Source organism: Panulirus ornatus, chromosome 19 (genome assembly GCF_036320965.1).
Source record: "Panulirus ornatus isolate Po-2019 chromosome 19, ASM3632096v1, whole genome shotgun sequence".
Lineage (NCBI taxonomy): Eukaryota > Metazoa > Arthropoda > Malacostraca > Decapoda > Palinuridae > Panulirus > Panulirus ornatus.
Genome location: NC_092242.1, coordinates 14770946 through 14915124, shown reverse-complemented (window position 1 = coordinate 14915124; position 144179 = coordinate 14770946). Strand labels below are relative to the sequence as shown.

General features: G+C 40.0%; 2 protein-coding genes across 3 annotated transcripts in view; one reads left to right on the top strand and one right to left on the bottom strand.

Moving 5' to 3' along the window:
• The first annotated feature begins 35851 nt into the window (after positions 1-35851).
• IntS3 (integrator complex subunit 3) lies at positions 35852-119412 on the top strand. The gene is made up of 14 exons (XM_071673684.1): positions 35852-36045; positions 40721-40885; positions 41421-41689; positions 41875-42022; positions 54048-54171; positions 56583-56728; positions 73241-73472; positions 75353-75432; positions 75710-76308; positions 85793-85942; positions 88971-89458; positions 101293-101479; positions 111215-111692; positions 116970-119412. Exons 1-14 carry the CDS (start codon positions 35971-35973, stop codon positions 117036-117038), a joined length of 3210 nt encoding a protein of 1069 aa, XP_071529785.1. The 5' UTR covers positions 35852-35970; the 3' UTR covers positions 117039-119412.
• Positions 119413-133649: 14237 nt separating this feature from the next.
• The window catches only part of LOC139755404 (uncharacterized), a 36727-nt gene continuing 26197 nt past the window's right edge, over positions 133650-144179 (bottom strand). For both annotated transcript variants that reach the window (XM_071673682.1, XM_071673683.1), the window contains exons 3-4: positions 139204-139337; positions 133650-134986 (exon numbers count right to left, since the gene is read on the bottom strand). In XM_071673682.1, the coding sequence (XP_071529783.1) occupies positions 134545-134986; positions 139204-139337 (576 nt within the window). In that variant the 3' untranslated portion in view covers positions 133650-134544. The remainder of the gene's footprint in view (positions 134987-139203; positions 139338-144179) is intronic.

Genomic DNA, 144179 nt, shown 5'->3' with positions numbered 1-144179 from the left:
TGTCTGTATAAAGTTTCCCAGGTGATCTGTATCACAGCTTTAAGAACGTTCCGCGATACAAAAGTCGAGTCCAATTCCATTGCTGAGATAGGAAAACTTTCTGGAACATCTTGACACAAACGATAGAGACATACTATGAGCACTAAATGGAATAACAGTAAATAAAACTGTAGGCTTGGATAAGTTTTATACGAAGACAAAGAAAGACCTAAAATATGAGACTGTCAATTCCTTTACTGTTCTTTTCAACGAGTTACTAACTATCGGGGAAGTTCCAGGGGATTAGAAGTTTGCTGATGTTAATAATGATGTTCAAAAAAAAAAGATAATAGATCACTGCCTGGAATTTACCATACAATTAGCTTAACGTCTGCAGCTGGTAAACTTATAGAAACCATCATTTGTAATACAATTGTAAACCATTTAGAGAACCAACGCTTAATGAACGATTTTCAGCATGATTTTCAACGAAATTCCTGACGTCTGATGAACTTGCTTGATTTCATTCATGATATAATGAATACCATGATGATAACAGAGCCGTTATCAAGACGCATAATGAAAGTAAAGACGTTAATGCTCACCTATTCAAGAGGTCCGAAAATCGTTGGATAAAGTCCCACATCGGAGGTTATCAGCGAAAGTTAAGATGAATGATTGTGCTAGGTTGTGCTCCGGCGGTTGACATCGGAGGTTACCAGCGAAAGTTAAGTTGAGTGATTGTGCTAGGTTGTGCTCCGGCGGTTGACTGGCCGTAAACTAAGAATAGTCATAAATAGCCAAGCCTCAGAATGATTAGACGTAACAGATGATGTACCACAGGGATCCATCATGGGGCTGGTTCTCTCTCTCATATGTTTTAGTGTTAGTGATAATAGGCTGCATTGTAAGACATCGAAAATTGCGGATGATTATAAGCTAGGAAATGAATTCGCTGCTAAGATTGAACGTCTGTAGCTTCAAACTGACGTGGGGAAACTGATGGACTCACAGGTGTCGAATGAATTTTGATATCAGTGAGTTCAGAGTTTTACATAGCGGTAGTAAAACTGGCAAGGCAAGCTACAGTATGAATTCTGTTCAGCCCCAGTAGGTAAATGAGGGGGAAAGAAGATGGGTATAATAATTTCTAGTGACGTAAAGCCAAGAGAGCACTGCATACAAGCAGTAAAAAGATCGAACCAAATTCTTAGATTCATAGACAGGGTTTTCGATTTCAAGTCTCGAGAAAGTATCCTCATTTTACAGTTAAATGGTGCGTCGCCTACTTGAATATTGTGTTCAGTTCTGGATTCCCTACTTGAAAAAAGACATGGACGGAATAGAGAAAGAACTCAGGCGAATAAAGATGATTCTCAGATTCATAAACACATTTTATGAGAATCGTTTAAACGACTTGAATTCATTTAGTGTGAAAAAGAAAATGTTAAGAGGTGGTCTAACACAGGCATTCAAAATTAGTAAAGGCTTCGATGGTCTTAATCTCACAAGCCACTTTAGGATAGGTTCGCTTGGTATCAGTCGTTGTAATGGATACAGACTCGTGGGCAAACGTTTTACATGAAATGAGGCGAAGTAGTTCTTCTCCAATACGATGAATTACCAATTAGAGTAATTCAAAGCAGTACCATAGTCACGTTTAAGAACAGACTTGAAAAATACATCTCTTAGAATCTACGAGTAACATTATTTGCGCCTCCTTAGTGACATGACAACGTTTTCAGGTTTTTTTTTTTTCTCTGAATCACCCGTATATCTCTACTCTCACCACATTAATCTATGAGTTCCTGAGCTCTTCCGGAATCACGCACTGATTCGTAAGGACCAAATGGTATGTTACTGCTTGAGTTCCTTCGTGTACCTTTAAGACTGACTTTATCATACTGTTACGGAAGCTCGTTCCTGGACGACTCGAGTACAGACATGGGTTCGACTTCCTGTCAATTTCCCCCTCTGATGGTTACAAGTTTGAATGTGTATGAGACAGTTCTCAAGGGGCGTCATCCATCACGGTAAAATATTCATCTCTTCTGCTATCAAGAGGACGAGCTCGTAGGAGTGAGAATAGGCTAAGAACACCGATAAGTCCTCCTCCCACAATTGAAGTATATATATATATATATATATATATATATATATATATATATATATATATATATATATATATATATATATATAAAGTGCAAACAGACACTCTAATACTAAGGTAATTGACTTCGAAAAAGAGAGAGAGAGAGAGAGAGAGAGAGAGAGAGAGAGAGAGAGAGAGAGAGAGAGAGAGAGAGAGAGAGAGAATCCTTGAAGGCTACAGGGATTGAGAGGGAGAGGGAGTGGGGATGGTACCACCCGTAGCTGAAGTGCGTTACACGTTAGCATGCCCCTCCCCTCCCTACCTACTCCCCTGAGGCAAACCTTACTCCACCCCCGCCCGATCCCGAACAAAACACCGGCCGGAAGGGACAGACATCGTACATATTCGTTCTTTATACAAGACACAAGTTATTAACTCCTCAACACCTTCACTTGTTAGCAGATTGTAGAAATGAACGTATCAATCATATCCGAAAATGAATTTACAATGAACGAGAAAAGTTGAAAACGAAAAAAAAAAACGTATATTTATATTTATTTATAAAAACGTTGCACCGCCATATTTCCCCTTTAGATCAGAGCTGGGCGCTCACTTGAACGTTAGTTTCGGAACGTAGTGTTCGCCCCCTTTCTTTAAGACTGGAGGGAATATAGGTCGTACAGTCAAGCTTTAAGAAGCCTCGCCCTAAATATCGCTACACACACACACACACACACACACACACATCGTCGTTCAACATCTTTAGTCTGGTCCTACAGTCACAAGGAGAGCAGAGGCAGTTCTATTAGGAACTTTTTAACACTATCATTCTAAACGCTTGGCTGGAAGTACGATCATTAAAAGTGAGGAAGGGAAAGAAGGGATTGTTGGAAAGTTTAAATGTGACAAGGACGGGAAAATTTGAGGGTAGGTATAAACTTGCCAGACACGGAATATTTCTCTCCAGAGGGAAAAGAAATATATTAAAGTTGATATTATTCATAGTGATAATATCTTCACTTTTTTTTTTAATGAATTAAAGCGGAAGAGCTTACTTTGTAGGCAATAATGTCCCAGATATTAGGCGGTGGATTATGTTTCATTAACTCAAAACGTTACGGGTAAAATGAGAATTTTTTTTCTAATTTTCATATCCATAAACATTCTCGGAATATTCAATAAACACATTAAGAAGCGCAAAAGAGAGAGAGAGAGAGAGAGAGAGAGAGAGAGAGAGAGAGAGAGAGAGAGAGAGAGAGAGAGAGTAGTCTTAAATCTCAGAAGACCTTCTCAAGGTTAGGCGCTCGGCCTCACATGGCCCACGAAACACTGGGTCAGATTTGGTTTCATTTACTGAAATATTTACGCTTGTGGAACGTGCCATCCTGGGGGAGGGGGGGGGGGGGGCTCTACACAGCCTTAGCCCTACCTCCTGCTGACCTTAGCAGATGGTGTGTGTGTGTGTGTGTGTGTGTGTGTGTGATGCAGCTGGTGCTCTGGTAGATAATGACGGGTTTAACGCTTCTGGTAGTGATGGTGATCGGGGTAATTGATCATTGCGTTGAAAGTGATTAAGCTGACGTTGATTGAGGTGACAATAATCATAGTGAAGGTCACGCTGTGTAAGGGGGATGGGGGATGGGGGGGCTGGGTGGAAAGATGAACAATTTATCAAAGCGAACGAGGCTAACAAGGATGGCGGCGATCGTTAGAGGACGACTCCAAGGATAATTACGGCTGCTGTAACGTTAATTATACCATCAAGTTAATTAAGCTGAGGGACATTTCGCTTCACCGTAATAGCAAGGCGGGGAAAAAAAGATATGCGAAGGGGGAAAACTAGCGAGTAGATCAATACCATCATACACAACTTAGAATGATGCTAGATAATTAGTTGACTTACATAAACGGAAAACCCAGACGAAACATTACGGAATTTTAAGAATCCTGGTGGAGTAAAATGTCTTCTTTTTTTTTTCCTGGCATTCTTTTTATTTACTTTTCGTTGCAGTCTGACATTTTGTGAAACAATAATTCAGTGTTTACATTTCATTAAATGGTAAAAGAAAACGAGAGAACAAACTAATAATGGAACCTTCTTTTTATCATCATTTAGGCATTTACGATAGAATCATATCGTGCAATGCGCTACAGTACAGTATATGGTTTTTCATGATCCAAGCAATCTTTCCCCCCCTCCCTTATCGTCGTCATTGAACAAGACTTTAATGTAATTTAGCCTAGTTAAGAGACGCTGGGGCTCAAATTTCACGCGTATGATGTCACCGATGGGGAGGGGAGGGGTAGAAGATGGGTGGCACTGTGGGAGGAAAAGGGGGTGTAAGTGTGGGGGACTTGTAGGTGTGGTTGGACCTAGGGACAAGGGGACTGTATTCAAAAAGGGGACTTGGGTGAACTACAGATGTGAGGGACTGGTCGGTGTCAGGAGGAACCTGGGGAACTGTGGTCAGGAGATGCTAGGTGGACGGGATCAGGAGGGAGGAGGTGGAGGAGGTGGACGACCTGGGTCAGGAAAGGTGACATGAGGTGGGGATGGGGAGGAGAGATGGCCACACCCCTCCAGAGACCAAGGTCCAGTCGAGGAGGCTCCCCCCACCTCTTTTTTTTTCTTTCTTTCTTTTGTCAAATCCTACATAATCCTATTTCAAATGTAAAGCGGAAACCCTCGTCCTCACTTCTTCTTCATCGTTACGTAATACAGTTCGTGTGTAGTTTGTGTTACGTGTTGTAAGCCCTCGTTCCTGTCCTGATTTTGGGATATATCCTTTTTAAAGTAAGTTCTGGGAGAGAAGTGAGAGAGAGAGAGAGAGAGAGAGAGAGAGAGAGAGAGAGAGAGAGAGAGAGAGAGAGAGAGAGAGAGAGAGAGACCTCCCTCTCAAAACATCGCCCCCCCCTTTTTTTTTTTTTTCAAGAGAATGGGGGTTGGGTGGGGATGGGTGAGTTGTTTACCCTTGGGCCCGTGTTGTCTTCGACGCCCCTGACCTGGGGGAACTCAGGACGTGGGGGAACTGTGGTCAGAGGCAACCCTGGGGAGCTAAGGACGGAAGGGACAGGGATAAAGGGGGGAAAACCTGGGGGGAAAATAACTAATGTTGGGGAGGATGTGATGCGGACGTGAGCGTAATGAAAGCTGTGGGGTAGACGTGGGTGTGCATGTTGTCAGGGCGGTATATTATGCTGGGGGAACTGTTGTCAGGGGAGGTATATGATGCTGGGGGAACTGTTGTCAGGGGTGGTATATGATGCTGGGGAACTGTTGTCAGAGCGGTATATGATGCTGGGGGAACTGTTGTCAGGGCGGTATATTATGCTGGGGGAACTGTTGTCAGGGGAGGTATACGATGCTGGGGAACTGTTGTCAGGGGAGGTATATGATGCTGGGGGAACTGTTGTCAGGGCGGTATATTATGCTGGGGGAACTGTTGTCAGGGGAGGTATATGATGCTGGGGGAACTGTTGTCAGGGGAGGTATATGATGCTGGGGGAACTGTTGTCAGGGGAGGTATATGATGCTGGGGGAACTGTTGTCAGGGGTGGTATATGATGCTGGGGGAACTGTTGTTAGGGCGGTATATGATGCTGGGGAAGTGTTGTCAGGGCGGTATATGATGCTGGGGAAGTGTTGTCAGGGGAGGTATAGGATGAAGGGGAACTGTTGTCAGGGGAGGTATATGATGCTGGGGAACTATTGTCAGGGGAGGTACATGATGCTGGGGGAACTGTTGTCAGGGGAGGTATAGGATGCTGGGGAAACTGTTGTCAGGGGAGGTATAGGATGCTGGGGGAACTGTTGTCAGGGGAGGTATAGGATGCTGGGAACTGTTGTCAGGGAGGTATAGGATGCTGGGGGAACTGTTGTCAGGAGCGGTATATGATGCTGGGGGAAACTGTTGTCAGGGGTGGTATATGATGCTGGGGGAACTGTTGTTAGGGCGGTATAGGATGCTGGGGGAACTGTTGTCAGGAGCGGTATATGATGCTGGGGGAAACTGTTGTCAGGGGTGGTATATGATGCTGGGGGAACTGTTGTTAGGGCGGTATATGATGCTGGGGAAGTGTTGTCAGGGCGGTATATGATGCTGGGGAAGTGTTGTCAGGGGAGGTATAGGATGAAGGGGAACTGTTGTCAGGGGAGGTATATGATGCTAGGGAACTATTGTCAGGGGAGGTACATGATGCTGGGGGAACTGTTGTCAGGGGAGGTATAGGATGCTGGGGGAACTGTTGTCAGGGCGGTATATGATGCTGGGGGAACTGTTGTCAGGGCGGTATATTATGCTGGGGGAACTGTTGTCAGGGGAGGTATATGATGCTGGGGAACTGTTGTCAGGGGTGGTATATGATGCTGGGGGAACTGTTGTCAGGGCGGTATATGATGCTGGGGGAACTGTTGTCAGGGCGGTATATTATGCTGGGGGAACTGTTGTCAGGGGAGGTATATGATGCTGGGGAACTGTTGTCAGGGGAAGTATATGATGCTGGGGAACTGTTGTCAGGGGAGGTATATGATGCTGGGGGAACTGTTGTCAGGGGTGGTATATGATGCTGGGGGAACTGTTGTTAGGGCGGTATATGATGCTGGGGAAGTGTTGTCAGGGCGGTATATGATGCTGGGGAAGTGTTGTCAGAGGAGGTATAGGATGAAGGGGAACTGTTGTCAGGGGAGGTATATGATGCTGGGGAACTATTGTCAGGGGAGGTACATGATGCTGGGGGAACTGTTGTCAGGGGAGGTATAGGATGCTGGGGAAACTGTTGTCAGGGGAGGTATAGGATGCTGGGGAACTGTTGTCAGGGAGGTATAGGATGCTGGGGAAACTGTTGTCAGGAGCGGTATATGATGCTGGGGGAAACTGTTGCCGGGAGGGGGAGGGGGGGTTACATTATGTTGCAGAAGGTCCTCGTCATCTTCTGACAACTTCAGAACAATTGCATCTAACTCACTCATAAAGAAGTTGGCCAATTACAAACTAATTCGCTTCCTGTCAGATAAAATGAAAACTTTTTAACTTTCACAATTTGCATATAAGGTTGGCTGGTCCCCATCTATGATAATGGGCAGCTCCCTGGGCAGAGAAATGAATCAATATCACACAAGTCTGGAGGTAAGGGGTCTATCACCTCGCTCTACCTTGAAGCCTCTCAGACAAACGCTTGAGACAATTTTTCTGTGGCAGGTGTTACCCAGAAGGAACGTGTGGCCTGTCATTACCTATCATTGGTTAATACTGTATCATCTTGGTTGTCAAATAACCGTAAATTACCTGCGATGATGCTCGTTTCATGCATTTCATCCTGGTGTCCAGCAAGGCGAAGTACCGAACCTTTATTTTTTTTTAATTGTAGTTGATCTTGATCTTATTCAATGGAGGTATCGATCTTGTAATGTGTGGTATCATAAACCCTTTCTATCAGGTAGCCTCCACTAGAATAGGTTTATGACGAGGGTGACAGATATGTGTGCTTTATACTGAGACTTACAACCCTGATGCTTCGTCCCTATAAATGTACTGTGATGTCGTCTTCCGCGTTCTGTATACTGGTCTACTGCTGTAGTGCTGCTGGAGGTACTGGCAGAAGTAACTGTGTGCAACTATGAGAAGTAATTAGTGTTATTTTCCGTCGACTATGGTAGCATTTCCCTCACACCATGACGACCCTGCATTTTGATCTTGATAATCATGGGTGACTTTTGTTCCTTTTGACATTTGGTTTAGTGTTAACTCGTTTGACAATCAATGTTTTCGACTGCATAGCTGCTAGGTTACTGGATGTCAGAGGTAACAGCTTCGACACACTCGCCGGTAAGGAGGAGAAAGTGCTCCAGGCAAGACCTTGGCGTTAACTCTCTCGCTCACGAAGACCTTATATCCCTCCGTGTAACATCCACGCCCACACTCCAGGCCACAGCTCGCTCGCTGTCGAGTGATCTCTCGATAAAGGAAATCCATCGTCCGGCTTCCAAATCGTAGCACACACACAGTCTCGGCGAACTCATTTTCTTTCACGGGAGATAATGACGAAACTGGAACTTATGGCTTGACTATGTGTTTTACAGTATCTTCCTCCTTTGCATATTCGTTAGAGCTGTGGCTGTGAAGACGGTCAGGATCTGGAAAATTAAGCTAATTAAGAGAGTATAGTGGTTAGGCATGGCTGACCGACCCCCCTCTCCTCCCCCAACACAACCAACCAACTAACCCACCAAACTCTGGTCATACCTACTCACTCGCGTTGCATTTGTTTGACGTTTGATGCATCGTAGAAAAAGGAAAAGGATAACTACTGTAAAATCTATGATTACATCAATCATGTATTGCTCTCTGTCTGCCTGGAACTGATAAAACTTTAGAACTTCCATTTGCACACTTTACAAGTATAAAGTACACGTACTTTTTTACAATACAAATTCTTTGCTAACATTAACTCTCACTTTGCAATGTTTAGTTAGTCACATTTTGTTTTTCGAAAGGATAAAGGCGACAACGGATTCATGCGTCTATCTTTTCGTTGCGTGGTGGTGGAAACGCACGTAAGCCATACAGTATTTTGTTTTCTTAGTAGTATTTTAGGAATAGGTTAGCCATATAACACGTTATAAACCTAAGTGAATCTTTCATAAGTACTGGGATTATAAAGTTTGTCTCTCGCTCTACTGCACGGCTGTCTTGTGATTGGTTTACGTAGTTTGGATGGGGCCATTACGTAATCATGAATTCCATCACCATTCATGAGTTATCTTAATTCCCTTCATCATCATCATCACCAGTCTCTCTCTCTCTCTCTCTCTCTCTCTCTCTCTCTCTCTCTCTCTCTCTCTCTCTCTCTCTCTCTCTCTCTCTCTCTCTCTCTCTCCCAGTCTGTTCAGTTTGAAAGATGTAAATCGCCACCAAGGCAGCAAAGAACATCCAACTGAATACTCATTAGATTGGATGTTAGAACAACACGTAAACTATATACGGACGAGTGATCATTAGAATATATATGTATATATATATATATATATATATATATATATATATATATATATATATATATATATATATATAATAGGGTAAGAGAAATGTGTGGTAATAAAAAGAGTGTGGTTGAGAGAGCAGAAGAGGGTGTTTTGAAATGGTTTGGTCACATGGAGAGAATGAGTGAGGAAAGATTGACCAAGAGGATATATGTGTCAGAGGTGGAGGGAACGAGGAGAAGTGGGAGACCAATTTGGAGGAGGAAAGATGGAGTGAAAAAGATTTTGAGTGATCGGGGCCTGAACATGCAGGAGGGTGAAAGGCGTGCAAGGAATAGAGTGAATTGGAACGATGTGGTATACCGGGGTCGACGTGCTGTCAATGGATTGAACCAGGGCGTGTGAAGCGTCTGGGGTAAACCATGGAAAGTTCTGTGGGGCCTTGATGTGGAAAGGGAGCTGTGGTTTCAGTGCATTATACATGACAGCTAGAGACTGAGTGTGAACGAATGTGGCCTTTGTTGTCTTTTCCTAGCGCTACCTCGCGCACATGTGGGGGGAGGGGGTTGTTATTTCAGGTGTGGCGGGGTGGCGACGGAAATGAATAAAGGCAAACAGTATGAATTATGTACATGTGTATATATGTATACGTCTGTGTGTGTATATATATGTATACGCTGAGATGTATATGTATGTACATTTGCGTGTGTGGACGTGTATGTATAAACATGTGTATGAGGGTGGGTTGGGCCATTCTTTCGTCTGTTTCCTTGCGCTACCTCGCTAACGCGGGAGACAGCGACAAAGCAAAATAAATAAATAAATATATATATATATATATATATATATATATATATATATATATATATATATATATATATATGTGTGTGTGTGTGTTTGTATGTGTGTGTGTGTGTGTGTGTCTATCTCTTATAAGTCACAGAAGCAGCTTTAGCCTCATGCAAGCTCGCACAAGCTTTAGCGTGTTGTAAATTTGCACCACAAAGCTTTGGCTTGTGGAGCCCTCCCCTAAATCCAGTCTGTTGTTCACTCGCAGCGCAACCTTCACTGTATTGTAAGCTTGCAAAATCAGCTTGATTCTTTTTTTTTCCTCTCTCTCTCTCTCTTCGTAAGCTTGCGGCAAAGAAGCTTTACAAGTGCTGCAGGAGGCTTATGCGTCAAACTCTCCTGTTGTGAGATCACAGTGTCGCAAAGGTTGAAATTTCTCCCTCCAGTGTATGACATACCTTTCCCAGTATGTATAACTTCCCCTCCCATATATGGAAGTTCCCCTCCCAGTATATGAAACTTCCATTCCAGTATATGAAAGCTTCTTTCCTAAATATATGAAATATATTCCTATTATATATATATATATATATATATATATATATATATATATATATATATATATATATATATATATTCCCTTAGAGGCCCAGTCCTCTGTTCTTAACGCTACCTTGCTAACGCGGGAAAATGGCGAATAGTTTGAAAGAAAAAAGAATATATATATATATATATATATATATATATATATATATATATATATATATATAGATAGATAGATAGATAGATAGATAGATAGATAGATAGATAGATAGATAGATAGATAGATATAGATAGATATGACACTTCCCCTCCAAAAAGAAATATATGAAATTTTCCCACCTAGTATATCAAACATTTACAGACAGGAGAGAATACTGGTTGAAATTTATGCTATAGACTATTTAGTTCATCCTTACAACGACCTTATTGATCATCATCCAGCCTGAACTGCCTCCCTTCTTTGCAGACAAGGTTTGTCCTTGACATTAATGTTGATCATTATTGCAGAGGACCAGTGTCCTCACTGCAGATTTTAACTCTGGTGTGTGAATTAGTTACGAAATAGCTTAATTCACTGGGTACAAAGTATACGATACCTTAATGGCGACGTGCATGACAACTCCTTTGAGCTTAACGTATACGACAGCTTGAGCACGACGTGCACGACACCTCCTTGATTACGACGTATGCGAGACACTTTGGGCACGGCGTATGCAACGCTTTGAGCACGACGTATGCAAGACTTTGAGCACGACTTATGCAACACTTTGAGCACGACGTATGCGAGACACTTTGAGCACGACGTATGCATCACTTTGAGCACGACGTATACGACGCCATGAGCACTGCAGTGCGGCCCTTGGGTATAAAGATGGCTTGGCCTTTGACCCGGCCTTCGTAATAAAGATGTTATCGTTTCATTTATTTACATCTTATGTTGGAGGCTCAAGACACAAACAAGACGTAAAATATTTTAAAATGATACCGGAGGATGTGGACAACCCACTTTTTAAAGGTCAGATTGTAGATGCTTGGAAAGGCATGAGGGGGTGTGGAAAGTTCCAGAGCTTCGAGGTGTAAGAAAAGAAAACGATATCAAAATGGCCCACCTTTGTCTTTGCCCACAGCCACACAGTAATTATCATTTGACGTTGTAGCTTGCGGAGGAATATGGGGTCTAGCATATAAGAAGGGGTGAAGGCACATGCAGTCAGCCCTCAGGGGGGCAAAAATTAAAAGTGATACCTATAGAATAGGGAAAGTGAACCAACATTGCGGCGTAGCGAAAGCGGGTTAAGGTGTGAGGTCAAGCCTAGGAGAGATGATAATGCTTAGCCATTGTCATTTTTGATAGCTCGTCGTGTTTTACCAATACAAGCTAGATTTGATTCGACCTTAGCGTGATCATTGACCTTAATCGACCTTACGTGTGACCTTAGGTTTCACAATCAATTTAACTGTAAGTTCTTTTTACCATCTTTCACATACTATTAAGAAACCTTTCGCTGTTACCCCTCTAAATACTAACTCACATTGGATTTTGAATTAGATAGCTTCTAGAAGTCATAGCAATTTGAATTAGATAGCTTCTAGAAGTCATGGCAAATGAATCTGTTATCATCCGAACTTGCCATGACAAAGCAGGATCTCATAATCTTATATATACGTTTGTCGAAAGAAAAAAAAAGGAATCTTGTTCTGAAATAAGGGAACAAACTCTCTACTGGCACAAAGGTGAGAGAAATCAGTCAGATATAATGAAAAGGTGACGTCATACACTCATAGTGAAATCAAGCGACACTTCATTGTACCCCAGGCAACACACGAAGACAATGATCGATTTCGTACATCTTAGAACACTACCCAGGTGAGCTGCCCTCTCTCTCTCTCTCTCTCTCTCTCTCTCTCTCTCTCTCTCTCTCTCTCTCTCTCTCTCTCTCTCTCTCTCTCTCTCTCTCTCTCTCTCTCTCTCTCTCTTTCCGAGTAAATGAATATGTAATGCAATCACGTTTCCAAGCCTTACCCAGACTGTGGATGAGTTCTTGATCGTATTCTTTGACCAACTTAAGAAATCTACATATGAAATAGGATGACAGACAGACAGACAGACAGACGAGACGCGTTTAGTTCGATGTAAGGTTTTGAGGCGTTTTCTGGAATAACAAATTGTATTTGACAGGATGGATGCATAAATGCCATCTCTCTCTCTCTCTCTCTCTCTCTCTCTCTCTCTCTCTCTCTCTCTCTCTCTCTCTCTCTCTCTCTCTCTCTCTCTCTCTCTCACACACACACACACACACAGACGTGGACATCAAACAAGCGATAAAGTCGTCGTAATTACCCCGTCATTCACACCCTGCATCCTATATAGATCACTCCACCACCACCACCCTCGGCACAGTTTACTAAGATCGATCATGAGGAGTTCTTGTAGTCCACATCCGCTACGTAAGCCACGATCCAGACCCATCCAACACAAGTACGGTCAAGACCAGATATCCAAGTGACATTATGCCAGCAAGCGGTCAAGAGATGACCCAGATGCTACTGCTGTGTACTTGACTGGTCTATTGACGCTTAATGATTCCATGCTGACATATCACACATTGACTTCCTGAGTGACAGAAGCTGTGCACAGTTGCTGGAACTTAAACGTAACTTCGAAAAACGCTTCATATTTCTTTCGAAATGCACTACTTGTTCAGTACTTTAAGATAAGTAACAGAAAACGTGGCAACCAAACTATCAGGCTTTGGACATTATATTAAACATTCGAATAACCTAAAAAAAGGAATGAAATAGTTGAACTGGGTACCATCTTGGAAAAAGAAAACATCTTTGAAAATCATCTCAACTGTCCATATGTTCTTTATGGCTACCTTGCGAATGTGGCATCGAGTAAACATTTTGACAAGGCGATTTATATGGCTGGCGTTCTAGCTCTAAATATACTTTACCAACTATCGGGCGTCACTTAGCAGAGGTGACTCCAAGAATTCACTCACATACTCAGTCCGAAACGATTCTATTTTTCTTTTTTTTTCGTTCGGAGGAACACGTTCTTCCGAGTCCCGTTTTCTATATTTTCCTCCTAAACGATTATTATACTCACTGAATTTTATACCAAATATCTTGTACCTGTCTGCGTACTAGATAACTAGCTTCAGATTTTCCTTAAAAAAAAATCTTATATTGGTATTAGAATCGCACCACACCCACGTCAAACAGGCTCTGAATTGTGGAGGAAACATTAGGACCAAGTGTCTGAGATGCGCCACGTAAATGTTGCTCTGGAGGTGACGAGAATTGGCGGCGATGCCGCAGGGAAGAAAAAAAAAATAACCTCACTTGTGCATATGTCTGTCTGTTTGTATGACGGTGTGCCTATGTGTGTGTGTGTGTGTGTGTGTGTGTTCTCAAGTATGTCTGTGCGTGTGTCTGTGCCTGCGTTTGTGTATGTGTACGTATGTCTGTGCGTGTGTTTGTGCCTGCGTTTGTGTACGTTGAAGAGAGAGAGAGAGAGAGAGAGAGAGAGAGAGAGAGAGAGAGAGAGAGAGAGAGAGAGAGAGAGAGAGAGAGAGAGAGAGCGTGTGAGTTTTTGGCACACGTAACCATCTTACCTCTTCCATGACACTACTGTCACTTCCTCTTCACACAGCTCGCAAGATTTCTCCTCGACCATAGGTATGTACCCTGCTGGTAGACAAATTCATTTTCTCACATCTTTCCCGCCTTTTTTTTTTTTGTTGTTGCTCTGTTACCGTTCGTGTCCTCCTGCTGAGGTCTCATTGCACATTTCAAGCCCGTCCACGCTCATGGTTCGTATAACATGAAGCTCCTAGGGTCGTTCCATCACGATCAAGAGTCGGTGCTTTGTCTTTTGTCTTCCTGTTCCAGATGAAGATCTAAGACGGCCGGCCTCGTCTAGTACAACACCCTTCTCTGACTTACACGTAAATCTTTGTCAGTCAGACAGACGGACATATAGAAAGACGAATAAACACAAAGATAGACAAGCAAAAGAGAAAGTAGTTGATGCACGCACACACACACACACACACACACACACACACACACATACATAAAGGCACACTTGAAGGGTAGATATAACGCCTAACTGGTCACCCGATGATCCCATCAATTCTCCTTCCCTCACAATCATCCTGATGTGGTTTTTCGAGTGACAAATTGGGAACCCATAAGTCCCTCTCACGGGAAGATTCCTGTAGCTGATCATGATTTGAACACATACCACTTTATATGTGTGTGTGTGTGTGTGTGATTTCTAGCACTCCTTTTCCGCCACATACTCGCCTTCGATACACAGGAAATCCACAGGACAGTATTCTTCTTTCTTATCCTTAGGAATAATAATCATGATGTCGTATGTAAATCACAGTGATGCGCGAGATCTATTTGCCGATGATCAAGAAGAAAAGGAAACACGGTAAGTCCCGAGTGCACTTTCGTGTATTACAGCTTCAGGGCAGAATGACAAAAATGCAGTCGGAACTTGTTTCATTTTTCTCAGTGATCATCAGCATAGGAATATATATATATATATATATATATATATATATATATATATATATATATATATATATATATATATATATGTGTGTGTGTGTGTGTGTGTGTGTGTGTGTGTGTGTGTGTGTAAATAGACTCTGTTTGATCAACTTTACGACAGGCGAGTAACGAAGTTAAGATAATTCCGCTGAAGAGATGGGTAACTAATACGAGAGAGAGAGAGAGAGAGAGAGAGAGAGAGAGAGAGAGAGAGAGAGAGAGAGAGAGAGATGAAGGGGGGGAGGGGATGGTGGAAACGAACGGAAGAGAGAGTAGAATTGTATCGCATAATGTGACAGATACCAGGGGAAGATAGCGCCACACGGCTGGGTTGGAACACGGCGCGGCGGCGGCTCTCCCACCAGTCGACCGCGAGCCACCGAAGCAGGTAGACGTGTGGCTCCCTCTCCTCCTCGTTGGAACTTCTACGTTTAATACCCACGACTGTACGACGTTTCGGGATTTACAATGAAACCGATTACGTATTATCATATGTGAGTGATAGCTCATGTGCCCAAAGACGAGTTTAGTAGAAGATAAATGGACGTGGTTTGTGAGTGGTATGTGTACTTAAACGCAAGTTGAGTACATAAGCTGTGGCGCGGTAATTCTTTGTTTTTCTGGCCTTCATCTACCACATTGTTGTGTGTGTTTCTTAGGAGACAGTTTACCAAACACGTCATTTAACGAACTTGAAAAGACATCCGCAGCAACGTGCACATTGCCTTCTCGGTCCCCCAGCGTGTATTTTTTTTTTTTTTTTTTACATCCACTCATCAGTAACACTTGGTTTTCGATACACGCACCCGCTCGCCCCGATATTACGTATTCCAGTCGTCCTGTGGTCTCGTATTAACTGCAGGTGCATCAACGACATGGATATCATTTTCTTCCACCCGCTAGACAACATAGGTATACCTCCAGTCAACTCCTGAAGTCCCCGCGCTCCGTTACTCTTGTCAGTTGTTGTCAACTGTCCACATCCTGTTGGCGGAGTTCGGGAGACAGTACTCCTCCACTCCTGTCCGTTGGTAGTCCTCCTCGCCCACGTGCCGCTTCCATACGTAGACACGTTGTTCTCCCTCATTCCCTTCGCCACTACACGGTTTTTCTTTCACCGGTTTTTCATTATTCGACGAAGGCTTTTCATATCACTGAAAGCGCCCAGTCACTAATTTCTCGCTATCAAAAGTTCGTTATCTTGTTAACGGTCTCTTGCTTCCCTTCCATTCCCCCCCACGCCATTTCTTGCCCATACCTCATTCGCTTACCCATATCTCCTATTTTATTGGTATTTTTATACCTTTAATGTTCTCGTAATCTAGTAATTGTTCAGCTTGTTACACATGGCCTGTTTTCAGACATGTAATATATGAGTTTTGATTAAAAAGTTTTATGAAAGTTTCCCCTATTTTTGCAGTTTTCTTACATGCTTCTGCACAGTTTTTACGTTCGTTTATTTTCTGATCTTCACGACGTACCCAGGTGTTACTGGCTATGTATAGGTTTTCCAAGCAATTATTAACCGTTGCAATTTACAGCATTGTCGAGATGCACCTTCTTTAAAGACGTTACAGAGTCCCTTGTGTACTCCTTTTCCTATACTGCTGCTATTTGAGGAACATATACAAGATCAAGTAACGCAGCTACCATACAATGTTTCAGAGCTGTCATGCGTAAGGTTCCTCGCTGGTTGTTATGGTGGGTAGAATAGCGTTAGTCTATTGATATTTTGGATTGCGATCTGTTCTTCAGTCATTCACTCTGGTACTCTTTTAATAAAACCACTGTCCACTTTCTTTTACTATTATTTTGAACCCTACTAATATAAGACCGTCCAATGTACCCAAAATACAACACATTTATCCAATACTATGTGAGCAATACAGCCTTTCCTCCTTACCATTCGCTCTACCATACCACTAATGGACTTGCTTTTTAGTGCTTCTCGATTATAATTGAACCACTTCAGCAACCATCGTCAGTTTTGCGAATACTCCGACGTTATCCCCCACTACTCAGCACTTTACCATGAATTAACCAACATAGCTTACAATGCCTTTCACTATATCAAGAATTAGCCAGGACTGCCTTTAGCACCATTCACGGATATTAATCAGTAGTGTTTCCATAATTATCAGACCTCAAGAAATAACCACATGAGACTGGTACCATGCATATTATAAATTAACCAAACAGCCTCCAATACCCTCTATCCAGTGAATTATCCAGAGCAGCCTCCATTACCAATGACCTCATGAATAAGCTATGCTAGCCTACAGAACAGTACCACCTCATGAATTAACCACGCCAGGCTCCAGTGTGTTTACGAATCAACCACACTATACTAAATTTATACCATTTACCTTTTAATAACCAAGCCAGCCTCCATTACCGTGTACCTCATGAATCAACCACGCCAGATTCCAGTACCTTTCACCTCATGAATTACCCACTTGTCAGTACCGTCCCCGAATTAACCACGCTAGCCTTCAGTACCGTCCACCTCAAATTAACCATGCCAATCTATACCATTCACCTCGAATTAACCACGCTACCCTCCAGCCCCATTTATCTCATGAATTAACCAAGCCAGTTTTAATACCATTCTCCTCATTAGTTAACCACGCCAGCCAAGAGTACCAATCTTCTCATGAATTAACCACGTTAGCGTAGAGTACCATTCACCTCATGAATTAACCACGTCAGCCTCTAGCACTGCACCTCATGAATTAACCACACCAGATTCCAGCACCATTTGCTTCGAATTAACCACGCCAGCCTCCAGTACCATGAATTAACCACGCTCGCCTCCGTCACCATACCCTTCATGAATTAGTCACCTTAGCCTCCAGTATCGTTTGCCTCATGAATTAACCACGTCAACCTCCAATATCATTCACTTCATGAATTAACCACGCTAGCCTCCAGTACCATTCACCTGATGAATTTACCACCCCAGCCTCCAGTACCATTCACTGTGAATTAACCACCCTATCCTGCAATACCATTCACCTCATCAATTAACCACGATAGCTGTGGAATTCAACTCATTAAATTACAAAGTAGCCTCCAATACCATTCATTTCATGAATTAACCACGCTAGCCTCCAGTACCATTCACCTCATGAAATTACCACCCTAGTCTTCAGTACCATTCACCTCAGAAATTAACCGCATCAGCCTCCAGTACCATTCACCTCATGAATTAACCACCCTAGCCTCCAATACCATTCACCTCATAAATAAACCACGCCAGCCTTCTCTAACATTCACCCCTCTCCCTCAGCGAGGTGCCTAGTTTCTCTTTACACTTAGGCCATCGTCCACGTCCCTCATAACCACTCGAACCACTCACACATACCATCCCAGAGAGGCTTCCCTCATTATCTTCACCACTCATCTCTCCCTCATAATAACCTTCCTTTTCAACATATAGCCACGGTCGGTCCTGTGGCATTCTTAAAATTAATTACTAGATTTATTCTTCCTGTGTGGGAAGACGGGTATTACTCATTTTTGAGGAATTTAGCAAGAATCTCCGGGTTAATGGGTTGTAAACATTCGTGTAAAGAGGATGTATATGTCAGAAGTGGAGGGGACAAGGAGACCGGGCAAACCAAATGTGAGATGGAAGGACGGAGTGAATAAGATTTTGAGCGGGTCCTACTAGACATGCAGGAGGACATCCTGGATCATCGGAGCTGCGCTCTGCACCGGAGCAGAGTAAGTGAGCTCCTTTGGGATGAGGGCCCTCGTCGACGCTGTACTTTTTACTGTCCAATGATTGATAAAGCCTACCCGAGAGTAAATTCTCACTCATTACATGCAGAGAAACCTAGTAACCCATGTATATCCCTGGGGAAAGGGGAGAAAGAATACTACCCACGTATTCCCTGCGTGTCGTAAAAGGCGACTAAAAGGGAAGAGAGCGGGGGGGATGGAAATCCTCCCCTCCAGTTTTTACTTTTCCAAAAGAGGAAACAGAGAAGGGTGCCAAGTGAGGATTTTCTCGCTAAGGCTCAGTCCTCTGTTCTAAACGCTACCTCGCTAACGCGGGAAATGGCGAATATGTATACTCGATAGAGAGAGAGATTACGGGATTTTGCCAATAGGTACGGTTAGCACGTAACTTACCGCAAGAAAAGAAGCGTTTGAGTTACGTGTGTGAGAGATGGCGAGATTGTATGTTTGTGTGGACTGACCCACGAGTGGATGAGACAGGAAGAAGATACAGCACCCTAGACGAATGAAGTGAAACTTGACAGCTAATGAAGTGCTGTTTCTCTGCGTCACTAACACACCCGGTATCCAAAGGGGTAAAACCCGCGGTACCCTTGTGGTCGGTGTATTACTGCCTACCAACACCTCCACATAAGGGATAGAGAGTACCAAATATAACAAATTAGTGCGGTATTAACAACTTCTCCATCCCTTATGTGGTCATACCGGTCACCACTACCGGCCTATATATTGATTCATCACATAGAAACTATCCTGAGTAATAGCACAAAGGTCAATCTATTTTCCATCACTCGGGTCTTCCCTCGTCCACCAGACTAGATATTAAATCCGGCTCGGATAATCTATTTTACTTCTTCGTCCGGTCATCCAGTTTTTTATATCTTTCATATACTCTTTATTACGGTGATAACAACATTCATTTATTTTTATTACTCGTGTGAAGTAAACTTTGATAATCCAGTTATTCGTTGATGTGTATTAAGTCTGTGATTGGAAAAGCTATGACTCTGATAACGTACTTCTCTTACTATGTGTCTTGAGCTCGACTTCGGCCAGTCATTTCTCTCAGATTTCTCATCCCATTGTTCTCATTTGTGTGTATTGCCTCCATGTTCTGCGATACCACTTTTCTAACTCATTTTGAAAGCTCGTCTTAACTTTATTGGAATTCCTTCAAGGGTTCTTGTATTCTTGATCTTTATGTTTTGAAATCTCTCGTCTGAATTCAGTATTAAAAAACCTTTTTTTTTTTTTCTATTTTCGGTCATTGCACCAGAAACCTTTCCTCACAGCCTTTCACAGTCAAGCTTCTTTTTTTTTCGTAACTTCCCCACTGGAACACTGGCAATCATTACATCGCCAATGATATAACATGATATGTAATCTCAGTCACCTGTCAAAATCTGTGAATGCTCTTCGTGTACGACATTTCCTTCTCTTCACTCTCTCCCCTTTCATATTATGTGAACTGGATTTATCTCATTTGATCTACTCTTACGAAATAACTGCAGAGGCCTAGTGCTACTTCGCACCTGGTATTGCAGGGCATTAAGTCATGATCGTATCCCACACGATAACTTCTGCAAACAAGTTCCCTGAGCATGTCGCCATGACCCAAGCCTCTGGCAGCGACCGTAAGGATAAAGTTATTCTCATTGTTTGCTTTGGTCCAGTTCATTTTTCAGTTGCATTTTCTATGCCTCGTTTTCTTCTGTGGACCAAACGCACACTCAGCTGACTCTCTGAAGCTTTAGATTAACTCCCTGAGAACGATGGTGCAAATGCCCTTGTGCATGATGGTATATCCCTTGAGCACGAGGAGACGACCCATTCGCACGATGGTACGACACTACACTTAAAATGGGTCAGGTCAAAGGCCAGGTTATCATATCCAAAGGTCGTACCTCCTTGTTCACTCCTGGGCTCTGTACGGGGAGCACAGTCGGTGAATTGAGAGAGTATCAGGTGAACTGCTGGGGGTCGCTGTGGGGTTGGGGTAGGGGAGGGGGGGCCCGCGTCTGTGCCACACACACACACACACACACACACACACACACACACACACACAACACACACATACACAAGAAGCAATACCCTCACCATCTCTGTCACCACACGCCATCATCATCACTATCTGCAAGGCATGCCACGCACTTCCCTCACCCCTAAACCATCTTCCTCTGCAGCACAACCACCATCCTGAGCTACCATAACACAACAACAACAACAACAACAACTATGGCCCAATGTATAACAGGAACAACAAAAAGATACAACAGGAACAGCAGCAACAGGAATCAACAGCTGGCGTTTGCGCAGTGAGCGACGAGTGGTCCTGAGGTGCAGGTATACGAGACATAGACACAAGCACAAGCAAGGAATGTCCGTCCTTCAATAGGGTCTACACTGTTGAACTCTTGATTACCATTTGAGCCACACCCCCGCGTTCCTCCTCACAGACGATTCATCCCAGCTGAAGTGCATTCGAATCCCATACTTCCTGTATCACGAGAGTTTTCTGAACTGGGTGATTCTTTTTTTTTTTTTTTCTTAAATAATCGCGGGAAATCCTGGCCAGATGATCTAAACCTACGTGGAAAATAGATGACGTGTTAATAGATTCATAAAATCCTCATATTGAGCTGATACCGTTCGAACTAGATCTACGTATTTATAGCTGATATCCCATGGAGGGGACATTACTCAAAACGTTGATAGTTTTACTTTAATTGATATTACTTAAGAAGGAGGAAAAAATAATCCTTGATTGATGAACATACTGCAGGTTGAACTGAATCATGCTAAATCTTCACCACCAGATTTCATTGGGATAAGTCTTGTTAATCCTCTCTTACCCGACCCGAGATAATTCCTTTTCCGGGAATCTAGCGTTGATTAAACGGAACATTTACCCAACCACACCCCGCCGTACATCACTTTATCATTAACTAACTTCGCTTAGATACACGAAATCAATCAACTCCAGGCTTGATTTGATTGGAAAAAAACAAAAAACGGTTCGCTAATAGAGATCTTAAAGGCGCCTTTGATTATCCTGGAAAAAAAAAAAGAAATAGAATCCCACTGTCTAAGCCAATGGGATTTAACAACTAACCCTCAAGGCAAGTAAACACCGGAATCCCTCGAGTCTTCATCGAGGATGAACAGCCACGCAAGCACTAGGGGCTGTAGAAACGGCATTAGTAAATTTCATGAACACGTTACTGCTCTCGCCTGCGTTGTATTCACCACCATTGCTCATGCCGAGTCACACTGTTGCCACATCGGGGTATGAAGGAGGGCTGGCAGAGAGGGACGAGGGAGGAGGAGGGGAAGGGGGGATGAACGCGTCCTCGTTTTGCGCGCCATAATGGTTATAACGCGAACCTACAACGCTGGTGTGTTACAGTCTAGTCTATCACACATCTTTTTTTTTTGGTTTGTTTTCCACGGGTTACGTTCGCCCACCTGCGGTAAACTGACGGGAGTTGAGATGGGTCTTTTTTATCGTTATAGAGGGGTTTGTGTGTGTGTTGTGTGTGTGTGTGTGTGTGTGTGTGTGTGTGTGTGTCGGAGGTGGGTAGCTATAAGTGTTTTAGGCCTTGTGAATATAGTTAGTTCCACCATGATATAAATACGAGGATGATGCCCGGGATTGTGTCAAGGATGGGGTGCCCTACACGCACCATCGGGTTTTGTACACATGAATGACGGTACAGCCTGTATCTTCCATCACTGAGGCCGTCGACTGTACCGTCCACTGGTGAGATCAAGTGTGTGTGTGTGTGTGTGTGTGTGTGTGTGTGTACCTGGCCACACCACACGTAACGCCCACCAGTGAGGCTCCGTGTACCTTGCCACAACGTGTACCGTTCACCAGAAGCCAGGTGTACCTCACCGCTTCTCATACCCATGAGCCCAACTGTACCTTGTCAGTATCCGTAGCGCTCACCAGTGAGGCTAGATGTGTGTACCTTGCCATCACAGGTACTATCCACCAGTGAGGGCCAGACGTGTGTACCTTGCCATCACAGGTACTATCCACCAGTGAGGGCCAGACGTGTGTACCTTGCTACCACAGGTACTATCCACCAGTGAGGGCCAAATGTGTGTACCTTGCCACTACAGGTACAATCCACCAGTGAGGGCCAGATGTGTGTACCTTGCTACCACAGGTACTATCCACCAGTGAGGACCAGATGTGTGTACCTTGCTACCACAGGTACTATCCACCAGTGAGGCTAGATGTGTGTACCTTGCCACCACAGGTACTATGCACCAGTGAGGGCCAGATGTGTGTACCTTGCTACCACAGGTACTATCCTCCAGTGAGGGCCAGACGTGTCTACCTTGCCACTACAGGTACAATCCACTAGTGAGGCGCAGATGTGTGTACCTTGCTACCACAGGTACTATCCACCAGTGAGGGCCAGATGTGTGTACCTTGCTACCACAGGTACTATCCACCAGTCAGGCCAGGTGTGTGTACCTCATCCACCTGTACCATCCACCAGTAAAGCCACATGTGCCTTGCCACCCCACCTGTACCATGCATCTCTTTAGCAAGTGTCCCTGGCTGCAGGGAGGGGGGGTGAGGGGTAAGAGTAACAGGGGAAGATCTTGAAATTATTCTTTTTTCATTCTCTCTCTCTCTCTCTCTCTCTCTCTCTCTCTCTCTATATATATATATATATATATATATATATATATATATATATATATATATATATATATATATATATATCTGTCTATCTATCTATCTTTCTATCTATTTATCTATATGTTTATCTATCTATCTATATGTATATCTATCTATCTATCTACCTATCTATCACCTTCATAGACAGCAGCGAATACTGGTGCTTTTCACAGCTTCGCAAAGATGACACATAAGGGTCCAACCGCCGCTCTTAACCTCCATAACCTGACGAAGATCACGGAGGGCAGAGCAGAACCCCCACACCTCACCATGATTGTGTGCACCGTGTTCATTATGAAGTCGAGGACGTGCGTGCACTGTGCACGAAAACCCAGGTTTGTCGTCGCCACAGCTCACCGGGATCCAGGTTCGTCGTCGTCACAGCTCACTGGGATCCAGGTTCGTCGTCGTCACAGCTCACCGGGATCCAGGTTCGTCGTCGTCACAGCTCACCGGGATCCAGGTTCGTCGTCGTCACAGCTCACCGGGATCCAGGTTCGTCGTCGTCACAGCTCACCGGGATCCAGGACCGTCCTCACAGCTCAGAAGGGACCAAGACCGTCCTCACAGCTCTCTGAGTGTAAATCGTAGCTTTCTTCATTGCACCCCCCCCCCCCACACACACACACACAAAACACACACACACACAAAACAGTCTCAAAATCACACTTGAACAAATCGATACAAGACGGAAGTTCCATACACAAGCGGTCCGGTCCGGTGATGGCTCTCTCTCTCTCTCTCTCTCTCTCTCTCTCTCTCTCTCTCTCTCTCTCTCTCTCTCTCTCTCTCTCTCTCTACCTGTTTACACTTAGCCTCGAGGGCACGTGGTCGCGTTTGTTTATGTTTTTCACGAACCACGTGGTGCACTGAGCACCTTACGTCTTCTGGGAAAAATGAGCTCGTGAAGTTCACTTCGTTGGCGGTGTGCTGGTGAGGGACGAGAGACTGCAATATGTGGCAAGCCATACAGACATACACCAGAGGGGTCGTTGCCGCTCATGATTCATAAAGGTATTGATCAGTGTGTGTGTGTGTGTGTGTGTGTGTGTGGCCGGCCGGGGACGTGTTCAGTGACCATCTACAAACATTATGATCAATCGAATAGAAACTAGTTTAAAATTTTTTTCTTAATAGAATAAAAAAGATCTTTTATATAGTCATTATTCCATTTGCCAGGGCAAGGTGACGCCCCACACAATGAAAGGGTCTTTAAGGAGCGTGCGAGAAGAACGTCAGCTTGTATAGAGTGCTAAGCTTTATCCCTTTGAATGTTAAAACATTCCTCACTTGTTTTTTTTTTCACATTCAAAAGCCATTTATATTCCTCCATGCCCCGTTCTTTCCCTTTTTTTTTTTTGTCCGTTTTCTTCTCTCTCTACATGTATACTGTAATCCTCACCTATTCTTCCCATACTTTGATATGAAAGTTTGGTTACCGATGTATCTTATCAGATAAACGTTACGCTATCTCATGTCTTCTCACTCTGACAACTAAAGAAATTTCTGCTAAATCATCGAATCGCAATACTTTCGCCAAAAGAGGTAGAATTTAACAATTAAAGGATCCCATCCCACTAAACTCGTAGCCTATAATTTCAAGATGATTATTCCTTTTAGTATAAAAGAAAGAAAAAGTTTCACGAGTGAAAATGTCAGGCACGACCAAGTCTGTGAAACATTGATGACGCTCCTTCCTGCACTGTGGGCTGGCTACCACCACTTTCTTCACCCCCCCCCCCCACGGAATTAAGGAATAGGGTCTTTATGTGTTTAGTTCCAGCAGCTCTACTGACTGAACCCCTGACTCGCTGTAGTGAGCACTGTCATCCATCCGTACCATGATAAAGTCCTGGCACTCAGGCTAATGTCAAACTCGACCGTGGACCCGTATGGTGTATGTATAGGCATGTAAACACACACATGCACAAGCGAGTATATATATGCATGTGAGTACTCATACATATACAGACACGCGGGGTTATACCAACAAATGCATACAACACACAGATATACAAAGATAGAAAAGCAAGCCCTCATTCTCTGCCTAAGGATCATGATTACTTGATTCCTTTTTTTTTTTTCTTATTGTGTGTTTTCCTAGTGTACGTGCTCCGCCCCGGTACAATCTTTTGCCACAGCGTAGTCTTTGTGTCTATAACCGTCTTCACTTCCCACCACACTTCACCCTTCCTCTTCTGGCCTCTCCCTCTATAACAGCCTATCATATATATGGTCTTCACGTTCAAAGGGAGTGTATGTCTTAACACTTGAAGTACAAGGGGTTGAAATGTACGATTTAGTCGATGTATCTTGACATTGCCGGCCTTCATGACCCTGGCAACTGATGTAGGCCTGATGCCCACAAAACAACACATAGTAACTTCTCTTATCTATCACGAGTTCATATACTCAGCAATTCTCGTCACGCGACGTAGTTCACGATGTCTCATGACTTCGCCCCGGGGAGGCTGACTGCACCTCACCGCTTTGACAGGCTGTTTTGCTCCAGCAGACGAAGGCGACAGCGGAAATCAGACGCGCCATCCGTCTCGAGCACCGAAAGTTTTCCCCGTGTTGACAAGAACAAGTTAGAGAGGTTCGCTTGCTACCAGTTGGCCACCATTTTTCCAAGTTACACGCTGAGCTAAAATTCTTTTCCACCAGGTGACTTTATTTTACGCAAAGACAGGCTTTTTTGTTTTGTTTTTTGTTTTGCTCATGCGTGCGTCGTATCCCAGGGAAAACTCTCTTCGTCCCACTGTCTCGGGGTTCCAAGGACAGACGCCAGCTAGCAGTGGGTGTCCCAAGATTACGCCACACTGACTCGGCCGGATCTTTTCCCGTTGTGGATCCTGCGGTGCGGACCGTCGGCCGTCTCGAGTTGAACTAATAAACGAGTTGAAAGCAAGAAAAAAAAGAATACACACACACACACACACACACACACACACACACACACACACATATATATATATATATATATATATATATATATATATATATATATATATATATATATATATGGTTTTTTTTGTTTTTCTCAAAGAAGGAACAGAGAAGGGGCCAGATGAAGATATTCCCTCAAAGGCCCAGTCCTCTGTTCTTAACGCTACCTCGCTAACACGGGAAATGGCGAATAGTATGAAAGATATATATATATATATATATATATATATATATATATATATATATATATATATATATATATATATATATATATATATATACAGCAAAACGAAATTATAACTTTAAACAATATCAGAAAATTAAGATTTTGACGATTGGAAATGACTGACTATATAACTGCCTCTACTTTCGGATTGTCTTTTTCCATGTTTACCTCGTAGATATGAATCAGACACAGTGGTACACACGCGGGGACATCGTATGAAGAATGTGTACATAAAGGCATTGAAACGCTTCTCCTTCCTGAGTATGGAATCGACAGCAGAAAAAGAGGGATTGAACACAAATAAGCTAACTCATCCGGAAAAGTAACCTAGAGGATGACATTTGCTTCTGCTACCCAGTTACAGTAGCGGTAACACTTTATAAAATAAAATGTCCACTTCCCTCACACCGTTCTTGCCTCTGTTACGTAACAAAAGACAAGGGAAATTCCTGTCGAAACTGCCAGTGAGAGGCATTTGTTTCACAAAACTTAGCAGACAATTTGAAGAATTTGGCAGAGCAGAGGACTTCGAAAAGATCCTTAAAAGAATAAGAATTCCCAAAGATCCCATGGATCTTCGTAGAAATTATAGACGAAGTTGGAGAAGTTAAGAAGGATCGAAGTGAATTTCAGGGAAGTAAATAAAAAAAAAATAGAAACACTTGGAATAGGCACGACCGAGTGTAAAACCTGATGGAAATATAAGAGAAAAAATCTTAGAAAAAAATAAAATTTGGAAGAAATATAAAGAAACATATATAATGTAAAAGGCTCTCTAGCAATTACGAGGCACGCAGGAGTTAGATCAACTTAGAGGGGTTATTGAAGTTCGAGTTGGAGGTGGTTGGTGCCCTACTTAGAGAAGTTTGAAAGAATTAAGGACGAGAATGAGCTTAGAGGGTATAGATTATCTTGGTATCAGATAGATATAGATCCATGGAGGTGTACTTGAAAGAAGTAAGAGGAATGTCTTAACAAATTCATAAAACATAAAAGAACGAGGAAGTGCAAAACAAAATCTTGATGGAAGTAGAGAAACTTAGGCAAGTGAGATCGTGCCAGGTACACACAAGAAACTGATGTATTTAGAAAACAAAGATAATTCCATTGACTCTCTTAGAGAGGTGTATCTAAGAACTTATAGAAAACTGAAGGGTTATAGAATATGGAAAGCCCTAACAGAGAATGGGAAGATTTACAAGAATCTATAAAAACCTCAAGTGAATAGCAAAACTTTTCAAAATGCTAGAAAGACTTAATAATAAAACTTAGGATCTCAAAAAGAAGAGAATCGAGCTGAATCTTTGAGGATACAAAGTATCTAAAAGAACCGTAAATGTCTGTGAGAGTTTAAGGAGCTTATAAGTCAAAGAATTTTGAAAAGAACTTAAAAGACTTTCGAAGATTTTAGGAGGATCTTAAAAGAGATTGGACAACGTTGGGGAAAAAAAGACCTAATAAGAGATTGGACAACTTTAAAAGGATCTTAAATAGAACGAGTAATCTACAGTTACTTTATAAGGGAATGAAGAATTCAGAAAACCCTTACTAGAGAGAAGGACAATGTTGAAGGAAGAGAACTGAGAATTTACAAGGAATTTGGAATAGTTCGAAATAATCTGGAAAAAAAAAAGTTGGAAAAAAAATAATAGAAACTGAAGGATTTCGAAGAGCTTGTGGGTTGGGTGCTGGAAACACAGCCTTGCGTCACTCGCTATTTGGACAATGGCGCTGAGCGGCCGTGACCTTGACCCTCAGTGGTCTTGGCGGGCTGGCGAGAGTCGCCGCCACTACACCTTTATGCCACTAACCCCGTCACCACCACTACACCTTTATGCCACTAACCCCGTCACCACCACTACACCTTTATGCCACTAACCCCGTCACCACTACACCTTTATGCCATTAACCCCGTCACCACTACACCTTTCTGCCACTAACCCCGTCACCACTACGATTCTATGCCACAAACCCCGTCACCGCTACTTTATGCCACTAAACCCCCGTCACCACTATAACTTTATGCCACTAACCCCGTTACCATCACAAATTTAAGCCACTAACCCCTCCTCACCACTATAACTTTATGCCACTAACCCGTCACCATCACAACTTTAAGCCACTAACCCCCCCCCCCCTCACCACTACACCTTACGACCCCAAACCTTACCGCTTGCCACTTCCACCATTACAATGTAAAAACTTTCTGCCACTAGACTGGACAGCAACAGACTATATTTCCTTTAACCCCCATTACCACTACACCCTGTGCCGTTGCATTTATCCCCACTACCCCTGCATTTATCGCTACTACCTCCACCACCAGTAAAACCACAGTTACCACCGCAACCGCGCAAGGAATACGCAGACTACCACAGGAGAAAGTGCATTTTCTTTTTCTTTTAATCTGGCAACGTTGACACGCGCTCTGGTACACGTGACTGCAGAAACAGGAAAGCTGAAGAACACTTCTTACAACGCTTTCGAGGTTCCATTTATTGTTTGCCCTAAGTTAGTGACGATTTCCCTGAGATACAACAATCAGCAACAGTCTATAATATCTTTCTTTTCTTTTATACTATTCGCCATTTCCCGCGTTAGCTAGGTAGCGTTAAGAACAGAGGACTGAGGCTTTGAGGGAATATCCTCACCAGGCCCCCTTTTCTGTTCCCTTTGGAAAATTAAAAAAAAAAAAAAACAAGAGGGGAGGATTTCCAGCCTCCCGCCCCCTCCCCTTTTAGTCGCCTTCTACGACAAGCAGGGAATACGTGGGAAGTATTCTTTCTCCCCTATCCCCAGGGATATATATATATATATATATATATATATATATATATATATATATATATATATATATATATATATATATATATATATATATGCAGAGTATCACTACAAACACAAGACTTCATAAATGCAACACCACCACTAGCAAAAGAAAACGAAAATCCAAAGCGCTTTCGTGTATTACCACATCTTCAGAGGTCTCGTTACAGAGAGAAGATAGATGCAATAAAGGATATGAGTACAGAACCGGAAGAAAAATTCCCTGCAGAGATTGTAACAAAGATTTTCTTTGGTGAAACAGGCAATAAGTATAGTATACGTACTGGCTAGCAATCCAATGCCTTATTTGTATGTCTAAGTAAAAATAATCACTCATTGGATTGGAAGACTGACAATGTTACTGTTAAGTATAGGGACAGAGATGAAAGAAATAGAATCCAGATTTATCAAACACAATGATGTTCATGTATTGAAAAATTAGATTCATTTATTGGACTGGAAAAAAAAAAAGTGTATGAAGTTATGTCCTGACCGTGACGCATTCACAGGCCGCCCACGGTCAAGCGCATAGGTTCGAATCCTGGTTCGCAGCAGTCGGTCCACAGTCAACCCAGCTGTTCATCCACCCCAGGGGATTGGTTGATAAAATGAGGAACCTGGCTAAGGCTAGGATATATATATATATATATATATATATATATATATATATATATATATATATATATATATATATATATATATATAATATATATATATATATATTATCCCTGGGGATAGGGGAGAAAGAATACTTCCCACGTATTCCCTGCGTGTCGTAGAAGGCGACTAAAAGGGGAGGGAGCGGGGGGGGGCTGGAAATCCTCCCCTCTCATTATTTTTTTTTTAATTTTCCAAAAGAAGTATCAGAGAAGGGGGCCAGGTGAGGATATTCCCTCAAAGGCCCAGTTCTCTGTTCTTAACGCTACCTCGCTAACGCGGGAAATGGCAAATAGTTTGAAAGAAAAGAAAAGAAATATATATATATATATATATATATATATATATATATATATATATATATATATATATATATATATATATATATGATAGATAGATCGAGATAGATGAATATAGCGTTAATGGGATGGCCTTGATTAGAGCCTCAGCCGTCTGTGCTGTCTTAGCTAACATAAGAGAGCAAAAAAACTTTGAGTTTATGTTGCATTATGAAAGTCAACTTTGTGTCTGATATTACTTGAGTGAGGTCATCTGGGAGATGTCAGGTCAAGGTCAGGTAGACCCCACGCGTTAACCTCGCCTCTCACTAATCACAAGGTTACGTGACCCCATTCCATGTGTCAGTTCAGGATACATAACCTAAACTATATTGCATCTACTTCCGCTCTCTGTAACTAGTCCTGTAAAGATGTGGTAATACACGAAAGCGCTCAGGATTCTCATGTTTCCTTCTCCTGGTGGTCGTTCTTAATACACACACACACACACACACACACACACACACACACACACACACACACACACATATATATATATATATATATATATATATATATATATATATATATATATATATATATATATATATATATTTCTTTCTTTCTTTTAAACTATTCGCCATTTCCTGCGTTAGCGAGGTAGCGTTAAGAACAGAGGACTGGGCCTTTTTTGGAATATCCTCACCTGGCTCGCTCTGTTCCTTCTTTTGGAAAATTAAAAAAAAAAGAAAAAAAAAAAACGAGAGGGGAGGATTTCCAGCCCCCCGCTCCCTCCCCTTTTAGTCGCCTTCTACGACACGCAGGGAATACGTGGGAAGTATTCTTAATCCCCTATCCCCAGGGATAATATATATATATATATATAAATATATATATATATATATATATATATATATATATATATATATATATATATATATATATATATATATATATATATATATATATATATACTCCCCAATAGATAGGCATAACTACAGAGTATCACAGAGGTAAAACAATTTACAATACAGGACAGGCATTTCAGGGGATGGTATGATAACTAGACTGGGAGAAACGGTGGCGCGAGTTGCTTAGACACACAAGGCCAGCTCCTCAAAGTGTTGACACACCACTAACAGACACATACATGACGCTCTCGGTCACTGTGATGACACACTTACATAAGAGTACGCGTTTTATTACAAAGTGTAGATTTTGAGACATATACAACATTTGAAATGATATTACTACATTTTTCACATAGGTTCAGTCCTATGACACTCATACAGTCTTCGTGGAGAATAAAAAGTATCAAATTCTCAGCAATCCGATTTAATTGTACACACAAGCAAGACATTTTCAAGACCGGGGTTTAACTTGTATGGACAACAGCAAACTTTTGCACAGAGATAATGCTTGAACAAACACATACTGTATTTCTCGAAAAAAAAAATCAAGAAAACCATGGTATATATAAATAAGGCACGATGCTTTCTAGTGGACAATTCATAGTCTGATTGTTCTTAAAAAAAAAATCCTGTTTATATCCGGGTATTTGAGACTGATTCCTCGTACTGTGTCAAAGATATGTGGCATAGAAGTAATATGAACAAACCAATCGACATTCCATATCAACAAAGGTTGCTATTTACAGGAATATATGAAGTAATTCCAACATCATCATGATTCTCTCCTTGAAAAAAAAAAGGCATGGTGTTATATAGATATGGCAATTTTCTACCAACAGCATGAGAAATTTGCTGAAAGAACGAACATATTAAACGTGAAACATGACTTCATGAACCTACAAATCTAAGGAGCAGCCATCTACTTTTTTGTTTTCTTTATTCCTTGAGAGCAGTAATTATGCTGGATAAATACAGATGAGAGAGCTTGGGAAGTGAGTCAGTTGTTGTTCGCTGATGATACAGCGCTGGTGGCGGATTCATGTGAGAAACTGCAGAAGCTGGTGACGGAGTTTGGTAAAGTGTGTGGAAGAAGAAAGTTAAGAGTAAATGTGAATAAGAGCAAGGTTATTAGGTACAGTAGGGTTGAGGGTCAAGTCAATTGGGAGGTGAGTTTGAATGGTGAAAAACTGGAGGAAGTGAAGTGTTTTAGATATCTGGGAGTGGATCTGTCAGCGGATGGAACCATGGAAGCGGAAGTGGATCATAGGGTGGGGGAGGGGGCGAAAATTTTGGGAGCCTTGAAAAATGTGTGGAAGTCGAGAACATTATCCCGGAAAGCAAAAATGGGTATGTTTGAAGGAATAGTAGTTCCAACAATGTTGTATGGTTGCGAGGCGTGGGCTATGGATAGAGTTGTGCGCAGGAGGATGGATGTGCTGGAAATGAGATGTTTGAGGACAATGTGTGGTGTGAGGTGGTTTGATCGAGTAAGTAACGTAAGGGTAAGAGAGATGTGTGGAAATAAAAAGAGCGTGGTTGAGAGAGCAGAAGAGGGTGTTTTGAAATGGTTTGGGCACATGGAGAGAATGAGTGAGGAAAGATTGACCAAGAGGATATATGTGTCGGAGGTGGAGGGAACGAGGAGAAGAGGGAGACCAAATTGGAGGTGGAAAGATGGAGTGAAAAGGATTTTGTGTGATCGGGGCCTGAACATGCAGGAGGGTGAAAGGAGGGCAAGGAATAGAGTGAAGTGGAGCGATGTGGTATACAGGGGTTGACGTGCTGTCAGTGGATTGAATCAAGGCATGTGAAGCGTCCGGGGTAAACCATGGAAAGCTGTGTAGGTATGTATATTTGCGTGTGTGGACGTGTGTATGTACATGTGTATGGGGGGGGGGGGTTGGGCCATTTCTTTCGTCTGTTTCCTTGCGCTACCTCGCAAACGCGGGAGACAGCGACAAAGTATAAAAAAAAAAAAAAAAAATACAGATGCTGTCTTGCTTACAACCTTAAAGGTATCTTTCACTTTAGTATTTGGACACAGCTTAAAATTTCAAATGAGATGATAGTTTAAGGTCAGAATTTGTAAAAAGAATCTGAAATACAAGCATTAGTTCAGTTGTCTTAAGGATCTCTCCGAACACCAAAAATTGATTGCTATTGGGATAACATCTTTTCGGCAACATGGACACTCCTCCTGAGTTCTCTTATCTATCTATTTCCATCTCTAATCTTTCATTTTCTTCCGTTCATTTCTTTTTCTTTATCTTCCAAATCATCCTTTTGGACAATATTCATTTTCCCCTTGCTTAACGCTCAAGCACATAGTAACGTACATCGAAATATAGTTGTAATGAGATATCAATGAAGGCAGATTCTGGAAAGGATCAATCATTTTAACTCTTGTTTGAAGGATATAAAGTTTTTAGTTGTTTAATGAATGAAGTTTTTTCCAGCCAACCACTGAACGGTTTTGAAAATCTACTATGAATCGTACAAATTCATGCAATATTAATTTGACATGGAAAAAAAGCTTGATATATGTAACAGCAGTATCAATACTAGGAGCGGTGATAACATAAAAAAAAAAAAGTAAATGAGAGTGAAACTAAAAACAAAATATTAACAGTGATGCTTAGAGCGATGATATGATGTTTTATAGGAATTGCGGCAAATGATGATAACGATGATGACTGATAGATATATGAATTGGTAGCAGTGATAACCGCGCTGTTATCATAACGGTAACAGATGAATAATGAGGCAATGGATGCAGGAGTTGGATCATAATATTTGTCCGCAACTTAAACTAATCTAGCCTACAGTTAAACATTCATAGATAATAATAATAATAATAATAATAATAATAATGATAATAATAATGATAATAATGATAATAAAAATAATAATGATAATGATTATAATCTTTCTTAAAGGAGGTACAAGATGAAATAATTCACAAAAACTGAAGAACAGTCCACTCACGAAATTGTCATAAAAAACTGAATAATATTAACGAGATTCTTCAGAGTGTGAACACTCAATTACAGTAGCTTCATGGAAAAAAAAAAAAATGTTAGAGGAGATTCGCCATCCATGTTCGAATCATGAGGAGCATTTCCTGAGGTTGTTCAACAGGCCGTCATGGTGTCTGGTTTGAGACAGCAGTAACTATAAAAATTAACCGTTGAGACTTTATCCCGTTTTCTACCAAACTTTAGGTGTGGCATCTTTTTGTGATATATTGTACACAAGGGAGGAAACAGATAGATGGATAAAGGGGATACCCAAGGCCCGTTGAAACGGTAAGTGCTCGCCTGAACGCTGATACGTAATGGTGGTAGACATGGCCTTACTAAATTCCTTAAAAGAATTATGAACGCAAAGGAGTTAGGATCGCACCCCAGAGCCTTAGTGACATTTAGATAATGATACAGATACTTAGTCGTCTGGACATATTCAGGGCCATATTAACATAAAGATGTAATGATATATTCAAGGACGTTGTCAAAGGCACACACACACACACACACACACACACACACAGATATTAAGGCAGTAAAATAACCTCTGGAAATACTGGTGTATTCAGAGATACATTATAATATAGTCAAGATGACACAGTTTAATGACATATACTATACAAATAGGTAATTTCATTTACTCAGGAACGCACCGGCATACACATGGATGCTTCAGGATGACATACACACACAAACACACCCACCCACAAACAAGCTCTCACGCGCGCTTACACTGGTTGAATTTTGCTCCACTCATCTATATAATGGATGTAGTCAATCACGTCTGTAGAGAACAATTTGGTGGGAAAAAATCGCGTTAATGGTTCCAAACTCTTGAGACATGTTAAGTGTCTGGATTTACAGCAGGGCGACAGATCCTCTCAAGCAAGTAGATTCTATGCACCGCAAAAGCTAGCATTAGGGCGTAACACCGCGTGGTTTGCGTGACAGACGCTTTAATACAAAGGATTAACTTCCTCCCTAGAGGCCATTGTGCTCAAAAATAGCTGATTAATAGAGGAATGTGAGACTAAGCAAGCAAACAATTAATGTGTGGACGATTGCTATGTGCCCCGGGTAACGTTGCGAGAGTTAGGAAGCATGCAGTACAACGCTAGGATTCTAGTATTTGAGTGTTTATTTATCTTCATGGAAATTGTGATCTATAAACATACATAAATGTGAGATACCTACATTATTAGACAGGGAGGACATTATGACTCAATGAACATGAGTTAGACAAGTCGTATGTTTAATAAACTAACAATATAGGGCGGAGAAGCCCGACACGTAACATCCCCTCCCTCCTCTCTGGGTAACTGGCACGGTAAAGAGGAGAGAGAAAAAGGAAGGTTGAAGTAGGGGTCTTGCAGGTACAGTCATGTGCCGAGTGGACGTTTTTTGGTATATTTCTTCCATATTATCAAATAATTTCATGGTAATAAAAATGAAAAATTAATCATTATAAAAAAATACTACTAATTTAATGTAAAAATGCTCCATATGACGCCGTAGAGAAAAGCCATAATGAAATTGTGTGTTATGATCCCTGTACTTACGGGTCCGTGAGCCGCACAACGCCTCGACTCCGCCGACTGTGTATTCCACCGCGCCATGGCTGCGCGGCTGTTGTAAAGGCTGTGCAAGCTGATGTGTGACATATATATCGGATTTTCATACGGAATTAGGACGATTATGCAGTCAAAATGACCACCGAGAGACCTGCAACATCCCGGTTATTTACCACGTCGGTCATCGAAGGCCGTATCGACTTAGACGAGGTAATATTGAGTGTTTTGTGTAGTGGGTGTCGAGGCTGTGGTGACGAAGGAGATGCACACATGATCATGGCGCACTCGGGTGCTCTCCTCGAAACAGCTGATCGTGTCAACACTGACCTTTACCATGGTTAGAAGCATCTTGAGGAACGTAAATTTGACAATACCACTCGACCAAATGCAAATATAAACCTTTCAAGAGCCGTAGAATCGATGGCAGCGCTGTAATTTGCAAGGTTTTGATTGTAATAACAACGAGATAAGAGAATGTTAACTTAGCATGGAATGAAGTGTTAAGTAGTTTCTTTAAAAAATCGTCTGACGTGGATAATGAAATATGTCCATGCAATTGGAGAGACAGACAGTGTCTTGAAGGAACAGTGTGAGTGTAAAAAAGATTCCAAAGAGCAGCAGTGCCCAGCTGGGCGTGTAAGGTTCCCTCCCAATGCAACACATGCAGTTGCTTTCAGTGGGCCAAGATAATGCCAGTGAATATTCTGTACAAACTTTTTGATAATTATGATGTGTAGAACTATTATAGGTGAAATTTAAGAATGGATTTCCTTCATGAAAACTAAATTGGAAGTGTTTTGCAGATTTTAGTTTCAGTGAAATGATGTAAACTATGCTGTGTTTTGATGTAGCATTAGGCATTCAGTTAATATTATGTTAAAGTATTGATTTCTTTTTCTACATACTGGTTGAATTGTTTTAAGTTTTTAGTAACATGTTATGAATCATAATCATTATATGTCTTAATACAGCAGTGTTGTAAACATAACATGCTTTAAATATCTGGGCGAGGTTCATTTATGTATACAATCTGCCATTTATTCCAGGTGATATTGTAGTTAGGTATAAAGCACTGAAGTTTTTACCTCATGTCAGAATGGATGTAGATAGTTTTCTTCCTCTTTACTTAACATCTAATAGTGCATCTTCTTAAACACTGAAATAAAGCATAAATATGTAAGTGCTAAAGATTTTGGGAAAAACACCTTCAGTAATTTGGTATGGCAGCATTTTGTGTATCCCTGTGTTTTGAGAATTTTATTGGGGAGTCGTACTGAATACACGTCACAATTCCATTTTGGATGAGTTATCAATGATATTCAGGTATGGTGATATTAGAGCGCACTAATATAAATCATTGAATGTCATAGGTCAGGAAAGCAACTGTTTCGTGTCATTGAATCATATGAATTAAGCATGGTACTGGATTTAACATTGCAACCTCTGGTGTTCTTAATGAAAATGAATGCATGGCATAGTGTAATGAGAATTTAGAGTGAAACAGAATCTTGAAAATATGCACAGAAGCAATAACTGCTTTCATAAGCGTAACTTTCATTAGTTGTCTGGGCTTTAATTTTATGCTCTGTACTTGCATCCAACTACCCCTGGATATGTACCCTTCAACCATACTCTGAAATGCTTTGTCAATGTATATCTTAAGACAGATATTTTAAAACTCCAACATTATATTTTACTAACTCTAATGCGTGATCATCCGACGGTATCAAGTGTTTTTCACCAACCCGAATACACTCTTTGGTGTTTCACTCAAATTTGGTGGTTAGGGATACTGTTTAGTAATATTTAGTAAGTTACTAGACACATATAGTGAAGCTGACTTCCTTTTATGAACTTTAAAAGTCAACCATTTTTAATTGGATTAATTTTGAATTGGATGCAATTTAATTCATTGTTTTTGGGTTTGTGCTTAGAAGATAGGTTAAGTTTCGTGGAGGTGATGATAGTTTCTTATAGAAGTCAGCAGGAAATGTTCAATCCATACTGTTGTAGTTAAGAAAGAAAGAAACTATTTCATCCAGTGAGGATGCACCTATAGTGTAAAAGGGAGAACGAATTTTAGATAAGTCATTTGTATAGGAATATGTTTTGAAATATTTGAGTGACAAAAGGGTTACAGCATTTTTTGATTAAAAGATAGGTTAGTTCTAATGGAAGTAATAATGTAATGATATGTTTGCATTGGTACTTATTTATTAAATATTCACACATGACGGTAACAAGACTAGTTATTGTGTGGTGTTGTTGGGGTTAGTAAATCAGATTTATTTCTGAAGCATTGCTATTATCTTTGAATATTAGGTGATTTTGTTCTACATTGCTTATGCATTGTTTAGAAAATAAAATAAAGTTGTAAGGTGTCATTTAGAGAATTGATTTTATAAAACCATATCAAGTAAGGTGATAGTAGTATACCTGGAAAATGTGTTAAAGTAGACAAAATAGCTAAAAAACAGTCAACAGGCCTATGATAATCTCTCTAACTTCCCCATCAGTCAAGATTTCTCTTAAAATGTTCAATTATAATTAAAGTTTACCAGTCACACCTGTGATTGAACACCACCTAGATGATGCTGGCTCCCAGAGGTCAACAAACAGACAACACTAGTGAGTAGCCATGTTATCCCCAGCCGCAGATTAAATGTAGGTATACCTCTGTTATCATTTGTGCCACTAGGTAAGGTTTTTATTGGTTTGTACTTACTTTTATATTGATTTTTTACCTTAATACTGATTAAACCTACATTTTTCCTGATTTACACTTTCTTTACCACCTTATTTAATACTGTTCAGTTAGATATGTTTCAAATCCATATGTGCTTTGGATGTGTTTTTGTATCCTCCAAACACTACAGTATTATATTGGAACAAAATCACCTCGTAATCAAAGCTGATCATGATGGGAAGATGATTTAGTAAATTACCTTTAGGATGTAAATGGGAGACTTGTAGATATTTCTTGAGCAGTTAGACAAAGAGGGCAAATGGGTTTCTAATACTGGTTATGGATGTTGCTGATATGGATACTGTTTGTTAGGATGGGAGAGATCAAGGGTCAAGTGGTAAGCGAAACATGCTTGTGGATGAGCAAAAACTTGTGAGGTTTAGATTAATTTGTTAGGAGCTTATGGGCTGTTGGGGATGAGTAGTACTCTTGGAGAAAGCTAAAAGGTAGAGTCACATGGAAATGCATTACTTAATGGTCTTTAAGGCAGAAGATAGTGAAGTGCAGTGCTTAGAGAGGGTTCTGAAAGAAAGCAACCACTTGATTTTTATGCCGCATAAATTTTATGCCATTGCTGTGTTGTGTGTGGTTTTATCCCATTACAGTGTAATCTGTTACAGTACTGTGCTAATGCTCAGAGTATGTATGATAAACAATGAATTTAAGGTAATAGTACATATACAGCCAAAAATTATAGGAAAACAAGAGTTTTGGTGTTCTGTTGGAACTGTGAAAGAACGAATAGATATACCTGAATATGGAATGTATGGAGATGACAGACTAGAGTGAAAGATGGTGTTGTTTCACAAATTATAAGTCAATTGAATGTTGAGAAATTAGATAATCATAGATAGGAAATTCATTATGGTGCAGCACTGATATCAATGAAGAAGAGAAAGCAATGGTAGGTGTTTGTTATTAAGATACAGTTTCTTCTATTGATGAGATTTGAAATGTGCTGTACGCATTAAGAGAAGCACTAGTAGTAGAATGCACACATACGTTGTTGATAGATTTCAACCTCACTAGAATTGAATGTATTAAATAACATGTGTCAGTAGATATCATGTTTTGTAGATCCTGTAACTGTTCCCAGGACCTATTCTTGCACCAGAATGTTGATTTTATCCTGGTTTAGACATGACCAAATGCAATTTTAATGTAGTTTAGTCATGACCAAATGCAATTTTAATGTAGTTTAGTCATGACCATATGCAATCAGCTCTTGATTTACTATTTGCTGATAAACCACTTATGACTAACAATTTGAACTCATGCAACCCTTCGGGTAAAAGTGATCATGTTAGTCTGTTTTCCTAGAAATTGAGATACAAGAAGGGAAGAGTTTCCAGCCCCCCATTACCACCCCTTTTAGTTGCCTTCTGTGACATGCGAGGAATACAGAGGTAGAATTTTTTCTCCCCTACCTCACATATGTTTCTGTTGAATACATTGGTATATATGTTACTGGCCTCCACATGCATATGGTTATGCTATAAGTAAAAGTTGCCTCTGATGAAGTTATACCTTTGTCATTAGATGATAGGGAATACAATACAGCTATTGATTTACTCTGCCAGAAAGAAGTCCACTTAAGGTAAGCTTTATCATCAATGAACAGAGAGGATTACAGTCTTGTCAGGAACCTTCTTGCTCCTGAAGAGTTTTGTAAAAGATGCCTAGGAGAGGAAGGAACAGAGGGCTAGAAATCCTCCCCACACTGAAAATGTAGGATCGGGGAAAGCAAAGGGAAAAAGTTCTTTAGAGGAGCAATACCTTGTACTCCCTCATTAGTAGGAAAGGCAAGCTCATGAATAAAAAAAAGTGCTTTTGGTTAACCTTGTACTTCAGATGGTTAATATTCCAAAAGCTGCAGTACTTAGAGTGGCATATGTGTTAATAATACAGGGTAAGTGAATGATGAATGATTTTATGAGGTATCAAAAGAATTATTTTTGTAATTATAAGTTTTCCTGTAATGCTTGTTATTCATATTGCATCGTGCTTTATTTTGATGATCATTTTGTGCAAGATTTTATTTTTTTCATTTCATAACTGCACATGTCTTATGCTTTAGGAGAATTTTTTATGTAAGATTACCTCAGAATGGTATATTTACAAGGTGTGCTTTATTTCTAGAAGTATGATAAAGCCTACAACAGCGTGATTAACCTAACACATGGCTTGACTGAGGAAGAGTCACACCACGTATTGAATAAAGCCTTAGATGATCGAAAAGTCCATGACGAGCTCTGTCTAGGTCTGCTAGTGAGCATCCTTACTGATCCATCTATAGCTTCAAGGGTAAGGAATTTATTGAAAACGAGTTAGAAAGTGCATCTTATCTACTTGCCTTTTCCATTTGTTTTATCATAGCTAATCTTTTCCTCGCATTATATAGAAAATTTAGGATTTGGATCTCAGAAAGAACTGGTCCTTGCACGTACACTTTGAGTTCTCTGATACAGTCCATCCCACTTGCAAGGTTGATTTAGGAATGTTATTTGCTGTGGTTACATAGAACCATTGTCTTTTAATTCCAAATCATAGACCAGCTCTCCCCTTATCTTTCAAGCTGTTGCTCATTTCTTTTCATAACATACTTTGTGTTGCTCATATTCTTAACCACAGTGTAATGTTTGAAATCCAGGTAGGTTTATTATCCTTATGATGCTGATGAATAGCATTGGTAAACCATTTCATGTACTGCCAAAGCAAGTTGAAGTAGAATTTTTCCTTTTGTGAGTCCAATTTAGTTTTTATGAAATACTGGCATGCTTGAAAATTTGATAATTTATAATATGATAATTTTGATTAACATGCTGCATTTACTTTCCAGCACTACCACGATCTTACTTTAGTGTCCCGTGATTCACTAAAAGTAGTGACTGAGACATTGATACATCAGATTATTGGTGAAAGATTTTCTCGGTTATTAGAGAGCACAAGAAGACAGCTCTTGTGGCTAGTGCGGGAACTTGTCAAGACTGGCATAAACAATGTTGAGGGAGTTGTTTGGTGCCTGCTCAGACAAATTGCTGGTGGGGATGTATCACAGAAAAATGTGTGGTTGGCTGAAAGTCTAGTAGATATACTAAGAGAAAATAGGTGAGTTGCATATTATACAAAGAAAAAATTTATGGTGTATATGTTCAAATTTTTATTTCTAATGCACTCATGTGATAAATCTTCCATACTTAAATGTGCCTAGGGGGATTGATAATCTCCAGAGAAAGATTTCTCTTAAAAAAATTCTTTTCATAACACATTTGTAATGATTTTGATTCTTTCAGACCATGGTTAGACAAGTTCCCAGTTATTGTGGCATCGGTAACCTATACATACCTACGCATCTTAGAAGATCATAATGGTCCTCAGTTTGCAAACCTTAGACAGAAGGAGGTTAATTTTGTGGTAGGCCTCTTAAGAGAACGTTTTCAGGTGGGTATTATTTAAGAATTATCCATGGGGTAGGGGAGTAGAATACTGCGTATGTATCACCTGCATGTTGTTGGTGACTAAAAGGGGTTAGAGTAAGGAACAAAGGAAGGAGTCAAGTAAGAATTTTTCTGCTAAGGTCCAATCTTATGTTCTGACATTGCTTTGCTTAGGTGCGTATGACAGTCACTCATGGAAAAAAACACAGATTATGTAAAGGTAATTGTTGTTTGTGCTCATATGTAAAGTGTGTTTGTGTGTGTCAAAGCTAGAACCCTTTCCAGAAAGGGGTCATAGGGCATATATATATTTTTCTATATATATATATATATATATATATATATATATATATTTTTTTTTTTTTTTTTTTTTTTTTTTTATACTTTGTCGCTGTCTCCCGCGTTTGCGAGGTAGCGCAAGGAAACAGACGAAAGAAATGGCCCAACCCCCCCCCCCCATACACATGTACATACACACGTCCACACACGCAAATATACATACCTACACAGCTTTCCATGGTTTACCCCAGACGCTTCACATGCCTTGCTTCAATCCACTGACAGCACGTCAACCCCTGTATACCACATGACTCCAATTCACTCTATTTCTTGCCCTCCTTTCACCCTCCTGCATGTTCAGGCCCCGATCACACAAAATCTTTTTCACTCCATCTTTCCACCTCCAATTTGGTCTCCCTCTTCTCCTCGTTCCCTCCACCTCCGACACATATATCCTCTTGGTCAATCTCTCCTCACTCATTCTCTCCATGTGCCCAAACCATTTCAAAACACCCTCTTCTGCTCTCTCAACCACGCTCTTTTTATTTCCACACATCTCTCTTACCCTTACGTTACTTACTCGATCAAACCACCTCACACCACATATATATATATATATATATATATATATATATATATATATATATATATATATATATATATGTGTGTGTGTGTGTGTGTCAGCGAGATAGCACCAGGAAACAGACGAAGAAAGAAAGGCCCAATCACTCATACACACACACACACACACACACACATATATATATATATATATATATATATTATTTTTTTTATTTTGCTTTGTCGCTGTCTCCCGCGTTTGCGAGGTAGCGCAAGGAAACGGACAAAAGAAATGGCCCAACCCACCCCCATACACATGTATATACATACGTCCACACACGCAAATGTACATACCTACACAGCTTTCCATGGTTTACCCCAGACGCTTCACATGCCCTGATTCAATCCACTGACAGCACGTCAACCCCGGTATACCACATCGATCCAATTCACTCTATTCCTTGCCCTCCTTTCACCCGCCTGCATGTTCAGGCCCCGATCACACAAAATCTTTTTCACTCCATCTTTCCACCTCCAATTTGGTCTTCCACTTCTCCTCGTTCCCTCCACCTCCGACACATATATCCTCTTGGTCAATCTTTCCTCACTCATTCTCTCTATGTGCCCAAACCATTTCAAAACACCCTCTTCTGCTCTCTCAACCACGCTCTTTTTATTTCCACACATCTCTCTTACCCTTACGTTACTTACTCGATCAAGCCACCTCACACCACACATTGTCCTCAAACATCTCATTTCCAGCACATCCATCCTCCTGCGCACAACTCTATCCATAGCCCACGCCTCGCAACCATACAACATTGTTGGAACCACTATTCCTTCAAACATACTTTTTTTTTTTTCGCTGTCTCCCGCGTTTGCGAGGTAGCGCAAGGAAACAGACAAAAGAAATGGCCCAACCCACCCCCATACACATGTATATACATACGTCCACACACGCAAATATACATACCTACACAGCTTTCCATGGTTTACCCCAGACGCTTCACATGCCCTGATTCAATCCAGTGACACCACGTCAACCCCGGTATACCACATCGATCCAATTCACTCTATTCCTTGCCCTCCTTTCACCCTCCTGCATGTTCAGGCCCCGATCGCACAAAATCTTTTTCACTCCATCTTTCCACCTCCAATTTGGTCTCCCACTTCTCCTCGTTCCCTCCACCTCTGACACATATATCCTCTTGGTCAATCTTTCCTCACTCATTCTCTCCATGTGCCCAAACCATGTCAAAACACCCTCTTCTGCTCTCTCAACCGCGCTCTTTTTATTTCCACGCATCTCTCTTACCCTTACGTTACTTACTCGATCAAACCCCCTCACACCACACATTGTCCTCAAACATCTCATTTCCAGCACATCCATCCTCCTGCGCACAACTCTATCCGTAGCCCACGCCTCACAACCATACAACATTGTTGGAACCACTATTCCTTCAAACATACCCATTTTTGCTTTCCGAGATAATGTTCTCGACTTCCACACATTCTTCAAGGCTCCCAGGATTTTCGCCCCCTCCCCCACCCTATGATCCACTTCCGCTTCCATGGTTCCTTCCGCTGCCAGATCCACTCCCAGATATCTAAAACACTTTACTTCCTCCAGTTTTTCTCCATTCAAACTTACCCCCCAATTGACTTGACCCTCAACCCTACTGTACCTAATTACCTTGCTCTTATTCACATTTACTCTTAACTTTCTTCTTTCACACACTTTACCAAACTCAGTCACCAGCTTCTGCAGTTTCTCACATGAATCAGCCACCAGCGCTGTATCATCAGCGAACAACAACTGACTCAAACATACATATATATGTAAAAATATGTGCATGTATGGGCATTTATTATACTTTGTCGCTGTCTCCCGCATTAGCGAGGTAGCGCAAGGAAACAGACAAAAGAATGGCCCAACCCACCCATATACACATGTATAAACATACACGTCCACATGCGCACATATACATACCTATACATTTCAACGTATACATATATATACATACACAGACATATACATAAAGACACATGTACATAATTCATGCTTGCTGTCTTTATTCATTCTCGTCGCCACCCTGCCACACCAGAAATGACACTCCCCTCCCTCCACACGCGTGCGAGGTAGCGCTAGGAAAGGACAATAAAGGCCACATTCGTTCACACTCATTCACTGGCTATATTATCTTCATTTTTTTTTTATTTTGCTTTGTCGCTGTCTCCCGCGTTAGCGAGGTAGCGCAAGGAAACAGACGAAAGAATGGCCCAACCCACCCACATACACATGTATATACATACACGTCCACACACGCAAATATACATACCTATATATCTCAACGTGTACATATATATACAGATGTTTGGTCGAGGTGGTGTGCAAAGTGAGAGGGTTAGGGGAAATAATTTGGTAAACAGAGAAGAGGTAGTAAAAGCTTTGCGGAAGATGAAAGCCGGCAAGGCAGCAGGTTTGGATGGTATTGCAGTGGAATTTATTAAAAAAGGGGGTGACTGTATTATTGACTGATTGGTAAGGTTATTTAATGTATGTATGACTCATGGTGAGGTGCCTGAGGATTGGCGGAATGCGTGCATAGTGCCATTGTACGAAGGCAAAGGGGATAAGAGTGAGTGCTCAAATTTCAGAGGTATAAGTTTGTTGAGTATTCCTGGTAAATTATATGGGAGGGTATTGATTGAGAGGGTGAAGGCATGTACAGAGCATCAGATTGGGGAAGAGCAGTGTGGTTTCAGAAGTGGTAGAGGATGTGTGGATCAGGTGTTTGCTTTGAAGAATGTATGTGAGAAATACTTAGAAAAGCAAATGGATTTGTATGTAGCATTTATGGATCTGGAGAAGGCATATGATAGAGTTGATAGAGATGCTCTGTGGAAGGTATTAAGAATATATGGTGTGGGAGGCAAGTTGTTAGAAGCAGTGAAAAGTTTTTATCGAGGATGTAAGGCATGTGTAAGTGTAGGAAGAGAGGAAAGTGATTGGTTCTCAGTGAATGTAGGTTTGCGGCAGGGGTGTGTGATGTCCCCATGGTTGTTTAATTTGTTTATGGATGGGGTTGTTAGGGAGGTGAATGCAAGAGTTTTGGAAAGAGGGGCAAGTATGAAGTCTGTTGTGGATGAGAGAGCTTGGGAAGTGAGTCAGTTGTTGTTCGCTGATGATACAGCGCTGGTGGCTGATTCATGTGAGAAACAGCAGAAGCTGGTGACTGAGTTTGGTAAAGTGTGTGAAAGAAGAAAGTTAAGAGTAAATGTGAATAAGAGCAAAGTTATTAGGTACAGTAGGGTTGAGGGTCAAGTCAGTTGGGAGGTAAGTTTGAGTGGAGAAAAACTGGAGGAAGTAAAGTGTTTTAGATATCTGGGAGTGGATCTGGCAGCAGATGGAACCATGGAAGCGGAAGTGGATCATAGGGTGGGGAAGGGGGTGAAAATCCTGGGAGCCTTGAAGAATGTGTGGAAGTCGAGAACATTATCTCGGAAAGCAAAAATGGGTATGTTTGAAGGAATAGTGGTTCCAATAATTTTGTATGGTTGCGAGGCGTGGGCTATGGATAGAGTTGTGCACAGGAGGGTGGATGTGCTGGAAATGAGATGTTTGAGGACAATGTGTGGTGTGAGGTGGTTTGATCGAGTAAGTAACGTAAGGGTAAGAGAGATGTGTGGAAATAAAAAGAGCGTGGTTGAGAGAGCAGAAGAGGGTGTTCTGAAATGGTTTGGGCACATGGAGAGAATGAGTGAGGAAAGATTGACCAAGAGGATATATGTGTTGGAGGTGGAGAGAACGAGGAGAAGTGGGAGACCAAATTGGAGGTGGAAAGATGGAGTGAAAAAGATTTTGTGTGATCAGGGCGTGAACATGCAGGAGGGTGAAAGGAGGGCAAGGAATAGAGGGAATTGGATCGATGTGGTATACCGGGGTTGACGTGCTGTCAGTGGATTGAATCAAGGCATGTGAAGCGACTGGGGTAAACCATGGAACGCTGTGTAGGTATGTATATTTGCGTGTGTGGACGTGTGTATGTACATGTGTATGGGGGGGGGGTTGGGCCATTTCTTTCGTCTGTTTCCTTGCGCTACCTCGCAAACGCGGGAGACAGCGACAAAGTATAAAAAAAAAAAAAAAAAAAAAAAAAAAAAATATATATATATATTAATATATATATATATATTATCCCTGGGGATAGGGGAGAAAGAATACTTCCCACGTATTCCCTGCGTGTCGTAGAAGGCGACTAAAAGGGGAGGGAGCGGGTGGCTGGAGATCCTCCCCTTTCTTGTTTTTTTTTTTTTTTTTACTTTTCCAAAAGAAGGAACAAAGAAGGGGGTCAGGTGGGGATATTCCCTCTAAGGCCCAGTTCTTTGTTCTTAACGCACCTCGCTATCGCGGGAAATGGCAAATAGTATGAAAAAATATATATATATATATATATATATATATATATATATATATATATATATATATATATCCACACATCCTCTACCACTTCTGAAACCACACTGCTCTTCCCCAATCTGATGCTCTGTACATGCCTTCACCCTCACAATCAATACCCTCCCATATAATTTACCAGGAATACTCAACAAACTTATACCTCTGTAATTTGAGCACTCACTCTTATCCCCTTTGCCTTTGTACAATGGCACTATGCACGTATTCCGCCAATCCTCAGGCACCTCACCATGAGTCATACATACATTAAATAACCTTACCAACCAGTCAACAATACAGTCACCCCCTTTTTTAATAAATTCCACTGCTACCTCGCAAACGCAGGAGACAGCGACATAGTATAATAAAATAAATATAAATAATATATATATATATATATATATATTAAGAATACTTCCCACGTATTCCCTGCGTGTCGTAGAAGGCGACTAAAAGGGGAGGGAGCAGGGGGCTGGAAATCCTCCCCTCTCATTTTTTTTTTTAATTTTCTAAAAGAAGGAACAGAGGGGGCCAGGTGAGGATATTCCCAAAAAAGGACCAGTCCTCTGTTCCTAATGCTACCTCGCTAACGCGGGAAATGGCGAATAGTTTAAAAGAAGAAAATATATATATATATGTATATTTTTTTTTTTTTATATACTTTGTCGCTGTCTCCCGCGTTTGCGAGGTAGCGCAAGGAAACAGACGAAAGAAATGGCCCAACCCCCCCCCCATACACATGTATATACATACGTCCACACACGCAAATATACATACCTACACAGCTTTCCATGGTTTACCCCAGACGCTTCACATGCCTTGATTCAATCCACCGACAGCACGTCAACCCCGGTATACCACATCGCTCCAATTCACTCTATTCCTTGCCCTCCTTTCACCCTCCTGCATGTTCAGGCCCCGATCACACAAAATCTTTTTCACTCCATCTTTCCACCTCCAATTTGGTCTCCCTCTTCTCCTTGCTCCCTCCACCTCCGACACATATATCCTCTTGGTCAATCTTTCCTCACTCATCCTCTCCATGTTCCCAAACCACTTCAAAACACCCTCTTCTGCTCTCTCAACCACGCTCTTTTTATTTCCACACATCTCTCTTACCCTTACGTTACTCACTCGATCAAACCACCTCACACCACACATTGTCCTCAAACATCTCATTTCCAGCACATCCATCCTCCTGCGCACAACTCTATCCATAGCCCACGCCTCGCAACCATACAACATTGTTGGAACCACTATTCCTTCAAACATACCCATTTTTGCTTTCCGAGATAATGTTCTCGACTTCCACACATTCTTCAAGGCTCCCAGAATTTTCGCCCCCTCCCCCACCCTATGATCCACTTCCGCTTCCATGGTTCCATCCGCTGCCAGATCCACTCCCAAATATCTAAAACACTTCACTTCCTCCAGTTTTTCTCCATTCAAACTCACCTCCCAATTGGCTTGACCCTCAACCCTACTGTACCTAATAACCTTGCTCTTATTCACATTTACTCTTAACTTTCTTCTTTCACACACTTTACCAAACTCAGTCACCAGCTTCTGCAGTTTCTCACATGAATCAGCCACCAGCGCTGTATCATATATATATATATATATATATATATATATATATATATATATATATATATATATATTATATATATATATATATATATACTTTTTTTATTTTCCAAAAGAAGGAACAGAGAATTGGGCCAGGTGAGGGTATTCCCTCAAAGGCCCAGTCCTCTGTTCTTAACGCTACCTCGCTAATGCGGGAAATGGCGAACAGTTTGAATGAATGAAATGAAAGAAATATACTTCCCACGTATTCCCTGCGTGTCATAGAAGGCGACTAAAAGGGGAGGGAGCAGGTGGCTGGAAATCCTCCCCTCTCGTTTTTTTTTTAATTTTCCAAAAGAAGGAACAGAGAAGGGGGCCAGGTGAGGATATTCCCTCTAAGGCCCAGTCCTCTGTTCTTAACGCTACCTCGCTAATGCGGAAAATGGCGAAAATATATATATATATTTTTTTTTTTTTTTTTTTTTTTTTTTATACTTTGTCGCTGTCTCCCGCGTTTGCGAGGTAGCGCAAGGAAACAGACGAAAGAAATGCCCCCCCCCCCCCATACACATGTACATACACACGTCCACACACGCAAATATACATACCTACACAGCTTTCCATGGTTTACTTCAGACGCTTCACATGCCTTGCTTCAATCCACTGACAGCACGTCAACCCCTGTATACCACATGACTCCAATTCACTCTATTTCTTGCCCTCCTTTCACCCTCCTGCATGTTCAGGCCCCGATCACACAAAATCTTTTTCACTCCATCTTTCCACCTCCAATTTGGTCTCCCTCTTCTCCTCGTTCCCTCCACCTCCGACACATATATCCTCTTGGTCAATCTCTCCTCACTCATTCTCTCCATGTGCCCAAACCATTTCAAAACACCCTCTTCTGCTCTCTCAACCACGCTCTTTTTATTTCCACACATCTCTCTTACCCTTACGTTACTTACTCGATCAAACCACCTCACACCACACATTGTCCTCAAACATCTCATTTCCAGCACATCCATCCTCCTGCGCACATCTCTATCCATAGCCCACGCCTCGCAACCATACAACATTGTTGGAACCACTATTCCCTCAAACATACCCATTTTTGCTTTCCGAGATAGTGTTCTCGACTTCCACACATTTTTCAAGGCTCCCAAAATTTTCGCCCCCTCCCCCACCCTATGATCCACTTCCGCTTCCATGGTTCCATCCGCTGACAGATCCACTCCCAGATATCTAAAACACTTCACTTCCTCCAGTTTTTCTCCATTCAAACTCACCTCCCAATTGACTTGACCCTCACCCCTACTGTACCTAATAACCTTGCTCTTATTCACATTTACTCTCAACTTTCTTCTTCCACACACTTTACCAAACTCAGTCACCAGCTTCTGCAGTTTCTCACATGAATCAGCCACCAGCGCTGTATCATCAGCGAACAACAACTGACTCACTTCCCAAGCTCTCTCATCCCCAACAGACTTCATACTTGCCCCTCTTTCCAGGACTCTTGCATTTACCTCCCTTACAACCCCATCCATAAACAAATTAAACAACCATGGAGACATCACACACCCCTGCCGCAAACCTACATTCACTGAGAACCAATCACTTTCCTCTCTTCCTACACGTACACATGCCTTACATCCTCGATAAAAACTTTTCACTGCTTCTAACAACTTGCCTCCCACACCATATATTCTTAATACCTTCCACAGAGCATCTCTATCAACTCTATCATATGCCTTCTCCAGATCCATAAATGCTACATACAAATCCATTTGCTTTTCTAAGTATTTCTCACATACATTCTTCAAAGCAAACACCTGATCCACACATCCTCTACCACTTCTGAAACCGCACTGCTCTTCCCCAATCTGATGCTCTGTACATGCCTTCACCCTCTCAATCAATACCCTCCCATATAATTTACCAGGAATACTCAACAAACTTATACCTCTGTAATTTGAGCACTCACTCTTATCCCCTTTGCCTTTGTACAATGGCACTATGCACGCATTCCGCCAATCCTCAGGCACCTCACCATGAGTCATACATACATTAAATAACCTTACCAACCAGTCAACAATACAGTCACCCCCTTTCTTAATAAATTCCACTGCAATACCATCCAAACCTGCTGCCTTGCCGGCTTTCATCTTCCGCAAAGCTTTTACTACCTCTTCTCTGTTTACCAAATCATTTTCCCTAACCCTCTCACTTTGCACACCACCTCGACCAAAACACCCTATATCTGCCACTCTGTCATCAGACACATTCAACAAACCTTCAAAATACTCATTCCATCTCCTTCTCACATCACCGCTACTTGTTATCACCTCCCCATTTACGCCCTTCACTGAAGTTCCCATTTGCTCCCTTGTCTTACGCACCCTATTTACCTCCTTCCAGAACATCTTTTTATTTTCCCTAAAATTTACTGATAGTCTCTCACCCCAACTCTCATTTGCCCTTTTTTTCACCTCTTGCACCTTTCTCTTGACCTCCTGTCTCTTTCTTTTATACTTCTCCCACTCAATTGCATTTTTTCCCCTGCAAAAATCGTCCAATATATCAAGATATACACATGCACATATTCATACTTGCTTGCTTACGTCTATTCCTGCCGCTACCTTGTTCCACAGGAAACAGCATCTCCATTTCCTGTGTTAGCGAGGTAGCATTAAGAACAGAGGACTTGAGCTTAAGAGGGAAAATCCTCACTGGGCCCTCATTTCTGTTCCTTCTTTTGGAAAATAAAAAAAACGAGAGGGGAGGATTTCCAGCCACCTGCTCCCTCCCCTTTTAGTTGCCTTTTAGAACATGCAGGGAATACATGGGAAGTGTATATATGAGTGGATGGGCCATTCTTCGTCTGTTTCCTGGTGCTACCTCGCTGATGTGGGAAACAGCGATTAAGTATGATATATATAAAAAAGGCCACATTCGTTCACACTCATTCTCTAGCTGTCATGTGTAATGCACCAAAACCACAGCATCCTATTCGCATCCAGGCCCCACAGACCTTTCCATGGTTTACCCCAGATGTTTCACATGCCCGAGCTTAGTTCATTGACAGCATGTCAACCCTGGTATACTATGTCGTTACAATTCACTCTTTTATTTGCATGCTTTTCACCCTTATGTATGATCGCTCAAAATATTTTTCACTTCATCCTTCCCCCTCCAATTTGGTCTCCCGCTTTTCCTTCTTCCCTCCACCTCAGTCTTTCCTCACTCATTCTCTCCATGTGTCCAAAACATTTCAACACACCCTCTTCTGCTCTCTCATCCACAATTTTTTTATTACCACACATCTCTCTTACCCTTTTATTACTTACTCAATCAAATCACCTCCCACCACATATTGTCCTTAGCCATTTCATTTCCAACACATCCACCCTCCTTCGCACAACCCTATCTATAGCCCCTGCCTCACAACCATATAACATTGTTGGAACCACTATTCCTTCAAACATATCCATTTTTGCTCTCCAAGATAATGTTCTCGCCTTCCACACATTCTTCAATGCTCCCAGAACCTTTGCCCTGTCCCCAACCCTGTGACTGACTTCCATTTCCATGGTTCCATCTGCTGCTAAGTCCTCTCCCAGATATCTAAAATTTTACACTTTACTTCCTCCCGTTTTTTTCAACTTTCTTCTTTCGCACACTTTACCAAACTCAGTCACCAACTTCTGCAGTTTCTCACCCGAATCAGCCACCAGCGCTGTCTCATCAGCAAACAAGAACTGACTCACTTCCCAAACCCTTTCATCCAAAACAGACTGCATACTTGCCCCTCTCTCCAAAACTCTTGCATTCACCTCCCTAATCACACCATCCATAAACAAATTAAACAACCATGGAGACATCATACACCCCTGCTGCATACCAGCATTCACTGGGAACCAATCACATTCCTCTCTTCCTACTCGTGCACATGCCTTACATCCTTGGTAAAAACTTTTCACTGCCCCTAGCAACTTACCTCCCACACCATATACTCTTAAAACCTTCCACAAAGCATCTCTATCAACCCTATTATATCATGTTATGTGGTTGTGAGGCATGGGCTATAGATAGGATTGTGCAGAGGAGGGTGGAAGTGTTGGAAATGAAATGTTTGAGGACAGTATGTGGTGTGAGGTGGTTTGATCAAGTAAGTAATGAAAGGGTAAGAGAGATGTGTGTTAATAAAAAGAGTTTGGTTGAGAGAGCAGAATAGGGTGTGTTGAAATGGTTTGGACACATGGAGGGAATGAGTGAGGAAAGATTGACAAAAAGGATATAAGTGTCAGAGGTGGAGGGAAGAAAGAGAAGCAGGAGACCAAATTGCAGGTGGAAGGATGGAGAATAAAATGTTTTGAGCAATCGGGGCCTGAACATACAGGAGGGTGAAAGATATGCAAGGAATAGAGTGAATTGGAACAATGTTGTATACCGGGGATGACTTGCTGTCAATGGATTGAACCAGGGCATATGAAGTGTCTGGGGTAAAACATGGAAAGGTCTGTGGAGTTTGGATGTGGAAAGGGAGCTGTGGTTTTGGTGCATTACACATGACAACTAAAGACTGAATGTGAACGAATGTGGCCTTTTTTATCTGTTCTTGGCACTGCCTCGCTGGGGAGGGTGGGGATGCTGTTTCGTGTGTGGCAGGATGGTGACAGGAATGGATGAAGGCAGCAAGTATGGATATGTACATGTGTATATATGTATATGTATATATATGTTGTAATGTATATGTGCATGTTTTGGGATTTATGTATATGTGTATGTATGTGGGTGGGTTGGGCCATTCTTCGTCTGTTTCCTTGTGCTACTGTGCTGACGCGGGAGACAGTGGTTAAATGTAATGAAAAAGTAAATAAAAAGTATATATATCTGAAAAATAGCATGGACAGAAAATGCCATGGTAATTATTTTTCTTAAGTGGAGTTGTTACAATAATTTTGTATCTTTGTCATTGGTTATGGTGGGTTTTGTGATCAACTCTGTTGTCATGTACCTAGCAGAGTCACTAGATTTTCACCTAGTATAATAAAAGTATAATAAAAAATAAAAAATAAAATAATATACTTTTTTTTTTTTTTTTTTTTTTTTTATACTTTGTGAAATGTAGCATAAAGTATTAATCTCACCCATTCAACCCTAGGATTGCTTAATGATTGGAAGGGACTTGGTGCGGCTTCTTCAAAACATTGCCAAGATACAGGAAATTGAGGCCTTTTGGAGAGACTTGCTCCATAGCCCCAGCTCTCTTTGTCAAGGTTTTACAGGTATGTGGGTTTCAGTTTTTCCTAGATTGTTTCAGCTTACTGAATATTGTATGACAATAAAGTGTTCAAGGATATCACTACTGAATCATCTCTAAGCAGATGACATCACAAGAGGGCCAGTATCACCCTATCATACTTTTCATCTGGAAGTAATGCCAGATGTATGATTATTAACCATTTGTTCACAGTGATATTGCTTTACTTCATCTTAGTCCAAGATGAAGGTGTTGTGTAAATAATGCCTCTGTCTTATCAAGTTATTCCAATCCCGTATCAATAAAAGTTGTTCTGGAGAATTGACTGATCATAAGAGAGGTAACAATGGAAGTTACTTTATTGAAATGGTTATCATGTGCAAGATATATTTGGTTGAGCTTCCTTGCTATCTTTAGATGTAGGTATAGGCCATCTATATTCCTAGATTGTTGATCCTTAAAATGTAGTGCAACTCTTTATGGAGTTATTTCCAATGAGATACTAGGATTTTGCAGTTTCTTTTCATTTCCCACATTTGAATGTTTGTAACATTGAGTTGGATGAGTGGTTAATCAGTTCTTTCCAGGTCATTTCGGTTTGTACGGACGGACCTTTTATACTGGATGAGTTGCATTCTTGAGGAATATCTGTTAGACGAAAAATCCAATTAAAGGAGTCATTTTTACATGGTGCCAATGGAATTGCATTCCTGACTGTGTCAATTCTTACAATTGTAAGTGCCTTAGAATGGCTTCCTTGGGTAACAGTAATGGCTCTGCAGATGTTATTGTTGTGTTTTATATATAAAACAAAGACATTGTCAATAAAAATACCATATGAGACTAAATTTAATCAACATTCACCAGTTTGTGGGAGCTTGCTGTGTTGCTGACCACCACTACCGTGCTCCGACAGTGCACCTACACCTTCCTAGCCTGCTTTCAGTTGTCTCCAGCAGCTTATTCCTTGTACAGGAAATGTGCATTGCAACTAAGGACATGGTGGACTGGCTGGTTATTTTTATCCTCTCGGTGTTATCAAGTATTGTTTTAATGTTAGGGGAAGCTACTCCAAATGATTGGCCTATATGTGCCTGATGCTCTCCTGCCTCAATCCTGCTTATCTTTAAGTCAGTTACTTTGCTGGGCACCATGGATGCTTTACCAGTATTCATACGTGCAGACTGTTTTCTAGACATACTAGATTAAAATGTATTCTGACTACACATAGAAAGTAGCTAAAGAAAAAGCAGCCGAGACTACTGATGTGAATTATTGCAGGCAATACACATTTGACTTAGAGAATGTAAACAAAGTTGTTGGTGTATATATTCATTCATTGGTTCTTTTTCTTGTACGTTTGATGGACTTTTTTTTTTCTTTTTGAGTGACTGTAAAGGAAAACCCATAATAAGAGGTCTGTCTTTATGTGTCATTTTATTTAGTGTTGTGGTTAGGGGGATCTGTGACTACAGGGGGGGTCCCCATAAAATGGCAGTTCATAGGGCAACATTTTGCAGTAGCTGTATTTGAGGATGTGGTAACAGATTCTTTTAATGTCGCAGATGCATTGCAATAGTAACATTTTGAATATAGGATTTTTTATTACCATTTCAGATATTATCCACTAGTAATGAAATATTTAAAGATATTGGAAAGATTTTCAATCATAATATCTTTTATGATAATGTCAAAGCAACATAGTATAGGAATCCTTTCTCATAAGCACAGATAGAACCATTTTGAATTAAGTTCCAGCTGCAGGTGTTCACCTTAGAAGGAATACCAGGTTTTCATATTTTTGATATTTCACACTTGTGAGATCTACCTGACACTGAAATAGTATGATATGTTATATAATGGCTTATCACATTAATAGACATAAATGCTGTTTTCATTTTAAAGTGCAGTTTAGTATCACATACAGTCCTGTTCTGTTAAGATGGATAGTTTTATTTTTTGAAGGCTTGACACTGTTTCAAAGGGAACATGGTGATTGCATCTGACCCTCTAAACACTGAGATGTACATCTTTAGGAATGTGAATCTAATTTTTTTATTTGTTGAATCAGTCTAAACTACATAATGATGGTAAGCTGTGTTTGGTATAGTTTTATGTAAGAATTAGTTTGGGGAAATTTTTGGCGAAGAACGCAAAACCCCTCATAAAATGGATTCAGTTGTTCATACAGCACATAGCACTAGAAAGACAGTTCTCCAAGAATGGAACCCCATCATCTGTGGGGGCTTGGTGTATTAGGTGCTGAAGTGTGAAACGGCTAAGCTTTGTTCAGTTTGGTTTTGACAGGGCGGAAGATCATTCAGGAGAAGGGTGGTTTAAGGTGTACCTAACACTCACTGGAAAAGTTCTTTGTTTTGGGCTTACATATATCATGTTTGATAGTGTTTGTTGATTTGATGAAATATTTATTTACAGGAATTCTTCAGCTCCTACAAACAAGAACATCACGTAGATTCTTTGTGGTGAGATTAACTCCTGAAATGGAGAAGAAAATAGTGTTCCTATGTACAGATGTTAAATTTGGTATGCAAAAGAGATACCAAGAATGGTTCCAGAGACAGGTATGTTGTGTGAATTTTTTGTTTAAAGTAAAGGGTATTCTATCTCTATGTATCTCTGACACCTGTTTCATTCTGGAACTCCCTCAAAGGGGTAGCCATGGCAGTAGTCTCCATAACTGGTGACTCTAGTGCCTCTTCTTGACCTTTAGTGCCATTGCCAATATTCTTAGAAGCTGAAAAATAAGAGTTTAGGGACCCCTATTTTGCATACTTGTCTCAGAATTTGCTTGTAGTTTCAGTTCAAGAAGTTATATGCATGTGATGTATCCCCTGAAAGTAGGTTTAGAGATAACTGACTGGTACAGAAAGGATACAAAGTTTGCATGAGAGGTATCTGTGAATAATGAAAGATTTACAAGGCCTTTGCAGGCACTAAAATGCTTATCTGCTGCTGGGATTGATTTTGCAGATGATCAGAGCTAGCAAGATTATGTCTGGTTATTTTTAGAGTTGATCAGGTGTAGCTTTTGCTGTTTTTGCTTTTTGTTTTTAGTAACTGCCAGCTTTTAACTTTTTTAGTATCCTTATTTCTACGCTGTGAATGGTGTTGACTTTTTGTCGCAACCCTATTTTAATAATTTATTTTATCACAAAAAGAGGTTTCTCTTCCCCTCTTATTGATTCTTTCAAAGGGGAATAGAAGAAACCAAGTTAAAAGTTTTCCTTGAAGGCTTAGTCATCTGTTCCTGGCAATACCTTGCTGAGGTGGGAAAAGGAAAGTAGCTATATATAAAAACAAGATACCCAAAAAGTATACTGATACATTTTCCCTACAATGTTTCAAATTTTTTTATGTGGCCTTTGGCCCTTTAAAGTGTGGAGATGGTCAACAAGTGAACTGTTATTTTAAGATTCTCTTTTTGGTATCCTTTTTTAACCATAGAAAAAAATATTCATGATTAGAGAAAAATTATTTTAGTGTCATTATGAAGGTATGGTCCTTGACATGTTTGCACCACATACATGGAATGATTAAGTAGATGAGCAGTTTCGTTGTTGGCCAAGAAGCTAGAGACATTCACAAAGGCTTCTCATCCAAAACCTTCAGCATCAATAAAGGTATTCCCCTTTACAATGAAACAGATCCTCCCAATAAAGACCCACTTCAACATGCTCGACACCCATTTCAGTACAGCAGCTTTATACCCTTCCCACCCTAACAACTCTATAACTAACCACCAAATTCCAAGTAAGAATAGAAAGCCTACCCTTTCCTCCCACTTCTGTAACCACTACTCACAAAGCCCATCATCCTCAACAAATATAACACTGACAAAACACATACACACAGAATTAACCTAACAAGCAATAAATAACCAACCTCCCAACTTGGTTTTAAACAACATTCCACCATACATACAGAAGTAACCTAACAAGTGATAAAAACTAACCCCCCAACTTAGTTTTAAACATCCCACCATACATACACCCATTAGAAACCACACTCCCCAGACAAACACCAGTTGCACTCTCCCACTTACACTCAGGACATCACCCATCATGACAACATTGACAAACACTCTATCAGTATATCCCAAGACCCTTTGTTCCTATGATCCACCAACCAAAAATGAGGACACCAAGCACTTACCACACAATTGCCATGCACTTTCTGCACACTGATGCAAACATATCACAGCACTTTATGACTTGTGATCCTGAATGATGGATGTGGCCAGCTTCATGAGTGCTGCAGGAACCTCATAAGGATGGATGGGATTCTTGAAGCAGGATGTATATACTTACTGGCTTCCAAAGGTTACTAGAAGTTTGAGTCTGATTTAAGAGACTTTTACAGGAAGTGGATCGATTTTACAGGAAGTGGAGTGTTTTAGATACAGTATCAGAGAGTAGATATGACTGTGAAGGAAACCATGGAAGCTGAAGTGGCTCATAGGTGGGTGAGGAGGTTTTCTTGGTAGGTCTTAAGATGATTATGTTTGATGATGTAGTTGTTGCAGCTGGTGCTTTATGGATGTGAGGTAAAATGTAAAGAAAAGGATTGATGTGTTGGAAATGAAATGTTTGAAGATAGAGTGTGGTGTGATAGAGGATTGATCGAACGAGAAATGATGGGTAAGAGAGAGAGATGTGGTCATGAGGGAAGTACACATGGGAGAGCTAAAGAGAGTGTACTGAATCGGTTTGGATATATGGAGAGGATGAGTTAGTAGAGGATGATTAAGAGGGTACACATCTCAGAAGTGGGGGGAAGAATGAAAAGGGGGAAATCTAGGAGACAGGAGGATGGGATGAAAGATACTTTTGCAGTTTAGGGCATGCAAGGGATAGAGTGGGATAGCAAACTTGTGTGAAAAAATGTTACTTATTAGTAAAATAGAGTTGACTAATAGATCAACAACAACACAAGAGTTAAATGACATGGGAGTTGAATGGCTACCCATTTGCTGCCTAATCAGTCAGCAGATTAAAGGTAAATTAACAGTTCATGATTTGCTGCTAACACTTAACATAACTTTTGGCTTACATGTGCATAAACATCCCCATAAGTTTCACGGATAGAACATATGTAACTTCCTACGCATAAAAATCCAAGTTTAAATGTAGTATATGTGGACTCTGAATGAAGAATAACGATGCAAAAACAGGAAACATGGACATATATAGGCATTTTAACTGACTATAATGAAGTGTCAGGCATATAAGCGACTTTTGTCCGTGGCTGGTGCTTCCAACGTAAAAAAAACAATTTATTATATCAGATGATGATAGAGTGGCAGATATAGGGTGTTTTTGTCGAGGTGGTGTGCAAAGTGAAAGGGTTAGGGAAAATGATTTGGTAAACAGAGAAGAGGTAGTAAAAGCTTTGCGGAAGATGAAAGCCAGCAAGGCAGCAGGTTTGGATGGTATTGCAGTGGAATTTATTAAAAAAAGGGGGTGACTGTATTATTGACTGGTTGGTAAGGTTATTTAATGTATGTATGACTTATGGTATGTATGTATGTATGTATTAATGTATGTATGACTTTTTTTCTTTTCATTTCAAGCTAGAAGTTTCAGTTTATTAAATTGTTTCTTACATTTTTCACATGTATATATATGTATGTGTGTGTGTGTGTATATGTGCGCGTGTGTGTGTGTGTGTGTGTGTGTGTGTGTGTATATATGTATATTATCCCTGGGGATAGGGATGAAAGAATACTTCCCACGCATTCCTCGCGTGTCGTAGAAAGCGACTAGAGGGGACGGGAGCGGGGGGCCAGAAATCCTCCCCTCGTTTTTTTTTTTTTTTTTTTTTTAACTTTCTAAAATGGGAAACAGAAGGAGTCACGCGGGGAGTGCTCATCCTCCTCGAAGGCTCAGATTGGGGTGCCTAAATGTGTGTGGATGTAACCAAGATGTGAAAAAAAGGAGAGATAGGTAGTATGTTTGAGGAAAGGAACCTGGATGTTTTGGCTCTGAGTGAAACGAAGCTCAAGGGTAAAGGGGAAGAGTGGTTTGGGAATGTCTTGGGAGTAAAGTCAGGGGTTAGTGAGAGGACAAGAGCAAGGGAAGGAGTAGCAGTACTCCTGAAACAGTTGTGGAAGTATGTGATAGAATGGAAGAAAGTAAATTCTCGATTAATATGGGTAAAACTGAAAGTTGATGGAGAGAGATGGGTGATTATTGGTGCATATGCACCTGGGCATGAGAAGAAATATCATGAGAGGCAAGTGTTTTGGGAGCAGCTGAATGAGTGTGTTAGTGGTTTTGATGCACGAGACCGGGTTATAGTGTTGGGTGATTTGAATGCAAAGGTGAGTAATGTGGCAGTTGAGGGAATAATTGGTATACATGGGGTGTTCAGTGCTGTAAATGGAAATGGTGAAGAGCTTGTAGATTTATGTGCTGAAAAAGGACTGATGATTGGGAATACCTGGTTTAAAAAGCGAGATATACATAAGTATACTTATGTAAGTAGGAGAGATGGCCAGAGAGCGTTATTGGATTACGTGTTAATTGACAGGCGCGCGAAAGAGAGACTTTTGGATGTTAATGTGCTGAGAGGTGCAACTGGAGGGATGTCTGATCATTATCTTGTGGAGGCTAAGGTGAAGATTTGTATGGGTTTTCAGAAAAGAAGAGTGAATGTTGGGGTGAAGAGGGTGGTGAGAGTAAGTGAGCTTGGGAAGGAGACTTGTGTGAGGAAGTACCAGGAGAGACTGAGTACAGAATGGAAAAAGGTGAGAACAATGGAAGTAAGGGGAGTGGGGGAGGAATGGGATGTATTTAGGGAATCAGTGATGGATTGCGCAAAAGATGCTTGTGGTATGAGAAGAGTGGGAGGTGGGTTGATTAGAAAGGGTAGTGAGTGGTGGGATGAAGAAGTAAGAGTATTAGTGGAAGAGAAGAGAGAGGCATTTGGATGATTTTTGCAGGGAAAAAATGCAATTGAGTGGGAGATGTATAAAAGAAAGAGACAGGAGGTCAAGAGAAAGGTGCAAGAGGTGAAAAAAAGGGCAAATGAGAGTTGGGGTGAGAGAGTATCATTAAATTTTAGGGAGAATAAAAAGATGTTCTGGAAGGAGGTAAATAAAGTGCGTAAGACAAGGGAGCAAATGGGAACTTCAGTGAAGGGCGCAAATGGGGAGGTGATAACAAGTAGTGGTGATGTGAGAAGGAGATGGAGTGAGTATTTTGAAGGTTTGTTGAATGTGTTTGATGATAGAGTGGCAGATATAGGGTGTTTTGGTCGAGGTGGTGTGCAAAGTGAGAGGGTTAGGGAAAATGATTTGGTAAACAGAGAAGAGGTAGTGAAAGCTTTGCAGAAGATGAAAGCCGGCAAGGCAGCAGGTTTGGATGGTATTGCAGTGGAATTTATTAAAAAAGGGGGTGACTGTATTGTTGACTGGTTGGTAAGGTTATTTAATGTATGTATGACTCATGGTGAGGTGCCTGAGGATTGGCGGAATGCGTGCATAGTGCCATTGTACAAAGGCAAAGGGGATAAGAGTGAGTGCTCAAATTACAGAGGTATAAGTTTGTTGAGTATTCCTGGTAAATTATATGGGAGGGTATTGATTGAGAGGGTGAAGGCATGTACAGAGCATCAGATTGGGGAAGAGCAGTGTGGTTTCAGAAGTGGTAGAGGATGTGTGGATCAGGTGTTTGCTTTGAAGAATGTATGTGAGAAATACTTAGAAAAGCAAATGGATTTGTATGTAGCATTTATGGATCTGGAGAAGGCATATGATAGAGTTGATAGAGATGCTCTGTGGAAGGTATTAAGAATATATGGTGTGGGAGGCAAGTTGTTAGAAGCAGTGAAAAGTTTTTATCGAGGATGTAAGGCATGTGTACGTGTAGGAAGAGAGGAAAGTGATTGGTTCTCAGTGAATGTAGGTTTGCGGCAGGGGTGTGTGATGTCTCCATGGTTGTTTAATTTGTTTATGGATGGGGTTGTTAGGGAGGTGAATGCAAGAGTTTTGGAAAGAGGGGCAAGTATGAAGTCTGTTGGGGATGAGAGAGCTTGGGAAGTGAGTCAGTTGTTGTTCGCTGATGATACAGCGCTGGTGGCTGATTCATGTGAGAAACTACAGAAGCTGGTGACTGAGTTTGGTAAAGTGTGTGAAAGAAGAAAGTTAAGAGTAAATGTGAATAAGAGCAAGGTTATTAGGTACAGTAGGGTTGAGGGTCAAGTCAATTGGGAGGTGAGTTTGAATGGAGAAAAACTGGAGGAAGTGATGTGTTTTAGATATCTGGGAGTGGATCTGGCAGCGGATGGAACCATGGAAGCGGAAGTGGATCATAGGGTGGGGGAGGGGGCGAAAATTCTGGGAGCCTTGAAGAATGTGTGGAAGTCGAGAACATTATCTCGGAAAGCAAAAATGGGTATGTTTGAAGGAATAGTGGTTCCAACAATGTTGTATGGTTGCGAGGCGTGGACTATGGATAGAGTTGTGCGCAGGAGGATGGATGTGCTGGAAATGAGATGTTTGAGGACAATGCGTGGTGTGAGGTGGTTTGATCGAGTAAGTAACGTAAGGGTAAGAGAGATGTGTGGAAATAAAAAGAGCGTGGTTGAGAGAGCAGAAGAGGGTGTTTTGAAATGGTTTGGTCACATGGAGAGAATGAGTGAGGAAAGATTGACCAAGAGGATATATGTGTCGGAGGTGGAGGGAATGAGGAGAAGAGGGAGACCAAATTGGAGGTGGAAAGATGGAGTGAAAAAGATTTTGTGTGATCGGGGCCTGAACATGCAGGAGGGTGAAAGGAGGGCAAGGAATAGAGTGAATTGGATCGATGTGGTATACCGGGGTTGACGTGCTGTCAGTGGATTGAATCAAGGCATGTGAAGTGTCTGGGGTAAACCATGGAAAGCTGTGTAGGTATGTATATTTGCGTGTGTGGACGTATGTATATACATGTGTATGGGGGTGGGTTGGGCCATTTCTTTTGTCTGTTTCCTTGCGCTACCTCGCTAACGCGGGAGACAGCGACAAAGCAAAAAAAAAAAAAAAAAATGACATGGTGAGGTGCCTGAGGATTGGCGGAATGCGTGCATAGTGCCATTGTACAAAGGCAAAGGGGATAAGAGTGAGTGCTCAGTTACAGAGGTATAAGTTTGTTGAGTATTCCTGGTAAATTATATGGGAGGGTATTGATTGAGAGGGTGAAGGCATGTACAGAGCTTCAGATTGGGGAAGAGTAGTGTGGTTTCAGAAGTGGTAGAGGATGTGTGGATCAGGTGTTTGCTTTGAAGAATGTATGTGAGAAATACTTAGAAAAGCAAATGGATTTGTATGTAGCAGTTATGGATCTGGAGAAGGCATATGATAGAGTTGATAGAGATGCTCTGTGGAAGGTATTAAGAATATATGGTGTGGGAGGCAAGTTGTTAGAAGCAGTGAAAAGTTTTTATCGAGGATGTAAGGCATGTGTACGTGTGGGAAGAGAGGAAAGTGATTGGTTCTCAGTGAATGTAGGTTTGCGGCAGGGGTGTGTGATGTCTCCATGGTTGTTTAATTTGTTTATGGATTGGGTTGTTAGGGAGGTGAATGCAAGAGTTTTGGAAAGAGGGGCAAGTATGAAGTCTGTTGGGGATGAGAGAGCTTGGGAAGTGAGTCAGTTGTTGTTCGCTGATGATACAGCGCTGGTGGCTGATTCATGTGAGAAACTGCAGAAGCTGGTGGCTGAGTTTGGTAAAGTGTGTGAAAGAAGAAAGTTAAGAGTAAATGTGAATAAGAGCAAGGTAATTAGGTACAGTAGGGTTGAGGGTCAAGTCAGTTGGGAGGTAAGTTTGAATGGAGAAAAACTGGAGGAAGTAAAGTGTTTTAGATATCTGGGAGTGGATCTGGCAGCGGATGGGATCATGGAAGCGGAAGTGGATCATAGGGTGGGGGAGGGGGCGAAAATCCTGGGAGCTTTGAAGAATGTGTGGAAGTCGAGAACATTATCTCGGAAAGCAAAAATGGGTATGTTTGAAGGAATAGTGGTTCCAACAATGTTGTATGGTTGCGAGGCGTGGGCTATGGATAGAGTTGTGCACAGGAGGGTGGATGTGCTGGAAATGAGATGTTTGAGGACAATGTGTGGTGTGAGGTGGTTTGATCGAGTAAGTAACGTAAGGGTAAGAGAGATGTGTGGGAATAAAAAGAGCATGGTTGAGAGAGCAGAAGAGGGTGTTTTGAAATGGTTTGGGCACATGGAGAGAATGAGTGAGGAAAGATTGACCAAGAGGATATATGTGTCGGAGGTGGAGGGAATGAGGAGAAGTGGGAGACCAAATTGGAGGTGGAAAGATGGAGTGAAAAAGATTTTGTGTGATTGGGGCCTGAACATGCAGGAGGGTGAAAGGAGGGCAAGTAATAGAGTGAATTGGATCGATGTGGTATACCGGGGTTGACGTGCTGTCAGTGGATTGAATCAGGGCATGTGAAGCGTATGGGGTAAACCATGGAAAGCTGTGTAGGTATGTATATTTGCGTGTGTGGATGTATGTATATGCATGTTGTATGGGGGTGGGTTGGGCCATTTCTTTCATCTGTTTCCTTGCGCTACCTTGCAAACGCGGGAGACAGCAAAAAAAAAAAAAAGATACTTTAATACAGAATGCTGTATATTTGTAAGATATAACATACTATAGATCATTAAAGCCAAACTCAAGATACAGAAAGGAAAAGATCTGGTTACTCTGTGGTTGGCTAGCTGGTGTCTGTATGCAAACAATGAGTGCAATGTTATTCATAGATGGCAACACACACACAGGTGTGGTAGGCTTTTCAAGGATATAGGCGTTATTTCCGTTTGTTGCATTAGAGGGAAAAGATTTTCTGAAGCTGTGGAGTGAGTTCAGTTGTCATTGTTAACAGAAATAATGCGTGAATAGATAATGAAAACTTGATAAAGAGCAAGACATTAAATGCACTTCATGATTAGTTGACATGTGTCGTATGCTTCTCTTTAAGTGATATCAAAACAGTCAGCTTGTTGGATTATGTATTATGGAATATGGTAAACATTGAGATGCAAAAATCTGGTAGAAAATTTACTTTTAGAAATGACAGTGAATTATGGGTAGTGTTGCCGGTCATTGCATTGAACATATGATGCTTATGTTTATAGTTTGAGTGTTTATGTAGTTTGGTCAGCATATTGATATTATCTGAAAATAGAGCATGAAAGACTTTCAGTACCTGTGGAATTTGTGAAAAAAGAATGATAATGGAAACTTGATGAACAAGTTATAGGCATATGATTCAAGAGAAGTAGTCATTGTATTTACACTTTTTGGGAAGTGAAAAGAAACAACAGTTAAAAACTTGTTAGGTTACTAATGATAAGAGTATGATACATATTAAAAAAGGGGGTGACTGTGTTGTTGACTGGTTGGTAAGGTTATTTAATGTATGTATGACTCATGGTGAGGTGCCTGAGGATTGGCGGAATGCGTGCATAGTGCCATTGTACAAAGGCAAAGGGGATAAGAGTGAGTGCTCAAATTACAGAGGTATAAGTTTGTTGAGTATTCCTGGTAAATTATATGGGAGGGTATTGATTGAGAGGGTGAAGGCATGTACAGAGCAGCAGATTGGGGAAGAGCAGTGTGGTTTCAGAAGTGGTAGAGGATGTGTGGATCAGGTGTTTGCTTTGAAGAATGTATGTGAGAAATACTTAGAAAAGCAAATGGATTTGTATGTAGCATTTATGGATCTGGAGAAGGCATATGATAGAGTTGATAGAGATGCTCTGTGGAAGGTATTAAGAATATATGGTGTGGGAGGCAAGTTGTTAGAAGCAGTGAAAGGTTTTTATCGAGGATGTAAGGCATGTGTACGTGTAGGAAGAGAGGAAAGTGATTGGTTCTCAGTGAATGTAGGTTTGCGGCAGGGGTGTGTGATGTCTCCATGGTTGTTTAATTTGTTTATGGATGGGGTTATTAGGGAGGTAAATGCAAGAGTCTTGGAAAGAGGGGCAAGTATGAAGTCTGTTGGGGATGAGAGAGCTTGGGAAGTGAGTCAGTTGTTGTTCGCTGATGATACAGCGCTGGTGGCGGATTCATGTGAGAAACTGCAGAAGCTGGTGACGGAGTTTGGTAAAGTGTGTGGAAGAAGAAAGTTAAGAGTAAATGTGAATAAGAGCAAGGTTATTAGGTACAGTAGGGTTGAGGGTCAAGTCAATTGGGAGGTGAGTTTGAATGGAGAAAAACTGGAGGAAGTGAAGTGTTTTAGATATCTGGGAGTGGATCTGTCAGCGGATGGAACCATGGAAGCGGAAGTGGATCATAGGGTGGGGGAGGGGGCGAAAATTTTGGGAGCCTTGAAAAATGTGTGGAAGTCGAGAACATTATCCCGGAAAGCAAAAATGGGTATGTTTGAAGGAATAGTGGTTCCAACAATGTTGTATGGTTGCGAGGTGTGGGCTATGGATAGAGTTGTTCGCAGGAGGATGGATGTGCTGGAAATGAGATGTTTGAGGACAATGTGTGGTGTGAGGTGGTTTGATCGAGTAAGTAACGTAAGGGTAAGAGAGATGTGTGGAAATAAAAAGAGCGTGGTTGAGAGAGCAGAAGAGGGTGTTTTGAAATGGTTTGGGCACATGGAGAGAATGAGTGAGGAAAGATTGACCAAGAGGATATATGTGTCGGAGGTGGAGGGAACGAGGAGAAGAGGGAGACCAAATTGGAGGTGGAAAGATGGAGTGAAAAGGATTTTGTGTGATCGGGGCCTGAACATGCAGGAGGGTGAAAGGAGGGCAAGGAATAGAGTGAATTGGAGCGATGTGGTATACAGGGGTTGACGTGCTGTCAGTGGATTGAATCAAGGCATGTGAAGCGTCCGGGGTAAACCATGGAAAGCTGTGTAGGTATGTATATTTGCGTGTGTGGACGTGTGTATGTACATGTGTATGGGGGGGGGGCTGGGCCATTTCTTTCGTCTGTTTCCTTGCGCTACCTCGCAAACGCGGGAGACAGCGACGAGGTATAAAAAAAAAAAAAAAAAAAAATGATACATGAAATATGTTAAACAATGAAATGATTTTTTCATGCGTATTTGTTTCCTGTGCAAGTGAGGTAGTGTCAGGAACAGAAGACTGAACCTTAGAGGGAATACCTCTGTTTAACTTCATCCTCTGTTTCATCTTTATGAAAGTAATTCTGGAGGGGAGAATTTTCCGCCCACCCAATCCTGCCCCTCAAAGTCATCTTCTGTGCCATATATGAGATATGTGGGCAGTATTCCTTCTCTTATATTCCTCTTCTACTTATGTTAGGAGAATGTTTATTTGTGGGTAGGGCATGGAATCATGGGAAGCTTAATTTGTCAACACCATTCACTACATAGTTTTTGGTGCATGAAGTCATATTCTGCTCATGGCCTTGATTCATTGTCTTTGCTGATGATGGAGTATCCCCAAAACATCCAGCACGTTCTTCCTGAAATAAAGTCATAAATGATGGCACAAGAAATAAAATTAGGACTAATTAAAAGACAAGAGAATAGTGAGGATTGAATGTCTGATTAGAATGTTAGATATTTCTAATAGAATGCACTATATCTCAATGGCAGAAGGAGCTGACTAAAGGTTTCTAAAGCATGTAACCCTTACTTATGGCTTTTCTAAACTCTTTGAAAAGAAACCACCATAAAAGCTGTATAACCAACTCTTCTCATAGTTATCAGCAGATTAGAGTGGAGACAGATAGGGATGTCTAAATGTGTGTGGATGTAACCAAGATGAGAAAAAATGAGAGATAGGTAGAATGTTTGAGGAAAGGAACCTGGATGTTTTGGCTCTGAGTGAAACGAAGCTCAAGGGTAAAGGGGAAGAGTGGTATGGGAATTTCTTGGGAGTAAAGTCAGGGGTTAGTGAGAGGACAAGAGCAAGGGAAGGAGTAGCAATACTCCTGAAACAGGAGTGGTGGGAGTATGTGATAGAGTGTAAGAAAGTAAACTCTAGATTGATATGGGTAAAACTGAAAGTTGATGGAGAGAGATGGGTTATTATTAGTGCATATGCACCCGGGCATGAGAAGAAAGATCATGAGAGGCAAGTGTTTTGGGAGCAGCTGAGTGAATGTGTTAATAGTTTTGATGCACGAGACCGGGTTATAGTGATTGGTGATTTGAATGCAAAGGTGAGTAATGTGGCAGTTGAGGGAATAATTGGTGTACATGGGGTGTTCAGTGTTGTAAATGGAAATGGCGAAGAGCTTGTAAATTTATGTGCTGAAAAAGAACTGGTGATTGGGAATACCTGGTTTAAAAAGAGAGATATACATAAGTATACATATGTAAGTAGGAGAGACGGCCAGAGAGCATTATTGGATTATGTGTTAATTGATAGACGCACGAAAGAGAGACTTTTAGATGTTAATGTGCTGAGAGCTGCAACTGAAGGGATGTCTGATCATTATCTTGTGGAGGCAAAGGTGAAGATTTGTAGAGGTTTTCAGAAAAGAAGAGAGAATGTTGTGGTAAAAAAGAGTGGTGAGAATTAGTGAGCTTGGGAAGGAGACTTGTGAGAGGAAGTACCAGGAGAGACTGAGTACAGAATGGAAAAATGTGAGAACAAATGACGTAAGGGGAGTGGGGGAGGAATGGGTTGTATTTAGGGAAGCAGTGATGGCTTGCGCAAAAGATGCTTGTGGCATGAGAAGCGTGGGAGGTGGGCAGATTAGAAAGGGTAGTGAGTGGTGGGAAGAAGAAGTAAGAATATTAGTGAAAGAGAAGAGAGAGGCATTTGGACAATTTTTGCAGGGAAATAATGCAAATGAGTGGGAGATGCATAAAAGAAAGAGGCAGGAGGTCAAGAGAAAGGTGCAAGAGGTGAAAAAGAGGGCAAATGAGAGTTGGGGTGAGAGAGTATCACTAAATTTTAGGGAGAATAAAAAGATGTCTTGGAAGGAGGTGAATAAAGTGCGTAAGACAAGGGAGCAGATGGGAACTTCAGTGAAGGGGGCTAATGGCAAGGTGATAATAAGTAGTGGTGATGTGAGAAGGAGATGGAGTGAGTATTTTGAAGGTTTGTTGAATGTGCTTGATGATAGAGTGGCAGATATAGGATGTTTTGGTCGAGGTGGTGTGCAGAGTGAGAGGGTTAGGGGAAATGATTTGGTAAACAGAGAAGAGGTAGTAAAAGCTTTGCGGAAGATGAAAGCCGGCAAGGCAGCGGGTTTGGATGGTATTGCCGTGGAATTTACTAAAAAAGGGGGTGATTGTATTGTTGACTGGTTGGTAAGGTTATTTAATGTATGTATGACTCATGGTGAGGTGCCTGAGGATTGGCGGAATGCGTTCATAGTGCCATTGTACAAAGGCAAAGGGGATAAAAGTGAGTGCTCAAATTACAGAGGTATAAATTTGTTGAGTATTCTTGGGAAATTATGTGGGAAGGTATTGATTAAGAGGGTGAAGGCATGTACAGAGCATCAGATTGGAGAAGAGCAGTGTGGTTTCGGAAGTGGTAGAGGATGTGTGGATCAGGTGTTTGCTTTGAAGAATGTATGTGAGAAATACTTAGAAAAGCCAGTGGATTTGTATGTAGCATTTATGGATCTGGAGAAGGCATATGATAAGAGTTGATAGAGATGCTCTGTGGAAGATATTAAGAATATATGGTGTGGGAGGCAAGTTATTAGAAGCAATGAAAAGTTTTTATCAAGGATGTAAGGCATGTGTACGTGTAGGAGGAGAGGAAAATGATTGGTTCTCAGTGAATGTTGGTTTGCGGCAGGGGTGTGTGATGTTTGAGGACAATATATGGTGTGAGGTGGTTTGATCGAGTAAGTAATGATAGGGTAAGAGAGATGTGTGTTAATGAAAAGAGTGTGGTTGAGAGAGCAGAAGAGGGTGGTTTGAAATGGTTTGGTCACATGGAGAGAATGAGTGAGGAAAGATTGACCAAGAGAATATACGTGTCAGAGGTGGAGGGAATGAGAAGTGGAAGACCAAATTGGAGGTGGAAAGATGGAGTGAAAAAGATTTTGAGTGATCAGGGCCTGAGCATGCAGAAGGGTGAAAGGCGTGCAAAGAATAGAGTGAATTGGAATGATGTGGTATACTGGGGTCGACGTGCTGTCAATGGATTGAACCAGGGCATGTGAAGCGTCTGGGGTAAACCATGGAAAGTTGTGTGGGGCCTGGATGTGGAAAGGGAGCTGTGGTTTTGGTGCATTATTACATGACAGCTAGAGAATGAATGTGGCCTTTGTTGTCTGTTCCTAGCGCTACCTCGCGCACATGAGGGGGAGGGGGTTGTTATTTCATGTGTGGCAGGGTGGCGATGGGAATGAATAAAGGCAGACAGTATGAATTATGTACATGTGTATATATGTATATGTCTGTGTGTGAATATATATGTATATATTGAGGGCAAATGAGAGTTGGGGTGAGAGACTATCAGTAAATTTTAGGGAGAATAAAAAGATGTTCTGGAAGGAGGTAAATAGGGTGCGTAAGACAAGGGAGCAAATGGGAACTTCAGTGAAGGGCGTAAATGGGGAGGTGATAACAAGTAGTGGTGATGTGAGAAGGAGATGGAATGAGTATTTTGAAGGTTTGTTGAATGTGTCTGATGACAGAGTGGCAGATATAGGGTGTTTTGGTCGAGGTGGTGTGCAAAGTGAGAGGGTTAGGGAAAATGATTTGGTAAACAGAGAAGAGGTAGTAAAAGCTTTGCGGAAGATGAAAGCCGGCAAGGCAGCAGGTTTGGATGGTATTGCAGTGGAATTTATTAAAAAAGGGGGTGACTGTATTGTTGACTGGTTGGTAAGGTTATTTAATGTATGTATGACTCATGGTGAGGTGCCTGAGGATTGGCGGAATGCGTGCATAGTGCCATTGTACAAAGGCAAAGGGGATAAGAGTGAGTGCTCAAATTACAGAGGTATAAGTTTGTTGAGTATTCCTGGTAAATTATATGGGAGGGTATTGATTGAGAGGGTGAAGGCATGTACAGAGCATCAGATTGGGGAAGAGCAGTGCGGTTTCAGAAGTGGTAGAGGATGTGTGGATCAGGTGTTTGCTTTGAAGAATGTATGTGAGAAATACTTAGAAAAGCAAATGGATTTGTATGTAGCATTTATGGATCTGGAGAAGGCATATGATAGAGTTGATAGAGATGCTCTGTGGAAGGTATTAAGAATATATGGTGTGGGAGGCAAGTTGTTAGAAGCAGTGAAAAGTTTTTATCGAGGATGTAAGGCATGTGTACGTGTAGGAAGAGAGGAAAGTGATTGGTTCTCAGTGAATGTAGGTTTGCGGCAGGGGTGTGTGATGTCTCCATGGTTGTTTAATTTGTTTATGGATGGGGTTGTTAGGGAGGTGAATGCAAGAGTCCTGGAAAGAGGGGCAAGTATGAAGTCTGTTGGGGATGAGAGAGCCTGGGAAGTGAGTCAGTTGTTGTTCGCTGATGATACAGCGCTGGTGGCTGATTCATGTGAGAAACTGCAGAAGCTGGTGACTGAGTTTGGTAAAGTGTGTGGAAGAAGAAAGTTAAGAGTAAATGTGAATAAGAGCAAGGTTATTAGGTACAGTAGGGTTGAGGGTCAAGTCAATTGGGAGGTAAGTTTGAATGGAGAAAAACTGGAGGAAGTGAAGTGTTTTAGATATCTGGGAGTGGATCTGTCAGCGGATGGAACCATGGAAGCGGAAGTGGATCATAGGGTGGGGGAGGGGGCGAAAATTTTGGGAGCCTTGAAAAATGTGTGGAAGTCGAGAACATTATCTCGGAAAGCAAAAATGGGTATGTTTGAAGGAATAGTGGTTCCAACAATGTTGTATGGTTGCGAGGCGTGGGCTATGGATAGAGTTGTGCGCAGGAGGATGGATGTGCTGGAAATGAGATGTTTGAGGACAATGTGTGGTGTGAGGTGGTTTGATCGAGTAAGTAACGTAAGGGTAAGAGAGATGTGTGGAAATAAAAAGAGCGTGGTTGAGAGAGCAGAAGAGGGTGTTTTGAAATGGTTTGGGCACATGGAGAGAATGAGTGAGGAAAGATTGACCAAGAGGATATATGTGTCGGAGGTGGAGGGAACGAGGAGAAGAGGGAGACCAAATTGGAGGTGGAAAGATGGAGTGAAAAAGATTTTGTGTGATCGGGGCCTGAACATGCAGGAGGGTGTAAGGAGGGCAAGGAATAGAGTGAATTGGAGCGATGTGGTATACAGGGGTTGACGTGCTGTCAGTGGAGTGAATCAAGGCATGTGAGGCGTCTGGGGTGGACCATGGAAAGCTGTGTAGGTATGTATACACGTGTGTGGACATGTGTATGTACATGTGTATGGGGGGGGGGGTTGGGCCATTTCTTTCGTCTGTTTCCTTGCGCTACCTCGCAGACGCGGGAGACAGCGACAAAGTATAAAAAAAAAAAAAAAAAAAAAAAAAAAAAAAAAAAATATTGAGATGTATAGGTATGTATATGTGCGTGTGTGGACGTGTATGTACATACATGTGTATGTGGGTGGGTTGGGCCATTCTTTCGTCTGCTTCCTTGTGCTACTCGCTTACACAGGAGACAGCAACAAAGCAAAATAGATAGATAAATAATTTTGAGTATGCACACATAAGAGTGGTGGCTCTTAAGTGTATGATGGGAAAGAATTGTTAAGTAATTGCTCTTTCCACTATAAAGCTCTTTCTGTTATTTTTGTAGTTTTGAATTGATTAAGAGGAAACCTTTGCTGATTTGCCACATAAATGCTGAAGCTATGCATGTGATGTACCAGTTGCTGTAAGTGATTTTATTTCTTAGATTATTCTGTGTTGAACATGAATGCACCTCCCAGTCCTTTATTGTCACAACTAAAGAGATTATAACCAGGCTTAAAAGTTTATCAACTTTGTATTGCAATTATATAACTCTGTATTCACTTTCTGTCTATTGCATATGTACTGACGGTATTCATGTCATTCTGAAATGCCAAGTTTTTGTTGGAAAAATCTCCTTTATATGATGCAGGGAAAAAATTATTTTGATTTCTTGTTGAAGTCATATGTTATTTTCCAGACACTTTGATTAAAATCTATTTATGTTTTATACTTACATGCATTTTTTTTTTTTCTTCCTCAGTACCTGAACACACCTGAGAGCCAAACGTTACGATGTGACCTCATCCGTTTTATAATTGGTTGTATCCACCCATCCAATGAGGTCCTGTGTTCAGATATTATTCCACGTTGGGCTGTGATTGGCTGGCTACTTTCCTCTTGCACATCTCCAGTTGCAACAGCTAATTCTAAGCTGGCACTCTTCTATGACTGGGTAGTTTACAACACTGACACTGACAACATAATGAATATTGGTAAGTTTAGGCCCTCAGTTTAGTGTATTATTTTTCTGTGGGTGTTTTCCTTTCATCACAATTATTTCATGATTACAAAGATAAATCAGTATTTATTTGGTATTTATAATGTGAATTTGAGATTTTAGCTTTAAATTCATGTGCTAACCTTATTGTGGTTGTAGCAATTAAAAAAAGAAATTGTCTTATTTTCCTTTGGGATTGATACTCTTTAGACGAAACAGAATGCAACTGTGTGCTAATATCACCTTAAGGTAGGCAAATTTACAGTTAGAAAGTATGAAAAAATTTTTCTATCCTTCATTGACACATTAAGGGATCGATCTACTTGGGAACACCTGAAATCACTGAGACTGTATTGTCTAGAATGCAGTTGGCAGAGGTGTATCATACCTCATATCTTGGAAGGTAAGGTTCTCAGGACACACTTAAATCATATCTCTTTAGGCACAACTGAATGGAGAACTGATATCCCATAGAAATTAAAAGTGGTAATAGCCCAAGAGGAAAGACCTTGAATTTCTAAGGCTCATGGCTATTCAATACATTGCCTGAAGCCATCAGAAACACTTTTGGAGTGTGCAGTTAAGATGTTTAAGAAGGCTTTGGATAAGTATTTACAAAGTGTATCTGGCCATCCAGGCTTTGATCGGTACATGGGCCTTCGAGCCATTGCCTCCAATAGTCAGGTCAGCAAGGGACTAAACTTCGCACCTTAGACTCAGCCAGAGCTTAAGTGGTGGAAGACCACTAAAGTCAGCTCTAAGTAAACCCCCAGCTTCTTGTAGACCCATTCCATGCTCAAAGGCCTTTGCATTTACATCCTTCATCACCCTGTCCATCAAAAAAATCAAATTACATCAGAGATCATTGATGCAGATCTACCTTCACTTGGAACCTTTTGTCATCCCCATCCTATTCATATGTATGCCTTACTCTCCCAGGAAATGCATATTATATGTCATAGGAAATGTAAACTGATTGTAATGAATATCTTCTATCCATTGGGATAGGGGAGAAAGAATACTAACCATGTATTTCCTGTATGTAGAAGGTGACCAAAAGGGATGGGAGCGGGAGGCTGGGAATCCTTCCGTCCTGTTTTACTTTTTCCGAGGCAGAAACAGAGATGAGGGCCAAATGAGAATTTTTCCTCTAGGTCCAGTCATCTGTTGTTGATGCTACCTCGCTAGCTCATGGTGAATATGTATACAAAAATTTTTTTTACTGTAGACACAGTAAACATAGTGAGAGACAGCACCATAAACTAAGATGAAAGGATTTAGTGAAATTCAAACAAAAGGAAGAGATATATTGAAATGTCAGGAAATCTGAACCCATAGTATTAAGGTCTTTAGACTGAAATTTATGTTCCATATGATGGAAAGAACAGAAAACTGATGATTTTAGTAGATTTTTTCATTTATTTATGATTACCCAAATGTTGCCTAAGACCTCATTCTAAAGGCTCCAGCTGCTAAGGCTTTACTACACCCAGTGCCAAGGAAAAGATGTCTCCTTGAGGGGGAAGTTTTTTTGACAAGATTTTACTCCAAGTTATCCTTTTGGGGAAGAAGTTCTTTGACAACACTGTACTCCTAATGATACAGTCTCGTGAAGGGTGGGTTTCACTCACTGTATTAACTAGATTAGGCCATATTTATGTAACCCCTTTCTGAAGATTTCAGTCTGGAATGATAGATAATGAGTAAGTGGATGGAAGAGGAATGGAACCATATGCAAAATGTAACCTATTTAGTTTGTTTAATGTTAAATAACTCGGATTGTTAAACCCACAGAATGATAGAAAAACAAATGATTATCTACTTATGTGAACTCAGCATACCCACTGGTAGAAATAACGATCTTTATTCTTACAGAGCCTGGAATCCTTGTAATGTACCACTCCATGAGACCACACCCAGTTCTTACCACCTCCCTCTTGGACTTTATATGCAGGGTTAGTCTTTGATTTGTATTTGTCGGGGGTTACACATATGCATTAACATTTGGTAATTAAGTTTGTGGAATATTTTTCTGTATTTTGAAAGGAATTCACTGCAGTGTTCATAAAACATTTAATTAGTATACAATAAGGGATTACTGTTGAAAATCAAAAGTATTTTTTTAAGGTTTTGAGCTATTGAAAGTTACTTTGTCCGTGATAAAATATTATAATTTCCTCTAATTAGGTGTATTTTAAGAGGATGCTAATATTTGTATGTGGATTTTTACAGATAATTCCAAATTTCCACCCTCCATTAGCAGACAAGATAAGGGCTGGGGTTCACAATTCCCTTCGACAGATTTTAGAAAAAAGAGTAGTGCAGTCTCTTGAACCACTATTCGACAACCGTCACATGGATGCAGAACTGCGGAAGCTCATTCGTGAAACATTCCCTGAATTCTGTTCAAACTCTGTCCCTGGGGATGTGAAACCAGAAGACTTTGTTGCCCCAGTATCTTCAGCTTCAGTCACTAAAATGGACCTCATGGTAGAGACAGGTCTTGACTTTGGAACCTCAACAGTGAATAATGATAGTGATGTAAATAATAGTAACCATATTGGTGAGGAAGAGGCCATGTTCAGTGATGAGGAAGAGGAGCCACCTACTCCAAAGGCTCCTCTTCCTCCTCCTCCCACTAAAATCAAAGTGGAGGAAATATCAACTGCTTCCTCTGTACCAGTAACAGAGGTGGTGGAAATGAAAACCAAAGTTAATGATGTGAATAGTGTGGAGGAAAAAGTGGACCTCAGTAAACACTTAGAGTATTTGGAGAGTGATATGAAGACAATTCTCCTGGATTATCAAAATGAAAAGGACACTAAACAAAGGTAGGAGAAACTTTTTTGTTGCTGTATCTGGACTGAAGTTTGCAGTGTCTTCAGAGAACCGAGTTTTGCTGCAGTCTTTTCAAGTTCTTCTGTTTGCCGAATGAATGGATACTCTGCCTTGTTAGACTTTTTATATTTTATTATATCCTTTGAATATTACCTGGTGCTAATATACAATCATTTTGATAGGCATAGAGGTATGTTTCTCTTGAGATTTTTTTTTCTTTGTAATGTATGATGAATAGTGGATTTTGTGGGCATGGTTGCAGGTAATGTACAAGATTTACAGAAATTGTTCTTTAAGTTGTGGTTCTTTTTCTTTAGCCATATTCATTCCTGGAATTCCACTTATGTATAGGACATCCTTATTCTCAAGCTCCAAGTCATCCTTTGGACATCTGTTTCTTGTTTTTTGTAAACTACCTTATTTTTACTTTTCTCAGTTATCATTTCTTGTTGCCCCCACTTCTGAGTTTCCTTCAATATGTTGTAACCAACCTCATTCCTTTCAAGCTATCTTAATACCTGTGTAAATGCTTTATGTCGTGCTCATATCAATTGCTCAATTCTTTAATTAGTGATATGAACACTTGATGACTTTTTCATGCTTTTTTTTTTTATATACTTGATTGCTGTTTCCTGTGTCACTGAGGTAGTGCCAGGAAACGACAAAGAATGGCCCATCCACTCATATACACATATATTTTTTTTTATTATATACTTTGTCACTCTCCTGCATTAGCGAGGTAGGGCAAGGAAACAGACGAAAGAATGGCCCAACCCACCCACATGAACATGTATATACATACACCTCCACACACGCACATATCCATATCTATACATTTCAACATATACATATGTATACATACACAGACATATACATATAACATACAAACCTCCAACAGCCAGGATCGAACCCGAGACCCCTGTGCAAGAGGCAGGAATGCTAACCGCTAGGCTATGGGCCTGGCTAATAGGAAATAACTGTTCGAATACTAAGTACTCAGATACCCATCGTCTCACATTGGTGAGCAACGTGGTCTACACCGGTTATTTCCCAACAGGTGCACATAGCCAGCAGATAGTTATGTGTTATGTGTTGGAGGTTTGTATGTTCTATGAAGGTGCGTGTTCATATGCACTTTATTTATATATTCATATACCTCCATGTTGTATAGTTAGGTTTGTTAAAATGCTATCGGCTGGCTATGTGCGCCTGTTGAGAAATAACCGGTGTAGACGCCGTTGCTCACCTGTGTGAGACGAAGGGTATTCGAGTACTTAGTATTTGAATAGTTATTTCCTATTATCCAGGCCCATAGCCTAGCGGTTAGCATTCCTGCCTCTTGCACAGGGGTTTCGGGTTCGATCCTGGCTGTTGGAGGTTTGTATGTTCTATGAAGGTGCATGCTCATATGCTCTTTATTCGTATTCATATACCTCCGCGTTGTACAGTTAGGTTCGGTAAAATGATATCTGCTGGCTATGTGCGCCTGTTGGGAAATAACCGGTGTAGACCCTGTTGCTCACCACTGTGAGATGAAAGTTATTCAAGTACTTAGTATTCGAATAGTTATTTCCTATTAGCTAGGCCCATAGCCTAGCGGTTAGCATTCCCACCTCTTGCACAGGGGTCCCGGGTTCGATCCTGGCTGTTGGAGGTTTGTATGTTCTGTGAAGGTGCGCATTCATATGCACTTTATTTGTATACATATACATATATACACGTGCACATAATTCATACTTGCTGCCTATATTCATTCCCGTCGCCACCCCACCACACATGAAATGACAACCCCCTCCCCCGCACATGCGTGAGGCAGCGCTAGGAAAAGACAACAAAGGCCACATTCGTTCACACTCAGTCTCTAGCTGTCATGTATAATGCACCGAAACCACAGCTCCCTTTCCACATCCAGGCCCCACAAAACTTTCCATGGTTTTACCCCAGATGCTTCACATGCCCTCGTCGACCCCGGTATACCACATTGTTCCATTTCATTCTATTCCTTGCACGTCTCTCACCCTCCTGCATGTTCAGGCACCGATCACTCAAAATCTTTTTCACTCCATCCTGCCACCTCCAATATGGTCTCCCACTTCTCCTCGTTTCCTCCACCTCTGACACATATATCCTCTTTGTCAATCTTTCCTCACTCATTCTCACCATGTGACCAAACCATTTCAATACACCCTCTTCTTTTCTCTCAACCACACTCGTTTTATTACATATATTACATATGTATATCAGCATATATACTCACACATACACAGACATATACATTTATACATGTACATATTCATACTTGTTTACCTTCATTTTGATGTTGGAAAGTGTATTTACTAAGATTTTTGGATGAGACTCTATGGTACTCATTAAGGAAAACCAGACTGGAGTAGGTTTGATATTACAATGCTGAAGCAGATAGGTTATACAGTTAAAGCATTGTGTACTGATTTTTATTAGTTTTCTATGATGTCCTTAAAGGCTCAGTTTGTTCCTGACATTACCTAGTTATAGAAGTAAAAGCAATTAGTTTTTGAGAGAAGTGTTGGGTGTTTGAGATTGGGAAGTATGTGAAGTGAGAGTTTCTTGCAAATAGTTATATGAAAAAGAAGAAATATTAGAAGCCTTGCATAGATGAAGTGTGACAGAGCTGCTGAAGAGGATAGAATTGCAGTTGAAATTCTCAAGGAAGAGGATGACAGTGTTGCAGATTGATTGGTTAGGATTTTCATTAAATTTATGGCTCAAGTTGTGGTGCATGAGGATTGCCAAAATCCCTGTATGGTATTTTGTATGAAGGTAAGGAGAAGGGGGGCGAAAGTGAATCTTAGAATTACAAAGGTATAAGTTTGTTTAGTATACCAAGTAAGTTGTATGGGAGAATGGGGATTGAGTTCTCTTCATTGTTTCTTGTATAATTATGATTGTTTCAGATGAGAATGCTAAAGGAATGAAATTTCATCATTTGCATTGGAGAGGTTTTGAGCATGATAAGTTATGTATGAGTACAGAATTTGGTCTCACTTGATGTTTTAACTTGGTATGAAAATTTAACATGCTTGACATAAGTTTAGATTATTTGAGTGAACTGTCAAGGCTGTATCTTTTGATATGTTCCTTGTGAAGAGTGATGGTGATTGAAGATATTGGTCAAGTGTTATTTTTATCAAATATTTTTGATGAAGTTTATTGGAATTTTGCATGTGCATTTCTTAGATTATCTTCAGATATTTGCATTTTTCTTGGAAACATTAGCTTTTTTTTTTTTTTTTTTTGTATTCTCATGCTAGCTCTAGATAAGTCGCACTGTAAGTTGTATTGAGGAATGTTTGTATTTTCAGGTTCGATAAGTTTTTAATATATTAAAGAAATATATGAAATAGTTTGAATATATGGAAAGATTGAGTGAGAAAAGGTTAACAAATAGGATATATGTGTCAGAACTGAGGGAATAAGGAGTAGGGGAGGCCAAATTCTGGAGATGGAGGGATGGAGTGAAGAAGATATTAAGCAATTGTGGCCTGAACATGCAGGATGGTGAAATGTGTGTGCATGGAATAGAATGAATTAGAAGGATGTCATATACTTGTGTCGACATGCTGTAAATGGACCGAACCAGAGCATGTGAATGGCCAGGGTAAACCATGGGTAGGTTAATGAGGCCATGTTGTAGACAGGGAGCTATGGTTGTAGTGCATTGCACATGACAGCTTGAGAATGGATATGAGTGAATGTAACTTTTCTTTGTTCTTGGTGCTGCCTTGCTTGTGCAGGGTATGGCAATGAAGTATAAAAGAATTAAAGATATTTGTATTATAGTAAAGTAAATCCACATAAGAATACATATCGGCCTCTAACATCCTTCTAAGACTGTGCAAAAGTTATGATTGCTTCATCAGCCTGGTGTTTTAAAGACAGGGTGTTGAGACATATGACACATGGGCTTCTCCTTGTTTATTTTACTGTTTATTTATATGTTTATATGTGGGTGGTTGGGCCATTCTTCTATTTCCTTGCACTACCTCGCTGGTACAGGAAACAGCAATTAAGTATAATAGAATAAAATGAATTGTTTTTTGTACCTGTTTTTTGTACTTTGTTTATGGATGGGGTTGTAAAGGAGGTAAATGCAAGAGTCCTGGAAAGAGGGGCAAGTATGAAGTCTGTTGGGGATGAGAGAGCTTGGGAAGTGAGTCAATTGTTGTTCGCTGATGATACAGCGCTGGTGGCTGATTCATGTGAGAAACTGCAGAAGCTGGTGACTGAGTTTGGTAAAGTGTGTGGAAGAAGAAAGTTGAGAGTAAATGTGAATAAGAGCAAGGTTATTAGGTACAGTAGGGGTGAGGGTCAAGTCAATTGGGAGGTGAGTTTGAATGGAGAAAAACTGGAGGAAGTGAAGTGTTTTAGATATCTGGGAGTGGATCTGTCAGCGGATGGAACCATGGTAGCGGAAGTGGATCATAGGGTGGGGGAGGGGGCGAAAATTTTGGGAGCCTTGAAAAATGTGTGGAAGTCGAGAACATTATCTCGGAAAGCAAAAATGGGTATGTTTGAGGGAATAGTGGTTCCAACAATGCTGTATGGTTGCGAGGCGTGGGCTATGGATAGAGATGTGCGCAGGAGGATGGATGTGCTGGAAATGAGATGTTTGAGGACAATGTGTGGTGTGAGGTGGTTTGATCGAGTAAGTAACGTAAGGGTAAGAGAGATGTGTGGAAATAAAAAGAGCGTGGTTGAGAGAGCAGAAGAGGGTGTTTTGAAATGGTTTGGGCACATGGAGAGAATGAGTGAGGAGAGATTGACCAAGAGGATATATGTGTCGGAGGTGGAGGGAACGAGGAGAAGAGGGAGACCAAATTGGAGGTGGAAAGATGGAGTGAAAAAGATTTTGTGTGATCGGGGCCTGAACATGCAGGAGGGTGAAAGGAGGGCAAGAAATAGAGTGAATTGGAGTCATGTGGTATACAGGGGTTGACGTGCTGTCAGTGGATTGAAGCAAGGCATGTGAAGCGTCTGGGGTAAACCATGGAAAGCTGTGTAGGTATGTATATTTGCGTGTGGGGACGTGTGTATGTACATGTGTATGGGGGGGGGGGGTTGGGCCATTTCTTTCGTCTGTTTCCTTGCGCTACCTCGCAAACGCGGGAGACAGCGACAAAGTATAAAAAAAAAAAAAAAAAAAAAAACTTTGAGCTATTAAGTGCTCTGTTCTTCTTTTTCTTAGAATGAACAAATTTCTTTTATGAAGAAATACAAATGATTATTGCATGACAGCTAGAGACTGAGTGTGAACGAATGGGGCCTTTGTTGTCTTTTCCTAGCGCTACCTCGCACACGAGGGGGGAGGGGGATGTTATTCCATGTGTGGTGAGGTGGTGATGGGAATGAATAAAGACAGACAGTGTGAATTGTGTGCATGTGTATATATGTATTTGTCTGTGTGTGTATATATATGTGTACATTGAGATTTATGGGTATGTATATTTGCGTGTGTGGACGTGTATGTATATACATGTGTATGGGGGTGGGTTGGGCCATTTCTTTCATCTGTTTCCTTGCGCTACCTCGCAAGTGCGGGAGACAGCGACAAAGCAAAATAATAATAATAATAACAAATGATTTGTTCTCAGTAACAAATGAAAATTTGTGTACTATAGGCAGCCAACGACCAGGGAAGTATATTACTGATACTACCCACCTGGGTATTGGGAGTGTTAGCGATGGCTGTGTAATGAGCCAGCACTTTAGTGGTTATCAGATTGCACTCTTTTGGCTGAGGTCACCGTCTTTTCTCTCTGCCTCACTTATACATGGAGTACTGGCATTTTGTCCACAAACATACAGGTTGAACCTCTTTAATCCGGCAACATTGGGACCTGACTATTATCGGGCCACAGAAAATGCTGGAAAACAGAAATTGACTCCTAAGGGAACCTTTTATGTAGATATATGCCCAACCCCTCATCTTGCCAGCTCATTTCACTTTTCACTTTTTTGTCTCTCCCAGTTTATTACTGTTGTGGATGAGAGGGCTTGGTAAGTGTCAGTTGTTGTTCGCTGATGATACAGTGCTGATGGCTGATTCGGGTGAGAAACTGCAGAAGTTGGTGACTGAGTTTTGTAAAGTGTGTGAAAGAAGAAAGCTGAGAGTAAATGTGAATAAGAGCAAGGTTATTAGGTTCAGTAGGGTTGAGGGACATGTTGATTAGGAGGTTAGTTTGAATGGAGAAAAACTGGAGGAAGTGAAGTGTTTAGTTATCTGGGAGTGGATTTAGCAGTGGATGGAAGCGGAAGTGAGTCACAGGGTGGGGTAGGGATTGAAAGTTCTAGGAGCGTCGAATAATGTGTGGAAGGCGAGAACCTTATCTCGGAGAGCAAAAATGGGTATGTTTGAAGGAATAGTCATTCCAACAATGTTATATGGTTGCAAGGCATGGGCTATAGATAGGGTTGTATGGAGGAGGATGGCTGTGTTGGAAATCAGATGTTTGAGGACAGTATGTGATATGAAGTGGTTTGATAGAGTAAGTAATGAAAGGGTAAGAGAGATGTGTGGTAATAAAAAAATTGTGGTTGAGAGAGCAGAAGAGGGTGTATTGAAATGGTTTGGTCACATGGAGAGAATGAGTGAGGAAAGATTGACAAAGAGGATATAGGTGTCAGAGGTGGAGGGAAGGAGGAGAAGTGGGAGACCGAATTGGAGATGGAAGGATGGAATGAAAAAGGTTTTGAGCGATCGGGGTCTGAACATGCAGGAGGGTGAAAGGCATGCAAGGAATAGAGTGAATTGGAACGATGTGGTATACCAGGGTCGTCGTGCTGTCAATGGATTGAACCAGGGAATGTGAAGCATCTGGAGTAAGCCATGGAAAGTTTTGTGGGGCCTGGATGTTGAAAGGGAGCTGTGGTTTTCAGTGCATTACACATAACAGCTAGAGACTGAGTTTGAACAAATGTGGCTTTTGTTGTCTTTTCCTAGTGCTACCTTGCATGAGGGGAGGGGTGCCATTTCATGTGTGGTGGGATGGCAATGGGAATGGATAAAGGCAGTAAGTATGAATATGTACATGTGTATGTATGTATATGTCTGTGTATGTATATTTATGCATACGTTGAAATGTATAGGTATGTATATATGCGTGTGTGGGCGTTTATGTATATACATGTGTATGTGTGTGGGTTGGGCCATTCTTTCGTCTGTTTCCTTGGGCTACCTCGCTGACGCGGGAGACAGCAACTAAGTATAATAATAATGAAATAATATTTACTTCTAGGAGGCTGATGAAAACAAGACAATATAACCTTTGAATAAAGTTTATTTTTCAGTAGTACTGCATGGTAAATCATGATAAGTAATTGATTCTTCTGAAAGCAAGGAATCTGGCTAAAAAGAATGTCACACACTTCAACAGTATCGTGTTTCCTTGCACCTCTGAGGTCTGTGTGTACTTGTAAAACAAAGAAAACTAAGATTTCAGTTATTATACTCAGAGAGGTGGATAGTGATATTGTACAAATGATATCAGAAGAATGAACAAGCTTTAGTTGTAGGGCAACTGCTGGTAACATTGACTTCACTTGTTCTAGGAAGAGTCGGTGTCCATAGAATCACATACTACTTGCAGAAATAAATGAGAAAAATATAATATCAAAACAAAGGAAAAGTGAACATGCTTTTTTTGTAGAGCAACTGCTTTCAACACTGGCTCCACTTGTACTTGGAACACCTTATCCTGGTCACTTTCATTGCTGTAAGAGTCAGTGTCCAAATACTGATGATCATCAAGTATTTCAAGACCATCATCTGCCTGGTCTGCCATATCAGGGAAAAGCAAGTGAATTTCCTCTATAGAAAGTTCATGAAAAAGTTTTCACTTTGTCATGGCTGGAGGATGACTGACAATGGGGAGATAATATTGCTCATTTCTAACTCGGCGACCATACAGGACTAGTAGGTGTCCTTTGAATATGAGATGCGAAACTTCATATGGATATATATGTTTAGAGGAGTTGTTCCTCTATTATTAGGAGTTGTGTCTTTCTATTATTTTCTTATATCCAAAATTAATATACCCATTTCTTGACTGTCTCTAAAATTATTCCCAGTGTTGTTTTTTAGATTTACATGTGGGAATGAAGGTTAAGAATAATGAGAAAAGAACTGACATATGGGAAGTTTTGTGAGTCGGCCTTATGGTTGTGCAAGTTAAAGACCTGCTGCCATAGGATTCCAGGTCACATTTTTAACTGGCCTTGGAGTAAAGTAAGATTTGAAATTTCTTTCTGTTGGAGTTTACATTGGTGAGTATGATAAAAGGAACTAATTGCATATTTGAAATAGTGGCTTTATTGATCTAACTACCGATCAAACTATATCGCTGATCCTGGTTCCCTTTGGGAACCCTCTCAAGGGGTTGCCACGGCAAAAGTCTTGATAACTGTTGAACTTCATTGCCACTTCTCAGCCTTTAGTACCTCATCCTTAACAGGCCATTGGCAGAGACCATCTCTAGCACAGCATTTTCCAAGGCTCCTTCCTAATGTTCATACCAACTATTTCTACCTAATGTGTTTACTTAATATTCCTGCCCATGTTACAACTTACTACTTCTACCTAATGTACGCAGCTAATGCTGTTACCTATTACTTCTACCTAAAGCTCCTGTCTAACTTTCCTACCTATTGCTCATAGCATTTTGTCAGAAGGCAGGGCTAGGGCTAGAGTTATGAATGATGAGTTATGTGAGTAAGTTTTGTCAAGTGTTATTTGTAACAAGGAAAGATTGTATTTGTGTGGAGAGAATACCAGCAGCCCACATGTGTGAGGCAGAAAGAAAAGACAGCTACCTGGGTCAAAGGAGTGCAAGTTGACAACCATTAAACTGCTGGCTCACTACACAGCAATCACTAACCCTCCCAATACCCAGGCTGCTAGTACTGGTAATATACCTCCCTGATTGTTGGCTGCCTACCAACTACTACCAACGTTATTGATGTGTAAGCATATGGTGCCTAGTTAGATGCACATTTTTTTGGGAGTAAGTTCTCATATTTTCAGATCAGTGAGTGAGTATGGTAAGTTCATGTGTGATTCTGTATTGTACCTTAATGTCATTATTTTGGCAAAGGTTTTAGTTCGTGGGAATGCCATAAAATGATTGTTTTTAAACATGGAAATATTGGCTCCATAATGCTTCAATTTTTGTTTGGATAGTTACATACAATTGTCATCTTGATTTGATGACACATGTACCATGATTCTTTGTGTTAGTAGCTTGTGTTAGTAGCATTCAAATGCATTGTTTTACATTTTGGGAAATAATACTTCTTGCAGATGATTGATTGATTTATCAGTGTTGCTTTATTAATTTTCATACTTAAAGATATATATATTGGTTTCTTGAAGATGAAAATGTAGATGAGATTTTATTTTCATGTAATTAGTTTATCATAAAAGGCTATTCTTTTTTGTTGCAGATGTGACCTACTACAAAAATTGTGTGACTTAATATTTAGTGATGACCTAGATCAGGATGAGGCAGTCAATTTAGCGACTTGCCTCTGTCATCTTCTGTCAGATGATTTAACTCCAGGTACCTCGCTCTTGCCTCAGGATGTTTCTCCAGAGTAAGTTTCGGTACTGTTTTAATTTCATCTTTTTGGAATACTAACCCTATGGTGCTTGGATTTTTTTTGTATGAAGCACCTTACTTATCAGGTGCAGGGAGTCATCACAAGAACACTAATGTTTGTAAGGTTAGTTTGAATTCCCCCTCCCACATATTGATATTTTTACGGTAACTGCCCACATATTGATATTTTTACGGTAACTAAGTGTCACTGGTCTCTGTTGCTGGTTATTTTAAGGACTGAATTTTTTAGAAGCAATTTTGAAGTGTGAATATAGATGTACGTAAGATTGCCTTGTTTTACGATTTCTTCAAGTTGGAACAGAAGGAGCCAAAGAAGGAGTGCTTATGCTCCTTGAGGAGTCAGGCTTGGGTGTCTGAATGTGCATGGATGTAACCACTTGAGAAGTTAGAGAAAGGTTGTATGTCTTAGGTGAGAAATTCAAATGTTCTATCCCATAAGAAACTTAACTTGAGGGGGGGAGAATGGTATGGTAATGTCTTACAGTCACAGGTTAGTGTGAGAGCAAGGGAAGGAGAGGCACTTCAACTGAAGGTGAAGTTGTGGGAATGTGTGAAAAATTTAAGGAAGTGAGGTCTGGATTAGAGTTCATATGAATCAGATAAGTTATTATTGTATAATAAGTGTGAAAGACTGTACCTTCAAGTTCATATTTTTTACGACATTTTAATTAGTAGTCTCATGTTACCACATTTTTTTTTACTCAGTTTTCCTATGTTAGTGCAGTAGTGCCAGGAACAGATGAAAAAAGGCTGCATCTACGTACTTCATTTCTTTAGTTGTCCTTTGTAATTCACCAAAGAATGGTATGGTAATGTCTTAAAGTCATGGGTTAGTGTGAGAGCAAGGGAAGGAGAGGCACTTCAACTGAAGGTGAAGTTGTGGGAATGTGTGAAAAATTTAAGGAAGTGAGGTCTGGATTAGAGTTCATATGAATCAGATAAGTTATTATTGTAAAGTAAGTGTGAAAGACTGCACCTTCAAGTTCATATTTTTTATGACATTTTAATTAATAGTCTCATGTTACCACTTTATTTTTTACTCAGTTTTTCTATGTTAGTGCAGTAGTGCCAGGAACAGATGAAAAAAGGCTGCATCTACTTACATCATTTCTTTAGTTGTCCTCTGTAATTCACCAAAACCATAGCTCCCCATCCACAACCAGGCCCCACTGGTTTACTTTAAACACTTCACATACCCTGGTTCAATCCATTGACAGCACGTAAACTCCTTTTAGTTTATGCCATCCCTGGTGTACTTTTCATCCCCCCTGCATTTTTAGACCCCAATTGCTTAAAAAGTTTTCAGTCCATCCGTCCATCTCCAATTTCGTCTCCCCATTCTCCTTGTTCCCTCCAGTTCTGACATTTTTATCCTTTTTGTCAACCTTTTCTCACTCATTCTCACCATATTTCTAGACCATTTCAGCACACCCTCTTCAGCTATCTCAGCCACTCTTTTTATTACCACATATCTCTCTTACCCTTCTTTACTTTTTAGAACAAACCACGTCACACCTCATATTGCTCTCAAACATTTCACTTCCAACACAGCCGCCCTCCTATGAGTAGCCTTATCTATAGTCCATGCTTTGCATCCATGTAATATTGTTGGGACTACTATACCTTCAAATATATTCATTTTTGCCTTCCAACATAACATGCTCTTCAGTTTCAATACTCCTAGAACCTTCACCCCCTCTTCAACCATGTGCCTCCCTTTCATTTCCATGGTTCCATTCATTGCCTTGTTCCCTTTCACTAAAACACTTCGCTCCCTCTAAGTTTTCTCCCTTAAAACTTACACCCAAACTAACCTGACACTCAATCCTGCTAACCTAATAACCTTACTTCTGTTCACATTTACCCTCAGCATCCCCCTTTCACAAACTCTTCAAAACTCAGTCACTAATTTTTGCAGTTTCCTGGTTGAATCTGCTACCAGTGCTGTATTATCAGGAAACAATGACTGACTCATTTCCTAGGCCCTCTTATCCTCTTCTAACTACAAACTTGCCCCTTTCACTAAGACTTGCATTTAATTCCTAGGTCATCTCATCCATAAACAAATTCAGCAACCATGGTGACATCACACATGCTGCCACAGACCTCCCTTCACTGGGAATTATTCACTCCCCTCTCTTTCTACTTGTACACGTCTTACTCTTAATAAAATCTTCTCTCTGCTTCTAATAGCTTTTGTCCCTTACCTTATATTCTTAAGAACTTCCACAAGCAATCTCTTTCAACCCTATCATATGCTTTCTCCAGATCCATAAATGTCGCATCTGTTTCTGTATATCTCTCACACATTTCTATAAACAAACACCTGATCCACACATCCTTTACCTCTTCTGAAAAAATCTGATGCTCTCTACATACCTTTTTCCTCTGAGTCAGTACCCTCCCATACCAATTAAAACCATTAAAAGTATCTTTTATACTTATGGAAAGGTTTGTAGGTTGGAATGAAATGGATCTCAACAGTTGACTAGATTTAATGGATAGCCCAGTAAGTAAATCAGAGTTTACTGTGTTTTTAAAAAGTTTTATCTGGGATATGAATTTTTCTTTATGGATCAATTTGCATTTTATACCTATGTATACATTTAAGCTTGTTAAAGTAGTGCATATGTTAGAAATGTTGAATTTTACTTTTTATTTCACAGCATCCCAGCATTCTTAATTGATTTTAACAGATGTGTCACATACTTGTGTCTCATCATTTTGACAGCATTTGAGAATTTTCCATTGACTTCTCTTTTAACAAAGTCTTGAAATGTTTCTAGATGTTCAGAGCTAACTTTGCTGAACAATAGTAGAAAGTAGATATTGCTGTTTTGGAAAGTTATTAGCTTTTCTTGAATTGCTAAGTTGCTTTTGTTAAATCATTTCTTTACATTGATTAATGGTTTGTTAGTAATTACTTGAACATCTGGAGTTGCCTTTGCTGAAGATAAGAATTGGTACTAAATAGTAAATGAAAATGTATGTCAATATTGCAGGAGTATTCAGGAGAGCTTGGGACATCCAGTGTATGTTCTTTTTGACAACCTCATCACCTTACCTGAAGATGATCATCGGAGACAACCTCTACTACAACTGTTAGTGGAGATGCACAAGATTACCCTCCATGTGGGATACCACTTTCTTTACTTTCTTAAAGCCTCCAACATCAAGACAGAAAAAGTCCAGGAAAATAATGAGTGTTCTATCCTAACTTATCGTGATCTGTGTAAAGCTGCAGGACAAAAGGATTTTGCAGGATTTATTATTAAGGATTTGAGGCTGTGTAGTGAAGATGACCCCAGAGTGTTAAGTTGGATTATTCCAGATATCTACAACAGTTTTCCAAAACAAACAAGGGGCAATGCAGAACTATTACAGTTAGTGTTAGAACGATTAGACTCGTCCCAGTTACATGACTTGGTGTGCATGGTACTTCAGGGGTCTTTACAGATGTTTGACAACAGCTCCTTTGCAGCAATATTAGGTAAGTGTTCATTAGTTGTGTTTAGATTTGTTTTGGAATTATGCAGTTGGAGGTATATGTCTCCATGATAAATATGTTTATCTTTTTGCATGAGAATAAGATTATGTATAGGGATACCAGTGTCTTGACACATATACTCATTATATTGGTGGAAAGTTAGTGATTTTGACTTAGAAATGTTGAACATTTTTGCCAATTCAGTTAATGTACGAGCAAAACATGTGTCATTGTGCAAGTGGTTATTAACATAGTCCCCAGTCTTCCTCATAGAAATAGGTATTCCTGCCTTTGTTAGTCTGAGGGCAATGTTTTTTACTGTCTAAAAGATTCTGGTTTTTGGTTAGTATCTTGCCCTTGTAAAACATTTCATACTCTTATGGTTGTCTTCATCAATAAATGAAACGCTAGGCCCTTGTAGATTACAGTATTATATTGAGAGAATACCATACATTCCATAGAAGAGTGATAGTTGACTGGAAACATTGCCTGTTTTTGTGGATATTACTGCCTAAGTGTCTTCTCCTCCTCCTCCTCCTCCTGTCATCACATGGGAACCATCTGTATAGTAAGCTGATTTCTCTTCTTTCATTGTTTCGTAGTTAAGTATGTTTCATAATGTTAGTAGTATACAGCTGTGACACGCTGCATTGTTGATTAGTGGGTGGTATATAAATAGTCATTCATCCAAGCAGAGATAGTAACTCTCACTACAGGGTTATAAATTTATTTCATTTTTATATTTGCAAAGGTGTGATTTATATTTTGTGCAGGCTATTTAGCCAAAATTCAGACCAAGAAGTTTCTGTGTACCATGCATACATGGAGAGAAGTGGAAACTTTTTATGCAGCCATAGGGAAATAGTCAGTTTTAGGTTGTAGGTTAATTTCAGGCTTTTGCATTACACTAATGTCAATGACCTCTTGCCCACACAATTTGTCAGAAATTATTCTCCTAGAGCATGTAAAGAATAACAAATTTCAAAACTTTTTTTTGTAAGGAAATATATTTATATTATTTAATATACTTATTTGCTGTTTCCCGCATCAGTGTGGTAGTGCAAGGAAGCAGACGAAAAATGGCTCAACCACTCATTATATTTTTTTTTTTTTTTTTTTTTTTTTTATACTTTGTCGCTGTCTCCCGCGTTTGCGAGGTAGCGCAAGGAAACAGACGAAAGAAATGGCCCAACCCCCCCATACACATGTACATACACACGTCCACACACGCAAATATACACACCTACACAGCTTTCCATGGTTCACCCCAGACGCTTCACATGCCTTGATTCAATCCACTGACAGCACGTCAACCCCTGTATACCACATCGCTCCAATTCACTCTATTCCTTGCCCTCCTTTCACCCTCCTGCATGTTCAGGCCCCGATCACACAAAATCCTTTTCACTCCATCTTTCCACCTCCAATTTGGTCTCCCTCTTCTCCTCGTTCCCTCCACCTCCGACACATATATCCTCTTGGTCAATCTTTCCTCACTCATTCTCTCCATGTGCCCAAACCATTTCAAAACACCCTCTTCTGCTCTCTCAACCACGCTCTTTTTATTTCCACACATCTCTCTTACCCTTACGTTACTTACTCGATCAAACCACCTCACACCACACATTGTCCTCAAACATCTCATTTCCAGCACATCCATCCTCCTGCGCACAACTCTATCCATAGCCCACGCCTCGCAACCATACAACATTGTTGGAACTACTATTCCTTCAAACATACCCATTTTTGCTTTCCGGGATAATGTTCTCGACTTCCACACATTTTTCAAGGCTCCCAAAATTTTCGCCCCCTCCCCCACCCTATGATCCACTTCCGCTTCCATGGTTCCATCCGCTGACAGATCCACTCCCAGATATCTAAAACACTTCACTTCCTCCAGTTTTTCACCATTCAAACTCACCTCCCAATTGACTTGACCCTCAACCCTACTGTACCTAATAACCTTGCTCTTATTGACATTTACTCTTAACTTTCTTCTTCCACACACTTTACCAAACTCCGTCACCAGCTTCTGCAGTTTCTCACATGAATCCGCCACCAGCGCTGTATCATCAGCGAACAACAACTGACTCACTTCCCAAGCTCTCTCATCCCCAACAGACTTCATACTTGCCCCTCTTTCCAAAACTCTTGCATTTACCTCCCTAACAACCCCATCCATAAACAAATTAAACAACCATGGAGACATCACACACCCCTGCCGCAAACCTACATTCACTGAGAACCAATCACTTTCCTCTCTTCCTACACGTACACATGCCTTACATCCTCGATAAAAACTTTTCACTGCTTCTAACAACTTGCCTCCCACACCATATATTCTTAATACCTTCCACAGAGCATCTCTATCAACTCTATCATATGCCTTCTCCAGATCCATAAATGCTACATACAAATCCATTTGCTTTTCTAAGTATTTCTCACATACATTCTTCAAAGCAAACACCTGATCCACACATCCTCTACCACTTCTGAAACCACACTGCTCTTCCCCAATCTGATGCTCTGTACATGCCTTCACCCTCTCAATCAATACCCTCCCATATAATTTACCAGGAATACTCAACAAACTTATACCTCTGTAATTTGAGCACTCACTCTTATCCCCTTTGCCTTTGTACAATGGCACTATGCAAGCATTCCGCCAATCCTCAGGCACCTCACCATGAGTCATACATACATTAAATAACCTTACCAACCAGTCAACAATACAGTCACCCCCTTTTTTAATAAATTCCACTGCAATACCATCCAAACCTGCTGCCTTGCCGGCTTTCATCTTCCGCAAAGCTTTTACTACCTCTTCTCTGTTTACCAAATCATTTTCCCTAACCCTCTCACTTTGCACACCACCTCGACCCAAACACCCTATATCTGCCACTCTGTCATCAGACACATTCAACAAACCTTCAAAATACTCATTCCATCTCCTTCTCACATCACCACTACTTGTTATCACCTCCCCATTTACGCCCTTCACTGAAGTTCCCATTTGCTCCCTTGTCTTACGCACCCTATTTACCTCCTTCCAGAACATCTCATTATATATGTATATTTATTATACTTTGTTGCTGTCTCCCACGTTAGCGAGGTAGCGCAAGGAAACAGACGAAAGAATGGCCCAACCCACCCACATACACATGTATATACATACACGTACACTCACGCACATATGCATACCTATACATTTCAACATATACATATATATACATACACAGACATATACATATATACACATGTACATAATTCATACTTGCTGCCTTTATTCATTCCTGTCGCCACCCCGCTACACATGAAATGATAACCCCCTCCCCCTGCACATGCATGAGGTGGCACTAGGAAAAGACAACAAAGGCCACATTCGTTTACACTCAGTCTCTAGCTGACATGTATAATGCACCAAAACCACAGCTCCCTTTTCACATCCAAGCCCCACAAAACTTTCCATGGTTTACCCCAGACACTTCACATGCCCTGGTTCAATCCATTGACAGCACGTCGACCCCGGTATTCCACATTGTTCCAATTCACTCTATTCCTTGCACGCCTTTCGCTCTCCTGCATGCTCAGGCCCCGATCGCTCAAAAATCTTTTTCACTCCATCCTTCCACCTCCAGTTTGTTTTTCCACTTCTCATCGTTCCCTCCTCCTCTGACACATATATCCTCTTTGTCAGTCTTTCCTCACTCATTCTCTCCATGTGGCCAAGCCTCAAAACACCCTCTTCTGCTTTCTCAACCACACTCTTTTTATTACCACACATCTCTCTCACCTTTTCATAACTTACTTGATCAAACCACCTCACACCACACATTGTCCTCAAACATCTCATTTCCAGCACATCCACCCTTCTTCGCACAACCCTATCTATAGCCCACGCCTCGCAACCATATAACATTGTTGGAACCACTATTCCTTCAGACATACCCATTTTTGCTTTCCGAGATAATGTTCTCACCTTCCACACATTTTTTAACACTCCCAGAACTTTCGCCCCCTCCCCCACCCTGTGACCCACTTCCGCTTCCATAGTTCCATCCCTTGCCAAATCCACTCCTAGATATCTTATCTTAAACACTTCACTTCCTCCAGTTGTTCTCCATTCAAGCTTACCTCCCAATTGACTTGCCCCTCAACCCTTTTGTACCTAATAACCTTGCTCTTATTCACATTTACTCTCAGCTTTCTTCTTTCACACACTTTACCAAACTCAGTTACCAGCTTCTGCAGTTTCTCACCTGAATCAGCCACCAGTGCTGTATCATCAGCGAACAACTGACTCTTTTCCCAAGCCCTCTCATCCACAACAGACTGCATGCTTGCCCCTCTCTCCAAAACTCTTGCATTCATCTCCCTAACAACCCCATCTATAAACAATTTAAACAACCATGGAGACATCACACACCCCTGCCACAAACTGACATTCACTGAGAACCAATCACTTTCCTCTCTTCCTACTTGTACACATGCCTTACATCCTTGATAAAAACTTTACACTGCTTCTAGCAACTTGCCTCCCACACCATATATTCTTAGTACCTTCCACAGAGCATCTCTATCAACTCTTATCATATGCCTTCTCCAGATCCATAAATGCTACATACAAATCCATTTGTTTTTCTAAGTATTTCTTACATACGTTCTGCAGAGTAAACACCTGATCCACACTTCCTCTACCACTTCTGAAACCATACTGCTCTTCCCCAATCTGATGCTCTGTACATGCCTTCACCCTCTCAATCAATACCCTCCCATATAATTTCCCAGGAATAATCAACAAACTTATACCTCTGTAATTTGAACACTCATCTTTATCCCCTTTGCCTTAGTACAATGGCACTATGCATGCATTCAGCCAATCCTCAGGCACTTCACCATGAGCTATACATACATTAGATAACCTTACCAACCAGTTAACATCACAGTCACCCCCCTTTTTTAATAATTTCCATTGCAGTACCATCCAAACCCACCGCCTTGCTGGCTTTCATCTTCCGCAAAGCTTTTACTACCTCTTCTCTGTTTACCAAATCATTCTCCCTAACCCTCTCACTTCGCACAACACCTCAACCCAAACACCCTATATCTACCACTCTGTCATCTAACACATTCAACAAACCTTCAAAATAGTTACTCCATCTCCTTCTCACATCACCACTACTTGTTATTACCTCCCCATTAGGCCCCTTCACCGATGTTACAGTTCGTTCTCTTGTCTTACACACTTTATTTACCTCCTTCCAAAATATCTTTTATTCTCCCTAAAATTTAATGATACTCTCTCTCCTCAACTATCATTTGCCCTCTTTTTCACCTATTGCACCTTTCTCTTGACCTTTTGCCTCTTTCTGTTGTAAATCTCCCAGTCATTTGCACTATTTCCCAGCAAAATTTGTCCAAATGCCTCTCTCTTCTCTTTCATTAACAGTCTTACTTCTTCGTCCCATCACTCACAACCCTTTCTAATCTGCCCACTTCTCATGCCACAAGCATCTTTTGCGCAAGCAATCACTGCTTCCCTAAATACATTTCATTCCTCCCCCACTCCCCTTACGTCCTTTGCTCTCACCTTTTTCCATTCTGCACTCAGTCTCTCCTGTTACTTCCTCACACAAGTCTCCTTCCCAAGCTCACTTACTTTCACCACTCTTCACCCCAACGTTCTCTCTTTTTTTTTCTGAAAACCTCTACAAATCTTCACCTTTGCCTCCACAAGATAATGATCAGACATCCCTCCAGTTGCACCTCTCAGCACATTAACATCCAAAAGTCTCTCTTTCACATGCCTTTCAATTAACACGTAATCCAATAATGCTCTCAGGCCATCTCTCCTACTTACATACGTATACTTATGTATTTTTTTTTTTTTTTTAACTATTTGCCATTTCCCGCGTTAGCGAGGTAGCGTTAAGAACAGAGGACTGGGCCTTTTTTGGAATATCCTCACCTGGCCCCCTCTGTTCCTTCTTTTGGAAAATTAAAAAAAAAAAAAAAAAAAAAAAAAATGAGAGGGGAGGATTTCCAGCCCCCCGCTCCCTCCCCTTTTAGTCGCCTTCTACGACACGCAGGGAATACGTGGGAAGTATTCTTAATCCCCTATTCCCAGGGATACTTATGTATATCTCTCTTTTTAAACCAGGTATTCCCAATCACCAGTCCTTTTTCAGCACACAAATCTACAAGCTCTTCACCAACCTTTCATATACACATATATATACATAAAAGCCCTTACACACATGCATACATACATATACACTTCAATGTCATGCATACATACATATACACTTCAATGTATACATACACAGACATATACATTTATACACATGTATACATTCATACTTGCTGCCTTCATCCATTCCTGTCGCCACCCCACCACACAGGAGATTGCACTCAGTCTTTAGCTGTCATGTGATGCACTGAAACCACAGCTCCCTTTCCACATCCAGTCCCCACGGACCTTTACATACAGACCTTTCCATGGTTTATGCCAGACACTTCTCATGCCTTGGTTCAATCCATTGACAGCACGTTGTACACCTCCAGTTTGGTCTCCCTCTTCTCTCCACCTGTCACATATATCCTCTTTGTCAATCTTTCCTCACTGATTTTCTCCATGTGTCCAAACCATTTCAATACACCCTCCTCTGCTCTCTCAACCATGCTCTTTTTATTACCATACATCTCTCTAACCCTTTCATTACTTACTTGATCAAACCACCTTACGCCACATACTGTCCTCAAACATTTCATTTCCAACACATCCACCTTCTTCCGCACAACCCAGTCTATAGCCCATGCCTCGCAACCATATAACATTGTTGGAACCACTAATCCTTCAGACATACCCATTTTTGCTCTATGGGATAATGTTCTCAAATTCCATACATTCTTCATCGCTCCCAGAACCTTCGCCCTCTTCCCCACCCTGTTAATCACTTCTGCTTCCATGGTTCTGTCCACTGCTAAGTCCAGTCCCAGATATCTAAAACACTTCACTTCCTCCAATTTTTCTCCATTGAAACTTACCTTCCCATTTACTTGTCCCTCAACCATACTGAACCTTCCCATTTACTTGTCCCTCAACCGTACTGAACCTTCCCATTTACTTGTCCCTCAACCGTACTGAACCTAATAACCTTGCTCTTATTCACATTTACGTTCAGCTTTCTTCTTTCACACACTTTGCCAAACTCACTCACCAACTTCTGCAGTTTCTCACCTGAATCAGCCACCAGTGCTTTCTCATCAGCAAACAACTGACTACTTCCCATGCCATCTCATCCAGAACAGACTGCATACTTGCCCCTCTCTCCAAAACCCTTGCATTCACCTCCCTAACTACCCCATCCATGAACAAATTAAACAACCATGGAGACATCACACATCCCTGCCGCAAACCAACATTCACTGGGAACCAATCACATTCCTCTCTTCCTGCTTGTACATATGCCTTACATCCTTGGTAAAAACTTTTCACTTCTTCTAGCAACTTATCTCCCACACCATATACTCTTGAAACCTTCCACAAAGCTTGTCTATCCATCTTATCACATGCCTTCTCCAGATCCATAAATACTACGTACAAATCTATCTGTTTTTCTAAGTATTTCTTACACACATTTTTCAAAGCAAACACCTGATCCACACATCCTCTACCACTTTTGAAACCACACTGCTCTTCCCCAATCTGATGCTCTGTACATGCCTTTACCCTCTCAATCAATACCCTCCCATATAATTTCCCAGGAATACTCAACAAACTTATGCTTCTGTAATTTGAACACTCACTTTTATCCCCTTTGCCTTTGTACTGTGGCACTATGCATGCATTCCGCCAATCCTCAGGCACTTCACCATGATCCATACATTGAATATCCTTTTTTTTTTTTTTTTTTTTTTTTTTTTTTATACTTTGTCGCTGTCTCCCGCGTTTGCGAGGTAGCGCAAGGAAACAGACGAAAGAAATGGCCCAACCCCCCCCATACACATGTACATACACACGTCCACACACACAAATATACATACCTACACAGCTTTCCATGGTTTACCCCGGACGCTTCACATGCCTTGATTCAATCCACTGACAGCACGTCAACCCCTGTATACCACATCGCTCCAATTCACTCTATTCCTTGCCCTCCTTTCACCCTCCTGCATGTTCAGGCCCCGATCACACAAAATCTTTTTCACTCCATCTTTCCACCTCCAATTTGGTCTCCCTCTTCTCCTCGTTCCCTCCACCTCCGACACATATATCCTCTTGGTCAATCTTTCCTCACTCATTCTCTCCATGTGCCCAAACCATTTTAAAACACCCTCTTCTGCTCTCTCAACCACGCTCTTTTTATTTCCACACATCTCTCTTACCCTTACGTTTCTTACTTGATCAAACCACCTCACACCACACATTATCCTCAAACATCTCATTTCCAGCACATCCATCCTCCTGCGCACAACTCTATCCATAGCCCACGCCTCGCAACCATACAACATTGTTGGAACTACTAATCCTTCAAACATACCCATTTTTGCTTTCCGGGATAATGTTCTCGACTTCCACACATTTTTCAAGGCTCCCAAAATTTTCGCCCCCTCCCCCACCCTATGATCCACTTCCGCTTCCATGGTTCCATCCGCTGACAGATCCACTCCCAGATATCTAAAACACTTCACTTCCTCCAGTTTTTCACCATTCAAACTCACCTCCCAATTGACTTGACCCTCAACCCTACTGTACCTAATAACCTTGCTCTTATTCACATTTACTCTTAACTTTCTTCTTCCACACACTTTACCAAACTCCGTCACCAGCTTCTGCAGTTTCTCACATGAATCCGCCACCAGCGCTGTATCATCAGCGAACAACAACTGACTCACTTCCCAAGCTCTCTCATCCCCAACAGACTTCATACTTGCCCCTCTTTCCAAGACTCTTGCATTTACCTCCCTAACAACCCCATCCATAAACAAATTAAACAACCATGGAGACATCACACACCCCTGCCGCAAACCTACATTCACTGAGAACCAATCACTTTCCTCTCTTCCTACACGTACACATGCCTTACATCCTCGATAAAAACTTTTCACTGCTTCTAACAACTTGCCTCCCACACCATATATTCTTAATACCTTCCACAGAGCATCTCTATCAACTCTATCATATGCCTTCTCCAGATCCATAAATGCTACATACAAATCCATTTGCTTTTCTAAGTATTTCTCACATACATTCTTCAAAGCAAACACCTGATCCACACATCCTCTACCACTTCTGAAACCACACTGCTCTTCCCCAATCTGATGCTCTGTACATGCCTTCACCCTCTCAATCAATACCCTCCCATATAATTTACCAGGAATACTCAACAAACTTATACCTCTGTAATTTGAGCACTCACTCTTATCCCCTTTGCCTTTGTACAATGGCACTATGCACGCATTCCGCCAATCCTCAGGCACCTCACCATGAGTCATACATACATTAAATAACCTTACCAACCAGTCAACAATACAGTCACCCCCTTTTTTAATAAATTCCACTGCAATACCATCCAAACCTGCTGCCTTGCCGGCTTTCATCTTCCGCAAAGCTTTTACTACCTCTTCTCTGTTTACCAAATCATTTTCCCTAACCCTCTCACTTTGCACACCACCTCGACCCAAACACCCTATATCTGCCACTCTGTCATCAGACACATTCAACAAACCTTCAAAATACTCATTCCATCTCCTTCTCACATCACCACTACTTGTTATCACCTCCCCATTTACGCCCTTCACTGAAGTTCCCATTTGCTCCCTTGTCTTACGCACCCTATTTACCTCCTTCCAGAACATCTTTTTATTCTCCCTAAAATTTAATGATAGTCTCTCACCCCAACTCTCATTTGCCCTTTTTTTCACCTCTTGAATATCCTTACCAACCAATTAACAACACAGTCACCCCCTTTCTTGATAAATTCCACTGCAATACCATCCAAACCTGCCGCCTTGCCGGCTTTCCTCTTCTGCATGGCTTTCACTACCTTTTCTCTGTTCACCAAGCCATTCTCCCTGACCTTCTCACTTTGCACTCCACCCTGACCAAAACACCCTATATCTGCCACTCAGTCATCAAACACTTTCAACAAACCTCCAAAATATTCACTCCATCTCCTTCTCACTTCATCACTACTTGTTATTACCTCCCCATTTGCCCCCTTCACTGATGTTCCCATTTGTTCTCGTCTTATGCTCTGTATTTACCTCCTTCCAAAACATCTTTTTATTTTCCCTAAAGTTTAATGATACTCTCTCTCCGCAACTCTCATTTGCCCTCTTTTTCACCTTTTGCACCTTTCTCTTGACCTCTTGCTGCTTTCTTTTATACTTTTGCCAGTCTTTTGCATTACTTCCCTGCTGAAATTGTCTAAATGCTTCTCTAATCTCTTTCAATAACAATCTTACTTCTTCATCCCACCATTGACTACCCTTTCTGATCAGCCCACCTCCCACCTTTCTCATGCCACATGCATCTTTTGTGGAAGCCATCACTGCTTCCCTAAAGACATCCCATTCATCCCCCACTCCCCTTACATCCTTTGCTCTCACCTTTTGCCATTCTGCACTCAGTCTTTCGTGGTATTTCCTCACACAAGCTTCCTTTCCCAGCTCACCTACTCTCACCACTCTCTTCTCCCCAACATTCTCTCTTCTTTTCTGAAAACCTCTACAAATCTTCACCTTCGCCTCCACAAGATAGTGATCAGACATCCCTCCAGCTGCCCCTTTCAGCACATTAACATTCAAAAGTCTCTTTTACATGCCTATCAATTAACACATAATCCAGTAATGCCCTGTGATTACTGCGTAGAGTGCCAGCACTTCTTCAGTGGTTCTCAGTTTGAACTCCTCTGACCTAGGTAGCTGTCTTTTCTCTTTGCCTCACCCACATATGGACTGCTAGCATTTTGTCCCTAAACATTCAATCTTTCCTTGTCACACATAACACTTATCAAAGCTTAATTCACTTAGTTCATTCTTATTAACTCTAGATTTTTCCTTCAGTGAGCTTTATGCCAAGCCTTGCTTTTGGGCAGAACAGAAGGAGGAATATATAGAAGTTTTAGACACAAACATTACACAGGAACATTAAGTGGAAGTAGCAGTAGGTAGGAATATTAGGTGAAAGTGTTAGCTTAGAACATTAGGTAGTAGTAGTCAGTAGGAACATCAGGAATGAGATTCTGAGTACACTGTGATGGAGTTGCCTTCAGCCAGTGGCCAGTTAAGGCTAAAAAGCAGCACTTGAGTTCACCACTTATGGAGACTTTTGCTGTGACCATCCCCTTGAGGGAGTTCCTGAAGGGAACAGGTGTCACAGGTATAGATAAATAGAGAGATTGGATGGTCTACAAGAGAGGCAGTTATGAACATTTAAGAGGAAAGAAGCAGATCAAAGTAGGAAAAACACAGATGATAATCAACAGAAGAGAGGTTGGATTTGAGACTATGGATGTTGCAAAAACGTGTATAAATGTATTAATGGATGATTCTGTGTATATGTAACTATGTGTGTTTGTACTGTTTCTGTGTATGATTATTTTGTGGTATTCATGAGTACTGTCTATATATAAATTGTTAGAACAGAGGCAGGTTGGCTTCTATGTTTCTGAGGTAAGTACTATTATCATCTGGTCACATAGAGTGAAAAGGAACCATTGACATATGTATGAAAATTTTTGCCTGAGCCATACTTATAAAATCCTTTGTATATTACCATAGACAGGTCATATTATGATTTTCAAACTAAATGCAGTGATATTGTTTTGTAGAGAAGAGCTTGCAGTGGGAGACAGTGGAGCAACTGTTTTTATGGCATCTGGCCAAAGCCCATGAGATTCCTGTAGATTGCTGCCTGTCTGTGATGCCTAAGCTCAAGTTTACCTCACACTCTGCCACTGTCAGCAACACTCATGGAGAAGCTCTCTCTAACATCCTCATGATGCTCAGGAGAGAATCGTAAGTGGAGTGTCAGTTTAGTGATTCTACATTTACACTTGAATCTTTATCAGTTGTGTTTAATTGATATTTTGAATTAGTAATTCATTGAATTTTTCTTATGATTTTTTATTTATATTTATTATACTTTGTCGCTGTCTCCCACGTTAGCAAGGTAGCGCAAGGAAACAGACGAAAGAATGGCCCAACCCACCCACATACATGTCCACACACGCACATATACATACCTATACATCTCATCGCATACATATATATATATACACACACAGACATATACATATATACTCATGTACATAATTCATACTGTCTGCCCTTATTCATTCCCGTTGCCACCCCACCACACATGAAATGAAAACCCCCTCCCCCCACATGTGCGCAAGATTGCGCTAGGAAAAGACAACAAAGGCCACATTCGTTCACACTCACTCTTTAGCTGTCATGTATAATGCACCGAAACCACAGCTCCCTTTCCACATCCAGGCCCCACAAAACTTTCCATGGTTTACCCCAGACGTTTCACGTGCCCTGGTTCAATCCATTGACTGCACATCAACCCCAATATACCACATTGTTCCAATTTATTCTATTCCTTGCACAACTTTCACCCTCCTGCATGTTCATGTCCCGATCACTCAGAATCTTTTTCACTCCATCTTTCCACCTCCAGTTAGGTCTCCCACTTCTCTTTGTTCCCTCCACCTCTGACACATATATCCTCTTTGTCAATCTTTCCTCACTCGTTCTTTCCATGTGACCAAACTATTTCAAAACGCCCTCTTCTGCTCTCTAAACCACACTCTTTATTACCACACATCTCTCTTACCCTCTCATTACTTACTTGATCAGACCACCTCACACCACATATTGTCCTCAAACATCTCATTTCCAGCACATCCACCCTCATGTGCACAGCTCTATCTATAGCCCATGCCTCACAACCATTTAACATTGTTGGAACCACTATTCCTTCAAACACACCCATTTTTGCTCTCCAAGATAACGTTCTCGACTTCCACACATTTTTCAACACTCCCAGAACTTTCGCCCCCTCCCCCAACCCTATGATTCACTTCTGCTTCCATGGTTCCATCCGCTGCCAAATCTACTCCTAGATATCTAAAACTCTTCACTTCCTCCAGTTTTTCTCCATTCTAACTTACCTCCCAGTTGACTTGTCCCGCAACCTTAATGTACCTAATAACCTTGCTCGTATTCACATTTACTCTCAACTTTCTTCTTTCACACACTTTACCAAACTTAGTCACCAGCTTCTGCAGTTTCTCACCTGAATCAGCCACCTGCACCGTATCATTAGTGAACAACAACTTTGTCGCTGTCTCCCGCGTTAGCGAGGTAGTGCAAGGAAACAGACGAAAGAATGGCCCAACCCACCCACATACCCATGTATATACATACATGTCCACACATGCACATATACATACCTATACATCTCTTCGTATACATATGTATACTAACACAGACATATACATATATACACATATTCATACTGTCTGCCCTATTCATTCCCGTCGCCACCCCGCCACACATGAAATGACAACCCCCTTCCCCTGCATGTGGGCAAGGTAGCACTAGGAAAAGACAACAAAGGCCACATTTGTTCACACTCAGTCTGTAGAATTTATGTATAATGCACCGAAACCACAGCTTCCTTTCCACATCCAGGCCCCACAAAACTTTCCATGGTTTACCCCAGACGCTTCACATTCCCTGGTTCAATCCATTGACAGCACGTCGACCCCGGTATACCACATCGGTCCAATTCACTCTATTCCTCGCACACCTTTCACCCTCCTGCATGTTCAGGCCCCAATCACTCAAAATCTTTTTCACTCCATCTTTCCACCTCCAATTTGGTATCCCACTTCTCCTCGTTCCTTCCACCTCTGACACATATATCCTCTTTGTCAATCTTTCCTCACTCATTCTCTCCATGTGACCAAACCATTTCAAAACACCCTCTTCTGCTCTCTCAACCACACTCTTTTTATTACCACACCTCTCTTACCCTTTTATTACTTAATCGGTCAAACCATCTCACACCACATATTGTCCTCAAACATCTCATTTCTAGCACATCCAACCTTCTCTGCTCAACTCTATCTATAGCCCACGCCTCGCAACCATATATCATTGTTGGAACCACTGTTCCATCAAACAAACATTGAAGTTATAGCAGCTGATATACTAGAAAATTGTGTTACAAACTGTGAAAATGAGAGCCCGAACAGTGCAATAATTATTTTAGGAGATTTTAATCATTGTGATTTTCAAGGAAAAGTCCCTACGTACGAACAAACAGTAAAGTGTCCCACAAGAGGTAACGCGACACTGGATAAGATGTATTGTAATATTAAAAATGGATATAAAGTTTTTAAACGAGCAAACATTGGAAATGGAGACCATAACATGCTATACTGTGTACCTACATATAAACAATTACTGAAAAGAGTCAAATCGAAAGAAATTGAAATTAGAGAATGGGACGATAACAAGAGACAACGATTACAAGCGTGTTTTGACTGTACAGACTGGTCTGTCCTGATAGAAAACAGGACTGATATCAACACTAACTTAGATATTTTCAATGAATACTTTCACTTTTGCTTTGATATGATCGTACCTACCAAAACAATAAAGATATACCCAAACAATAAACCATGGATTAAAAAAGAACTAAAATCTATGCTAAATAAAAAACACAGACTCATGCGAAATGGAAGTGATGTTGATAGAAGAACATTGCAAAGTAATATTGATAAAAAAATTACTGAATCGAAAAGAATATACAAAGAAAAAGTTGAAGGCTTGTTTAAAACAAACAGAGTAAAAGACGCTTGGAAAGGACTTAAAACCCTGTGCGGGCACAAGAAGAAACAAAGTGTGCCTGAACCGGAAAATATCAACACATATGTAAATGAAATGAACGCGTTCTTTGCGAGATTTGAAAGACATGATTTCAGTGATGCGTGTAATGAGGTAATGACAGAAATTCAATCCAACAATGATGAAAGAATTATAATTAGGCAAGAAGACGTACAGAAGTCCCTGCAGAATATTCGGGCAGGTAAAGCTACAGGGCCAGACGGGATACCTGCTAGGGTACTTAAATGCTGTGCAAAACAATTGGCACCCGTACTGACCACATTATTTCAGGACTCGCTGGATCAGGGAGTGGTGCCTTATAAATGGAAAGAATCTGAAGTGAAACCTATTGCAAAAATTAATCACCCAAAAGATCACAAAGACTTCAGACCTGTAGTACTAACATCTAATATTATGAAATGTTTAGAAAGCATTGTGAAAAACTATATCTGTGAAAAAACAAATAATTTAAAAGACCCTATGCAATTTGCTTATTGTAATAATAGGAGTGTACAGGATGCAACACTTGTACTATTAAATGATATTAATAAGCATTTAGATAAGCCCAAATCACAAATTAGAGCACTATACATTGATTTTAGTTCAGCATTTAATACAATGCAACCTCATATTTTGCTCAATAAAATGCTAGAATTGGGTGTAAATAGAAATATCTTAACATGGATTTTTAGCTTTTTAACCCAGAGACCCCAATATACCAATGTAAATAATGTTAAGTCCAATGTGATAGTCACCAACACAGGAGCCCCCCAAGGTTGTGTATTGTCCCCAGCTCTTTTCACCTTGTATACAGATGATTGTAGAAGTGAAATTGATGATTGTACTATTATAGAATATGCTGACGATACAGTTATCTTAGGAAAAATTGTAAATAATAATTATGAAGGCTATTTAACTCAAGTTAAAAAATTCGTTGACTGGAGTAAACAAAATTTTTTGGAGCTTAATGTAAAGAAAACGAAAGAGATGATATTTGATTTCAGAACTAAAAATAAACACGTACCAGACCTATTAACAATTGAGGAAGAAAACGTAGAAAGAGTAAACCAGTATAAGTATTTGGGCTTTATGATTGATGACCAGTTGAAGGGAAGTGTTAATACAGATATGGTGTCAAGGAAATGTAACCAAAGATTACACTTTGTACGTATCTTGCATAACCTACATGTAGATAAAATGGTCATTAGCCTATTTTATAAAACAATTTTAGAATCAGTTATAAATTTTTCAATCACTGCCTGGTATGGAAAACTTACGTGCAAAGATAAAAAGAAGTTGGGAAGGATTATTAAGAAAGCAAGAAAACTAGGTGCAGAGACCACATCACTGAATAAGCTGTATCAAAAAGGTACAATGAAACAAGTAGACAGAATGATGAAAGATGTAACGCATCCGTTACATAATTGTTACACGTATCTTAAATCTGGTAGAAGGCTAGCTCTGCCCAAGCTGCGCACTGACAGATACAAAAAGTCGTTTGTACCTAAAAGCATTCTGCTTTTCAATCATCTATCATCACTATAACTTCTAGCTTAAAGTTTCATGATAACTGTAGGTGATGGTTTATGATAGGGATGGTGACAAGCTGATATCGCATGTACACAATAGCAAAGTAACATTTTATATGAAATAACCTATGCAATATTTCTTGTTAATATTTTAATTTCTTTTTTTTTTTTTTTTTTTACAACTACTAAGGAGCTCTAAAGCCAAAACGAATTTCATTTTGTATTACATTTTGTATAACAATTTGACGAATAAAGCATCTTATCTTATCTTATCTTATCTTATACCCATTTTTGCTTTCCAAGATAACATTCTTGACTTCCACACATTCTTCAACGCTCCCAGAACTTAGGCCCCCTCCCCCACCCTATGATTCACTTCTGCTTACATGGTTCCATTTGCTGCCAAATCTACTCCCAGATATCTAAAATACCTCACTTCCTCCAGTTTTTCTCCATTCAAACTTACCTCCCAATTGACTTATCCCTCAACCCTACTGTACCTAATAATCTTGCTCTTATTCACATTTACTCTCAGCTTTCTTCTTTCACACACTTTACCAAACTGAGTCACCAGTTTCTTCAGTTTCTGATCCGAATCAGCCACCAGCGCTGTATCGTTTGTCGCTGTCTCCCTTTCACCTTCCTGCATGTTAAGGCCCCAATCGCTCAAAACCTTTTTCACTCCATCCTTCCACCTCCAGTTTGGTCTCCCACTTCTCCTTGTTCCCTCCACCTCTGACACATATATCCTCTTTGTCAATCTTTCCTCACTCATTCTCTCCATGTGACCAAACCATTTCAATACACCCTTTAATGCTCTCTCAATCACACTTTTTATTACCACTCATCTTTCTATTTTTTCCATTACTTACTCGATTAAACCACCTCACACCACATATTGTCCTCAAACATCTCATTTCCAACACATCCACCATCCTCCACACAACCCTATCTATAGCCCACTCCTCGCAACCATATAACATTGTTTGAACCTCTATTCCTTCAAACATACCCATTTTTGCTTTCCGAGATAATGTTCTCGCCTTCCACACATTCTTTAATGCTCCCAGAACTTTCACCCTCTCCCCCACCCTGTGACTCACTTCTGCTGTTAAATCCACTCCCAGATATCTAAAACACTTCACTTCCTCTAGTTTTTCTCCATTCAAACTTACCTCCCAATTGACTAGTCCCTCAACCCTACTGAACCTAATAACCTTGCTCTTATTCACATTTACTCTCAGCTTTCTTCTTTCGCACACTGTACCAAACTCAGTCACCAGCTTCTGCAGTTTCTCGCACGAATCAGCCACCAGTGCTGTATTATCAGTGAACAACAACTGACTCACTTCCCAAGCCCTCTCATCCACAATAGACTGCATACTTGCCCCTCTCTCCAAAACTCTTGCATTCAGTTCCCTAACCACCCCATCCATAAACAAATTAAATTACCATAGAGACATCACGCACCCCTGCTGCAAACCGACATTCACTGAGAACCAATCACCTTCCTGTTCTTACTCATACAAATGCCTTACATCTTCGATAAAAACTTTTCACTGCTTCTAGCAACTTGCCCCCCACACCATATACTCTTAATACCTTCCACAGAGCATCTCTATCAACTCTTATCATATGCCTTCTCTAGATCCATAAATGCTACATACAAATCCATTTGTTTTTCTAAGTATTTCACACATACATTCTTCAAACCAAACACCTGATCCACACATCCTCTACCACTTCTGAAACCACACTACTCTACCCCAAGCTTATGCTATGTACATGCCTTCACCCTCTCAATCAATACCCTCCCATATAATTTACCAGGAATATTCAGCAAACTTATACCTCTGTAATTTGAACACTCATCTTTATCCCCATTGCCTTTGTACAGTGGCACTATGCATTCATTTCGCTAATCCTCAGGCACCTCACCATGAGCCATACATGCATTGAATATACTCACCAACCAGTCAACAATACAGTCATCCCCTTTTTTAATAAATTCCACTGCAATACCATCCAAACCAGCCACCTTGCCGGCTTTCATCTTCCGCAAAGCTTTCACTACCTCTTCTCTGTTTACCAAATCATTCTCCCTGACCCTCTCACTTCACACACCACCTCGACCAAAACACCCTATATTTGCCACTCTATCATCTAACACATTCAACAAACCTTCAAAATACTCACTTCATCTCCTCACATTACCACTACTTGTCATTACCTCTCCATTTGCCCCCTTCACTGATGTTCCCATTTGTTCTCTTGTCTTATGCACTTTATTTACCTCCTTTCAAAACATCTTTTTTTTTTCTCCCTAAACTTTAATGATACTCTTCCACCCCAACTCTCATTTGCCCTCTTTTTCACCTCTTGCACCTTCCTCTTAACCTCTTCTCTTTCTTTTATACATCTCCCAGTCATTTGCACTATTTCCTGCAAAAATTGTCCAAATGCCTCTCTCTTCTCTTTCACTAATAATCTTACTTCTGCATCCCACCACTCACTACCCTTTTGTAATCTGCCCACCTCCCACGCTTCTCAAGCCACAAGCATCTTTTGCACAAGCCATCACTGCTTCCCTAAATACATCCCATTCCTCCCCCACTTCCCCTACGTCCTTTGCTCTCACCTTTTTCCATTCTGCACTCAGACTCTCCTGGTACATCCTCACACAAGTCTCCTTCCCAAGCTCACTTACTCTCACCACTCTCTTCACCCCACCATTCTTCTTTTCTGAAATCCTCTACAAATCTTCACCTTCACCTCCACAAGATAATGATCAGACATCCCTCCAGTTGCACCTCTCAGCACATTAACATCCAAAAGTCTCTTCTATTGATTAACACATAATCCAATGACGCTTTCTGGCCATCTCTCCTATTTATTATGTGTATCTCTCTTTGTAAACCAGGTATTTCCAGTCACCAGTCCTTTTTTAGCACACAAATCTACAACACTGAACACCCCATGTACACCAGTTATTCCCTCATCTGCCACATTACTCACCTTTGCATTGAAATCACCAATCACTATACTCAGCTGCTCCCAGAACACTTGCCTCTCATGATCTTTCTTCTCATGCCCAGGTGCATAGGCACCAATGATCACCCACCTCTCTCCATCCGCTTTCAGTTTTACTTTTATCTATCTAGAGTTTACTTTCTTACACTCTATCACATACTCCCACAACTCCTGTTTCAGGAGTAGTGTGCTACTCCTTCCTTTGCTCTTGTCCTCTCGCCAATTCCTGACTTTACTCCCAAAACATTCACAAACCACTCTTCCCCGTAACCCTTGAGCTTCGTTTCACTCAAAGCTAAAACATCCAGGTTCCTTTCCTCAAACATACTACCTATCTCTCCTTTTTTCTCATCTTGGTTACATCCACACACATTTAGGCACCCTAATCTGAGCCTTCGAGGAGGATGAGCACTCCCTGCGTGACTCCTTCTTCTGTTTCCCCTTCAAGAAAGTTAGAATACAAGGAGGGGAGGGTTTCTAGCCACCTGCTCCCATCCCCTTTAGTCCCCTTTCCTCGCTAATGCGGGAGACAGTGACAAAGTATGATAGATAAAATATAAGTATTTTATATGCAGCTAAGAAAAACAAAAAGCATTAATATAACCTTGAATATGCATTTGTGACCATCAGATCTCTGGTGGAACCAGTCTTGTGGAATCATTGCAAGATTAAGATCTGCGTGTAGATTTGTAGATGATAAGTCTTTGGTTAATACATTGATTTACCCTAGAAGATTGCAAAAAACGAAAATTCATGTATTCCAAGAAGGCATCTCAGATACGTTACAAAGTTTGAGGGAGAATAAAGAAATTGGTTGGAAAGAGTTTCTCCCATTCCTTTTTCCTGTGGTTTTAAGATAAATGACCCATCTGGTGCATTTGATATTCTTGCTGAAAGTTTCTCACTCATGCGTTGTGTCTGGAGATATAAGTGAAATTAGATGGAGGAATTTCACCTATCTGTCTGTTTCCCCTAGTAAGAAAGAGAACTATACTGAGTCATTTTGCATGAAGTTAATGATATAAACTATCAAACACTAAATCTACTGCCCCAGGGGAGGGTAATTACATTATATGTTAGAAGTGTTGGCTGACTTAACAGTACAAAGAAATTGTCTTAACCATTTATGCATAAATGTATACTGCCTAACCTTATATATAAGAATGCTTTTGTTACTGAGGGGACTAATGTATTTGATCAACATCCAAGGTTCTCTGTTTCTAAGCCTTTTGATTTATGAAGATAAAGTGCCAATAATGAGACTGGTTTCTATCATCAAATGTAACTCCCATCTCTCTGTTTAATTCATCCTTGGATTAGCCAAGCCCTTGCTCCTTCCTCTGTTTCTTCCTTTGAAATATGTTAATTTAGGTAAGGATGATTTCTGGTCTGCCCTTCTTAGTCTTCTTTGATATGCAGGAGGTATTGTGCATGGGTAGTATATTTTCTCCTGTTCCCAAGTATTTGGAATTCATAAAGCTATAAAAATTTGATATTCGCATTACATGTCTCTGACCATACATTAACACTGTTGATTTTCAGGATAATTTTTTTGCTTTTTTTTATACCAAATTGCCTCTCCTACCTTAGTGAGGTATTACCAGGAATAAGTAGACAATGGCCTTGTTTGCACACATCCTCTGTCCAGCTGGTGGCTTTGGTACAGGCTCATTATAAAACATTAAAATTTAGGGCAGAGTGAGACTTGAAATAACTTTTATATATTTATTTATTTGTCAGAGTAAGTGTTGGACACTAAAAGCATTCTAATTCCACATCTTATCCTCACTGATAGGTCTGCCAGAATTCATATGACTACTTTTAATATTTTAGAAGCTGGACAGAGACACCAGGAAACAGATATGTGAATAGATCACCAGAGAAAAGTTTTCAATGCATTTGTTAATCAACAGTAAGCCACATTATATTCATTAGAGTGGTGCCATAAATGAAAAATGTGAAATGTAAAATGATTTTGAAGGCAAGTAACAGATAATTCTCAGATTTCACACTTTGATTGAGGGGACATCCATGAGACTTTTTGTGCTTTTCTCTCTCTTTTTTTTCTCTGTTAAACTGAACTGCTTTCATTTGCCCCACTGAGATGTGACTAAACCCATTGCTGCACAGATTGATTTTGTGTTGGGCCAGGATAATTATTTATTGAGGTTGATTTTATGTTAGGCCAGGATAATTATTCATTTAGGTTTCATTGTGTTGACAGAGTTTGACAGCTTGATTAAAATAAGGAGCAAAGTAAGAAAATGTGATGGTAGTATCTTATTCTTTACAGCCCATCAGAAATTCTATTAAGAACATTGCTGCTGCGAGAGTTCAGAGTAGAAGACCCAACAGTAGCCACGATCCTGCAGTATTGGGTCCAGCGGTATGAAGACAAGATGGCCAAGCTCATAAATGATGTAGTCAATAACAAACCACCACAGTCACCAAACAAACGTAAACGAAACCAAAGTACAAAAGCCAGTGCAGTGCCATTGGACCAAGTGTTGTCACACCTTAACCACCTGAGGACAGCTTGTGGGCAAACAAAATTTTTTGCGTTAGAAACAATGCAGGACACACTACAAACAGCCCAGAATCAGTGCACTGAAACTCAAAAGAAAAAGTATAGTGATCTCTTTGCCCTTATTGAGGAGGAAGAAGAAGAAGAACCAGCACCTGAGCCTCAGAGAAAACCCAAGTCTAATAGGGGCAGAAAACCCAAAGGTCGGAAAAAACAGGAATCAGAAAGTGAGGAGGAGAGTAGTGAGGTAGGTTGTTTTATCTGTCAGAAACATTACTTCTTTATCATACAAATTGAAATTTTAATTTTGTTATAAAGTTGAGACAGAATGTCTGTCTTATTCCAACATATACAGGTGGATATTTTATGCATGGTCTTCTTCAGGCAATAAATATGCTGCACATCATTGTACATTAGCACATACCAGTAACTTTCTTGATCACACTTTAACTGTCTAACTTCCCACCATTAACCATTTAACATTCAAAGTTGTTTCCTATTCTTACCCATGATTTTCGTGGGTTTTCATGTTTAGCCAAGTATTTTGTACCTTTCAAAAGATATTCAAATTAGGACAAAGAAAAACCAAGTAATAATACGTTTTGACCACTAGCATGTAATACAAGTATGTAGAAGTTTGGAGTGCTTAATCAGCACAATCACTAAAGGTACCTATCCTGCTGAGACCAGCCAGACATATGTAGCACTTTTTGTATTTTATCTTTAATTTGTTTTTGACTTTGCTTGGAGTTACTGAATACTTTGTCCATCATAAAATTAGCTATTTTCTCTGATGATTTAACTAGGTCATGTGAAGCAGCCAGTGTAAATAATGAAAGGGTCCGTGGGGCCTGGTTGTGGATAGGGAGCTGTGGTTTCGGTGCATTACACATGATAGCTAGGGAATGGATGTGAGTGAATGTGGCCTTTCTTCATCTTTTCCTGGTGCTACTTTGCAAATGTGAGAAACAGCTATTAAGTAATAGAATAAACAAAAATACTTATCCTTAAAAGAAAATCAAAATTTGTGCAGAAATATCTGGTAGTGCTGATATCATTTTCTTTCAAGTACCTGTGTTGCCATATAGGTTTTAGAACCAGTTGAGCCTTATGTACCAAGATACACCCACGCCATTTCTTTGTTTATTGGTAGTTGGTTCTTTTCCTCTCTCTGTTCTCTCTTGTTTAGAGGCTGATGAAAAAATAGGTTCTCTAGAACAAAATTTATTCATGTAGAGTTAACTGATGTTACATAATTAAATACCTGATAAACAAGAACAGAATAAAGGCCTCAGGATAATTTTCTATAATACTAGGGGATTTGAATGATAATACAAACCATTTTTCTCTCATCTTTTATGGTTGTTATATTGTTATATGGTTGCAAGGCATGGGCTATAGATATGGTTGTACGGAGGAGGGTGGATGTGTTGGAAATGAAATATTTGAGGACAATATTTGGTGTGAGATGGTTTGATTAAGTAATGAAAGGGTAAGAGAGATGTATGGAAATGAAAAGAGTGTGGTTAAGAGAGCAGAAAAGGGTGTGGAAATGGTTTGGACATATGGAGAGAGTCAGTGAGAAGAGATTGACAAAGAGGATATATGTGTCAGAGGTGAAGGGGAGACCAAATTTGAGGTGGAAGGATGGAGTGAAAAAGGTTTTGAGCAATTGGGGCCTGAACATACGGGTGGGTGAGAGGCATGCAAGGAATAGAGTGAATTGGAACCATGTGGTATACCAGGGTCAACGTGCTGTCAGTGGACTGAACCAGGGCATATGTACATATTCATACTTGCTGCCTTCATCCATTCCCATTGCCTCCCCGCCACACATGAAATAGCATCCCCCTCCCTCCAGTGAGGTAGCACCAGGAAAGAACAAAAAAGGCCACATTCATTCACACTCAGTCTCTAGCTGTCATTTGTAATGCACCGAAACCACCACTCCCTTTCCATATCCAGGCCCCACAGACATTTCCATGGCTTACTCCAGACACTTCACGTGCCCTGGTTCAATCCATTGACTGTATGTCCATCCTGGTATACCACATCGTTCCAATTCACTTTATTCCTTGCATGCCTTTCACCCTCCTGTATGTTCAGGCCCCGATCGCTCAAAATCTTTTTCACGCCATCCTTCCACCTCCAATTTGGTCTCCTACTTCTCCTCATTCCCTCTACCTCTGACACATATATCCCCTTTGTAAATTTTTCTTTACTCATTCTCTCCATTTGACCGAACCATTTCAACACACCCTCTTCTGCTCTCTCAACCACACTCTTTTTATTACCGCACATCTCTCTTACTCTTTCATTACTTACTTGATCAAACACCTCACACCACATATTGTCCTCAAAAACATTTCATTTCCAACATATCCAACCCTTCTCTGCACAACTCTATCTATAGCCCGTGCCTTGCAACCATATAACATTGTTGGAACCACTATTCCTTCACTTTGTTTGTGCGCGGCGGGGTGGCAATGGGAATGGATGAAGGCAGCAAGTATGGTTATGTACATGTATATATATATGTATATGTCTGTGTAGTAAAAGCTACAGGTAGTGAAAGCTTTGCGGAAGATGAAAGCCGGCAAGGCAGCAGGTTTGGATGGTATTGCAGTGGAATTTATTAAAAAAGGGGGTGACTGTATTGTTGACTGGTTGGTAAGGTTATTTAATGTATGTATGACTCATGGTGAGGTGCCTGAGGATTGGCGGAATGCGTGCATAGTGCCATTGTACAAAGGCAAAGGGGATAAGAGTGAGTGCTCAAATTACAGAGGTATAAGTTTGTTGAGTATTCCTGGTAAATTATATGGGAGGGTATTGATTGAGAGGGTGAAGGCATGTACAGAGCATCAGATTGGGGAAGAGCAGTGTGGTTTCAGAAGTGGTAGAGGATGTGTGGGTCAGGTGTTTGCTTTGAAGAATGTATGCAAGAAATACTTAGAAAAGCAAATGGATTTGTATGTAGCATTTATGGATCTAGAGAAGGCATATGATGGAGTTGATAGAGATGCTCTGTGGAAGGTATTAAGAATATATGGTGTGGGAGGCAAGTTGTTAGAAGCAGTGAAAAGTTTTTATCGAGGATGTAAGGCATGTGTACGTGTAGGAAGAGAGGAAAGTGATTGGTTCTCAGTGAATGTAGGTTTGCGGCAGGGGTGTGTGATGTCTCCATGGTTGTTTGATTTGTTTATGGATGGGGTTGTTAGGGAGGTGAATGCAAGAGTTTTGGAAAGAGGGGCAAGTATGAAGTCTGTTGTGGATGAGAGAGCTTGGGAAGTGAGTCAGTTGTTGTTCGCTGATGATACAGCGCTGGTGGTTGATTCATGTGAGAAACTGCAGAAGCTGGTGACTGAGTTTGGTAAAGTGTGTGAAAGAAGAAAGTTAAGAGTAAATGTGAATAAGAGCAAGGTTATTAGGTACAGTAGGGTTGAGGGTCAAGTCAGTTGGGAGGTAAGTTTGAATGGAGAAAAACTGGAGGAAGTAAAGTGTTTTAGATATCTGGGAGTGGATCTGGCAGCGGATGGAACCATGGAAGCGGAAGTGAATCATAGGTTGGGGGAGGGGGTGAAAATCCTGGGAACCTTGAAGAATGTGTGGAAGTCGAGAACATTATCTCGGAAAGCAAAAATGGGTATGTTTGAAGGAATAGTGGTTCCAACAATGTTGTATGGTTGCAAGGCGTGGGCTATGGATAGAGTTGTGCGCAGGAGGGTGGATGTGCTGGAAATGAGATGTTTGAGGACAATGTGTGGTGTGAGGTGGTTTGATCGAGTAAGTAATGTAAGGGTAAGAGAGATGTGTGGAATAAAAAGAGCGTGGTTGAGAGAGCAGAAGAGGGTGTTTTGAAATGGTTTGGGCACATGGAGAGAATGAGTGAGGAAAGATTGACCAAGAGGATATATGTGTTGGAGGTGGAGGGAACGAGGAGAAGTGGGAGACCAAATTGGAGGTGGAAAGATGGAGTGAAAAAGATTTTGTGTGATTGGGGCGTGAACATGCAGGAGGGTGAAAGGAGGGCAAGGAATAGAGTGAATTGGATCGATGTGGTATACCGGGGTTGATGTGCTGTCAGTGGATTGAATCAGGGCATGTGAAGCGTCTGGGGTAAACCATGGAAAGTTGTATGGGGCCTGGATGTGGAAAGGGAGCTGTGGTTTCGGGCATTATTGCATGACAGCTAGAGACTGAGTGTGAACGAATGGGGCCTTTGTTGTCTTTTCCTAGTGCTACCTCGCACACATGAGGGAGGAGGGGGATGGTATGTGTGGCGAGGTGGCAATGGGAATGAATAAAGGCAGACAGTGTGTATTGTGTGCATGAGTATATATGTATGTGTCTGTGTGTGTATATATATGTGTACATTGAGATGTATAGGTATGTATATTTGCGTGTGTTGATGTGTATGTATATACATTGTGTATGGGGGTGGGTTGGGCCATTTCTTTTGTCTGTTTCCTTGCGCTACCTTGCAAACGCAGGAGACAGCGACAAAGCAAAATGAAATAAATAAATAAATAATGTCTATGTATGTATATGTATGTATACGTTGAAATGTATATGTGCATGTGTGGACATTTATGTATACTCATGTGTATGTGGGTGGGTTGGGCCATTCTTTCATCTGTTTCTTTGCGCTACCTTGCGAACACAAGAGACTGCAACTAAGTATGATAAATAAGATGTAATTTATATTTCATTATTTATTTCGTTATTATACTTAACCACCGTCTCCCATGTTAGCAAGGTAATGCAAGGAAACAGACGAGGAATGGCCCAACCCACCCATGTGCACATGTATATACATAAACATCCACACACGCACATATACATACACAGACATATACATATATATACATGTACATAACCATACTTGCTGCCTTCATCCATTCCCATTGCCACCCCACCGTGCACAAAATAGTGTAAATCTGTGTGATATCATATCTGGAAAAAATAGTTACCATACATTAGATACCTGCCCACCTTAACCTGGTCTATTCAAAACCCTGCCACACCATTATAGAGGGAACTGTACTAATTTTGGGGGGTTTCATATATTATACTACTTGTGTTCTGCAGGGAATTTTTTTTTTATCATAGGAGGGTTTCCCTTAGGATCAGTTGTACTGTTTATGGGTTAAGGGTGCATTTACCCGCTGACCCCATATTTTATGAATGTTTCTAGTTATATCATATAACATAATATAAGCTCTTCAGTAGATAGTTCAATGAGTACTAGGTCCCCAATTTAGAGACAGGATAGAGGAAAAGATAGCATGTGTAAGAAAGTGTAGATGCAGAAGTCCTTAAGGATAAAACTGAGTGGGTTTAGAGCAGTTATTTAGTTCCAGCAAAGTTCTTTGAAGAAAACTGTAAATCTCAAGGGTTGAGGATAGATTTGACAAAAGTATTAATCGTTTAAAGGTGAGATGTATCAGTAAATCTACATATTAGGTTAGGTTAAAAAACTTAAAGATGTAAGTAGTTTACTTAGTTTTCCCTTTTCTTTCAGGAAGAAGATGTGAAGAAACCATCCAGAAAACGGAAGAAGAATAACCAGGTGGGCTCAGACAGTGACTAGCCAAGGCCACTGTAGGAGAAGCTGAGATCAGTATGTGACTGTTTAAGGTCCCAGCAGGACTAGCAAACTTGATACAGGACTGGCTAAGTCACTGTGATAGTGACTTAGACATTGACTAAGTCATCGTGGTACTGACTTACGTTAACGTCATACTGCCAAAGTCACCATGGTACTAGCTGATTTGCTGGTACTGACCAAGTCATTTATGGCACTGGCCAAGTTCCTGTGATACTGGCTACGTCACTGTGTTACTGGCTAAGTCTTCATGGTTCTAGCTGAGTCACTGTGTACTGGCTAAGTCACTGTGCTAATGACCAAGTCACTGGTTCTGTTTGTCATATTGACATTGGCTAAGTCACTGGTACTTGTCAAGTCTTTGGTATTGGACATTTCACTGTAATAGCCAAGTCACGGGTACTAGCTGAGTCAATGATACAGGCTAAGTCACTGGTACTGGCCAAGTCACTGTGGTAAGAGCTCAAGTCACTGTGGGACTAAAGCCTCCGGGAACAAAACCCAGCACTCTTCATCTGTGATGTGATATAGAGGTAGCCTTAATTTTTTTCTTATTTTTTCTTTATTAATGCATTCAGTAAGAGGAGATGCAGTAATTTCTTTATGGGGAGACTTACTTGTCTTCTCCAGTGTTAATTTCTCTCCCCCCACCCCCCTTAACTGAGCTGTGGACTCATAAAAACTTTCCTCAGGCAAAGTAGACAAATATTATGGATATTGTTAAACAATTTCCTCATGATGTACTGCAGTTTGTGAGACAGTATCGGCATGTGTGTGTGATGAATGCCAGTAACTTTGTTTGTGAAAGTGAAAATGGGGATTACTTGGGGAAGAAAGAACATTAAGGATTTTGCATATCAAAAGTGATACTGAAAAAAAGCAACTGATAAAACAAGCCAATAGATACTTTACCTCTCCAGCCAAAGACATCATGATGCAACAGTCTCGGCAATCAGCTTAGCCAATTGAGGCCTTAGTGTCTCCTATGAGGTATGTTCAGCTGCTAAGTCACATTTGTGTAAGTGTTGAAAACTGGAGTATAGAGATTGTAAGAGTCAGATCAGCCATGAACATTGTTGAAACACATTTCTCTTAAAGAGAAACACGATAAAAAATTTCCTGAAGTGTTAACCACCTTGACAAACTCAGCCATCATAAGTTGAAGTGTTATTGTGAATGACAGTTATTATCTACAGTCTGATTGGCTTAATTTTTTAACAAAATCACTTTAATATATATAATATATAAAATATATTGTTCATTACAAGCCATGATGTATTCATTACTTCATTTATTATTATATATATATGGTCAGTGTACAAAAATTGAGAGCTCTGAGCATTGCAAGAAATACAAGGTTGATATCATTTGTTTACAAGGTTGCTCAAAGTGTCAGGTATGTATGGCATTCATATTGTAATGCTGTATTACATAGCAAACATAAAAAACTTTGAATTTTAATCAGAATAACATAATACCAGGTAATTGAATTTGTTAAACAGTGATACATAGAAATTAGTTTTTTGTCAGTACATATATGGATCAGTAATTTTCTTCAAATAGGAGGAGAGAAAAGAGATGAATGGTTGACAACAAGAACAGTCAGTGATAGAAAATAGAATGAGGTGTGGACAGTATGGGTATTGTGACTATTCATTGGTGTATATTCTTTTTTTTTGTTTAACTCTTACTCTACAAAATTGGTTCAAGGTAAGTAGATATGGAAAAAAAAGAAATACTGGTGTTTAGTCATGCCTTAGAACTGAATTTATTCTCATCTTTTTTCTTTTGATTTCGTAAGTTCTTGCATTCAACCAGCAGTTCTAATGGACACCTCCCAACATTTCAATATTTCATTCCATGTGAAAGGTATACCATTGTGCCATTGTAGATCTGCATCTCTGTGTCATCTTAAGTGCAACAGAAGGTGCAATTCTTATTCTTGGTGGATTATTTCAGGTACACTTTTCTATCTTTCAGTGTGTAGGAAATGGGACCTTTTGAAATACTACTAAGAACACACCTTTTTATCACATCAGTTAATTAATTGTTGATGTTATTTCCTGTGAAAGTAATACATGATACAATGTGGGAAATAGGATTTTATCCATTTCAGTTATAGGTTGAACATTTGGGGCACAAATGTTCTCAAAATTATTCAGAACAAATTGATCCAAAACAGTGTTGATGAATGAAAGTGGAAGAACCAGATTGAAGATTTAAAGACGTGTAGACAATGCCTTACTGCTGTCTGTTTATACAACAAACACTCTATTCTTTGTTAAGATAGCCAAACTTCAACCAGTTTTAGATGTGCTAAAACAGATTTATATAAGATTATTAATAAAACTAAAAAATTTCATTTCTGTCAGTACCCTCCTCAAGTCGTCACCTACTATCAATCAGGTCCAGCATTAATTTATAAGGTAGTATCAGTTATTTTCATGTAAATTTTTGGTGTTCAATTAATTCATTTGAAAAACATTTTCTATATATGATTGTATTTATTCTTGCATCTAGTATATGGGATTTCAAACCATGGTATTTGGTTATGATGGCTGATGATGAATAATCAACAGTTACAACGTCAAACATGCCACAGGAAGTGATAGAAATATACCTGCATAGCAGATTTTTAGAGTCAATATCATATTATGGTTGTAGCTGTGAAAAGTGTGCTTCACCCTGATTATAAAGTTATATCAGCAATATGGCATAAGCCCACTTGACTTTGCTAGACATGCAAGTATGTTGCACTTATTTGCTCATGTTATGCTGGAACAGTAGTGTTTGTAGTCCAAATTATCAGTAACCTGCAGTTCACCCAGAATTTAAAGGTTAACATGAGTGTCAGTGAAGTCCCTGAGTACTGGATTTAACTCAGTCAGTAAACCACTTATTGAAAGGGATTGTGTTATTTTCTGTGCATGAAGTCTTTATCCTGGCATAAATTTCATATTGTCAAGCTTTTTTTCTTATATTTAAGGTTTTTTATTAGAATACTTTCTTCCAACAGTTTTTGGTTTGTCGTTGTTTTGTGGTGCTTGGTGGCAAGCTTTCATTCATATCCTTATCATTTTGTACTGAGTTGCCAGGATGATTTTTATACTGTGGTAAACCCCTTCATTATGTGATGTCATTTGTGCCATGTTAGCTTGGCTTTTTATCGTAATTTGAATTAGAGTGTGTCATGATCATCATGAGTTATGTATTGAATTTGGCAGTACTAGAGTAGGCAATGTCTTTCTTCTATCACTGACTTGCACATTTCTAGGTGGTAAATATATTTTGCTCAGCAAAGGATTCTTTGTCTTCCTTAGGCAAGTTAAGAAAATTGTTTGGGTGCTGTACTCTGCATTGTGTCTTACTTGATATGCCAGTCCTGCCAGACGTGCATATACCCTTTCCACATTATTTAGACTTAAGGCTATGAGTGATGTTCATACTTCCTTACTCTAACTAATTTCATGTTCTTTGTCTCATCTTAGGTGCTCATATATTGATACACTGCATAACTGTCTATGCTTGTGAGGATGTCCTGCTTCCCAAAGTATTTTTCTCTCTCTTTCCATATCTTGTTATCTTTGATGACTTGCTGAACACTTCCCACAGTATTTTTTTATTCTTTTTATTTGAGATATTATGGAAATGAATTGATGTGAATGTGATAATGTGACAACAATTAAGAACAAAAACAGATTGACAGATGTGAACTTTGATCATGACAAATCAGACTGGAGAGCGATTACTGAAGTGATTTTAAACACTAACTGGAACAGTATCTTCAGTGGCAATAACTGAGCAACAAACATGAAACTATACCATGAAGAAATAAAACAAGTAACCAGTGGGCTATGAAACTTAAAGATAGTGCTGAGTGTAAAATGGAAGATACCAGAAACAGAAAACTGGAAGAGGAGCATGGAAAAAAGATAGAATTGAATTAAGCAAAAGAAAAAAAGCTTGAAATTAGGGCACAGATACATAAATAATGAGATCCCCTAAAAGAGAACAGAAAATGAATGGAAATAGACATACATAATATAGACAGGAACCCAAAATTATTGGTTGCAAACGTAAACACAGCAAAATGCAAGATATCGGAGGTTGTACCTTTAAAGTGTGAGAAAATTATGAAAAGAATATATATCCCAGGGAAACATGCAGGATGTTAACATAATAAAACTATTGGTTTTATTTCAAAATGCAGTGAGAAATTAAGTGATGTAACTATCACGATGAAGCACAACTATAGACATCAGATGATGAACAGCTCTTGGAAAATTCAGCTGTGGGACCAGATGGAATCTTAGCCACAACCTGAAGACAAGAACAACTGTAGCAAAACCAGTGAGATCAGTGATGTGACGAAGTCCAGACAAAAGGAAAATTGCAGGTATTCACAAAATGGTATATGCATCCCCAATACACAGAGAAGAATCCAAGTTAGTGCTGTACCAAAGTAATGCAGACCAGTTAGCTTGACTGCACGTGGTAACACAGAACTTCTGATCAAGAACACCTACATAAATGAAGGTAAAGTGTGCAAACCCAATTATCAATGTATTACAATGATATACTGTATATGAAAGTTTAATGCAAGGAGAGTGGATACAGCTTTTATTAAGTTTGCAAAGGCTTTTCATAAAGGAAGCTCTTATATTTTATTGCATAAAGCAGCTAACTGTAACATTTAGGTTAAGAAAAGAACATGGATTAGAGAGTGTTTAACTAAGGAACTTCAAAGTGGTAGCAAATGGAACCATGTCGAGTGAAGATGCTTTATCCAAGGTGTTAGCCTCAATTCTCTTAGTCATTGTGATGTTAGATATCAGCTCTGAGGATTAAACTAAAATAGAGTAAGAAGCTTTGCTGATAACACTTTAGTAAGAAAAGTAATTGCATCAGAAGCTGAACCAACGGAGATGCAAAAAGACTAAGACATACATATAGGTAGGGGTGACTCTGATGGAATTTGATAAAAGACAAATTTGTGCAGATGAGTTATGGAGTAAGCAAGAATACTTTGTGACTTCACAAAGAAAGTCATAGGATGTGAGACAGATATGAAAGACTTTGGTGTCATCATAAACGATATCATACCAAGAAGACAGCTCTATCGAGCCAATTGATAAGTGGTATGATTTTGAGAATTCACTGCAAAACAGAAAACTATTGATGAAGTTGTTTAATGGATACAGAAGAGGGAAAATTGAATGCTGTTGTGTTGTATGGTCTCCAACAAAACAAATAGATCATAGAGAATTCAGGGGCACTTTGTGAGCAAAATCAAGGGGATGGTATATATGAATTACTATGAAAGACTGTAAGAACTGGAACTATATAACCTGGAAAGAGGAGGAAAAAGATATATGATGATCGGTATGTGGCAACAAATTGAAGATATAAAGATACTGAACCTGAAGCATGTCAACAATATATAGAATTATTAAGTCGCAATAATACCATAGAATATACTGAAGATAGGTCAGACAAATATGTATGAAAGCCTTACAAGGAAGCTGGAATGACTGCTTAATATACTACCAGGGAGAAATAAGAAACAAGCATAAAACAACTTCAGAAGCATTTGATAGAAGACTTGGCATATTTGAAATCAATCCCAGGTGAATACACAATAGATGATTATGCCATGCTGGTGGCAAAAGAGAGGAACAGTATTTTTCATTAAGTATGATGTGCAGTGAATGGTACGCATTAGCAGTGCCATCATTTCAATTAAAAGCCTCATCATAGGTCCTTGTATCCATCTAACATGACAGTACATTAGGCAAGCTACACAAATAAGGGAAAGACTTATAAAAGAAAGAAAGAAAAACTGATGAATAAAGGAGAGCTGACAAATGCACATTTTCAAAATAGATGCAGTCAACATGGTTGGATGCAGAGAGGGCCACTATGGGAAGAAGATAGAATAAGGAGAGATATGAACAAAGGGACAGGGATTATGAGAGATGTTAGGATTGATAGTTATGGAGCAATGAAAAACATGGAGAATAGTATTGACAATACAAGCAGAAGCCATTTTTTTTAGTTGAGATACTAATGGAATAAACAGAAACCTTACTTAGCCAGAAAATGTAAAGCAACAGCCTTTATTAAACATTATCAGTGATGATAAATAGGCACTGATCATGAAATGTATGATTCAGTGAACAAAATTCCATGTTAAATGTATTGCAATAGTTTACAAAACCTGTTAACTGACAGTTCCCGACATCTATCTCTCTATGATTGCCTTAGGACCCCTTTTCTGAAATGCTCCTTGAGTTGCTCCAGGGCACCTTTTCTGGCTATTCTAATTCCAGTCACAGGTAATTGATGTACTCCTCAGGAATGAGAATTTCTTTGATGAAACTGTACTCCCAATAATACAGCCTCACTAAAGGTGATCACTTGGTGTAACCTCATTCAGGCAAAGTAACACCAAGCCAAATATGTGAACGATTATGCAAGACCATAGCATCATCCTCATAAATCTTACTTGAACATAGTTGATTGAAAGAAAAAAGGAAACAAAAGGTATAGTGAGACCTCTACAGCTGATTGGGAAAAGTATGCAAGATGGAGTAGTGAAATGTGTAAGCAGCAAACTTGATGCTAACCAAGTAATGAAAGTTTCTCTCAAGAAATGTAAATCATTATCAATAAGCATACTGCCCATAAAGACAAGCAACATAGTGACCTACAGACCATCCAAAACTAAAATGGCATTGTTCAATAAGATACTCATAAAAACTGAGAATATACTTAGGAATAATGACAATGCTAAAACAACAATCGTTTGGTCAAATGACGATGATTTTGGTTTTGTACAATGGGAAAAGATGGATCAGGATATAGATAGATTCACACAAGAACAGTGCCTTGGCAGGCAAAAAGAAATATCTTAATATGTAATAGGCATTCAACTTTGTGCAAATTATAAACAAACTTAACAAGAAATGACACTTGATCTGAATTTTACACATGATGTAGCTCTAATTACAGATATTACTGTCACTATAGTGAATATATCTGATCACAACATGATAGAAGTGTGTACTAATTATAATGAAATGTTTACAGAGAAAAAAGTACATAAAAATATTTCAGAGAACTTCAACCTTTACCCTGACAAAAAGGAACAAGATGGATAATCAAATAACACAAAATGTAATGAATTTCTTATTAGCAGTAATGCTAAAGGACTCTCAAAACAGTATTAAAAGATTGACAAAAATATTGCCACATAAAAGAAATATAACAAAGGAAAAGACACCAAGGGATAGAAAACAATTAATAAACGTCTTGAAAGCTTTCTCAAACAGACCTAGATAGGATATCTTTAGTGGGACACCCATCTGTTATTGTAAACTCCTCACAACTCTTATCCCTCCTTTGACAGTTCTGTAATTCCACCTCTTGACTCAATGAACATACTTGGTACTACTGTTACATCCACTCTTTCTTGGAAACCCCACTTCACAGAAATAGTTAAGTCAACCTCTTAAGAAACTGGGTGTTCTGTGTAGATGTTGAAATTTCTTGTCTTCTGAACAGCTGCTCCATTTATACAAAGGACTGATCCATCCTTGTTTAGAGTACTGCTCTCACATCTGGGATTATTCTAGTTTTGTATTCTTACTAGACAGAGTTGAGTCGAAAGTAATCCAACTTATAAACTCTCCCAGCCTAACTTCTGAACTTGACCTTCTTGTGCAATGTTGCTACACTTTCCCTCTTCTGTAGGTATTACTTTGGTTTTTGCATCCAAGAGCTGGCTGCTTATGTGCCCCTGCCTCTAGTTAGACCACGCAATTCTCAACAAGCTGCTGTGTCACCTGACTACTGTGTGGCCAGTGGCAACTCAAGGGTTGTATGTTTGATAGCTGTTTATTTTCCCTTCACATCAAAGATTTGGAATTCTCTACCTTCTCATGTCTTTCCCAATAAAAATGACCGGCACATTTTAAAAGAAGTTTTTCACTTCCTTCAAAATTTGTAAATATATTCCCTTGTCTTTTCTTTTTCCTTTTCATAATCCTTTGAATATTTCAATGAAAGTTCATCCTTGATGTAGACTTTTGTCCATGTCTGGAGCCTCCAACTTAAAAAAAGAAAAAGAAAGTCAGGTGTCCATTGATATATTTTGTCTTTTACTATTGGAATTTTTGTGTAAAATATTCTTGAGTTAGGTCCAAAGAAGGTAACTAGCCTCTTTATGTGCATTTTTATTGGAAATGTATTCACTTAAAGCCATTTTGCTTTGAGTCACCCTTTCATGAATGCAACCCTGATATTAATTTAAGTCTTCTGTACTCTGCAATGCAGCATACCTCTTCAAATTTTCAAGCCACCCACAGCTTTGCACAAAAGATCCCATTGTTTAACCTTTTTCAGAATTTTTCTTCAACTCCTTAAATAAATTTTCTGCTTTCTCCATAATTCAGAGCATAGTTACAGGCATCAGATGTTGAAACTGATCCTCCAGCCAAATACTCAATATGTCTTATGTTAGTCATTAGTCCACATGTTTCTAATCACTTTAGTGAAACAGGTGAAGTTTTTGTAAAATCTTTGATCTTTAATGATAGTTCTTTGTGCTGTTGCATGAAGAGTACCTTGGCAATGTTGGCAGTATGTTTACCAGCTTCAGAACATTTAATCACATCTAATTTCACTTTCAGGTTGCTGTTCTTTGTTTTTTGATTTACAAATTTCAGAGGCACTACTCTCTTTTGACAGCCATAGTAAATTGATTTCAGGGCAAATTACAAAAAATGAGAAAACACAAGACTTTGGGCAACCAAATTGGTGATGAGGGCAAAACTGGTGCTGTTAGATGTATTGGAGAGGTACGTGGCAATGCTGTGCAGTATGCCACATCTCTGACAGAAAGGATATAGTTTCAAAGTAATGGTGATATTAATATAGGACCATTTATGATTATTTAGCAACTTAGCTGCAAAACAGCATTATTCGAAATATTAATCAAGGATTACCTGTGTCAATATATGAAAGTAGATGAGGATTTCAGCTGAAACATGAATGAAAATCAACAAAGCTCTTTTAGAAGGATTTAAATATTGAAGGGAGATCTGTGTGAAAATTGAGGGTATATCAGAAAATCAGATATAACTTCCAACAAAGATGAATTTGTTTTTTCATATATATTTGCCATTTCCTGCATTAGCGAGGTAGCATTCAAGAGCAGATGACAGAACCTTAGAGGGAAGACTCCTTACTTGGCCTCCTTCTCTGATCCTTCTTTCCACTCCCACTCCTTTCAGTCACCTTCCATGTCACCTAGGGAACACAGAACTTTTCTTTCTCCTTTATTTTTTTATTTTTTTATTTTTTTTGCTTTGTCATTGTCTCCTGCGTTTGCGAGATAGCGCAAGGAAACAGACGAAAGAAATGGCCCAACCCACCCCCATACACATGTATATACATACGTCCACACACGCAAATATACATACCTACACAGCTTTCCATGGTTTACCCCAGACGCTTCACATGCCCTGATTCAATCCACTGACAGCACGTCAACCCCGGTATACCACATCGATCCAATTCACTCTATTCCTTGCCCTCCTTTCACCCTCCTGCATGTTCAGGCCCTGATCACACAAAATCTTTTTCACTCCATCTTTCCACCTCCAATTTGGTCTCCCACTTCTCCTCTTTCCCTCCACCTCCGACACATATATCCTCTTGGTCAGTCTTTCCTCACTCATTCTCTCCATGTGCCCAAACCATTTCAAAACACCCTCTTCTGCTCTCTCAGCCACGCTCTTTTTATTTCCACACATCTCTCTTACCCATACGTTACTTACTCGATCAAACCACCTCACACCACACATTGTCCTCAAACATCTCATTTCCAGCACATCCATCCTCCTGCGCACAACTCTATCCATAGCCCACGCCTCGCAACCATACAACATTGTTGGAACCACTATTCCTTCAAACATACCCATTTTTGCTTTCCGAGATAATGTTCTCGACTTCCACACATTCTTCAAGGCTCCCAGAATTTTTGCCCCCTCCCCCACCCTGTGATCCACTTCCGCTTCCATGGTTCCATCTGCTGCCAGATCCACTCCGAGATATCTAAAACACTTTACTTCCTCCAGTTTTTCTCCATTCAAACTTACCTCCCAATTGACTTGACCCTCAACCCTACTGTACCTAATAACCTTGCTCTTATTCACATTTACTCTTAACTTTCTTCTTTCACACACTTTACCAAACTCAGTCACCAGCTTCTGCAGTTTCTCACATGAATCAGCCACCAGCGCTGTATCATCAGCGAACAACAACTGACTCACTTCCCAAGCTCTCTCATCCCCAACAGACTTCATACTTGCCCCTCTTTCCAAAACTCTTGCATTCACCTCCCTAACAACTCCATCCATAAACAAATTAAACAACCATGGAGACATCACACACCCCTGCCGCAAACCTACATTCACTGAGAACCAATCACTTTCCTCTCTTCCTACACGTACACATGCCTTACATCCTCGATAAAAACTTTTCACTGCTTCTAACAACTTGCCTCCCACACCATATGTTCTTAATACCTTCCACAGAGCATCTCTATCAACTCTATCATATGCCTTCTCCAGATCCATAAATGCTACATACAAATCCATTTGCTTTTCTAAGTATTTCTCACATACATTCTTCAAAGCAAACACCTGATCCACACATCCTCTACCACTTCTGAAACCACACTGCTCTTCCCCAATCTGATGCTCTGTACATGCCTTCACCCTCTCAATCAATACCCTCCCATATAATTTACCAGGAATACTCAACAAACTTATACCTCTGTAATTTGAGCACTCACTCTTATCCCCTTTGCCTTTGTACAATGGCACTATGCACGCATTCCGCCAATCCTCAGGCACCTCACCATGAGTCATACATACATTAAATAACCTTACCAACCAGTCAATAATACAGTCACCCCCTTTTTTGATAAATTCCACTGCAATACCATCCAAACCTGCTGCCTTGCCGGCTTTCATCTTCCGCAAAGCTTTTACTACCTCTTCTCTGTTTACCAAATCATTTTCCCTAACCCTCTCACTTTGCACACCACCTCGACCAAAACACCCTATATCTGCCACTCTATCATCAAACACATTCAACAAACCTTCAAAATACTCACTCCATCTCCTTCTCACATCACCACTACTTGTTATCACCTCCCCATTTGCGCCCTTCACTGAAGTTCCCATTTGCTCCCTTGTCTTACGCACTTTATTTACCTCCTTCCAGAACATCTTTTTATTCTCCCTAAAATTTAATGATACTCTCACACCCCAACTCTCATTTGCCCTCTTTTTCACCTCTTGCACCTTTCTCTTGACCTCCTGTCTCTTTCTTTTATACATATCCCATTCAATTGCATTTTTTCCCTGCAAAAATCGTCCAAATGCCTCTCTCTTCTCTTTCACTAATAATCTTACTTCTTCATCCCACCACTCACTACCCTTTCTAATCAACCCACCTCCCACTCTTCTTATGCCACAAGCATCTTTTGCGCAATCCATTACTGATTCCCTAAATACATCCCATTCCTCCCCCACTCCCCTTACTTCCATTGTTCTCACCTTTTTCCATTCTGTACTCAGTCTCTCCTGGTACTTCCTCACACAAGTCTCCTTCCCAAGCTCACTTACTCTCACCACCCTCTTCACCCCAACATTCAATCTTCTTTTCTGAAAACCCATACAAATCTTCACCTTAGCCTCCACAAGATAATGATCAGACATCCCTCCAGTTGCACCTCTCAGCACATTAACATCCAAAAGTTTCTCTTTCGCATGCCTGTCAATTAACACGTAATCCAATAACGCTCTCTGGCCATCTCTCCTACTTACATAAGTATACTTATGTATATCTCGATTTTTAAACCAGGTATTCCCAATCACCAGTCCTTTTTCAGCACATAAATCTACAAGCTCTTCACCATTTCCATTTACAACACTGAACACCCCATGTATACCAATTTTTCCCTCAACTGCCACATTACTCACCTTTGCATTCAAATCACCCATCACTATAACCCGGTCTCATGCATCAAAACCACTAACACACGCATTCTCCTTTATACCTAAGGATAATAGTTATAGGAAGGAATATAAAGGAATAGTTGATATTGATTACATATGAGATATTCACATTTGTAAGATCTGCATGAGTGTGAAATAGATTCTGGAAAGATAAAGGCATTTTCAAAGAAATTTTGTACACCATTAATTTGGCTCTGTATGATATGCATTATTACATTTTGTTTACCACAGAGATAGGGAGGTTTTTGGCTTTTCCAGATAGGTTTGGTTTTTAGTAAATTCAGAGCAATACTTTTTAAAATAAGCGTAGTTTTTATTGGTTTCATATCAGCACTCTTAGCAGTACTGTATTGATTTTGCTAAAGCAATAGCTTTGACAAATTTTGATGACTTTGATTGCTTTTGGAAGTTTACTTCATTTCCAGGAAATAGTTTTATCATTACTGGGGACATTTTGTTTCATAGTAAAGGTTCATATGGCTTGGAATCCGTTTGATGATTTGACACAGGTTTGCTCCACTTAGCAGACAAGGATTTTTATAGAATTAACTGCGGACATTTTACTTCAAAGAATGGTATCTTGTTACCAACTAAAGTGTCTGCTGTGGTAGAATTCTCAATTTCAAAAAAGCCCTCAATGAGTCAGTGAAATTACTTGCTAAGAAACAGGCAGTATTAGCTGTAGTTATGCAAAGTTCTGTTTTGGTGAACCAACAAAGGAGTGTGGAATCTGTCAAGGTTTGGGCCAACTTTTCAGATTCCAGGTAAAGCTACCATCCATCACAGAGCATATTTTATTAAGGAAAATACCACATTTTTTCTGCTTTGTTTAAAGCCGTTCATACCATTTACTTCTTTTGCAGCTGATTTATCTCATTCATGGAATAGCAGCCTTAAATTATCCATTTTTTTTTAAGTTTCTATTCTGTATGGAGTTTGCAACTTTAGATCAGTTGTCTCACAAAAGTCAAGGATCTTGTAGTAGGATGTTTCTTTCAAGAGGATGCTGTGATTACGGATGAACTATCAGAACTATCGAGTAGATCTCTCTACCACAAAGACCTTATGCCACTCTAATGATTGATTTCCTCAGTTTTCTATTCAAAGGCTTCAAGAATACTTGCCATATCCTTAGCTTTAGGTGCTTATTTGCAGATTTTCTTCTTCCACCAATGAGGACTTCAGATGTCTTTCAGTTTATGTCTGGTTCTGTAATTAATGATTAATATCCAGTGTGGGTTAACTTTTTGTATTGCCAGACAACAATGCTTTTTTTGTATTTTTCCTCTTGAGAATCCCTAGAAACTTATACAGTATCTCCATCTAGATGAAATCCAGCTTCAAAGCTATATATTTTTGAAAATTCACATTAATTTTTCCCACACAGATGTATAAAAGAAAGTAAGGGGATTGTTCAACAGATGTTTTATTAAAATAATTGTTTTTTCTATTTAGAGATGTACCAGTTTATTTGGCAATTTGACTCTTATGAGAAATATGAGGATTTTACAGTAACTGAGTCAGTAAGCTCAAGTCTTTCTCATGAGGTGGGAGGGGGATGTTATTCCATGTGTGGCGAGGTGGCGATGGGAATAAATAAAGGCAGACTATGAATTATGTCATGTGTATATATGTATGTCTGTGTGTGTATATATATATGTGTACATTGAGATGTATAGGTATGTATATTTGCATGTGTGGACTTGTATGTATATACATGTGTATGGGGGTGCGTTGGGCCATTTCTTTCGTCTGTTTCCTTGCGCTACCTCGCAAACACCGGAGACAGCGACAAAGCAAAATAATAATAATAATGATAAAAAAAGAGTAAAATCAGTAACATTAGCATTATGGAGTACTGAGTGTGAGCCTTTGTCTGGGTTTTTGATTAATGTTTCTAGCTTAGTTTGGAATATACGTTTGAGACCACTTTTCTAAGGAAACCTGCAGCTTTCTTCTCAGCCTAGCTGTTTATTGACACCCTTTATCTTATACAATCAGCTGATTTCATAAGGAATAGGGCCCCATAGTGTTTTCCTAGAACTCTGTTCCCTGTAACTCTAGGATTTGGAAGAGTAAAACGGTGTTTAGACCTGAAATCAGATGTGCAGGTTCACCTTTTATGTGTACTTCTTTCAAAGATTCTTGCTTAAATAAATTTCTTCTTTAGTCTCAAGAAAACTGCATAGAACATTTGTTTGGATGTCAAAGATCCTTTACGCCTTTATCACCAATTCATATGATTCAAAGTTTGTTTCTCATTTTCAAAGCCATCGACTACGGCCCATGAGGTAAGGTGACCTCTATTTTGGTTTTCTGTAGGGATCTCTTTTTGTTAAGCTTGTTGAAAGGACTTCTTTTGGCTTTTGAGTATAGTATACTTTTATTAAAGTGATTGACTTACCTTCTGTGGATCTGGATGAGCTGCCTTCTTTACATTACTACCTAAAATGAAGACTCAGGTTTTTCTCAAGTTGGTATGCTATCAGGTGCTCATAGAGCTCAATCCACAGGTGAGAAAAGTTGGTATTAACAGTAAGGAAAACAATTTCTCTTATGATGGCCAGAGCCTTGTGAGGCCCCCCCCACCCCTCTTCTCTTCTTTCGTCTTTGGAAAAGCATTTGTTGAGTCCTTTCAGTATTAGGCCTAAGATACACAGACTGGTTATTAAAGAAAGATGGAGTTTACCATCACATCATAGACCAGAGCCAATAATGGTATATAGTTGTCAGGTTTCTAAGGAGTATCATCTGGCCTTATAGATGTTATAGTTGTTGAAATGGATGAATCCTCATGGATACACCCCTGTTTTGGGGGTGAAATGATGTTTCAACACCCAATCAATTACTCGTTCAGATGCTTATAGGACTCTGATCACGGTAGAAAAATATCATTCATACTTTAAAACACATTTTGCATTCCCTTAGTAATATAGGGCATAGAGATCATTTACTGTGACAGTTGTGTATTATTCATTTAACACTTTAGCAACCCTGGTGTGGCCACCCATGCCCACACCCAAGGTGAAGTGGGAGACCAATAGTTTTGCTTACTTGTACATGTTTACAATAATTCTAATTTGCAATGTTCTTTTCAGTCATAAATCATATTAATGTAAATTTGTTCATAAGTGATTATTTTAAAATCTTTATATATTAACACTGAATGCTAAGAGAGAGAGAGAGAGAGTTACAATTATGTATTTGTCATGCATGATGGAGGACCATGTCCAGCAACCAAGCCACCACACATATGCACACACATATTACTCAACCAAAAAATGGGAAACATCTTGCATGTCATTTAAACCATCATGAAAACATACTATAAATAAATGAATGTGTTTTATGTGAATTTTTGAAGGCAGTGACAATATTTGTCAATGGTTTCTTTATGAAAGTGTTTTAGTTGATAGTTTCATTGTTGGTTCATTAAAATGTCAATGTGACCTAACCTCACATTTGGGAATGATGTGCTGTTTTTCTTTTTGGAATATGTTATAATTAACCTTTTGCACATTGTACAGTGGAAGTATTTTGTGTGTGAGGGAGGAAGAGCAAATAGATATATTAGTCTTGGAAGATGTGTCCAGCTTAGTATACAAAATATGGGAAGTGGTGTGGTAATGAGACTCTTCCAGTAGTACTATGAATATAGATTATGGATATGGTACTGCAGGGAGCAGAGACTGTGCATACTTGATCCATCCTATATAATCTAAATCATAGTTGACAGGAAAGGAATAACAAAGTGATGGCACAAGAGTCTATGAAATTAAAACATTAAGTACTGTAGGTATAATTCTGGCATAGAAGAAAGTGAAGTGCATGCAGTGTGTATTTATGGAATTTAAAGCTGACAGAATTTGGTTTTAGAATGAGCTGATAGTGAATGAAGAGTAGGAAAGTTGACAAAAATTGTCATTCTGTATGTAAACTTAAGGTGATTTTGCCATGACGCATAAGATCAACTGGAGGGAATTCTTCTGCATCTGCAATGACATCTCAACTTCTGAAGATCTTGCCTTTTGGAGTGTTCATGATCAAAGGAAGAGCTATAAGTGAGTATAGATTATTTTTCTCTTTAAGATGCCCAAATCAAAATCTTTGTAACTATTTTTTTTGATGATTACTAACTTTTCTTATGCAGTCTCCAAACTTAGATACATATTAGGGATATTAGCTGAAAGCAGCTTTTTTTTTAGTATTTCTGTAGTTACATTTAGCCTGAACAAATGATTCACTTTATTAGTGATTATGTGGTCATTCCACAGTTTCCCTCCAATGAAATCCTCATTCTTGATATCTGCCTTCATTTTCCACATTATCTTAACATCCCTTCAAATGTTTTCCCCACTTTTAAGCAGATTTCACTCCTTAAACCAAGTTTGTTTTCTATAGACCAATAATCAAAGTTAATCTGCATGCTAAGACTAACCTCATGGAAAACTATTTTTATTTTGTTAAAGGGATTCCCTTAATTACTTGTCAAGAAAATGGGGTTAAAAACAATTTTTTTATTTTATTACAAAAATTTCATTATAAAAATGATATCATATGTACAGCAAAGGCCTTAAACTACTGCGAGTATCACAATCAACTGAAAACTGAATGTACAGTACTTATGAATGCATTTACTTAGTGCAACATGCATTGTAATGGAGGTTTACATACTGATATTTTTTTGTCAACATGCATTGTAATGGAGGTTTACATACTGATATTTTTTTGTAACTCTTGACAATAGAAAAATAATGAATGTATATCAAATATGGTGTCCATTATAAACTCGAGGACAATGAGAACTATGAAAGCCCATAACAAAAATTTCTATTTAGATTTTGAAAAATTTATGGGTTTTCGAGGCTAAAATATGTCTGACATATGTTACACAATTTAAGAGAAAAAACTTTGTTGATTCATATTTCCAGACGTTGTTGAACTTAGAAACGATTCATTAACTGGGCAATAACTAAAATAAATTGAACCCAAAGGTAGAAAACAAAATGTAATTCTATACTGTAATGCTTTGTTGACATAATCATTGATAAAAAGTGAAGTTTTTTTTTCTGCATGTTTGTTCGTTGCAGTGGTCTGAAATTACAAATTTTTTAGCATTACAGGTGACTATAATTTAAAATAGTACTGTAATATCAATTATCATTAATTAAAAGTAGGATTAATTATCATACATGAAAAGATGAATCATACAAGACTAGTTTTCTTATGCCTAACAGAAAAGTACTCGTTTATCATATAAGACTGTGGTCTTATATACAGATATATTCATATAAAATACTCTGGAGTAATCCAATATGAATATATGCCTTTCCATATATGTAAAGCTTCAGTGACATGGCACATATTGTTAAAAAATAAGCAATTCACTGAATTATCAGTCCTCATGAGTCGGATTCATTAAGATTTCTCATGGAATCTTGTGAACCTTGTCTACTCAAAGCACCATGATTACATTGTATGCTACCTTCTGTGTTTCTAATTCTTTCTTCCTCTGTATAATGTTTTCTTCCATCTACCTCTCTATTTCTATAACACTCTGGTTTCAGTGATCTTTCTAATATTTCTTGATGTGCTTCATCTTGAGAATCTTTGTCACTGTTGGCTATTTGTGCTGCCGAATTTATTCCATTATCTAAGGTAAAAGTATTTGGCCGAACCTCTTCTTGCTGGATGTCAAGTCCACAACTGACTGATGCTACTTCTACTGAAGCAGAGGTCTCTGATGTAATAGTAACAGAGTTGCTGGTGACTGGATCTGTATGACAAGATGCTGGGACTGAAGGCAAGCTGTTAAGGAAGATTCCACTAGCAATGTCCTCATATCTGGAGAGATAGAAAAGAAAAATATAACAGGTATGTGTATATGAATTATATGCTGTCTCAAATGTATAAAAAAAGGTTACACTAAACATTGTCAACATTTAATATCAAAGGCCTGCAATATCAACATCTTAGTATGAAAAACTTACTTCTTGTTCATATGCATTTATGCAAGTACCACTTCTGCTAAATTTGGACTGGCTCTTTCTCAAGGTTATTAATGTTTGCCTTGTTCATGGTAAATGAATACTTGAGACACCTTGGTTTTTCTATATATTCTTATTCATGTATTCATCTCAAACAGTGAGATAGGTAGCATTTAAACCCTCATTTCATTTAAGTTTTATACCATTACTACATTCATTACATATGGGAAAGGAGAAAGAAAGATCAATAAAATTTTTAGAGTGTAAAAGCTAGTTTAGCTGGAGTAAGATGGTGAAGAGTGGAAGTGGATCTGCTTCGGAGTGAATCTGGAAGGTTGGTATGCAAGCACAGAAAAGTGATCATGCTTCTAATGACTGGACAAAAGCATCTGTTGTTCCACTGTAAAAAGGAAACGGGAAGAAACGCAATTGCAAGAACTACAGAGGAACAAAGTCTTTCTAATACAGTTAGCAAGGTATATGGTAGGACTGTGACTGGTAATTATAAAAGAAAAATGAGGTGGGTTTAAGAAGGGAAGAGGGTGTGTAGTTCACATTTTTGTATTTATACAATGGATTGAACCGGGGCATGTGAAGTGTCTGGGGTAAACCATGGAAAGTTTATGGGGCCTGGATGTGGAAAGGGAGCTGTGGTTTTGGTGCATTACACATGACAACTAGAGACTAAGTGTGAGCGAATATGACCTTTGTTGTCTTTTCCTAGCGCTACCTCACACACATGCGGGGGGAAGGGGGTGCCATTTCATGTGTGGCAAGGTGGCAGAAGGAATGGATGAAGGCAGCATGTATGAATATGTACATGTATATTTATGTATATATATGTGTATGTATATGTATGTATACATTGATATGTATAGGTATGTATATGTGTGTGTGTGTGTGGGTGTTTATGTATACACATGCGTATGTGGGTGGGTTGGGCCATTCTTTCCTCTGTTTCCTTGCGCTACCTTGCTAATGCGGGAGACAGTGATAAACTATAATAAATAAATGAATAAGTAAACTTGTCATAGAGAAAGATCCAAAGAAACATGGTGTATGCAGCATTTATAAGTATGGTTAAGGCTTATAATAAAGTGAACAGGACAGTAAGCATGGGAAACTCTTAAGTGCTGTTTAGAGCTATTATTGAGGGAGTAGTGCAAAGGAGAAAGCAAGTAATGGTATTATTGAGTAGTTTGAAATGAATGTGGGATTGCAACAAGAGTGTGTCATGTCATCATGGTTAGTTAATATTTTATGGATGGAAAGTAAATAAAGTAAATAAGAAAGAGTAGGGATGGTTGTTGTGTGATAACCATGGAGAAACACAACTAAAGTTGCTGCAGTTGTTCTCAGCAGATGTTGCTATGTTGTTAGATAAGAGAAGTAGGATAGAATGATGGGCCATTTTGGTGATGTGTGTGGAAAAGGATGCTGCATACAAATGCAAATAAAGTCAGATATTAGTTTCTGAAAGGGATAGGAGATCACAGTGTATGATTGGTTTGCATATGATCTGGAAATTGTGGATTAATTACATACTTTGAAGTAGTGTGAAAGGTGAATTGTAAAGTGATGCAAGAAAGAAAAACAGATTGAATCTAAATTTAGCTCTGGTGAACAAGAAAAATTTAATTGTTGCTGTGATATGGATATTAAACACAAAGTGTATATTGTAAGTCTGGATAGGTCAAACATAGCAGTGGAGATGGATAATTTGCTCAGTGTAATTGGAATATGGAGGATAAAATGAAGAGAGATGTAAGATGGTTAAATAATCTGAATAAATTAATAGATATCATTATCCTGGTTTCCCTTTTTATCAGGTTCCTGCAGTTTTGAGGCTGTTCTCCACACAGCAGCATAGTAAGGTGAGCACCTTTAAGGCTGTACTATTTTCCATTTACTGATCATGATAAGCCTCCTCCAAGATGTCTTTTCATTTGTGTTGTTACCACTTTCAAGTGTTTAGTAACACAGATAAGCACAGAAACAAAAGACATTGAGTGACATATGTTACATATGAGCAATCCTTATTATTACTAACATTTTGGTTTCATGTGTGACATGGAGTAGTAGGATGAACTGTGCCAAGTTAATTCCATGTGTTGGTTTTTGCGAATATATTCATGACTGTTGCCTTAAACTCCAGTACAAATATCTTGGTATCTGTATCACTATGATAATTTGCCCTTTAAGTATTGTGTGCATTATCCTATTATTTGCACTCCTATGCTAGATATATTTGGTGTTAATTCTTTTTAATACAATTCTTTTTAACACAGTAACCAACTTAGCACAGGCAGAACACACCCAATCAGAGCCCATCTTCGATACACAAGAGTAAAGCTTTGGTAAAGAGAGCAGAAATTAATCAGGGCTCCACAGGTGTTTGCAAACTTGACTCTCAAAGGCGGAAAGGTTATATGAAGAAAGAAAGACAAATGAAGGACAAGAATTCCAAAGCTTGTTGTTCGAGAGAATTTGGAATGAAAATGGTCAATTCTTGAGTGGCCTGTCTCCACGCAAAAATTGTAGGAAGCAGCAGTAACCCATGTGCTGATGGTTAGGGGAAAGAAAGGAAAATCTATACGGTATAGTGTGTAAATTATGTGACAAAAACGAGGAAAGCAGAGTTTCAAGATTCCATCAGAAAAAGATTTTAGTTTTCAAAATATTGTTTTTCTTTTTTCAATGCATGATTCAGTCTTTTAAAATTAAAAATATAACATGCAACATCCAAAAAGAAGAATAGGATGAAACCCCTCCGAAGTCAGAACAAGATGGGTTATGAAAAAAAAAACTCGGAATTACAAAAGCCATTTGAGAAGATAAAACCAACAGAATTATTAAAAGAGCATTTCTTAAAGATAAGAATAACTTGGAGGAATAAAAGAGCCTCTAGGGAAGATAAAATCGATTTGGAAGGTACAAACTCACCGGGGAAGGTAAAAAACCCACCTGAAAGATTTAGCACCACATGAATATATAAAAATCACCTAGAAGATTATACCCACAAAGGAGTAAAAACATTTGGAAAATATGAATCCCCTGAAAGATGAGAACATAAAAAGATAAAAATCACCCGAAGGATGACAGGAACAACAAAAATGATGAAAAGATGGCAAGGAAAAACTCAAGACATTAAAACCATATATATATATATATATATATGTATATCTTTCCTTTCTTTCTTTCATACTATTCACCATTTCCCGCGTTAGCGAGGTAGCGTTAAGAACAGAGGGCTGGGCCTTTGAGGGAATATCCTCACCTGGCCCCCTTCTCTGTTCCTTCTTTTGGAAAATTAAAAAAAATAATGAGAGGGGAGGATTTCCAGCCCCCCGCTCCCTCCCCTTTTAGTCGCCTTCTACGACACACAGGGAATACGTGGGAAGTATTCTTTCTCTCCTATCCCCAGGGATAATATATATATATATCTTTTCTTTTCTTTCAAACTATTCGCCATTTTCTGCATTAGCGAGGTAGCGTTAAGAACAGAGGACTGGGCCTTTGAGGGAATACCCTCACCTGGCCCAATTCTCTTTTCCTTCTTTTGGAAAATTAAAATATATATGGGGATAGGGGAGAGAGAATACTTCCCACGTATTCCCTGCGTGTCGTAGAAGGCGACTAAAAGGGGAGGGAGCGGGGGGGCTGGAAATCCTCCCCTCTCATTTTCTTTTTTTTTTTTTATTTTCCAAAAGAAGGAACAGAGAAGGGGGCCAGGTGAGGATATTCCCTCAAAGGCCCAGTTCTCTGTTCTTAACGCTACCTCGATAACGCGGGAAATGGCGAATAGTTTGAAAGAAAAAGAAAAGATATATATATATATATATATATATATATATATATATAAAGGGACTGAACAAAAGCACCTGTCAGGGAATATGTAGAGAACAGTTTGAAGGATCACAACCACCTAAACCTTTATAACTACCTAGAAAGTGACAAGAAGCAGCCCTTGGGATGGGGGTTGAATACCTTTGTGACACTAAACAGAATTAATTGACTCTGAATTAATTGTGAGAATCAGAACCACCTGCGCCAAAGGCATAATTAAGAACTCACCGAGGAGGCTTCTCCCCTAAAACTGTGTAATAGTCCGGCGGTAGTCCATCGGAGGTGAGGATGGCTTCGTAGCTGGGAGGTTTGTCTTCAGGATCCACTGCTGAAATTCCATTCTCCGTCGAGTTACTGGCGCTCTATGGGTCAAAGAAAAAAAAAAAAAAACTGGTTAGTTGAACAAGGTGTAAAGCGATGGCAGTTTATGACGTTAATACTATTCGTTACGAGAAGTCAAAACTTGTAATTTTTTAAAAAAAGAAACCGAAAATTTTAATATCAACATCATGATGGAAGCAGGACCTGTAAAAGTTTTCTGGCAGTATTAAATGTAGTGGTATCTGTTTAGTACCAGTATTAATACAGCTGTGAAGCCAATAACCTGTTTTTCCCTTTTATAAACATTATATTAGTAACTATAGAAGCAATGGCTGTTTTTTGGTTGTACTGACTTATTTTAAGTAACGAGCCAAATAGGGAAATATATTCAAGATAAAGGAGTACGACCTGGGAACATTACTTGCAGTTGGAGATGTGTAACCTAATTTACCTAAACTGGTTACGAAACAAAGTTATATGGATACGAAGTGATTTGAATATTTTCATACTTGGTCGGACTAACCTACCAAGGAGCCAGACACATCTGCGATAACATGCCAATCAGGATCTCTTGTAATGAATGTTCAACACTTGTGTGATAAAGCAAGTGGGAATCAGGTAGTTTTCTTTAGTTTAGAAATCTGTGCAGAGCTCTGAAACAGCTTAACAAATAGCGTCATGCTAGTTAAGCATGGCTAGCTCTTCGGTATTGCCTGATTTTCTCAGTGTAAATACTTGAATTACAACACGTTCTGAGTAATGATATTACAGTAGGCCGGATGTAAGTATCTAGCGTAAAGACGTTCCATCTTTCGCAATAGCTGACATCCACCACACCACACCCGTCTCTACGTCAACTTCGTATTCCCCCTCCCAAACTCGCTCTCCATCTCATCGTTTCTCACGTTAAGGAATTGATCAAACACATATAACTAACTTAAATAAATCTGCCTGATAATTCCAGGTTCATGACTTATTCAAGTTCAACAAGAAAACTGTACCCACTGCTTTTACATGGTGTTTGTAGTGGTGAGATAAACTCAAAGCTTTTGTTTTAGGTCTCGCTTCCTTTGCGTTACTTCCAACATTGAGATATATATATATATATATATATATATATATATATATATATATATATATATATATATATATATATTTCACTCTGTTCTTAACGCTACCTCGATAACCCGGGAAATGGCAGAGGAATGAGCCTTTGAGGGAGGGAATATCCTCACTTGGGCCCCCGTTCTCTGTTCTTACCTTTGGAAAATGGAAAACGAGAGGGGTGGATTTCCAGCCTCTCCGCTCCCTATATATATATATATATATATATATATATATATATATATATATATATATATATATATGGTAAAGGATGAGGCAACACTTTCACTCCCGATTTACTGGGTCTACCTTAGAAAGGGACCAAGAATGTAATCTTGAGAGGAGCACCGGTAAGTAGGTCAGGGTTAAAAGGACTGTGAAAGTGGTGAACAATGTGAAAGGGTGGCTCGGGTTGTGAAAAAAGATATGGGATTGTTATATATGTAAGGTCTACAAAGTGAGTACTGCAAACTGGTAAATGGACTGGAGGTAAGAGGCAGGCAAACCTAAGGGGAGTAGAATTTCCTACTTATAAGAAATACAGAAAAAAAAAAAAAATAGGCCAATCATGAGAGAGTGGGGTTTCCGAATGGAGAGGTATACTGACGGAAACAGGACGAAGTGGTCTTTCGAGGGCAGTATGGGGTCGGGTATAAGGAATCATGGAAACAAATAACCAAGCTAAAGAGGAGGCAAGTCCCACGGAAACATGCGAGTGGGTGTCTACCTTGACATTGTTGTACTCCTCTCGCTCCCCCTGGCCCCTTTCGCCAGACAAGATCAGGAAACCTTAACCTTCGTACACACCATCTCCCAGTACTGCTTCTCTTGGGTTAGCCTCACCACACACCCTTGCTGAATCGTGCCAGTGTTTGCGAAAACTAAATAACTTTTTTATCCGAGTGATAACAAGGGACAGATACAGTAAGATATCTGTTTCAGGTGGATGAATATATACATGCATAACAAGATATACGTTCGTGGAAACGAAAGCAGCACAGTTTGGTTAACATGCAACCATGGCCCATCTGTTTACGTCATGCCACGAAAGGCTTGCTGTAGGTCAGACATATCACCGGTGTAACCGGAGGCAGCTGTTGACGAGGAGAGGAAATCGTTTCCTACTTAACTCATTTCTCCAGCCCTCGCTGTCCTCATAAGAAGTGATACACATGAAACCTTGAATTCAGAATTGACTTATATACTTTCTTGATGTCAGAACTAAGAGTGTGTGTAATATTTGAAAACAACAGGAAGATGGTTGGAGGGATCAGAACAGACACGTTTTTGTAGGAATAGTATGTTATACCAACGAGTTTCCAAAATGAATGAAAAATGTTAGTTTTGAGAGTAAACGACCATACACGAGTCAAAACTACAAAATACGAGGAGAAAAGCCATCCGTCTCTTTACCTTACTTGTCTATAAGCACAGTGCTGTTCGGACTAAGAAAACATAGAAGGAAAAAAGTACGATTACTAAAAGGTTATCAAGAGAAAATGGGATGTTGCTGTCCTCTGAAGTGGAATTTGAGTTAGAGAGAAAAAGTGGTTTTATTACCCAGATAAATAGCAAGCTATAATACCGTTACACACGACCTTAACTTCATAACGGTGTAGTCTGCGATATAACATATTGTTTCAAGGAAAGGGCATCTGTCGCTCTGTGTATTCCCTCCCTGCTATTAACCAGAGATGTAAACGAACTACAAGTATGGATCGACTGGTCAAGAAGGAAAGCCAAGTGTATTACTGTAAGTCGATGCGTTCTACACAAGCAAACCAAAACCAAGTGTAAGAAAAATATTCACTGGGTCTCAAGGTCTTACCATCGTATATCAAAAATTTGACGTAACTGATTTCTCTGAACAGTAGAGAATGGTTATTGACTACAATGCTTTGAGAGAGCGCTATTCTTATCATTATATCGGTAACCAAGAGTAAATGGAAAAACCCAAATTGGTTTCCATGCCGGGAATCCTGGCGACGTAGATTGATGAAAATTATCATCTCCACAAGCAGAGATATACGTGCCCGTGTGTTCAACGAAATGCTATCAGAGAGAAAGAGTATACAGAAATACTTGGTTAAAACAGAGAAGGCCTATTAAGAGAAAAGACAGTGGCAGGCCGTCTGTTTAAACAACGGCCCAAGTCAGGGTAAAGGCTTGACGAATCTTTTAACAAGAGAAAGGCCTACCGGACCATGATGAGGTTTCCTGAAATGCGCGTCTACGTAGTTTATATACAATGTGTGTGTTTGAATACTATTTGTGTGTTACGGGCAGAGAGTTATACACTCGTGTTGCATCCGTCTCTCAGCATTGCATTTATGTACCATGTTTTTACACTTGTCCGTAACAATGACCAATACACACCACAAAGTCCAATATAAAGTAACTTGGTAACAACGAATACAGCAATGCAAGAGTTTCCAGCCGGACGTCCCTTATTTTTTTTTTCGTTATTATCTGTCCACTTCGTTCTGTACCTGCAAGCGATCCTACTTATGAAGCAAAAGTGGACTATACCGTTGAGAACATTTAGCAACAAAAGAAAATGTTTCGAGAAGGTAGAGAGGAATTTATTTCACAGCCAAGTTCAGAGTGGTACTAGAAATTCCTTATGGTGGTGGTTTAGAAACGGCGTACCATGGATTTAGTAAAGACTATGTTGTAAAGCTCAATATAAATTGAGTGATAATGAAAGAACACGCACTTTTAGAAAATTTAGCTGCTTTTAAGTCGTCAACAGTGATCAAATTCTCATACAACTGAACACAGGTGTTGCACAGAAGTGAGCATGTTGAGACAGGCGACCATTTATTAATAAATATATATATTCATATTCAATAAAGCACCTGGGAACAATTATCAAAGGAGTTTAGCTCGACGAAACAAAAAAAAATTGCTGATAAAAAAATATCGTTTTAAAAAGAAAACGGACGGTTGTTACATTGGTCACTTGCGTAAGTCACACACACAGACACACATACATACACACACACACATATATATATATATATATATATATATATATATATATATATATATATCCTATTTTTCCTTTCAAAAGAGAAAAAAAGGGTATTTTATAAAATAATTGTAGAAGTAACTAATGTTCTTCTGTAAGTTTGTTTTATACAGTATATTTCTGCCTATTCTCATTCGGTTTTCCTTGGAGTCAATGAAGTTGTGGTGGAAGTGAAATGGATTGGTTGTGATGGTGGAAGAAAACTGGGACTAATTATGGTGGTTGGAAGAAAGTAGAGTGCTGGTGGTTGTGGGTAGAAAAGTGGAATGGTGGAAGAGAACTGGGAATGGTTATACGAGTGGAAGAGCTGGGAGTGGTTATAAGGCTGGTGGAGGAAAGCTGGCAGTGGTGGTGATGGTGGTGAAGAGAAACACCAGAGCACAACAATATCAATAATAAAAGTGATGAACTCGGGTGACTATTTAGGAGAATGGCTGCCTGCCGTGGTGACAGCCTAGTTTGACCTTTTTTTTTTTTTTATATCAAACACGTCGCTCGGTGCCTTCTGCCTGACAATCTTGAAATCACATCCGGCCAATAAAGAAAGAAAAAAAAACCCGGATGCATTCATGATATGAACCTGAACGAACTCCAACACTTCTAAGCCCCATTTGTTTCCATGTGTCCTTTCTTTCACAGCCAGTTCGCTATGTGACTGAATCTATACATTTATTACCATGAATCAATTTACGGCGACGGTAGAGGTGCATAAACTAATACGTTAAAAGCGAAGCAAAAGAAAAACACA

Excerpts from the sequence above, each read along its gene's own strand:
- IntS3 (XM_071673684.1), top strand. The coding sequence starts at position 35,971 with ATGACCACCGAGAGACCTGCAACATCCCGGTTATTTACCACGTCGGTC. Across the intron at positions 41,690-41,874 it reads GATATACTAAGAGAAAATAG|ACCATGGTTAGACAAGTTCC; the intron begins GTGAGTTGCATA and ends TGATTCTTTCAG. Across the intron at positions 73,473-75,352 it reads TGACAACATAATGAATATTG|AGCCTGGAATCCTTGTAATG; the intron begins GTAAGTTTAGGC and ends TTATTCTTACAG.